Source organism: Polypterus senegalus, chromosome 11, assembly GCF_016835505.1.
Source record: "Polypterus senegalus isolate Bchr_013 chromosome 11, ASM1683550v1, whole genome shotgun sequence".
In the NCBI taxonomy this organism is placed as follows: domain Eukaryota; kingdom Metazoa; phylum Chordata; class Cladistia; order Polypteriformes; family Polypteridae; genus Polypterus; species Polypterus senegalus.
This window is the reverse complement of record NC_053164.1, coordinates 86,591,676-86,711,098: the sequence shown is the minus strand read 5'-3', so window position 1 is coordinate 86,711,098 and position 119,423 is coordinate 86,591,676. Positions and strand designations below refer to the sequence as shown.

At 38.0% G+C, this 119,423-nt stretch overlaps 1 protein-coding gene across 1 annotated transcript; it reads left to right on the top strand.

The window, feature by feature from the left end:
• The first annotated feature begins 15,408 nt into the window (after positions 1 to 15,408).
• LOC120539269 (glycogen phosphorylase, muscle form) lies at positions 15,409 to 105,177 on the top strand. Its single transcript, XM_039769186.1, has 20 exons — positions 15,409 to 15,810; positions 34,743 to 34,844; positions 37,003 to 37,081; positions 37,268 to 37,371; positions 39,517 to 39,648; positions 43,321 to 43,432; positions 43,643 to 43,725; positions 47,267 to 47,410; positions 51,937 to 52,029; positions 52,121 to 52,267; positions 53,037 to 53,200; positions 54,541 to 54,655; positions 56,474 to 56,575; positions 66,933 to 67,080; positions 70,692 to 70,750; positions 79,266 to 79,407; positions 80,722 to 80,929; positions 92,585 to 92,719; positions 102,723 to 102,789; positions 103,082 to 105,177. The coding sequence occupies exons 1-20, from the start codon at positions 15,568 to 15,570 to the stop codon at positions 103,229 to 103,231; spliced, it is 2,529 nt and encodes an 842-aa protein (XP_039625120.1). The 5' UTR covers positions 15,409 to 15,567; the 3' UTR covers positions 103,232 to 105,177.
• The last annotated feature ends 14,246 nt before the right edge of the window (positions 105,178 to 119,423 follow it).

The window sequence follows — 119,423 nt, the reverse complement described above, 5'->3', positions numbered from 1 at the left end:
TTTTTTGCCACCAGATGATTATGGTTGCCTCTGGAGGAATAAAAATCTGTGTGCATCATAAAACAAATGTGATAACTTAGTCTTGTAGTAAAGCAACTAGAAAGATCTGAAATGCTGCAATTTTCACTCTAATTTGAATGTTGCATCTCTTACATTTTCTATATTTCTTTTTTACCGTGGTTTTCTCCAATCCACTATCAGATTTTGTGGCCAGCATTTTTTCCTACAGCATGTGCACCAGATTTTTAAAACCTAGGGCCTGGTGCTTAATAGAAAGTTTGATTTTTTTTTTCAAAATTGTTTTAAAGAAATAGTTATGCCTCCAGACTGACCATTCAGTTTTATCATTGTCTCATGATACCTTGTCCACCATGAGTCACATGCACACCGTAATGCTGGAGTCCACTTGTCTACAGTGAACAGCAGCTTGTGACAGAGGGCTGCTGTTGAAACCGTGTTTATGGGAGACAGTTACTCAGAGTCGTTATGGTAGTTTTTAGGTGTAGCACTAGCGAATCATGCGGAGGTGCTGATTTTTGCTAAACTCTGAATGTGCCACTTGTAGCAAGGAGTGCTTAGAATCTTTCAAAGCTGCCATTCACCAGTCTTAAGGATGTACGACCGATGGAACAGATACAGATGCTCCCTTACCAGACTCGAAGTCTGTTCAAAAGCAAAGTCACATTAGATGTTAACAAAACTTTAGTCATCGGTATGCGCTGAAACTCAATTACTGGTTACACATGTGGTGTGAGCAGGTGTGTTTTTTGTATGTAAATCACAAGCCTTTAGTTAAAATGTACTGGTAAACAACACCATTACTTGAAACACCTTGTGTACAGTGATGCATCAATGGAGACATTCTCTACAATTTAATATGTCTGAATCGTATGCTATTATCAAAGACTCACTTGTAAGCATTCAGCAGGATTTCCAAAACACAACTCTCAAAAAGGCAGAGGCATCAAACAAAACTGGAGCTGCACTCCAGCAGGGGTCTGAGAGAAGAGTGAAGGCCTTTTCACCATGTCTATACAGCCTAGCCCTAATCTAAAGTCACAGGGGGTGTTGCAGGAATTTCAAATACAAATTTAAAAAACTTTGAAAACCAAGCAGGTGTATACACTGTTGAAGAAGCCCCTTTATTGAGCTGCTCTCTTAAATAACACTAGGGGTTCTCCCCTTTCCCCAGCTGCAAACATAGCAGAAGAAACATAATTTATTGAACTAGGCACAACAAAGCTAACATTGTACATGAACAAAAAACAAATTAATAATCAAAATATTCATCAGAAAAAAAAATCATAAAAAGATTAAATAAAAACAAAACATGCTTAAACCAAAAAAGAATGTTTCATATACTCATGGCCCTTTAGGGCAAGGCTATTCAATTACAGTTTCGTTTGGGCCAGACATCTTCAGCAGCAGGTAATGACTAATTTTAAATCAAATAATGTTTGTTTATTGTTTCCCTTTTACATTTGGTCACATCTGTCACAGGCGCATCAAAAATGTATTAAAAAACATAAAGCTATAACTGAACAGAATTGGAGTCAGTTGCAATACTTTTTTTTTCTTTTTCTTTTTCCACTTTTGAAATTAAAAAAATAAACATGTTGCTCACATGTAGCCCAGGCATATCTCAAGTGCATAACATCAAAAAAGTGCACAGTATTAGCAATGCCTTTTGTTTCCCTATTGAAATATGAGTTCCTCTCCCAATTTAAAGGGGCGGTCATGACAGGCAAGGAATTTTTTTTTTCCCCCCAGAACTCGGACTATTTCATTCACAATGTTTTAATCACTAATGTGGCAGAGTTTAAATTTGAGTCCCACAATAAAGCCATTCCTGATATTGTTTCCCTGTCCCCCAGAGTAAATCTTTTAAGAACAAGGCACCACGTTTGGCATGAAAATAGATTGGCAGATTTATTTTAATGATTTGTCTATAGAATATCTCTGTAGAGAGTTCTTGGGTGTCAAGTAATAAATTAATTATGATTACTATTTTTTTTTTACTAAATCTTATGTTCCACGTTTCTTTGTTGATGAGCTAATATTGAAGAATTTATTGGTAACAACATACTGTGCACACACCAAAACGACTGAAGTAACAACTAACAAAGTGGTATTTTTGATGCCATTTTAGCAATGTTTACTGTCTGTCGTCAATCACAGAGCACTCCAGTAACATGACTAAATTACACCTTCAATCTTAAAATGCAGATTTCATCACATTGATGTGTGTCAAGAAACAGCAGGCAGACAACCACTCGTACATATCTACTGACGGACAGGCCGGCATTGAGCATGGAGTATGAGTTAAAAGAGAAACGGCATGCAAAGATGCACAAACACAAGGAGATCAGTGACAATCACACCTTGGAGTGCTGCGCCAAATCAGAAGGAACAACTGAATTCCACAGGGTACAGATATCTATAGACCTGTATGATGTGCAGATGAATTTCTAATGTTTTGCATGCCAACCGATTGTTTTGATGACTGGTTGCGTCATGTTCAGCCGTTTCTTCATTGTTCTGGCACAAGCGTGACCTGCCTGTCATTGAAATTCACCATTTGGAATATACGGCTATCCCATTAGCAGCGGCGTGTGCTTAGAAATATTTTCCCGCTTGCGTCTCCTAGTCAGACATCAGTTTTGCCGCAACTCCCTTGCACCCAGCGCAGCCTTATTGGGGCTCAGGGATCTGCAAGAGGGAGCCCGTACTGACACATATGTTAACGGCACATCCGCTTAACAAAAAAAAAGGCCTTTTGCATCTTCTACAATTTAATTAGTTTCAAATTTAAAGTTTCAATGATTTAATTCACAACTGGCAAACAATGTAAAAATGATAATTACAAAGCCTATTTTTGGTTGCACTTGAGACCATTTTAGTTGCAGTCTGGAGCCCTGGCAGGACCATGGGTTGGGCCACTCGGAAGTTGCTTCTGGGCTGCCATTTGAATAGGCCTGCTTTACGGGGTCTATAGATTTCTGGTAGACCTGTTCTGCTGCTGCAGCTGTAACCATTTTGTCATGTAGCCCATCGAAAACTTGACGTGGACTTCACAGACCTGAATTTTAAGCTGGGTTTTTCTCATAAAGGCATCGTCCACTGGAACATTTCTTGACCTCCTGAACTCCATCGTTCATGTAGTAGGAATCTGTATATCAACTCCTGGCTTGTAGAAATGACATGATATAGCCATAAATACATTGTTCTTTCTTTCCTCAGCATGCATCCTCTTTAATAAAACCCCTGTGTGTGTCCAGGTGTCCGTGTGTTTGTGTCTTCTGGTGAAGTGCGCGTGCATGGGGCCACACGGCACGTGTTCAGTCTCTTCCTGTACAGAGAGAGAGAGACAGACAGGCACACACACACAGGCGTGCGCGAGTGCATTGTTGCAATGTTACTTTTCTTGGTTGTTTATTAAATTACGGATTTTTCAAATGTTCATTTTTTTCCTTGTGCTTAAAACTCATTAAAAAAAGTGTTTTTAGCGAGTGGGTCGTAAGGCTATAGCGTGAACTATATTGTAGTGTTACTTTTCTCTGTTGTTCAAGGTTTTCTTAGTGTTATTCAGTGTTTTTACATTTAGTTTACTATTACACTGTGCATTCAATGGTATAATTAACTATATTTGTGCTTAAAAACTTAAAAAAATATATATTTACAAACAGCTCACACGGTCTGGACAGATTAATTGTATTTACATACAGTCCTATGGGGGAAATTACTTCGGTTCATGACCAAATCGGGTTACAGAGTTTTGGAACGAATTATGTTCGTGAACCGAGGTTCCACTGTATTACTGTCAGACAAAATTACAGGCATTTTACGGAAATACAAACCAGTATTACTGAGAGAGAAAATTAAAGGCACACAATACAATGACGCATATTACAGCCACATACAAGGTCCCTTGCCATTTAATATAGACTGTTCCTACTAATGTTTATGCACTACTGTTCTAGCACCCGTTATTGTAATGGGCTTAATGTCTAGTAAGGAATAATATTTCTTGAGGTTGGAATATTTTCTTGGCTGAAGACTCTCATGCACATACTGACTTTCAAATTGAGCATGAGAAACTTTCTTGTGAGCACAAGAAATAAGGTTTTTATTTTGCTCATTTCGCTTTAGGGTCTTCATATCAAACCCTAGCTGAACCATCACAGAATTGATATAATACAAATCTCATACAATTACTGAACTGGCAGACTGTCCACTAAAAAGGAAAAGACTGTTGGTAACTTGACTAAAATTCCCCAGAATTTACAAAATATTGAACTACTAAGCCTGTTGACATGTTGGTATTTTTATTTTAAAGTTTTAGTTTATTTGTTTTCTTATTTTGACATTCACAGCTGAAAATTCCTGTTGTAAAAATAATTTGGTGCCAGAATAATGTTTTTAAATATTTTTCTCCTCTCATTAAAATATTTACTTGATGCCTTTATCTATGATGATTTACAAAGTTTGAGATACAATTGGTTACATTTGTTTTCCCACTGAGGGCACTCGTGCAGGCGGCTGAGGAAACTTGTTCAGGGTCACAAAGTGTCACTACCAGGATTTGAATCGACAACCTCAGAGTCTGAAGTTTAAAACCTTAACCACGATGCCTGCCAGATAACTTGGTGAAAGAGCCTACTCTCCATGTTTTTAACATTCAAACATGAAATACTGCCTCTACTTAAGAGATCACTTGCTGTTCTTGTGCTGTGCTGTGTATAATGAGGATAATGCTTTATTCTCAGACAAGTCTCGAAATAATTCAAAACAAAATACAGTATATACATTTAACATGACACCATCACAAAACACAATATTTGTGTTATAGATACGTATACTGCTCAAAAAACTAAGGGGATACTTAATTATCACGGTCTAACACTAAGTTAAGCTTCAGCGATATCCATCATATCTTTCACTTAAGCCAAAAGAGAAACCAAAATTTGCTTCTAAAGCTCAAAGTCCAAGATCATTCACTAAAGCCAAATGAAGAAACACTCTTAACTCTCGGGTCTAGCTCAGGACAAAAACTTTTATTCAGCTGGAATCCAGGCACTTTCAGGCAGGTGGCACAAGTGCATCAAGAAGGGTGGAGACAACATCGAGAAATAACATGAGCAGTTTTGTTAAGGTTCGTTCCATTTTTTTGACAAATCCCATCTTCTAACTTTAGCTTGACTAAGAGCAGCAAACAGAGGATGTAGTCACTAGTAATTTCCTCAATTATATCAGGAATTACATAAATATTCATTCACTCTTTTCAAGATAATAATGAACAACATGACTCTTCCTTCAGTTTTGCTGCTTCAGATGAGAAATAAGGGGAATTAGGACATCACCTTAGCTCTGGTACTTTATATACTTTACATTTATATAATTTGTATTGGGTATGTCAGATAGCCACTCCTGTCGGCTGTAGTCAGTCCAAACTACTGAATGGCCGCAGAGTCTCTCACACGTGTCTGCAGCTAATGCCTGAGTGAGCTGTCTGAGCAAACCCCTAGGAAATGTCATACACGCCACCATGACAAGATATTTAAAACTAACTAAAATCTCTCTTTGATGATGTAAATAAAAAATCTGAAATATTCCAACTTTTCACCAATCCGTCCATTTTGTAAACCTGCTTATCCAGACAAGGGTTTGCTGGAAAGCTGAAGCCTAAAGGAGCAAGCTTCAGGTACAAGGCAGGAACAATCCCTGGAGAGAGCGGCGGTCTGTCACACAAACGCACACACATCAAGGCCATTTAGTATCGCCAATCCACCACAACTACAAAACGGTTAACCAAGTCCCAGTACACCCAAATGTTACACCATGCATACATTCCCTACCCTGATTAACAATACATTTTTTTTTTTTGATACAAGTACAATAGGCAGACAAATACATATAAACTAACTTTTTTTCTGTCATTTCAATATCATTAACAGTACTTGTGTACTTTTTTGCAATTCCAAAATATTATTACAAGTGAGATAAAGGTTAGATTGTAACTTTATATACTGTTCAAATATATTAACGGAACACTTTTTAATCAGAGTATAGCATCAAGTCAGTGAAACTTTAGGGCTATTGATCTGGTCAGTTAAGTAGCAGTGGGGGTTGTTAATCAGTTTCAGCTGCTTTGGTGTTAATGAAATTAACAACAGGTGCACTAGAGGGGGAACAATGAGATGACCCCCAAAACAGGAATGGTTTAACAGGTGGAGGTCACTGACATTTTTCCCTCCTCATCTTTTCTGGGTTTTTTTTTTCACTAGTTTAGCATTTGGCTACGGTCAGTGTCACTATTGGTAGCACGAGGCGATACCTGGACCCTACAGAGGTTGCACAGGTAGTCCAACTTCTCCTGGATGGGACATCAGTATGTGCCATTACCAGAAGGTTTGCTGTGTCTCCCAGCACAGTCTCAAGGGCATGGAGCAGATTCCAGGAGACAGGTAGTTACTCTAGGAGAGCTCGACAGTGCCATAGAAGGTCCTTAACCCATCAGCAGGACCAGTATGTGCTCCTTTGGGCAAGGAGGAACTGGATGGGCCCTGCCAGAACCCTACAAAATAACCTCCAGCAGGCCACTGGTGTGAATTTCTCTGACCAAACAATCAGAAACAGACTTCATGAGGATTGTCTGAGGGCCCGATGTCCTCTTATGGGCCCTGTGCTCACTGCCCTGGCACCGTGGAGCTTGATTGGCATTTGCCATTGAATACCAGAATTGGCAGGTCCACCACTGGCACCCTGTGTTTTTCACAGATGAGAGCAGGTTCACCCTGAGTGCATGTGACAGACGTGAAAGGGTCTCGAGAAGCCATGGAGAACATTATGCTGCCTGAAACATCCTTCAGCATGACCGGTTTAGTAGTGGGTCAGTGATGGTTTGTGGAGGCATATCCATGGAGGGACGCACAGACCTCTGCAGGCTAGACAACGGCACCTTGATTGTCATTAGGTATCCAGATGAAATCCTTAGACCCATGGACAGACCCTATGCCAGTGCAGCAGGTCCTGGGTTTCTCCATCGGGCATGCCCGACAATGCCCGACCCCATGTGGCGAGAGTATGCAGGCAGTTCCTGGAAATTGAAGGAATTCATACCGCTGACTGGCCCCCACGCTCGCCTGACCTAAACACCTCTGTGACATTATGTTATGTTTCGGTCCATCTGATGCTGCCAGGTAGCAACTCATGAGCACAGTGATGTCCTGGTCCAGATCTGGGAGGAGATCCCCCAGGACACCATTTGTCACCTCATTAGGAGCATGTCGATGTTGCCAGGCATGCATACAAGCACGTGGAGGCCATACAAACTACTGAGTGCGATTTTGAGTTGCTGCAATGAAATTTTGGCAAAATGGACTAGCCTGCCACGTCATTTTTTCACTTTGATTTTCAGGGTGTCTTTGAATTAAGCCCTCTGTAGGTTGATCGTTTTCATTTCCATCAAACGATGTGGCATCCTTTCGTTCCTAACACATTTACCAGTCCATATAGATATCTGGCATGATTTATTTTTAACCATTGAAATCTGTGTTTTCAAAGTGTTTGTTAATTTTTTTTTAGCAATTTATTAATGGTTAAGGCTTTGGACCTAGGCCACAACAACAGTACACAAACAAAAACTGCTTTTTGATTAACATAATACTGTCGCTAGGTTACTGTAAATAAAAAAAAAATGATGCCGTGTTCATTTTAAACAAGGATTCAGACAACTCGAATGTACTCCTTTTGGCTACAAAGTTGAAACGAAGATTGTATAATGGGTCGCTACAAAAAAGAAGTGTCCTCTAGTCCCTTCTGTCCCTGTCTGTCAAGGAAAACCAGATTTAAATACCGTAACCTTTTCGCCGAGGCTGTCGCCCCTAATATTAGCTCGCACAAACAAGCAGAGATGGCAAACTCCACTGGACAGCCTGACGAGGTTTCAATCACGGCTCATTTAGCCCTGTCCTACACTTGATAGGCTAGCTTCTAAAGGAGAACGCTCCATGCTGCGATTTTATTTGGGAAAAGAACACGTCAATCACTATCACGGCAACGTCCCTTGATAACATATATGGCAAGGCCCCACCTTCTTTGTTTGCCTGGATTCCTATCAGCATTTCCGACGCACTAATAAAACAAGTTTGTGGTATGCAAATATAAACTGCACTAAAGCAAACAACCACGTCTTCTGCAAATTTTAGTTCCGAGAAAATTTGTTTATTTCTTAGATATGATTGAGCAGATTATTTTATTCTGTCCAGCTAAATGATATTCCCCAGGAGTCTTTAAAAGCCCAAAGTCGTTATCCTTCTGGGTGTTCGCTCAGTGCTCCTTTTCTGTGTTTAACTGGAAAAATTCAGGATTTTTGCTTACATAGGAAGCAATTCACGAAGACACACACATCATTCGTTAATTTTCCAGACTTGTTGATTCCACTGAAGAGTCGAGGGCCCGAACATAAATCATTTGTGACGTTTGTTTGGCCCTTTATTTTTTCAAACCGAATGTATTATTGAAGTGCGAAAATGAAAGGATTTTCCTAAGAAAAAAACTTTCAAAACAGTAATACTGATATCAAAGAAAACGATTATGCTGTCCTTCTTGCTTTTTCATAGAACCAATTTTGTGAGTTTTTGTGAGCTGACTTCAAAAAAGCTGTTACCATGCAGGGTCTTAAATAGCTTACCATTAATGAGCCATATGGGGGATAACAAAGACTCACGAGAACAGAAGAAAACAGATTGGCCTTGCCTGTGTGCTGTACTACTTTATTATTTTGAATGTTTTTGTTTTCTATACATGAATGTAGTGTAAATCAAAATGAATGCAGACAGGAGTTAAATTACAAAGCTCGAATAATGAGGGTACTGCACCAGCTAAGAAGAATAAATAAACCCTAGAAGTGTAAGACTGTCTCTTTCAAAATACTGAAATACTGTCGGTCACAGTGGGTCAGTTAGACACCTGAAGAAGATATTGCAGCACATGCAAAAGTGGATGTTCACCAAAGTCAGATGTACCAGTCGTGTGTGTCATGCCAGTCAACCTTGCTAAGGAGTTGCTGCAGCACAGAAACAATTGGCCACTTTTCAAAGGTAGCTTCATTAGTTAAAAACCAAAGAAATGTGTATTTTATTTTGATTTTGCCCTTCACTTTGATGTGTATGTGCTAGGATGTATATAGAATATCTTTTATATAAATATCTACATGTGGAAGTGTGTGTGTGTTTCTGTCCAGGCTGGAAGTGAGCAGTGGAGTCAGGGTAAGGGCTCCACCTACGAGCATATGCAAGTGAAGCCAGCACGTCGACAATACGAAACATCCGAAGAGAGAGTCACTCGCTTATCAGCTATAACAGGAGCGTGGCAAGCACATGTATCCCTTTTACTTTTCCTCCTGCTGCTAATACACAAACGATGCAAGCACGTCGGCAAAACAAATCCTCCTAGGAGAGAGATGCCCAGAGTAGTTCCTTTCAATTAACTGACATCTCTACATTTCAATTTTTTTTCGGACGATTTTAAAAGTTTCTAGGACCCTGTGCTTTTTACAGCACAGGCTTACACAGCTAGTATATATATTCACGTCTCTGCCGCTCGCGTTTGTGTATTTCACGTTCACCAAACAACAAATCTTTTAATTCTCATGGATACGCCTCTTCATTGGGAAGGAACACTACTTTTCCATGATGGCAACGTGAATTAGACAATCCACAAGTCTCTGACTTAAAGTTTAAGACTACACAATATCTACATACTTCTGTCATATCAACTATGTCCATATATTCGAACTCTTTTCGTTTTTACCTTTTCGTCAATATCACACTGAATTTTGATTCCGTGTTTGGAATTACATCGTGACAATGCAACGTATAACTGCCCGTGAGTGAATATCATTTCACTACTTCTCCCAAATGGCAACACGAATTTGACGATGTACAAGTCTCTGACTTAAAGTTTAAATCCGAATAATATATTCAAACTCTTTTCGCTGTTCCGTTATTTCACCGAGTAATAATTTCTGTTTATTTGTGCTAATGAGATCTTTACTATCATTTTTTTGAGACTTTCGAATTTTCGTACTTCCACTATCTCTAACCTGCTCTGCATGTGTATCGTACCAACGTTTTTGAATTCTTTACGATGTTCTACTTTGTCACCTACTCTTTGTCTTTTATTTCCGGCCCCGGGCATGGTTAAATCTCTTGGCACAAAGTCTCGTCTGGCGGGACGTGAAAGTATCTCTCTGAACAGGTCACGTCTCGTCCCAAGCTAAAAAGTCTTGTCTCGCCCCATGATTTTTTTATTATAATAGAGAGATATGTAAATGTAATGTGGATTTTCCCTTTGCTACTCTGTCTCACCTTCCATGTACTAAAGACTTAGGTTTATCCGTAACACAATAATGGCTCAGTGTGATTGAGACTATATCCACACTGCTACGTTTTCATTTAAAAATTTATATATCATGTAATCATCTGCCTACACTGGACATGCACGCAGCATAGACATTTAAATCCGGGCATACACTGTGTGATTTTGTCATGTTTTTTAGTCTGATTTGCAGTCGTCAAACTGGTTTTCTGTGTCATCCTGAATTTAAGTTTCATTTGACATCGTTTCATATGTATAATGGGAGAGGTTGCGATGCCCGATTGCCTCTCATGTTTGGGCTGTTGCACAATTAGAAGAATTTCTGTCATGTCGCCATCAAATTTTCCAAATTGTACATGTATAGTCCGAGCACTACGTAGTGGCATATCAATAGGCTTGAACATGCTTGTGCAGTTTGTACATATACTGTATAAGACTGGCAACGGCATTATGCCGCGTGACTAGTCGCTTGACCATGATTTCTAAAAAAATCACACAAAAAGCAATTTAGATGCATACAGGTAAACAACACAACAAGGGCCATGGAAAGCTACTCTTCTATGCCTCACTATATGGGAATATATTTTTCTTTCATGAAGGGTGACCATTCAGGGAATGAGATGTTATAATGAGCAGGACGTAATCAGGGAAGAGCCACATCATAAGCACCATGGAGTTTGTGTTTTTAGAAATATTCATTTTTCATTTGTGCCCATCCACAATAAGATGCTGCACCAGTGCATTTAAAAAGTATCTAGCTCTGGAGAGCTTTTTCGTAAGTATTCATGTTTGTGAGTTAAAAATGCTGGTTTAATGTGGATGAAGGGCAAAAAAAGAGACAACTGTCTGTGTTTTTAAATGAACACGTAGGGTGGAAAGGGCCTGAAGGTGTCCTCTGATAGATTGGGGTCGGGATATGACAACCTAACCTGAAATAAGCTGTCTCAGAAAGTGGAGGAGAGATGTGGTTGGGAGCATTCGCTGATTACAGTGAGCCACCCAGATTGAGGTCCGAGTGCAGCCGTGCAACGGGTGACACCTCAGCACCACACTGAACAGTGTGAAGTTTTTTTTTTATGGTGGCTGGGCAGAGATAAATTAATAGAATGAGAAAAGATACCTCAAGTGATTGTATGCTTTAATGTCGACTGTACTACTCCAGCAAAGATGAAGAGTGCAATTTGACTGTCATTACGAGATCTTCTTGAGGTTAGTAAAAACAACGAGGCCGATGCTACACCAAGACTTGCCATTTAACTTGTTTCACCTGGTCAGGATCATATGGCTGACAAATTTTCTGCAATGTCCAAAGGTGCAGCATAGCAAGTATGGACCACTTCACATGAAACACTGCAGTGTGGTAAATATGCACTTGCACCTGAAAAAGGGTCAGTGTACAGGAGATACTTTAAGTTGTTCAGGTGAGAGGCCTTATGCTTCTAGTCTGAAGTCTTGTCAGGCTTAACAGAGGTGCAGTGAACACTGGTGAATGTCGGATCATGAAACAGAACTTTATAAAGTTTTATTTTTATTTATGTGTTTGCTTACTTAGTTGGAAATCTCATAGAATTAACCTTGAGATTTCTGATAACTATGTCTGAAGTGTTTTCTCTGCTGTGAGAAACTGCAAAAGGAAATGTCAACATGTTCTGCTACCAGTGTGTGTTTGCTCCTGTTTGTACAAGCAGAGAGAAGTTGGTACACCCTACCCACACACACACAACTTACCGCTCCTCAGCTGCTTTAAAAACTGGCAAACATTTCTCTGTCTCACTATATCTTTTACTTGAGAGCAGAAGACAATGGAAGGTTTTCAGCATCTTATTACCTGGGCTGAATGAAGTGTTAAAACCCCCAGGTTTAGATTTTTTTTCTCCCTAAATAATAAAAACCATCATTTAAAAACTGCATTTTGTGTTTACTTGTGTTATATTTGACTAATGGTTAAATGTGTTTGATGATCAGAAACATTTTGTGTGACAAACATGCAAAAGAATAAGAAATCAGGAAGGGGGCAAATAGTTTTTCACACCTCGTAGATGGTTTGGACATTTCTTCCCATCTACCATTAAGGAAGAACCTGAGAGGTTAGTTGGTACTTTCAGTTTTAGGTTTTCTGATAATTTGGCTAAAGAACCCAAAATCCTGGAAAACTATAGATTTCTGTTATTAACTCTCTCTGTAATTTGCAATCAGTAAACAAGTCTGAAAGAAAGAAAAAGCAAGTTCGAGCCCTAGGTCAAGAAATGATTTCTCTGTTTTTTACTGAGCTTATGTTGTTTTCCTCATAGATTTATGTTTTTTGAGTATGTAGTTTACAATTTATTTTTTGCTAGCACAATAGTTTGAACATCCATAAATCCTTTTATCAATATTCTGAACATTATATCCATTCAAGTATTGATAGGAGCCAAAACCTATCCTGACAGCATTAAGTGCAAGGCGGGAACCATCCCTAGACATGATGCCATCACTGAGCACACTCAGCCGTACAGCCAACATTGAGTACATGTATAAAAATGAGCAGAGGTGTGGTAGGATGAGACAGTTTACTGTTGGTTGTGAAAGCCCCTAGCCCCCTAATCAATCTGAGCAGTTTCTCCACCAAGTGAATCTGGAACATGCAAGCATAGATAGATGAAGAAGGAAACAATGAAGACCAACCATTATTTATAACACCTAAAAAATTGTTGTGGCTGGGCCTCTGCCTCTGTTTGTTCACTTACATCTGTTTTCTTCACTTTCCCTGTTATATTGTGTCTTCAGGTGAGTCTCAGTAAGGGATTTCTCAAACCAAGATGATCGTTTATCAACCCTATGAAGGTTCCTTTATGTGGCAATTTCCTAGGTGTACACCCACCCTATATTACCTTTAGGACTCAGTACATGCTGATTCACACCCAGCAACCACTCAGTCAAGGAGAAGTTGACTTGTTCAGAAAAAGAAAATACAAAGCCACATGGGAACTGTTGAAATATTATTGTCATATTTAAATTATAGTTTCTTAATTTGTTGGAAACAATTTAGAAAATATGCTGATTATGCTAGTTTTGCACAATGATGTATGCTTGTCTCTGCCTCCTGCTTCTGTATATGGAATGGGTGTTTTATTGTTTACAAAGACAAATGGATACAAGGCAGCTGACATCACCGAAAATAAGATCCTCCTAACAGATGTGAAGAACTACACCGATCAGACACAACATTAGAACCACCTCCCTAATATTGTGAAGGACCCCCTCGTGTTGCAGAAACAGCTCTGACCCGTTGTGGTATGGACTCCGCAAGACCTCTGGAGGTGTCCTGTGGTATCTAACACCAAAACGTTAGCAGCAGATCACGTAAGTCCTGTAAGTTGAGAGGTTGGGCCTCTGTGGATCTGACTTGTTTTTCCAGCACATCCCGCAGATGCTGAACCGGATTGAGATCTGGGGAATTTTTAGGCCAAGTCAACGATTTGAACTCTTTGTCGTGTTCCTCAACCAATATCTGAACAATGTTTGCAGTGTGGCAGGATGCATTTTTTTTGCTGAAAGTCGACACAGCTATCAGCGGATACCGTTGCCTTGAAGGGGTGTATGTAGTCTGCAACAATTTTTAAATAGGTGAGGTGGCACTTGTCAAAAAAGTAACATCCACGTGAATGCCAGGACCCAAGGTTTCCCAGAAGAACATTGCTGACAACATCACACTGCCTCCACTGGTTTGCCTTCCTCTCATAGTGCATCCTGCTGCCATTTCTTCCCTGGGTAAACGATGCACACTTACCCAGCTGTCCACAAGATCTAAAAGAAAACACAATTCATCAGACCAGGCTACCTTGGTCCTTTGCTTCATAAATTTCACCCCTTGACATGTGACATTGTAACAGGATTATCAGTGTTATTCACTTATTGTGATATACTCACTCGTTGTGACAACTGGCAGCAACCTCTGAAAATAGAAACTGGCTCTTGTGGTATCCCTTAAGCACCCATTTCACATTAACACTGTCTTTCCTTTGACTCACTTGATTCAATGGACATTTTTATTCTTGCTGATGGAGCCTAACTTTACTTTAAGTACAATGGGTGCTTCCCAGATATGAGAAATAATATCATGTCAATATTCGAAGACAGACAGATAGATAGATAGATAGATAGATAGATAGATAGATAGATAGATAGATAGATAGATAGATAGATAGATAGATAGAAAAGCACTCTATACAGTATGACAAACAAAAAGGTAACCAGTCTTAGGCTTGTTGTGGTCCAACATCTATTGCACTGTGCCATTCAGGTCTACAAGTTATATTTTCCCTGTCGTTCTTCATATTTGCCTAGTGATACATTCTGCTGATCGCGAGCACTGCCAGATACTGTAGTCCATTACCTCAGATCACATTGTTTATCTTAAAAGCCCTGTGCTATTCGTAATATTCTTCTCTATCTTTTTTCCAATCCTCACACCCCAGTAACAGCTACTTATTTGATTTGACTCAATAGTATTTTATATTTTTTGGCTGTGAAACACGATACATTACGTAATGATCGTTTGGCGTCGCATCCAGAGACAATTCGTGCTCTGAGGTGTCCTGTTATGGAATAAGAATCTGTTTCTGCGCGACACCGTATCAGAAATTAGAAATCAGACGGGCCGATGATTAGATAAATTCCAACTTTTCTTGGGGATTCCTTTAATTTTACCGCTGGCAGATCACAGAGCGTTTGGCGACGAAATGAAGACTTCAAGCCGGTCATGGAAAGTTTTGCAGATTTTACAACAACAATAAGACAGTGTCTCGAGGGCCAACGCCACAAACAAGAACATAATTAATACAAACGTTATGTATGCTTTTTATTGGGTTACGTTCAACATGAAAATAGTCTTGCACAGCTCCTAAAATCGAATACAGTTTAAACAGTGGCGTGATTCCGAGTGCCTAAAAAGGGCGAAGGTTGCTCATTGGTCACTAAAGACTAACTGTTCTGCCCACTTTAATGAAATATTCATCTTAGTTGCTTAAATTACCACAGGTGGGCGGAGTCAAGTGGCAGTCTGTCAGTGCCGCTGCAGCCGAGTAACGAAGGGTGTGCGGAAGGAAAGGGGCTGTCATTGTGCCTTTTGCAGTTAACTGTTATTGTTATTATTCTTTAATTTTAACTCTCCATTAACTAAGTTATTTCACTTACTGTACCGCAGTGATGTCACGTCCACTGACAGACCAAGAAAAGAGGAAGCAGATCTCCGTGAGGGGTCTAGCCGGAGTGGAAAACGTGACGGATCTAAAAAAGAATTTTAACCGTCACCTGCACTTCACTTTGGTTAAAGACCGCAACGTCTCAACGCCACGGGATTACTATTTTGCCCTCGCTCACACCGTCCGGGATCACCTAATCGGAAGGTGGATCAGGACGCAGCAGCACTACTATGAAAAAGATCCGAAAGTAAGATTGAAAGGGGAGGGTTTTGTGGTGGGGAGAGGGGTTAGGAGGAATGGGGAAAAAGTAGAGGTTTGGCATTTTGGGGATGCTAATGCAGTAATGTTACAGATAACGCAAAAGAAATGACACAAGTGAGTTGGGTTGTACTATTTTTAATCTATACAGAATGATGTCTGCCAGATTACAGAAAGGTCGCTTTAGTTGCAGGTCTGTACCACGCTTGCCGCGTGTTCTCGCGGGATTGAGAGAGATTGTGTGTGTGAGAGAGAGAGAGAGAGAGAGAGAGAGAGAGCGAGCGTGCGCGCGCACCCCCGCCCCCGCCCCCGCTTTTCTTTTAGGTTACGTTCGCATAGCAAGCGTTTGAGAAGGAAACGCATTCAGTGTGTGAGGATGCTGTTACTGTCACTTGACAACTGCTGGTGTCTTCTAATAATAAGCCTTGAGTGTCACTTATTTAGACTTCCTGATGAATACTGGTAATAGTAATGCAGTCAGTATCTTTTGTCAGCTATCTAGTAAACTGTAGAATTGTTAAATAACAATATCGGCGTTAGTGGATCACATATACTGTGCCGAGGCTGAGATTTTAGCGATACATCTAGTTTTTGTCACGGACGGAACAGGCAAATGTTGTACTTCTGTATGAAAAATATATATTACTGTATAATGTTATTGCCTTATGAATAACATCAAATACTCGTATGTGTGGAATTCTGTAGCAAGTATTTGCTGAATGATAAACCTTTGTGTGTATCTATATCTGAATTCGATTATAGTCGCTGAGTAATACTTGTTTATAATCACTTATTTTTCCTTCAACTCGAAAATGTTTAAAGAAACGTTGAGGCCATCTTGTTTGTCAGTGCTGGAACCTTTTAACGACACCCGAATCAGAATGTATCTGGAAACTGCCGACTAGTTGTAATTTAAAAATTACATTTCGGCAAGTTGGCAAAAATCGAATAAAAATGATGGAAGTGGAAGATATGAATCCATTTGCATATCTACTCAATTTTAAGTGTAACTCTAACTGCAAAATCCACGTAACTCAGATGTACAAATTTGAGTTGATATATTCATAGCATGTTTATATTAAACAGCCTTAATGTAAAATTTTGCAAACACCTGGTTTCTAATATGCTTACTCTTGGAAGATGGAATTAAGTTAATGTTTTGCATCATTTGACAAGTATTTCTGAATGAAAATGTAATTTGTAGCATATACGGCCCATTCAGCTACTTGTTGCTTGAAGAAATTAAAGATTTAAATTGTTGCTGGTAGTCACAGTACGTTCAAACACCACACATATGTGAATGTTTTTATAGTCTTCAATATAATTAATATTATAGTATGAATGTGCAGATACTGTACATGTACTGTGTATGTGTAGTTTGATAGGTTTATATTGTATATACGGCAAACTAATAAGTAACATTAAGATAACAAGTCTGCTTAATTCAGGCTCATAAAACAAATCTATTTTCTCTACGTGTTTTCTTCATCTCAGTGTTGTGTGGGTGTCAGAGTCAGCCGTGGCATCTTTGGGCACAAGGCACCATACTTGGGCATAGTGCAGTTTTTTCACACTCGTAATCCTTTGCACCAGACCAATTTAGAGACCTTAAGTATTAGAACATCAACATCTTTGGGCTGTTGAGTGAAAGCTGTAGAAAAAACAAAACCGTGCAGCCTCTCGGAGAACATGCAAGCCTCACACCATCAGTGATGTGACCTGGGTTTGAACCAGTTTATTTATTGGTACTTCCACACCGAGTATTGTATGACATCAATAAAACCATATGCTAGATTTGCTTACAGGGTAATGAATGTTATCCAGCGTCTGATATTTTCAGTATCAAGTTTAGTTATTTTGACTTTAAAATATTTGGATGTAGCAATAATCTGAAGATCATTTGTGGTTAACTAAGCAAAGTGTAATATTTGTTAGTAGAACATGGAGATGTGCGATCTTTTGTGATCCCTTAGCTCAAGTTGTGATCCACTTTTCTTGTGGGAAATTTTACTCTAAACACTTTTGCCATGTCTTTATTTTTACCAGTGGCATTGTCTTTTCACTCTTTCTGCAAGGCTATATATATATAAAACTTAAAATTGATTTTTCTTTTTTAAACATTCTAATCGGGAGTACTGCGATATTGGCTTGTGACCCTCTTTCTCTTTTCAGTGTCCTGGTAGCAGCTACAGTATTAGCCAGTTATTAAAGTTTATTACATACTTAATGACTTATCCCAAACAATGTATCAGAATCTGTTTGTTTTTAATACCCAAACTTAAGATGAAAGTCCAAAGTGATTTAAACATAAACAAGATTGCATTAGGACAGCAAGGTGATTCGTGATAGTTCCTAATAAATGTGGTTTCCTCTCACATCTGAAATATGTTCAGATATGGTTGATTTGAGATGCTTGAGAAATTTCGAGTGATTGTGCTCCGTGTTTGACTGCCACGTCGTTCATTGCTGGTTCATACCTTTGTGCCCAAGACTTCAGAGATAGGCCGTGGAGTCCTGCTGCTTTCTCCAGGTCAAGAAACTCATCTACTTCTTTTTATTTTTTCTATTCTGTTCATCATTTTTGTCTTAGAGGCAAAATTTAAAGTCTTTAATAGATGAACATCTGTGAAATCTAAGTCTAGTGCGCAGGGGTCCTCAATCCCAGTCCTGGAGAGCCGCAGTGGCTGCAGGTTTTTGTTCTGACCTGGTTGCTTAATCAGAAAGCAATTCTTGCCAATAAAGCACTAACAAGCTATGAAATTAAATTAACTCTGCTATGTCAGGTCATTCTCATATCCTAGATTTTCTTTCCCTTTCTATCATGCAAATGATTTGAAGGCTAAAATGGACGAGTAATTCTCAGTCCTTCACTTTTTTCTCTTCATTTTTCTTCCAAGTATTTAATTAAACCCAATAGTGCAGATAAATACACACAGGTATAAATGTAAATAAGCTAAATGGAGAAATGCTGCTCTCTCTTGTCATTTGCATGTTATTGATAATAAGGAGCAATTAAAATAGCTGTTTAAGACAAAATTAAGCAATAAGGGCTCAAAATCACTAAAGTGAAGCAGAAGTGTTACTTTAGCAATAAGTGCTTTTTATTAAGCAACTGGGTTGGAGCAAAAACCTGCAGCCACTGCGGCTCTCCAGGACCGTGATTGAGGACCCCTGGTCTAGTGTTATTTGTATCAATACAGAATTTGAATATTACTTTTGAAAGTTACTACACTACACCCATTTCATGTTTTTCATTTGTTAATAAAATTTTCTGTTTATGAATGTGACGGCTTTAAGGATTTTTTTGACAAATAAAATCATCCTTTCAGATTTTTTACATTTATTTTACAGTATGCACACACACACACACACATATATATATTATACAATATAATACGCATTCGTGCAGAAGCAGTGTTTTTGCCTGCACCAAATAGTTGCCATATTGAAATTCAGTTTATTGAAGCATAAAAGAAAACTTTCTTTAACACTACTTTGCAAGAGTAGCCTAAAATTATAGAGTGCTAGCCATTTTAATAGGGAATGTTAGCAGTGCAGCTGAATCCATAGCGCTTTTTCATTTTTTTTGGCTTGGCATGGTGTAGAGGGTGCTGGGCAGACATCCATTGCACCTGTTGATGGTCTGTTATATGGAGTCTCCTACAGTTGGCAAGATGTCTCATAAGGGGTACATGAGGAAAAAAAACACTAAGCAGCAATTATTACTTGTTTCTTTTTTGTTTAAACTTAATGAGACTGTTTTTTTAGGGGAAGAAATAAAACATGCATTGTGGCAGTAAAGGTATGCTGTTTTTAATTTGCAGTCCTGGGAATAAATAGTGTCAGAAAACATCGACTGTCAACCAGAGGCTTAGGCTGCCAGTTGTCAATGAGCCAACTTTGACAGAGGAAGGTTGTGAAAGGTCAGGTTAAATTCAACAAAAATACGGCATGTCAGGGGTGATCTTAAAAAAGTGATCCTGTTAGCTCTTCTAGCCAAATATTATTTCAGCTTTCTAAAAGAATGGAATTTATATTTTTTAAATTTTCAGTTGAAAATTGTCTTTTACATGAGGTTGTTTCTGTTTTTCTCAGTGCTTGGTTTCATTGTCAGTTAATCAGATTTACATACTAATATGTATACGCACACAGACTGTAAAGTATAAAGGATTGACGTAAAGTTCTAGATCTTGTAACATACCATTTTTCATTAGTATTTTAGATTCAGGTTAGAGTTGCAGCGTCGAAACCTCACACAATAATTTTCTTTATGCCAGACCAACCGAAGAAAAATAACTAAGAAGTGTAAGATCAAAATTAATTTAAGATGTGATTTAACCACCTTTACAACTGGTTAGCTTGGAGTGTTGCCCTGTGGTCAAGTTGGAAAACAATGCCGAAATTAAAAATTGCAAAGACAGAGAAGGCTTCCAGCTATACATGTGAATTTTATGAAGGACAAGAACTGCAATATCATCTGGCACCTCATCCTGATTTGTTTTTACATAAAAACAGTGAATATTACATTTTAAAGAATACAAACAAAATTTGATTTTACTTTGTCAATCAAAAAGTTCATTGACATTTCAGGAAAGTGTGTTATGTTTTTTTATTAGTGACGTGTTTTTTGACGTTTGAAGACAACATTTATAGTACAAGTACATTTTTCTATAAGCAGATGCTTGCCATTAAATCTCAGAAAATTGTTTGCTTTGCACTTATAAACTTATTTTACCTTTTAGACCTTTACTACATTTTAAAATAGAAATAGGAGGATGCAGCAAATTTACAACAGTCAGTCAGTCAGTATCCAACCCACCAAATCCTAACACAGGGTCACGGGGGGTCTGCTGGAGCCAATCCCAGCCAGCACAGGGCGCAAGGCAGGAACAAATCCCCAGCCAGGGTGCCAGCCCACCGCAGGACAAACACACACACACACACCAAGGACAATTTAGGATCAGCAATGCATCTAACCTGCATGTCTTTAGACTGAGGGAGGAAACCGGAGCACCCAGAGCAAACCGACGCAGACACGGGGAGAACATGCAAACTCCATGCAGGGAGGACCCGAGAAGCAAACCCAGGTCTCCTAACTGCGAGGCAGCAGCGCTACCAATACGCCACCATGCCGCCCAAGTTTACAAAATAGCTTAGTAAATACTATGCCAAATTCAGTGTTGTTGCTTGATGTACAAAAAAGATGCACTGTTTTTATTTATTCTGTGCCTTGCTGCATTTTCTGCCCATCTTTTCTGTGCATGTGCTCACCATGACCTAGTACAGCACTAGTTTTTGGCACACAGCACTGCATGCTAGATTTCTTCATGTGGGAAATTATGTCTGCTGAAGTAAAAGTGGCACTTGCAACAAAGTTAAACCAGATATGGAGAAAAAATATAATTTTCGTGCAAATTGCCAACATTTTTGTTAAGTATTTGCTGAGCTGTAACTTTTAAATGATTCAATTCTTCATGCCCCCCTTTATTGTAGGTAAATTTATTGTAAGGAAGGTGGTTAACCCCTTATTAAGAGGCGCATTAGCTTATGTCTGTCGTTATGTGGGATGCTGCTGTAATATTTGCTGTGTACTATAATTACAGTACTAATAGGCAGTAATGTATATGGTGTGCATCTGAGAAAAGGTCAAAGGTAAAAGGTACAGTCATAGTACAAAGTAAGACATATTAGAGAGAACATCACAGCTGTTGAACTTTACAAGTGGATTTATCTATGTGGGAGGTCACATTAGTTGCTGGGTCATGTAATCTTAGCCATCATTTGGCTAGGATGTAAGTGCACATATATTCATATTTTCTATATTCAAGATGTTGGGGTAAAGGTGCTGTCAAAGCATATCTTGTGAAATGTCAAGGGTTTGCGCCTGTACAGATTAGGTCACAGTTGGCATAAGACTTGCAAATTAACCATGGAATTGCAGGGCGCACTGTATCGGCTCTGTTCTGCCATCATACTGTCTTTGATGTCATTTTGAACTAATGATTACCGTCTTTAAATGAGCGTATTTCAGCGTCTCACTTCTTTCTGATTTGACCTGACATGTTTGCAAGGTGTCTTCAGTTTAGTGAAAATGCTTGTTAAAGCAAAATGATGTGATACATTACCTTAAAATTATTTTCAATGTCATTTTGAGTTTCCAATTTCTTCTTTTATGCAAAAGAAGTTTTCTCTTGAAGTTCAAAGACGTTAATGTGGCGAGACAGCAGTGTTAATGTTGCTACTGGAAGCTTGTGTGTAGAGTGTATTTGAAAAGCTTTCCAGTCATATTTCATGTCCTACATCAATTGTGTTTTTTACATTTTAGAGTCGGACCTCCTATGAATAACTGGGGAAAATTGAAATTGAAGGAACTTTTTTTTTTCTGATTTATATATATATATATATATATATGTTAGTTTATACTGCAAAGTTTCTGGTTTCTTTCTTGAAGAAGAACAATGTGGAACATTTATTTAAAAAGTAAAAAGTAGACTATAGCATTTTTACATTTTATTTATAAAGCACTATACATTAGACATAGACGAATAAGCATTTAGCACAAGTTGTACTTACAGTGGCATTATGACTTTGTATAAGCTGTTAAAACCAGAGATTATACCAGTTTTATCCACTAATTGTAAGTCACATTCAGCAGCTTGTCAGCAAGTATATCTGGAAATTGACTCTTAGCATTCTGAAACTAAATAATTGAGCCTTTAAATATGACAAGAAGTTCAAATATCTTGTTCCAAACAACTTTTCTGTACTCCCCTATATTTTAGCAGTAATGGACAAAATAAAAAGCAAAACAAATCAAGCAGCATTTTGACACTTCCAAGCTGATTCCTGGACATCTATTATGTGAACCTTCTTTGTTCATTACATGATAATGAGGAGCTGCTACATGCCACTTCTTTATCAACAGCAGCATCATAAAAAAATACAAGCACCAATATCTTTAAAGTATACATGCTTTTGAACGTTCAATATCAGACTGCTTAATGTTCTGATTCAGTGGATTTCTACCTCACTGCTTTTTAAAATTTATTTGTAGTTTTTCAATACTTAATTAACCCACTTTTAAGAATTTCAAGAATTACCAAAGCCTATTCAAAGCAGTAAACAGCTCTGTTTGAGGTGCCATTCCATCACAAGACACATGTAAACACATGCTTACCCACCAGTTACTCATACTAGATTAACACGGAGCTACCAGTTATCCTAAAACACATACAGTTATATGAAAAAGTTTGGGAACCCCTCTTAATTCTTTGGATTTGTGTTTATCATTGGCTGAGCTTTCAAAGTAGCAACTTAGTTTTAATATATGACATGCCTTATGGAAAGTAGTATTTCAGCAGTGACATTAAGTTTATTGGATTAACAGAAAATATGTAATATGCATCATAACAAAATTAGACAGGTGTATACATTTGGGCACCCTGACAGAGATATTGCATTGATACTTAGTTGAGCCTCCTTTTCCAAATATAACAGCCTCTAGACGCCTATTTTGATGAGTGTCTGGATTCTGGGTGGAGGTATTTTTGACCATTCTCCCATACAAAATCTCTCCAGTTCAGTTAAATTTGATGGCTGCCGAGCATAGACAGCCTGCTTCAAATCATCCCATAGATTTCAATGATATTCAAGTCAGGGGACTGTGACGGCCATTCCAGAACATTGTACTTCTCCCTCTGCATGAATGCCTTAGTAGATTTTGAGCTGTGTTTTGGGTCATTGTCTTGTTGGAATATCCAACCCCTTTGTAACTTTAACTTTGTAACTGATGCTTGAACATTATCCTGAAGAATTTGTTAATACTGGCTTGAATTCACCTGACCCTCAAGTTTAACAAGGGCCCCAGTCCCTGAACTATCCACACTGCCCCACAGCATGATGGAACCTTCACCAAATTTGACAGTAGGTAGGACGTGTTTTTCTTGGAATGCGGTGTTCTTCTTCCGCCATGCAAAGCACTTTTGGTTATGACCAAATAACTTAATTTTTGTCTCATCAGTCCAAAGCACTTAGTTCCAAAATGAATCTGGCTTATCTAAATGAGCATTTGCATAAAGAAGCGACTCTGTTTGTGGCATGAGTGCAGAAAGGGCTTCTTTCTCATCACCCTGCCATACAGGTGTTCTTTGTGCAAATTGTGCTGATTTGTAGAACGATGTACAGATACACCATCTGCAGCAAGATGTTCTTGCAGGTCTTTGGAGGTGATCTGTGGGTTGTCTGTAACCATTCTCACAATCCTGCGCATATGCAGCTCCTGTATTTTTCTTGGCCTGCCAGACCTGCTGGATTTAACAGCAACTGTACCTGTGGCCTTCTATTTCCTGATTCCATTCCTTACAGTTGAAACTGACAATTTAAACCTCTAAGACAGCTTTTTGTAGCCTTCCCCTAAACCATGATACAGAACAATATTTGTTTTCGGATCTTTTGAGAGTTGCTTTGAGGATCCTATGCTGTCACTCTTCAGAGGAGAGTCAAAGGGAAGCACAACTTGCAACTGACCACCTTAAATACCTTTTCTCATGATTGGACAAACCTGTCTATGAAGTTCAAAGCTTAACGAGCTAATCCAACCAATTTGGTGTTGCAAGTAATCAGTACTGAGCAGTTACATGCATTCAAATCAGCAAAATTACAAGGGGACCCAAATGTTTGCACAGCCAGTTATTCATATTTGATTTAATTTCATACATCTAAATACTGCTTCACTAAAAATCTTTGTTCGGAAAACACCCCAGTACTTAGATGTTCCTAGGAAATGAAAGACATACCACTGTTATCTTTTTTGTTGAAAGTACAGTAAAATATTATGCAGGCTGAGAGGGGTTCCCAAACGTTTTCATATGACTGTATCTTTCAGATGTAGGAGAATACTGGATTAAGTCCACTAGATAGTGGAGAATGTGTGCACTCAAAACAGAGACAGTTGCTGGGATGCCTGCAATCATCTCACCACCGTATCCCCTTTATGTATAGCTGCTGGGTTAATAATATACTCTGTATATTCAGGAAAGGTTTCTTTTGAGATGTGTGCCTGTTACATACTAGATAGAGAAAAGGATTTTTGTAAACCTTGAACCTATCTTCTGATCTTCGTATCCATTTTAGATAAACAGGAACAAGGTAGCATCTTACAACATGTGACAAGTTGAGTCAGCCAGGATATGGAGATTTCCATACAGCACTTTGTAGTATCTCCTGATTTGTCCCACCACTTTATTTTTCAAATATCCCTTGTATAGTAGAATTTTGAATGGCTGTTTAAAAGACTCAAGGATAATGCTAAGCTTTCTTAATACATCAAATACATTTTATTTTGAAAGTGTAAAAATTTGTATAAAGCTCAATTTAAAGCTGAATTTTACTGTTTTTCTCATGTGCTCATTATAACTCTTGTAACAACCTTTGAGACCCCAGACTGTTTTTAATTTCTTGTTTGACTTTTTAATGGTTTGTGTTTCATATTGACCAAAAAGGTTAAAAATGTAATAACTTTTCCCTCCTATTAATTAAAATTAAGTGTTTCCATTAAATAGTTTGATAAATGTGAACAGTAAACAAAAATATAGTAAAGCTATTTCTTGACAACACAAGTTTTGTTTATCTGTCCTCTGCTGTTTATGCAGGAGGCAGGAGAAGGCAGCACTTTATACGGTCTGGACATTAATATGTTGTTATGTCTTATATTTCAAAATGTAAACAACTGAAAACATGGATTATATTTTGATTCTGAGGGGAAAAAAATCACGTTCATACTCTGTTTATAAAAACTAATACAATTAGGGGAAGCGGCGTTTATAAGGTATGCCAGATTGGTTTTAATGTTGAATGGTAGGTTGCTTAAGCTTTTTACATTAAATAACTCATCATAGAATCACTTTGGGGTAATGACATATTGGTAATGAGTCAGTATGTCAAAAAAGGCCATGCAGAGAAGAATGTTTTTCCAAAAAAAAATGAATGCTTGGTAACAATGTGTACATATAGAGTACAGGAATTGTCTGACTTCACAAACTGTAGGACACAGAGTGAAGTCACATCACTGATGAACATCCAGGAGAATCTAGGCCTGGCCAAAGTTCTGTGTAGTACAGAATGACAGACAATTTCTGTTATATATTGTGTGGGATCTGTAAAAAGCTTAATTAGCACATTCCAAGTGTGAAATTTGAGATTTTACACAAATGTTACTGCTTTACACCCCTCTGTTTAAATAGACACATCATTCCATCCATGATTGGTTGTCACCCTTATTAGTTTGTAAATTTGTTTCTGCTAAAAAATACTGGACTCTTTAAGAGTTGGAATTATGTTCATGTATGATTCTCATTCTTGGTAGTGACTATTTTGGTTGAAGTCTACCTGTGTGTTTGGTTTCCGTTTGCTTAAGTGCCAGAAGAGAGAGACTAGTAGCATTTCTAGTATATCTGCTTTATCAAGGCTCACAATGAACAACAGCCTATATTTACAGTGACAACATATTAGGAAAGAGGCTGGCCGTGATCAGATCCATTCTCCATCACAGGAAGCATACACAGTTTAAGATGTTCATTTGTCCATGAAGCTCGCCAAAGTGTTGGAGGAGCCCCAGATGAACATGCACATAGAACTCCACATAAAGTTGGCCCAATTCAACAGTTGAACAAGTCTCTGAACACTTGGTGCTAATCACAGTTGCCACCCAGCTGCCTTTATCGATCAAATTGAGCATGTGATTATAATCTAAGTGCAGCAACATATATACTGTAGATGTTGCTGATGTGATTAAGGGGCTTACTATATTTTTCTTTAATAATATATTCATAATTTATAATTCTCCTTTATTTATATCTCATTTATAAAGGTGTTTTTACTAAGACAGTTTGCTTTATTTTTTTTTTTTTTACCTTTCTTCTCTGCACTGATGGAATTAGCATTATCAACTCAGTTTAGTCTTGGCTTGTTAGCAAAGCAATTTTTACCCAGAAAGGTGGTGTGGGTGAAATTATAATCTGTGTCTCCATTATGAACTTTGACATTTCAGAAGGTCTGTCCTCCTTGCTCTGGCCTTCAGGGCTGTTACCCTGGGGAGAGGATACTTGATAGCAAGCAGCTTTATAAAAACATGTGGGCAGGATAAAAATAGTGCCTGTGAGGACCAAAAGCGTGAAATGTTCAAAGGTTGTGATATCTCTAGGAACATCTATCATTCTGACTTTTCCCAGTTTCTCTAATCCTTAAACATATGCCATTTGTGAAGTCATTTTAGAGACAGTACAAGTTAAGTGTGAATTAAGATGTCTGCTTTTTTATTAATGATTACAAGTCAGTCGTTTTCCAAATATAACTGGAATTGTGAGTGCCTAACGAAACATTTGTCAGATATTTGAACTGGGTGACCTTTTTTCTAAGTATAAAATAATAGAGTCTCCTCAGTGTGTCTCCATCACCCAGATCAACAAGCCCAAAATGTATATAAAATACTATTTCCCATTTTTTAGTGAAAGATTTAAGACAAAATTAGCTGCAAACAGCCAAATAAGTTCTTGTTTTTTATAACATTTTCCCAGCTAATAAAGTGAGGAGGCTCGTTCCTTTGCCCACATCACAAAGCCTTCAAACAGCATTGCCCCTCTCAACCTGTTTGCTCCTAGAAGATTTAGTAACTTCTGTTTCCTCTTCAGCCCTTTGCCTTTCTCTGTCCTTTAAGGGTCTGCTACTATAATTAAGCACCCTGCTCTCCAGGATATTGTCCTCCATGTCACACCACATGCATGACCATATATATGTCAAGCAGATTCTAAGTATCTCCTTTGTATGGACTCTTTGCTACAATTCAGAGCAACATTACTATAGATGCTTGGTGGGAACCAATTGTGGATGGGACTCCAGTCCCTTAAGGGGCACAGTCATGCATGCATCCACACTCACATTTTGAGGAACAAAATGCTATTTCACCTAACCTGTGTACCTTATGTGAAAAAGCCAGAAGAACCCATGCGGTCGCTGGAATAATACAAGAACAACATTGATTTATATCGCACATTTTTATACAAATGATGTAGCTCAAAGTGCCTTTACATGATGAAGAAATAGAAAAAAGACAAAATATATTAAAAAATAAAATTAGGCAATATTAATTAATATAGAATAAAAGTAAAGTCTGATGGCCAGGGAGGACAGATAAAACAAAAGAAACTCCAGACGCTGGAGAAAAAAAAATCTGCAGGGGTTCTGAGGCCACAAGACCACCCAGCCCCTTCTAGGCATTCTACCTAACATAAATGACCTCAGTTAGTTCTCATGGTATTTAGGGTTCACATGGAAGAACTTGATGATGATGGTCATGTGGATTTCTGGCCTTTAATCCATCAATGTAGGGACATCACGGTGCTTTGATCGGGTGGTGGTGGTGCAGATCTCCACCACAGAAATAACAGAAAAAGAACAGCAGAGAAAGTAGGGGCTAGTACGGATTTCAGAGCCACCATGACTAATAAATGATAATTAGATGCATATACAGAGTAGTATCAGGATTAAACTAAAATGAAGTGATGAGAAAGCCATGTTAAACTAATGTGTTTTCAGCAGTTTTTTTAAAGTGCTCCATTGCATTAGTCTGGCGAATTCCTATTGGTAAGCTATTTCAGATTTTAGGTGCATAACAGCAGAAGGCTGCCTCACCATTTTTTTTAAGTTTAGCTCTTGGAATTCTAAGTAGACACTCATTTGAAGATCTAAGGTTACGATTAGGAGTGTAAGGTGAGAGGCATTTTGAAATATAGGATGGAGCGAGATTATTTAAAGCTTTGTAAACCATAAGCAGTATTTTAAAGTCAATTCTAAATGACACAGGTAACCAATGTAAAACTGGAGAGATGTGTTCATATTTTCTTTTCCTAGTTAAGATTCTAGCAGCTGCATTCTGCACTTGGATGTATTTTTGGGTAGTCCTGAGAGGAGTGCATTACAGTAATCTAGTTGACTAAAAACAAAAGTGTTAACTAATTTTTCAGCATCTTGCAATGTTATAAGAGGTCTAACTTTTGCTATATTTCTTAAGTGAAAAAATGCTGTCCTAGTAATCTGATTAATATGCGATTTAAAATTCAAGTCAGAGTCAATAGTTACCCCTAAATTTTTTACCCCTGTCTTGACTTTTAATCCTAATGGATCAAGTTTGTGGAAATGTGTAATGTGGAAATTCTTTTTCTTTGTAAGCCAGGCTAATTGTTGTCTCTAAACTGTCCTTGTGTGTTTATGGTTTAATACATAAGTTTGCTCTTTGGTGGGCTGGTACCACACACAAGACTGGCTCTTTCCTAAGGCTGATGCTACAAAGATAGGGTCAAGCACCTAACGACTCTGTAATGCATATGCTAGGTTCAGAAAATGAATGATCACACCTTCTTTTATGTATTTTTAAAGTGCATTTTTCTTTTGAACCTGTTTTTATTTTGTTAATGATAAATGTAATTAATTATTCAGCAAATTAGAAAAAAAATATATAATTACATTTTCTCTGGTTCTACTTGAGCATGGGAAAGGCCCTATATAAATAAAATGTATTATTATTATTATTATTATTATTATTATTATTAACATTTAACTTACATTCTTGCCAGTTTAGAAGGAGCTATTTTGAAACATTGCCATCTAAAGTGGTTTACCTTCATTTTATGAGTACCAACTGTTAGGAAGAGCTTGCAGTAGGTGTAGGGACGTTACTATGCTGTACTTGAAAGCTTGTATGATTTACATTTTAAACGACGGTATGCACGTTTTAAGTACTAGTGTGTTCTACACATGGGTATATTTGCTGAATTTCTCTAAATCTGTGGTATGTCTAGAGCAGACTTTCTTAACATGGTTTGTTAATGGATGTTATTTGGCAGGCATTATCGGTGATCGTACACATGGTGGTAATGAGAACTACAAGAAGACATTCACTTCAAGTGGAAAATTTCCATGAAGGAGCCACCATTTTACTGCATGTCTAGTGGCAATGTATGATCATGCATGTCCGCAATGAGAAGGAGACACTCTGGCTTGCTCTCAGAAATTATCCTGGGTGGCTGTGGAACCACAGATTCCCACAGAGCCCTATAACAGACTTTCTACCACACCTGGGAGAGATTCAAGGTAATCTTGATGACCCACCTGGAACACTCCCAGCACCTATAAAAGGAGCCAGTCACCACCACTTAATGGCCTGAGTTGGGAGGAAGAAGGACAAAGCCTGTGTGGAGGGCTGGAGGTGGAAGGACTGTGCAAGGATTGTTGCCCTTGACTGTATATTGGCAAAGAGGCACAAATCTTGTGTCCTGCCTATCTGTGTCGGGTTAGGGTGGCCATACACCCCGGGCTCCACAATATGTATAAAGGCACAGAATGCACACACACACAGAGGCAGATGAAAAAGTGTTGAGTCTGAAGTACTAAGTGAAACACCAGTAAAGCCAGACCAGTTTTGTTTTTCAGCTGAATCTTGTGTGTAATATTCATAAAGCTCTATATACAACTGAAACTTATTGTTTGTACATGAAGTCTTCTGTAACTGACTTCATTTCTTCATCGTCCCACAGGGGTAGCCTTTCTCAATACTGTCACACAGTACAGGTAGTAATGCTGTCTCTTCAGATCCATTGTTTTGCAGATCAACCGGTGCATTGTAAGCTGGGATATCATAGTCAAGCTGAGGGAAGATTGTCAACATGTTTCCCTGACACTTTATCCTAATTAACTGCCATAGACACCATAGAAAAGCATGTCATCAATATGGTCTATGCCCTTAAAATCATAAAAAAAAAAAACTGCTCATGATCTTGTAGACACTGACGTGTGCCTTGAACTTGCTGTTCTGTTGAACATTCACATGTGTCCATTGTTTTTATTGTTGTTCCTGGTGACATATCCAAATTTCATATCCAGTTATGATACCCTTATTAAATTTCACCCAGTCTGAATGAGTAAAATGCATATCTCTTAGGGATATTGGATTCAGTGATTCTTCATTTCAAGAGTCAACATTTTAGGTACCTATAACCTGCACAGACATTGCTCATATCAAATTGCACAAAGAATGGATTCTGCTGACCTATAACCAATTCCAGTAGTGTCCCACACACAGTCTCTCTTTGATTCTTCAATACAAAACGCTTCATGGTGGCAACATTTTATTATGCTGCTGCTGCTGATGTTGAAGTTTGGGCAGACCTGAGCCATTTTTAGGAGCTCAAATGCTAGAATCTTATAATTTACATATTTGAAAACATTGGAACTAAGTACTTGCCGCTTACAAAATCACGTTCAAAATGTTCTGATGATTCCTTGTGTACATATTTAATAGTTTAATCCGAAGAAGACAAGCAGTGGGACTTGTGAAAAGCTTTTGATAAGGCAGCTGATAGTTCTGATAAAGTAATATTCCATATCTTGGGCACATAGTGTTAAATAAATATTTATATGAATTCAAATATTTAATTAAGATAACATGAATAATGAACACACATACACATTTTTTACTGTGGCACAGTGATTAGTGCTGTAGTCTGATGAGCTTGGACCCTGTCTTCTAAGTGTTTAAAGGTTTTCTTTGGGTTCTCTGATTTCCTCTGATATTTCAAAGAATTGCCCTTTAAGGTGAGAGGCATCTTTAACTTGGTAGTGTCCAGTTCTTCAGTGTGTGGTGTATGTCTTCCTTACCTCCTTTTGCTTTTTTTGCTGAAAAAAGCTGAACTGTGTTGGGTCACCTGTTGCCATACCTGCCCCATGGTGGCCAAGTGGGGAGTTTCTATCGCTGATTAGTTCTTTTTCGATGTCAGAAATGGCAAGCAAGCAAAATGCAATAAATACAGCTAGACTCTCAAAACAGATAAACGTTCTGTGTTAATAAACTGTAAACCACCCTCTCTAAGAAAGAATAAACACCTTGTGATGTGCCACTCATTTTTTTTATTGTTTTTCGATGGCTGTTTGATATCATTCTGGCTTTCTGCCACTCTCCCTGTCAACTAGAGAAACAAAATTAAGATTGATTAACAGTTAATGAGAGGGCAAGCACTGACTACTCCACACATAACAAAGTAATGAAATGTTCATGAAACAAAGAAGTGTGCACTTTGTGCAGTGGTCCTGTGCAGTGTTGTTAGCATGGAGCTGCTGGATGTCAATTTAGCATAAACGAAACTAGTATTGTTTCATGTTTAATTTTTGTGCCATGGTTAGAAATTAGGCAGTCAGATGACTTTGCTTACTGTATGCTATATCAGTTAATCTCTGTGCTGCCACTCAGGGTTAATCTTTGTGTAGTTCACAAATAGAGTGAATATATTAATTTATTACTGTGTAAAGATTAGTGGTTTGCAAACACTATTTGAATAGTTTAATTGCATGTTTACTAACTGCCAGTACCACATTTATGAGAAAGTACATGAATGGAAATTGTGTGGAGTGATGGCTCGGAGGCTAGGGATCTGCGCTGGTAATCAGAAGGTTGCTGGTTCGAATCCCGTAAATGCCAGAGGTGACTCTACTCCATTGGGCCATTGAGCAAAGCCCTTAACCGGTGTATGATGTTAATCTGCATCCAGTCCTACAAGCTGGTAAAACTTGGGAGTTGGTGGCAGGATTGGCACTCCAGCCACAGTAAAAAAAAAAAACTCTGAGGTGCTGAGGTGTCACCCACTGCCCTCGGGTCCCAATCCAGGTGGTTCACTGAGTGATGGGCGTATCAGCGCATGCTCCCAACCTTTCTTTCTATGAATGGAAAGTCACTCTCATCTTTGATATTTGTAATCCTCTGTGCTTTCATTTAATCCTATTGAATTAGTATTTAATTGTTTTTAAGGATCTTTAAAAGGGCTTCCTTTCTAATTGTTGCTTCATCAATGTGAGTGTATGGCTGCTTTGAAGATATCTACTGTATTTCTTTAAACGTGATAATTCTTTGGCACAGCAGAGCCACATAGCCTTTTTCATTTTTTCTTTTCTGTGTCTTTAGAAATTCCAGCATATGATGTAACACACTGTTTCCTGACAATAACTTTAAAAATGCACACTTTACCTGCAGTTTGTGCATAAACAATGCATTTAGTGATGGGGTCAAAATGTGTTATGTAGAAAAAACTCAAGGTATATTGTCATACTGAACAAATCCCTATGTAGGATGACAGTGTTTGTGTTGTGGTGGGTGGACCAGTAAAGACAGGAATTGAGAGAGGGGATTATCAGGGTGTCATTTCTTTCATGCTTCTTTAGTGACCCATATTGATGTCAGACAGAAACAGAAATAATGAAAAGAGCTAGTGCACAATAAAGGAGAATTTGATACAGAGGCATCAGTGTAGTTTTTGACCCTCAGATTCTTAACAAGTTGCTGACCAGTTAGACACCCATAATCCTTAGAGCTCATAAGTAACCTAGGCATGGAGGAAAACCCAGGGTCCACTCGAGGGTGCTCTAGCCCGCTTCAGTTATAGAGTGGCTGTGAATCTGCGGAGTGATTGGAAGTCAACCAAGTGAGGGTTCTGGAAGCTGACCAGTAGACAGAATGAGTATTTAAGTTTGGAGTTCTGGGGGGGTACCGTTGGTGGCCAAAGCATTAAGACAGTTTTGCACTTGTGCCAGTCACACAGGTAAGGACCTAATTTGAATTAAAAGAGTGTGGATTTGTAAGAAATCAGGGGATGAAAACCAAGGGCATCCATTGAACAGCTTACCTTGGCGATGGTACAGTGCTTAATGCTATGTGGAGACCCTGCTATCATATGAAGTCACGTCTCTGTGCCATATTTGTATTTTTTTGGCTTTACTTTGAGTCTGGAACAAAATGAAAACACTCCATGTAATTGGTATGAGTAAACGTAATTAGTACTTTACAATGCTAACTGAATAAACATTATGAGCGCTTTACCATGTATTAAATTAAAAATATGTTAATTTTTCACTCTGTTTAGACAGACATTACATGCATTGTTGAATATATTATTTGCCTCTTCACGCAGCCTTGAACTGGACTAATTGGATTTGAGAATGGATAGATTTCTTAGCAATTTTTATTATCAAAACAAATCACAGTATTTTTAAATTAGGAGTTGCTCCATTTTATATTCACATTCACTAGCAACACATTTTTCCGATATTTCTGTTCATGTACAGTACGTATATTCTCAAACACACATGGCAGGAGTAATTACTCACAAGGCAGTTGTGTGCCACGTACATCCCAGTAGTCAGATGAATTTACAGAAAACAAAAATGGTTCAAGATGATCTTCTAAATATGTGACTAGAAGTTTATCAAATAACTCATTAGTTCCTAGGTGCAGCAGAGCCACTTTAAATAGCATACTGCAAGTGAAGTACTGGAGTGCAGGGGAGCAACCGTTTTGATGGTGAAGATAATCTCATTTTAAATCTGGGTGTGGTAATGTGCAATCCTTTTCATGCGATTTTAAAGAAAGGGTGCAGAACGGAGTGATTAATGGAGCAAAATACTGAGAGAAGATAAACCGTGTTGAGGTGCAGACCCAGGCAAGGAGCTTACGGAGGAGTGAAAACAATCCTTTTTGAAAAATAATTCACTTCAATATTATTATTTGGAAGGTTAATTTAATATTAATTTCTATTGTGGTTTTATAAAACTTCAAATGCGTTCATTAGATGGTATTAGATATACTATAGCTTCTGTTTTACATAAGTTGTAAGTTTGGACATTAGATAAAAAAAAAATTCAAGTTTTAGTGGTTTCAGTTGATCTGTATTACATCCATTTTATAAACCAGTCTTATCCAAGTTTAACATTATGGGTGGCCAAACCTGATCCTTGTAGCAATGGGCACAAGCCGTAGTGGTAATTTACAGGAAATGGCTATTAAATATATGAATGTTCCTTACGAATGTTTCTTCTGTGTTACAGCGTATCTACTATCTGTCCCTGGAGTTCTACATTGGCCGTACTCTACAGAACACCATGGTTAATTTGGCCCTGGAGAATGCCTGTGATGAAGCCATGTACCAGGTAGGGTGGCAATGCCATACCGCCACTTAATTCTGCAGTGTATACATTACAAATTAACTCTCAATTTCTTTGAAAAATAAGCTGTAATCTAAATATATAAAATAAAATGTCTGTCTGTCTTTCCCCTGTATAGTCCCATACTGAGCTATTGAGACATAATTTTGCAAAGTAACATTCCTATGGGCCTTGAGTAAAATAGCATATGTGGGAACCCTGATAATCACCACACAGCAAGAAAAAGATTAATAATTGTACCAGGGGTCCTATGGTTCAATAAAGTGACAGATGCCTCATTGGTAAGATGCTTTAGAAGACAAATATGCCTCATTAAGAAATAAACAGTTTTCGTATATCAAGTGATTTTTATATAAATGTAGAGTGAATGATAGATCAATGGTGTGTGTTAAATGATCTCAAAGGTCAAATTTCCTATAGATCCTACAACTATTCTCATTTAATTTCCATCACATTTTTACACAATGGTCCTGTTAGTTCAAAAGTTACAAAGGTACATTTTTCTCAACATTAACAACAAACGATAAACAGCTTTGCGAACAAGCAAGCAACGAGAAAGGTGAGCTTTAATAATATCAACCTTGGGGTACAGAATACAGAGCAGCCTGGAATTCCCATAGCTCATTGAAACTCTTGTTAATAGCCAGCAGACTGTATTTAGTCCACTGAACAACTTAATTTTAAAAACTTGAGCACTGATAATGTTCCTGCCTAATCTTGACCTGCCTAAGTTTTGTAATGGAATTAGACTATGCATGAAGAACCTCATGTCAAACAATACGGAAGCAACAATATTAACTGACTGTGATAGAGAAAAGGATGCATTCATTCGACGTAATCCACACAACTCCAAAATAACAATTCATACTACCAATAAACAGACATGAATACTTGCCCTTTCTCTCTTTTCTCTGTCCTTCTCTCCTCCACTGCCTCCTGATTTTTACTCATTGAGGTATGGTAGCGGGCTCCTTTTCAGCCTGACTTGCAGTACTTACAGTGACATGTTGTGGCTCGTTTGAAGCACTTCAGGGTCAAACTGGGCAGCACCCTCTACTGTCACACAAGGACCCCTTCAGGGCTGTGCTTCTGTACTCCAATTCCCCTGAAGCTCTGCTGGTGTCCAGACTGGGACTACTTACAAGGAACACTGCCACCTATTAATTTGGGGGAATAACTGCTCCCAGATTCCAGCTCTCACCAGTCCATTCTTCCTTCTAGCATCAAGCCGGGAAGTATCTGCAATCTGGCCATCGTTTCATTCATCGTTTCATCTGGCCATGGCAGAAATCCTCCTCCATCCAGGCTGGGATTCCCATCCGTCCTCCTGGGCACTTACAGTGTATATATTGTGGCATTAAAGGGATAGTTTTTAGTGGATTTTACTTACTCCAATATCCAAGGTTTATTCCTTCCTTCCATTACAATCTACCTTATCAAGCTTCTTAACTAAGCAGTAATACATACATTTATGGTTGTGGGATTCTGCAAATACAGTGAGCACACATTTTCTTTTAGCTTAAAGAAGTGTTGTTTTTAATGTGTACTTTTTAAAAATCTGTTATATTAAGGTGTAATTAATTACATTTACACAAAGTGTACATGGTTTATATGTATAGGGTCCTCATATAGTTCTTGAGCCCACATATGATTTTCCTGATCACTGTTTGTCTCTGTCCAGCAAGTAAACGGCCAAGGATTGTATTCACAATGCTCTGCAGCAAACTGCAATTGATTGGGTACCAGGAATTTAACTTCCATGCTTTTTAAGACCTTATACTTTATACACATTCCCAGCAGATTTTGCTTGGGACAAAAATGACCCTTTCTCTCAGTCATAAAATTGTTTAAATAGTTAAAAGAAATCATTTTATCCTGCACAACTAAAATGTTTGGAGCACATGCTTATCTAGAGTGAATGAAGACGATACTTATTACTTCTGGTCGTTCTCTCTCAGCCTACCACCATTCTGCAGTGAGCATATAGTAACTGAATCTTTTGCTTTTTTATTGGAAGATCCATTTTGAAACTACTGTAGTTCCATGTTTTTCTTAAATTCACTGTTAGGTTTCTTTATATGGTGTTACCTTCAGTTGTTGCTATTCTGTTCACAACAGTTAATTGATTGTACCTTTCATGTAGCTTGGTTTAGATATGGAAGACCTGGAGGAAATTGAGGAAGATGCAGGTCTTGGAAATGGTGGACTTGGACGTCTAGCAGGTGAGTCTTTCCTACAGTATTCTGACAAAAATAGCAGGAAACACTGCAGAGAACCTTCAGAACCTCTTTAAAACCATTATATTTATGGTAAGTTTCATGTTTTGGAAAAATATTAACAACTGAAATAGTAAGAATATAACTCTGATGTGTTTTGTCCCCGTCCTAAACTCTTAAATGGCCCTACAGCTTGTTTCCTTGACTCCATGGCTACTCTTGGGTTGGCTGCATATGGCTATGGAATCCGTTATGAATTTGGTATCTTCAACCAGAAAATCCATGGAGGGTGGCAGGTATGAAGCATTTTCCTGTTGCTAATAATATCAACATGTTTGTGTAGTATTTTAGTCTGTGGCTCTGTATTCACCGGGTTCATTTTGAAAGAATCTGAACGTTATATCAGGGTTTATAGGAAATTTCCATCTACATTGAATGTGCCCTAATTTCTTTATTATTTTGACTTTAAATAAAGCACCTTTAATCAAGAACTAATTTCATTATGTATGATAGTTGTAGTTTCCTGTATGTTGCATTTCGCATGGTTATGTAGTTCACTAGGCTGGCCCTCATTCTTTGCTTTGTAAATGAAAAATACAGCACTGTCTTTATTCACGCTCACAAACATAGCCATCCTGAAAATGATGAATTACTCGTAAATGAGAAACCAATGAAGGACATGAGTCTAGTACTTGCCACTTTTGTCTTGAAGGGATTCGTTAATCTGACATTTAATGACACAGTTTAATGTGTTTATTCATTTACTCCTCCCCTCCATCAGCATGGGAAACATTGCCACTAGTCAAAAACTGAACAATCAGTGCACTAACTTATTATTATTATTATTTTTCACTATTACATCTGAAAAGTGCATATACAGTAAATGGAGAAAGAAAGGCATGCCCTACATTTTAATGCCAATTTCAATAAAAAAAAAAAGTTTTATATTAAACTAGTAACGGCGGACTGCATGATAACATGCAGTGAATACACTTGACTTTCTTTTTCTGTACGTTTAGCATTTGTTTGCTCAGAGATTGATACGCTTGCTGCTCCCTGAGCAGCTCTTATTTTCTTTATCCTAGCGGCCCTCTTCTTTCGTCAGCATCTTTTCACGTTAAAACTGATTAAGTCCGTGTTTGTGTTGGAATTAATTAGTATGTTTTCCTTCATTTTTCACTTAAGCTGGCACTTAAGTGTTCAATCTGCCTCAAGAATGATTTAAGATATGAGGCTGCCTGCTGCCAAGAGTTGATTCTACAATAAAATAAAAAGAGGAATAATTCTAAAACTCTTCACTTTTAATATAAAGCTGTAATGCAGAGTTTCAGCATAGTATATGTGTACCAAATTTCAGGTAATTAGATTTTTGACCTTGATTTTCCTGGGTTGACCTTTGACCTTGGAGGGCAATCATCATCACCTTGAAAGCGGATAGTAGATGTCACATAGTATATGCGTACCAAATTTCAGGTCAATAGGTCATAACGGTTTGCGAGCTACAGATGATATAAAATCCTGGACAGACAAATGGACAGCCATGATAGTGTATTATATAAGAAGAAGATTCTTTATGCTACAAACAAAAAACAATAGCACAATATGGTGTGCCTACATCTGTCATTTACTTGCGCACAGACAGAAAGACCAATGAACCCAGTACTACACTTATAATTTCACACTCACATAGACTTTTTTGAAAATTATTGCACACAGATCAAGTGAAAACATTTTGCTAAGGTTTATTCTTGTATCCAAACCTAGATAATGAAGTTTTTGTTGCATCTCTTTCAGTATCTCGATTACAAGGTTTTCTTTTTTACCTCATCATGATCTGCTTCACTGTGGTGTAGGTAAATGCCAGCTTGTACTGCAGTGATTTGCAGCATAGCATACACAAACATAATAGCACAGCAATACTCTGGTGAAGTTTGATGTTCCTCCAGTGATTTGTGTAGACACTGAAAGCACAGCTTCTAAATTTCTAGAGTGTATTTCACAACACAGCATGCCCCGTGTTGTGTGTTGTTAGACCTCCCATCAGACATCGCTTGGGTGTTAAGCATTTGAGTTAGCAAGTATACATGTAGACGATACCCGCTGCCATTCCCATATTAACCCAGCAGCAATCATACCCGGACTGAGTTATGGGATGATGTGACATACATGATAATATGTAGCACTTACAATATCAACTTAATTGCCCCTTGATTTGACTCAAACTTTGGTTGTGGGGATGAAAGGAAAATGGCCCAGTAAGAGTAAATGAGACAGGCTACAAACTTCACAGCTAGCGTGTATTTTGAAGGTTCAAGTGTGAGGCCTACAGCTGGACTATCTTAACAATTGTTAACAGTCTTAAAATGAACTTAAAGTACTTAGTGCTATGTCGTTTTGGGAAACTTACCCTTATTTTGTTGTTGTTCATATTTCCCTAAAAGGTGGAGGAGGCTGATGATTGGTTGCGCTATGGCAACCCCTGGGAGAAAGCCCGTCCAGAATACATGCTTCCTGTCAACTTCTATGGCAGAGTAGAGCACACAGCAGAAGGAGCAAAGTGGTTGGATACTCAGGTAAGTTGAAGGGATGAAGGCAGTTTGAGATGAAGCTCAGGATTGCCAGTATTTTGTAATTAAATAGTTCAGTAGTAATAGTTTGTGAATCGCATCAATTCATCAAAAACAAGTAATAACCTCCTAGTCAGACCTCTGAGTCAATTTACAATGGGGAATATCCGTTGTTTTAATAGAAAGATAAATACTTTATACTTTAGCACTACATCAGAAATATTTTTTTGCAGTTAAAATTCAGTTTTCCCTACTGATGGGTTCAAATTCTGAACATCTTCTGTCTGTAGATTGTTTGCATATTCTCACCTGCCGTAGTTTGCATAGGATATTTTCCTCCGGGTGTTAAACTTTTTTGACCCCACATCTGAAATATCTGTGTTTTAGGTCAAATGGCTCTCCCGAATTGGCCTTGTGTCAGGGTAGGTGTGAGTACTTATGTAATTAGGCCACTCTAGACATGTACTAGTGCACTATCCAGTGGCTTGCTCCCAATTCTGCTGTCACTTGTGACCCTTAGATTTGCAGCAGATATTTCTCAAGGAAGGAGATATCAGTCTGGTGCACACAGGATTAATCTGATTTGTTACAGTAACTTATAATAATGTACATCCCAGTCAAAAATGAAATTCACATGAGATGCTGCTGTTCTATGTCTCTCATTATATGTATTACAATTATAGTAATTTTTTAATATTTGATCTCAAATTAAGCATGGTGCAGTGGGTAGTGCTGGTTAGGTTAATTGGCAACTTCAGAAGGTGATTGTGAGTAAGGCTGGTTTTGTGATTGGCTCCTGTGCACTGGTGCCCCATCCAGGCCCATTTCCTGCCCTCTGCCATGTATTGCTAAGACAGGCTCTGGCTCCCTGAGTTAGTGGGTGTGAGAACGCTATGCTATATTATATTCTCCAAATGTACTGGTAATAAATATGAACATGATTCTGGATTTTGAAGAAAAAAAAATATTGTTAAAATTAAATTCAAACTTTATTAACAGCAAGTGGGTTCAAGGGGCATATAATATGGTGTCCATAAAGGAAAGAAAGGTAGACTTAGAAAAGTTCTGAGGCAGCACTGGCTGTTTTTGTCTTTAATTAGGAGTCTGATTAACAGATTGAAGTTATAATTCTTTTACCAAAGGTACTACATATATCATATTTTCATTAACTGATTTATGTAGTTGACATAATTTCCATGTAGTCCTTTGACAAACAGATGAAAGTTTATCTTGTCACTATTAAATTATTTAATAGCCAACAAAGTAAAGGATAGTCCCCCACATCCCATGAGCATTCATAGATGAAATCCCCAATATGGCACTCACACCTCAGCATTTGTAATTTTGTTCCTATTGTGCTATAATGTGAATAATCAGTTTTTAGTCATCTTTCTGTGCACAACATATAAATAAATACACTATTGGAAAAAAAGACGAGTATCCTACTATGAATATCAGGCATGATTTGTAAAGAAACCTTTGGAGAGTTAATGGCCATTATTAAAGATATAGGTCAGCAGTCTTGGTCCAGGAAATTACATTACCAACTTTCTTTCATTCCTGCTTTGATCTCAATGAAGGAAAGTTGAAGTTATTTAAAAACCATTATGACCATTATTATTATTTCTTCTAAACATTCAATACAACGATCAAAGCAGTTTGCTAAGTATGTATTTTACACATTGAGGAACTAAGGGGGTAAACATGTATTTGAGGAAGCAGAGACAGCACTTCAAGGATAAGTTCAGTATTTTTTTTTACATTAAAGTTATTTTCTTCACAGTTTTGGTATATATGAATTTTCCACATAAAATTACCTTCTAAAGTGAAGCATATTTTATAAATCATAAAAGATAACTAACCCGCTATTACATTTTATAATGAAGCTTATGGGTAAATCTTTTGCTACCATTGCAAAAAAAAAGCATTTCCATTTTCCAAGCCAGAAGTGACATCGAGCAAAGATCAGTGTCTTGAGAGTACACATATATTACAAAAGAGTGCATCCATGTTTTTTTAAGAAGGAAAAAAGCAAACCATTGTTGTGAGACTCAGTCATTTTAAAAGGAGACTCGCACTTCACTTTTCCACTCTTCTTCCTCCATGGCAGCCTTTAGCTTCAGGGGGTGGATTCATCTCAGAAAGTCATCACCAAGCATCATTATTAGTATTGAATGCTAAATCCTAGAAATGAATTGCTGTCTCTGTTCTGTAGATATCTAGACAGTAAAAACTGAAAAAAACACACAATAGCTTATATATTTTTTTTTACTATATGGAACCTTATTTTCTTAGGACGTTGCCTGTTCCCAACAATAGTAGTGTACTTTGCTGAGAGAGAATATTGAGCATGCACATAACATTAAATCAAGTGACAAGAACTGAACAAACATTATGGCCATCCATCTATCCATCTTCCTAACCTGTGTATCCTGAGCAGGATCATGAGACAGCTAGAGCCTATCCCAGCAAACATCAGACAGGTAAGGCAAGGCAAGGCAGGAATAATTATTGGACAGGGTGCACACACACACTCATACATACACACTGGAGGTGCTTTACCAATGCCAATTCACCCAAGTTTAATCAGGTTCAAGTTTAGTACTGATGTTTTAACATAGTCGGGGTTGGTTGTGCAGAGTTGCCATTCCTGCCTCACAGCTCCAGGACCTGTGTAGCATTTGTATGTTCTCCCCGTGTATTTACGTATTGATTAGTATTAGTGTGTCGATGAGTTATTCACTCAAAAATTTTGTCCTCACTTCTTTTATTACCATATCCTCTGCAAGAGCAACTTGTCATGCATTGGTTTGTTTTGCTTCAATCTACTCTACTGCACATTCTGCCTTTTTCATTTTCTGAGTATTTTTTTGTTGCGTGTCTGCATGACCCAGAAAGTGTGATGTACTGGTGGCTTGGTTCTTTCCAAAATCTAAGGCTGTCTAAGAATACAATGGAGTGTAAAGTGTAATAAGTTCAGTTCTGATTGTTATTTGTACAAAGTATAATAACACTCATATGTGCTCTTTTCACTACTCTGCAACTCATGAGTCTCACTTTGTAGGCTATATATGTAAAATAACAACACAGAACGAACACAAAACATAATGGGTGAAAAGTAGATATGGTTTAGGAAAAAATAATCGTATGATTTGAGTGTGTATTTGTTTGTTATTGCAAGCAATGACAAAACATAACTGGAAAAGAAACAGAATTACATAAGCAAAAGTAAGGCTAGCAAAATATAGCTTGGCTGGGAGGGGGGATTGAATGGGGCCTGCAATTGCGAGCAGACAAGTGAACAAGAAATGTATCCTTACCTTGAGAAAATAGCACCAAGCAGTTTACATTCAGTTTACATTTGTTTTCACAAACATGCCTCAGAAATGCGGCAGGCACATTTTCTTAAATCAAAACATTTGCTACTTCAAAATGGAATATTCAGGAAGTCTGAAACTTTTTTTTTTTTTTTTAGACTGGGGCCCCATTACCCATAAGCGCCATTATAAAACACAAGAGTAGTTTATAAAATGTGCTTCACTTTAGAACACAATTTCATGTGGCAAATGAATATATACTATATATATATATATAGTATTTGTCTCTCACAACTAGAGTGACCCATCCGAACATGTCTCATATTTTTATCCTGCTTCTCTTTCTTGTCTGTTTTTGCAGGTTGTTCTTGCATTGCCATATGACACCCCTATCCCAGGATACCGGAACAACTATGTAAACACCATGAGACTGTGGTCTGCAAAGGCACCTAATGAGTTTAATCTGAAAGACTGTGAGTGTCAAAACCATAGAAAGAAAGATGTTAACGAGAGAGTTTGACTAAATTTCATCTAGTCTTGTTGCTGCTTGGTGCTTTGTACCATAGCTGATGATTGAGTCACTCTGTTGTTTTCCATACTGAAGGAAAAAGTAACCAGGATTTTTGATCAACAACTGTGGCCTGGAAAAACCATATGATTTAATATAACTTTTCTTTTAACAGTTAATGTTGGTGGTTACATTCAAGCTGTTTTGGACAGAAATTTGGCTGAAAATATTTCCCGTGTACTTTATCCTAATGATAACGTAAGTACCTTATAAACTTTGTTGGACGAAGTATGTTAATATTTGTTTTTATGCGGTAAACCGAAAATATTTCCTCAGGTTCAATGCAACATTAATGTGGCTAATGTTCATCACATGGGACATGTCCTTGGATGTTGTGTGATAAATTAATTTTGAATTCACCATGGATTATTGTGATGTTTTTCAATAAGAAGGTTGGGTGCCTCCATTTTATTAATAGTGTTTTTACTTTATATGCAGATACTGTATCCAAACTAAGGGGCGGCACGGTGGCGCAGTGGTAGCGCTGCTGCCTCGCAGTTCGGAGACCCGGGTTCGCTTCCCGGGTCCTCCCTGCGTGGAGTTTGCATGTTGTCTGTGTGGATTTCCTCCCACAATCCAAAGACATGCCGGTTAGGTGGATTGGCGACTCTCAATTGGCCCTAGTGTGTGCTTGGTGTGTGGGTGTGTTTGTGTGTGTCCTGCGGTGGGTTGGCACCCTGCCCAGGATTGGTTCCTGCCTTGTGCCCTGTGTTGGCTGGGATTGGCTTCAGCAGACCCCCGTGACCCTGTATTTGGATTCAGCGGGTTAGAAAATGGATGGATGTATCCAAACTATTTAAAAAAAGACACAAACACACTTTCACTTTTTCCCCAGCAATTCTTATAGTTTATTTTTTTCTTTCTCGTATATAAAGTATAGGGAAAGTATTGTAATCGTCCAAATATTCATCAAAATCTCGACATTTTAGATCTCCCTGTCTTTGTTGTATACGAAGTATAGGGAGAGTATTGTAATCCTCCAAAAATTCAATTTTGAGATTTTGATGAATCTTGATATTTTAGACCTCCCTGTGTCTGAAAATACCATTTTTGCAATTATGTCTGTCTGTCTGTTTGTGTGTGTGTGTGTGTGTGTTGTGAAGTAATCAATACACACAAAAAGGTTTGGGCAGCCTCCCATGTATTATCACTCCTTGTGTCCGAAAATACCATTTTTGGAATTATGTTTGTGTGTGTGTGTGTGTGTGTGTGTATGTAAACACGATAACTTGAGTACGCTTTCACTTTGGTCAACCAAATTTTGCATACAAGTATTAGGTACAAAACGTAGATTTCTGTCAGCCTTCGGGCTACTTTCACTAACAGGAAGTGGTGTTTTACCTTTAATTCATGCAGCTCCAGAGTCCAATTTATTCAACTTTACTTTTGTAATAATTGTTCAATATATTATTAATTTGTTTTAATTTGTTGTTGATGGTTCTTTAGTGTACATAATATAATAATATAATCATTGTGTTGCGGTTTGCTCCTCAAATATCCATCCCCATATCTGAGTACACAAGAAAGTCTAGGGGAGACCACTCCCGATTTTGTTTATTTGTGTTGGCTTAGGCAAGAAGTGCTGACTTATCTTACAGCACAGAGAAAAAATGTGCACAAAGATGGAAACTGAAAAGAAGATTTTTGACATTATGCTCTGGCTATTGGCTTGTTCAGTAAATAGTAAATGCAATGATTGGTTTTGTAATTTCTCCCCTCATTACCTCCAGGCAGAAATACATTATGAAGAATTTTTTTTAAACATTTGTGTTGTTTTTATGAGCCATACAATGGGTGTTTTTATTTAAAAATATTACATATTTCTGACCCTTGGTATTATTTTTATAACATGCTATGCTGAACTGGTGCCTGTCTATAGACGATTGCTGTCCTGGACCCAGAGTTGCTGGTTTGGCTCCAGCATCCTTGTGAGCCTGAAGTGAATAAATAGATTAGCTAAATGAATAGATAGCTAACTGTTTTTAAAAATGCCGTGCTAGTCAGGGCACATTAAAAGGCAGTTATATATGCATTTGAAGGAGTCCAAAGCTGTAAGTCTCTTTTGTAATATACTATATTCTGTAAATATATGTCAAAATGATTTTAAAAATTATATTAATCTTAATTTGTTTAATGCAGAAGTAGCCGTAAGCAACCTTTTAGTTGAAAGTATGACATTTCCATAAACCATATGCTGCATGAATTTCTTCAGTTTTCAGATAGAAATTATAAAAAAATACAATGCTTGACTTGTAAACCTTTGCAGTACATTTTTGCTTACTGTGAAACAAATATATATATATGTAGGTGTTTTGCATCTCTTTGGTTAAGAGGACAATAAAAATGTGGCAGAAGCACTGCTTCATAACTAATTTATTCTGGCTTTCTTCTTGCCTGGCACCTACTACTTCCATTAGAGGCCCTGACACACAGCGGCTCAATGATTTGATTAAGTGGTCCTTGAAAATAAATTAATATATTTACAAAATGAATGCGCATACATTATTTGCTTATTTTTACTTCTCAAAGACCTCCCTAGAAGCAACTGATACTGGATTCACTAATAGTGTGTGTAAAAAATTTGATCTTATTCACATGCTAATATTGATAAATCAGTATTTCTACTTAAGAAAATTCAGTTTACAGAAAACTCTCGTAAAATATACAGAATCTTCAAACATTAAAACACCACAGTGATAGAGAGGAGAAACAACCCCAAGTCCGGATAGTAACATGAAAAAATCGGCTCATAAAAATCCGTGCCACCCTTTCCCATTTACCTGAAGAGACAAGTCCAATGAGAGATTGGGAGAGTAAATGTTTGATAGCTGGCATTCTTTTAGTGTACAGCATCAAGTTCAAGGCAAACAGGACTCTGCCAACCTCTTAGGAGTTCCAAGCTAGCCTTCTTCAATCGGCAATTGCAGGATGTTATCATAGTTTAATGGTAGTAGCAGCTGAATTATTAATTTTGCCTGTGCAGACTTCCAGATGATTCAGCCGGCAAAGTTACAAGTGTCAGTGATGCAAAGTTAGTCTTTTACCTAGCTGCCAGTGAGAAGTTTGCAGGTGAGGATCTCGCATAAAATAGTTTCTTCTGATAAAGATATGTTTTAAGAAATTCTACAGAATCATCAAAAATGATTTTACACTGAGAAGAATGGATGGAAAATGGATGGAATGGATGAGAAGGATGGAGAGCAGAACTGCCTCCTCAGAGGTCCAGGAGTTTCACCCCTTGTTGAATGATGTTTTGTGGAGAGGTTCCACAGTTTAAACTTGCTTACCTGTATATTTGTTTTCTCCGGGTACTCTGACTTCTTGCCACATTTCAAAGATGCGTAGGTTAAATTAATTCATATTCTGACGTCTTCCAGTCGAATTGGCTGGTGTGGGTGCCAGTTTCTGCTAGTCTGTTATAGAAAAAGAGAACAGAAAACATGGATACAGGGATTTTTCTTTCTTCTGATGGGTTAACACTGGCAGTGTGAACACAATCAACACCCCCATTTGCCACCATAATATGATAAAAAAAAACAAATTTTGGTTACTGCAATTGAAAGGAGTTTGTACTGGAGTTATAGTAAGTTAATTAGCTGTTAATTATTTTCCAAGCCACAAATTATTCAGTCACTTGAAGATAAGGTATTCTGTGTCTGCTATTATTTATATACAGTTTTTATTTTTAAACTTACCATATTTCCTAACGTAATAACACTTGTTTTATTCCAATAACTAGTTCTTTGAAGGGAAGGAACTTCGCCTGAAGCAGGAATACTTTGTGGTTGCAGCCACTCTTCAGGATATCATTCGCCGCTTCAAATCTTCCAAGTTTGGCAGCCGTGACCCTGTCCGCACATCCTTCGAAGCTTTTCCTGATAAGGTGAGGCGAAGATGGCTGACCTAATTATTGCAAGATTTATGCTGAGACAAACATTCTATGATGAGCTGTTGTTTTTGGCACATGAGGTTTATTGATACTTTGCTTACATGTCTTAAGGTTAATTAATCACTGGAAGTGTGAAATGTTATGTATTTCTGTAATGAATCGAATGACTAAGTGCACTAGTTTTGTGAGTAGTGTGACTGTTTCACCACTGTAGAGGAATTGGGTTCCTTGTCTTTCTAGAACTTGCAGAATGTTCTCTTGTTTACTTAGGTTTTCTCTGGATATTCCAGTTTTTTTTATCACATCCTGCAGATGTATGGATTAGACTGACTGGTGATTTGAACTTGAGTGTTAGTGTGTGTGAGTGTTCTGCAGTGAGCCGGCATGCCATCCAGGGTTGGACCCTACCTCTCACACTTCACTGTCGGGATAGACACCAGTCTGAAAACAAATTATAAACTGCTGCTGCTGCCACTGCATCACCAACAGTAGCATCTACATCTTCTACAGCTACGTCTGGTACACAGGAAACACATGAGTTGTAAGCATTTTTAACCAGAGCAAACTTTTGAGTTTCAGGATAGCTCATTCGCTAATCACTACCAAGACATCTAAAATATTATTTATTATTTTGCTTTTGATAGAAAAACATTTGAAATGGATGACTTCTGTGTAAGATAGCATCCATCCTTGCTATAAAAATGTTGACAATTTTGAAGCAAAATGACCCCTTTTATTGGATAACTAGAAAGATTACAATATGCAAGCTTTCGAGGCAAGATGTAATCAAGAGCGGGCCTGAGTTGTCTCGAAAGCTTGAATATTGTAATCTTTTTAGTTAGCCAATAAAAGGTGTAATTTTGCTTAACTTCTCACCAAGAAATACTTGCTTAGTCTTTGATTTACTTGAAAGAAAGCTAGTGTCACCTTATCAGGATCTTGAATTTTAAACAGCACAAGTCCATTAACGAGTGTTTAATATATTATAAAATTCAGGTTGGAATGACCAGGTCTTAATTTCAGCAATTTTAGCAACATCCTCCTTGAAGAGAGAGAGAGGTTAGTTGTACGCACTGATACAGAGCATTGCCACGTCCACCACATTTCAAACCAACTCAGGATCCCAGATTAGGACCTGAGTGTAGCCATGCAATGGGTGACACCTCAGCACCACACTGGTTCAGATGGAATGGAACCAATGTGACGTTTTTTATGGTGGCTGGAGTGCCAGTTCTGCCTTTTTTCACTGCAGGTCGGAGGGCCACCTTGCAGGGCTGGATGCATATTAACGTCATAGCCAGGATGGAGCAATAGCAGGTTAAGGGCTTTGCTCAAGGGCCCAACAAAGTAGAGTCACTTTTGGCATTTACGGGACCTTCCAATTGCCATTGCAAATCCCTAGCCCCAGAGCCACCACTCCGTTCTTGAAGAGATTGAAGAAATTTATACTTAGGTGGTAAAACTGAACAACAATTTAACAGTGAAAAAAAGGGCGAAATGAGCTGTAAATATTTATCTACTTACAGTAAATATCAGAAAATAAGGAATCCAAAACACCCCTTAAATTAAATAGTTGTTTCAAACCCTACAGTTTCAGTATTCTTTCCTTAGCAGTATGCACTGAAAATAAATAAAATTTAAACATATGTTTTGGGTAACTCAGGTGCTGCAGAAAATATTCCTTGCTTCTGTGTTGGTGTACCAATATAACTTTCACCCTCACCGTACTATACTTAAAATATTAATTCAAAACACTAATGGGAGATCATTTGGCCTGGGGTTCATAAAGAGTCTCAGTTCACCCTTGCAAGATTGACCATGAGGAGCATATTTTATTTGTAAACTCTGAAATTCCCAAAGTAATGCTATGGATCCCTTGGTTATCTTGAGAAGAAAATGATCAGAAGTTACAGTAAATTAATTAGAATGGACTGATTTTCTGGCAAGGACTAAATATTGACTGCCAAGGGTCAAGCTATCAAGAAAAGAAATGTGCCCAACTCACAACAGGTTCAATAATGTGCAGTTTTGGCAAATTTCTACTGATGTTGTGTGAAGAATTTGAGGTCTGTAATATGTCTAGTAACATACCTAAAATGTTACAGAATAGATTTTTAGAAATGAAGGAAGACAAAGAAGTGTTGGACAACCTAAAAGATTTGTTTAGTACAGCTTTATTTAGTACATCACCGGTGTTACACCAACCTGATTGTTCATTACAATTTGTGAACTTGAGGTAGGTGCATATAATCTTAAGAAAGGGGGCCGTTTTATCTCAATGTGTCTCAGATACAGGTAAACTGTAACAATAAAGAAATATGAAATTAACCACATTGTCTGAGCAAACTAGAAGAATTTAAAGAACAATATCATTGGGACCCACACAACCAGGTTCTAACTGACCGAGCTGAGGCAGACCAATTCACGATGGATTTAGCTGAAGCATGATTGATTTGGCAGGTTAATGGAGAATGAAATTAAAAAATAAGGAACACCAGTTGTTAAATGTGACAATAGAGAGGCAAGGAGTAATTTTGCTGCTAAAGTGGCAAGACAGAACAATTCATGCTGATGAGAGTGAAAGTAGAGAGATTCAATAAAAGAGGGGTCTGGGGCACCAGAGTAACATTCACAGAAACAAATGATGAGAGAAGGAGACAGACTTGTATTCAAAGAAAAAACAAAAAACAGGAGGGCAGTGCCAGAACAAGAGTAAGAAGGCAAGCCATGCAAACAGAGGTGGCAAAACAAATCGGAGGAGATACCCATTAAAAATGTTTCCAAGGGGTGAGGTAAAATCTATGAAATATTTTAAGTTATGCAAGTTAAGAATTGGGATTGTTGGAGTAAAATGAACACTCCTCACTATATCATGCCAAGAACAGGGTAAATTTTGAGTAGATGCTGCAGAACTTAAAAAAGATTAACTGGGATAACTCGTTTATCGTCAAGTCAATTGTGGAGCAATGAAACAAGGTTAAAAGTATTTCGTCCATTTTTAAGCCACAAGTTAATCCTGAAATTTAGAAGAAGTAATAAATAAAAGAGAACTGTACAGTGAAATAAATAAGGCACTAAAAAAAGAATTGGCTGAGTAAGAAAACAGCTGTATAATACTTAAAATGCAAATAATTCCAGCACTAACCATTGGATTTATGAGCGCAATGGTTAAAAAAGATATTAAGGAAGCTAAAAAAGCACTAAGAGGATAAAAGGAGAGAGATGATCGAAAAAGATCCGTTTTTTCAGTACTTTACTAATAGAAGAATGGTCAAGCTGTGAAGTGTAGTGTGCTAGGAACAATTATGCTGAGCTAAAATATACAGATAAGGAAATAGTGAATGCCCTAAATTTGCATTTTTATCTAGTTTTCATTTTTGAAGAAGGTGATTACCGCCCTATATGGTAAGAGGGACTATCAAGGAGGTACTTGTTGAAATTGTAGGGGGAGGATTAACTCTTTAGATTAAAAAGGACGATAAAAGCAGATTGCTCAGATAAAATAATATTTACCCTAGAGTGCTTGAGGAAGCTAGTGAGTACATAAAAAAGTCTTGATGCAGTTTTTTTTTCTTTCAAAAATCACTGCACACTGGAGAAGTTCCTAACGATTGGAAGTTAGCAAATGTTAACCTTTTATTTTTAAAACCTATCTATTTTTAAATAGACCAATAAACTTAACATGCACAAAAGATAAATTAATGGAAGCACTTAATAAGTAAAAGACTGAGCATGACTTTGCAAGAATATGTATATTGGATTTAGATGGTGGATGATGTTTCACTAATATAGTGGAAATCTATGAGGAGGCAACAAAGGCAAACGATCAGAGAGGTGCATATGCCAATATTTACATTGATTTTCAGAAAGCTTTGATGCGGTACCACATGAGAGGCTGGGGATCAGATTAAAAGAGGTGGCAATTTAATGTGCAGTGTGTGCAGAAAATGACCGATTCCTGCCAAGTGGATTTGTGCATCAAGTATTTAGCTAGTTCATTGGCAAGGTTATGGTCTGCAAGACTGTTTTGGGTGCCAGCCATGGATATTTATGCTCCTAGACAACTACAGTAGTTTCAAGTGAGGCACCCATCTAAACCTCATGGTTGGTGAAAATATATACTTGTGCTTTGTTACGAATGTCTCAAGTGTTGTGAGCTTCCATAAAATGTGATAAATTCCTGCCATTTAATTAAAGAATTTGTTATATCCAAACTTTCATGGAAAGCTCCAGGTGTTCAAAATAACTGACCATACTGTTTAAGAAATAATCCATAAAAAACTTGTCAGTTTATGTTCTAGTAAAACTCCATTATTTTGGATAAATGAACCACGTCTATGTTACACCACCAGTGCTTATATGGAGGCAATGGAGAAACCTGTAATATGATTTTTGATTCAGCATAAAATGAACAATGTTGTGTCAACTTCTCTGTTCTAAATTATATATATATATATATATTATCTATCTATAAAAATATTTTTTTTATTTGCATTGTATTTATTTTCTGACATTTTTAGGTTGCCATCCAGCTGAATGACACTCACCCTGCCCTGGCAATCCCAGAGCTAATGCGTGTTCTTGTGGACATTGAGAAGCTAACCTGGGACCAGGTAAATATTAATGCTCTTTACTTTAGTTATTTTTTTGTTTTGTTAATCACTGTTTCCATCCTGAAGATACTTATCTATATTCTTGTTCCAGGCCTGGGATATAACAACCCGTACATGTGCCTACACCAACCACACCGTACTGCCTGAAGCTCTGGAGCGCTGGCCTGTCCATTTATTCGAGTCCCTGTTGCCACGTCATCTTGAGATTATCTATGAGATTAACCAGAGACATCTTGATGTAAGGGGTTTAGCCAATATATCAAGTATACAAATAGATACAAATACATAAATGTTTGTTATGTAAACCATTGTAAGTGACATTGTTGTTCACCAAGGACAGCAGAACTTTGTACAGTGAAATTGGGGAACACTTTAGCAAAATAAACAAAACATCTTGTTACTGTCAATATTACTATTACTGCCATATCCATTTCTCTGTAGCCTTTGAGCCAGTAGGTATATTAAATGCTGTCATGCAGTATGTTCGTTTTAGGCACAGAAGCCAAAAGTTCCAGGTGGGAAAAGGAGTGTAAGGTATAAGTAAAGAAAATGTGCAGCTAGAATAAGAAGGGGCTACAGAGATGGAAATGGAAGACTCTGTGAGAGTAAAACGTGAAGTTTAATTACTTGTCCTGCATTGACATTACATTCTTCTGTAAGTTCATTTCTGTATAGTCTACTCCCTAGAAAACACCAGCTGTATACAAATCAGGCGTTGTAGTGTAAATCATTAAACTTACTGTAAATCATAAATACTGTACATACCTATTTTTTGTAAGAAGAGTGAGAACTGGTCATTACATTGCAGGCTATCAATTGAAGCCTTATTTTACAGGTTGAATATTTAACTAATAAATTCCTATCCTCTGGGTGTCTAATTTTCAGCTAAATGTCGGTTCAAGCAGGTGAAAAAATTCTGTGGAAGCTTATTAACTTATTTCTGGGACTTTCGTTGTTATTCATTTAAATGCATTACTGCCTAAATGTGATCATCTCTTTCTTCTCAGAGAATCTCATCTCTTTATCCTGGGGATTTTGATCGTATGAGAAGAATGTCCCTGATTGAAGAGGGTGATGTAAAAAGGATCAATATGGCTCACTTGTGCATTGTTGGAGCCCATGCTGTCAATGGTGTGGCCCGAATCCACTCAGACATCTTGAAAGCCACTGTGTAAGTTGTATGTTTATCTGTTTGACAATGTATTTTTTTATTTTCTTTTACAAATTATATTTTTATCTATAACTTGCTTGAGCCACATTGTGGCACAGTGGTTAGAGCTGTTGCATCACAGCTCCAGCAACCTAGGTTTGATTCCATTAATGCTCTCAGTGTAATTGCATGGTAATTTAACAATTTTTTCATTACATTTTTTTATCACTTTTTTATTTTGGCTAAACTTAATATATGAATTACACTTGCCTTCCAAAGCTCAGAATATTTTTGCTTATTTAAAAAAATCTCCCTTGAGATATAGGCACTGTTCATCTCTATGAACAATGTTAAAATTATAATTTAGAACATTTTGTTGTGAGCTGTAACTTTTTTCTTGTCATAGCTCCATGACTTAAATATAGTTCCTTGAGATACTCAAAAAGATGTTTTAATTGCATGGTCAAATTTAACATTTGAATAAGTTTAGGTTTCTTGAGATTCAGCATGAGGGTTTGATGCTGCCAATCTGCACATGCCAAGGTCTGTTGGTTAGGAAGTCCAAAATCCAGCTGCTGAGAGTGGCACCAAGTCCTAAACTGAGCTAATACAATGGTATGAAATGCAAGGGATATACAATATATTTTGTGAATTTCCCCTTGGGATTAATAATCATCTATCTATCTATCTATCTATCTATCTATCTATCTATCTATCTATCTATCTATCTATCTATCTATCTATCTATCTATCTATCTATCTATCTATCTATCTATCTATCTATCATATGTGGAGTTGCAGTATGCAAACTGGTTTTGATCATGACTATCTGGAACATTTTATTTTTATGTGTTGCAACAGTAGACTCTTAAAGGATTTTTTTCACACGAGGAATAAGTGCTACTGGCCTGTGTGCAAATGCCGTCAAGGATAGGGAGATAAGAAGTCACAATGTTATTATTTGGTAATAAATGAGTATTCATCTCTTAAGTTTTCTCATAAATAATTACCATATGGGGAAAACTCACAGATTCATGTGAAATTAGAGACAGCATATATGACAGGAACAAGTAATCGAGAAAATTAAAAAAAAAAAAAACTTTGTCGATTGCAAAACTATTTTGATATCTCAAGACCATAAAATAAGTTAACAGGACCCTGGTCTGCAATATTCTGTCATACTCCATATGCATAATATACAGTATATGTTTGTTTTGTGCAGTTATAGCAGAACATTTTATTTTTTCACAATCATTATTCACAATTGATTTCAACTTTCAAATTTTGTTCTTTGATTTCAAAAAAAAAAAATGTAGGAAATATTTTTTAATTGTTTGCATGTATTTCTTTCTTTCATTTAGTTTCAAAGATTTCTATGAATTGGAGCCTCATAAATTCCAGAACAAGACTAACGGTATTACTCCTCGTCGCTGGTTGGTACTCTGTAATCCAGGCCTGGCTGAAGTCATTGCTGAGGTAATGTATTGATTTTGCCTATGTAGTGTTACATTGGTATGACTTGATAAGTTTCCAATTACAATATGTAACTGTATGTTGGAGTTCTTGCTATTTTATGTTTTGTAGTTTGTATTTGTTTTGCTTTTATCAATGCCTTATACTTTGCAGTTATTACTCTGAGATCTGTTCAACCTTATTTCTTGCGGATAAAACAAGGAAGACAGTTGAGATAAAGTGGAAAACTGAAACAAAGTAATTATTGCTTTGTGCCTTCCCCCACCGTAACCTATCATCTATGGGAGAGGAGTGAAAGCTTTTGATTTGTCAAAAATTTCGGTTTCCGGTTTTCAACGGATCTCAATGTTTTAGGGTCACCTGATACTGAAAACATCAATATCTCGATGATGGATGTGTGTATGTCTGTGTGTGTGCATGTTTCTGTTTGTCACTGTTTGTTGATCATGGTCTAGAACTAAAATGGCTGCAAAGAAAAATACCAAACTCAAAACTTAAGCCTGTTATGAGATGACAATGTGCTGATTAGTTTTTGAGCAAAATCGTGCAAGAGAAAGAGGCACTGTAGAGGAACCCTCAAATACTGTAATTCGGCAATTAATTACAGTATGAATTCTTCTTGTCAATTGCAATCATAATGACCTATTTTATGTTTAGAAAAATAAGTGTGGTAAATAATTACTGAAATGTTATAGTATACTGTAGTTTGGGTAACTTGGTTCATAGGGCACAAAGCCTACTGACGCTCAAATCCGAATGTTTTTCTTTCATTCTTTGTTCTTTTGAAGTCCACATGACCATCTCCATCAAGTTGTTCCATGAGATCCCTGAATACCATGAGGACTGATTGAGGTCATTTATGTTAGGTGGAATGCCTAGAGGGGGCTGGGCAGTCTCATGGCCTGGAACCCCTGCAGATTTTATTTTTTCTCCAGTCGTCTGCAGTTTTTTTTTTGTTTTTTCTGTCCTCCCTGACCATTGGACCTTACTTTTATTCTATGTTAATTAGTGTTCCATTTTTTTAATTCTTATTTATTTTGTCTTTCTTCTCTTTCTTCATCATGTAAAGCACTTTGAGCTGCATTATTTGTTTGAAAATGTGTTATATAAATAAATGTTGTTGTTGTTGTTGAAGTCTCACTACTTTCTTGGATGAGATTTGTTAGAAAATTAAAGTTCAAAGATGTACTGTTTGTTTGATTTTTCATCAATAAATTGTCCTGTGGAGATTTTGAATGTTAAGGTGACCTGGGGTTCATTGAGGTTAAGTGCTTTGCCTTGTGCCTATGCTGGGCAGACTTTGCTGGAATAGGCCTTGGGACTGTACGAATCCATGATTCAATAGCAATATATCTTTTTTTTCAATATATCTTTTTATAAATATGAAATCTTCTTTCTTCCTTCTATGAACTCAAGTTCACTTCACTTTTTCTGAGTCCCAGACTCCAAATTAGCATTTACTAATCTTCTTATCAAACAGTAAGTTATTGCCCTCTAGTGGTACCTTTGTGACAGAGACAGCATTTTGCCAGTGTAGAATCCTATAATCTTGTCACCTGAGTAAAATTTCAGCCATCTGAGTTCTCTGTAATATTATGTTGGACATCCAGTTTTAGTTTTTTCTGTTTTTGACAGTATGGTCATAGATTATTTCTTCATACATAATAATAAATAAGCCACCCTAGAAACAATTAAACCATACTTACATTTTTACTTCAGCAACTTTGAACGTTTCTAGTTATAAGTCAAGTATATTTCAAGTATTAGTAATGGTGGATTAAGCCAAGAAATCTAATAATAAATGCTTTGGTTACCTTATAGAGAATTGGTGAAGACTACATCCGGGACCTTGACCAGCTTAAGAATCTGCTGAAATTTGTGAATGATGAAGCATTTATCAGAGATGTAGCCAAAGTAAAACAAGTGAGTGCCCATCTATTACCTTACCTCTGTGATTCCAGTAGGTTTGCATGGCTGCTATGAGAGCATTCTAAAATGTGAAATCATTCTCTGTAGAGATATTTCCCACATACCTTTCATTACTACAGATTTCATAACATTTACATTTACTTATTTGCTTGTCACCTTTTTCCAAAGTGACTTACAATGTTGGAGATACAATTGGGGACATTTCTTTTTTGGTTTGTCCACTTGGATTGCTTATGGTCACACAAGGCCTGGATCTTGGTTTTTATCCAGGACACACTTGTAAGCTCAGACACTCATACTCCTCACTCAGTCTCTCAAGAGCTCTGATGAGAGTCTCCACTGACACCGTGAAGATCACAGCATCGTCGGCAAAATCGAGATCAGTGAATCTTTCTTCACCAACAGATGCCCCACAACCACTGCACCCAATTACCCTGCCCAATACTCAGTCCATGCAAGCATTGAACAGAGTAGGAGCAAGAATACACCCCTGACGAACCCCAGAATCAACCTGAAAAAATGCAGAGGTTCTACCTCCACTCTGCACAGCACTCACAGTAACAGTTTACAGGCCATCCATGATATCCAGAAACTTTGGAGGGATCCCATGAAGTCTCAAGATGTTGCACAGGGCAGATCAATCAATGCTTTATGAACGCTTTACAAAAATCGACAAAGGCTGCAAAGAAATTCTGCCGATATTCACGTTTGCACTCCATGAGAACCTTCAGTGCTAGGATGCGGTCAATGGCAGACTTCTTAGGTGTAAAACCAGACTGCTCTGGGTGCTGGTAGGTGAGCAAGTGATCACGGATCCTATTGAGGATGACTCTAGCAAGGATCTTACCCAGCACCAAGAGCAATGTTATCCCTGTGTAGTTGCCACAATTCAGGCAATCGCCTTTCCCTTTCCAGATAGGGACAACAAGTCCTGTTTTCCAGTCAGTTAGCATAACGCCCGTTTCCGAAGATCCAGCTTATGTCCTGTAGGCTACCACTTACTAGGAGAATGAGGCTGGATCTGGCCAGACTCCATGATCATGCTGTTTCTAATAAGTTATCACACTGTTTTTGCAAGGAACTTGCAGACTTGGGTGTGACTGATGATCCTAATCTGATGTGGGAGTCCTTCTGTAACAAGACCCTGAAGGTTGCTGAGGGTTGTGTTGGTGTTGCTGGTGTTCCCAGAAGGAGGTATTTCATATTGCAGGGCACCCTGAATATCATCGAGAGGAATCACAGCATGCAGCTTGATGGCAGCTCTGGTCTTTACTGGGAACTGAGAAGGACAGCTGTGAGGGCAGATAAAGTGGCGTTTTTTAGAGGAATCTGTTAGCAAGTGACATACCATCTGTGGTCTAGTGACCCACGTCCTGTTTACAGAGGAATCAAAGCATTATGCACATCCAAATCTGTTTCTGGGAGAGTCACAGTCAGGGCTGGTGATGGAATGGTCCTTACGGATGATGCTGGAATTACAACACGCTGGGCTGGCTCCTTTGAACAGCTGTTTAAAGCTGATCGTCCGGCTGGGGCATTGGACATCTCTGGGTCCACAGTTCCTGAGACTAATCCTCCAATTAGCTGTGAACCACCCAGTCTCACCAAGATTGCACAGGTGGTGAACCAACTGAGGGTAGGGAAGGATGCAGGGATCTGTGGTTTCTGAGGTGAACTTCTCCAAGCTGGTGGTAAGGTTGTCCTCCTTGCAAGTTAAAATAAAATGGTCATTGCTTTATATAACATTTCATTTCAGTGTTTTGGGGTATTTTTATTTTTAAATAATGATTCACATCATAAGAAAAGGTTTAAAAAATTGTCTAGTTACACCACTCCTTGCTTAAATTTGACAGTCAATAATGAATATTATTGGAGATTTAACAGAGCAAATAAATGAAGAATTGAGCTAAAAGCTGTTTTTACAAGGCTGGGAAACATCTATTGTCCTTTTTCCCATATTTACCCTGGGACATTTTCTCCTTTTTCTTATATTTATCGTATTTTGCTTCTGCTCTTCTCTCTGAACTTTGTTGCCAGTGGCTCTAAGCTCATCTGCCCTTGGCAAGTCGTGTCCATTTATACTGTCATGAACAACCATCCACAATAATCCTTACCTCTGGCTTAGTCATTTTACCTGTAAGCATTCGCAGCAATTAAAAATCTCTGTTGCTTGGAATCTGTACAGCTTGCCTTAACAAATCAGCAGAACACCTTTGTAAGGAACACCTTTCTCTGGGATTAAAGTTTTCAGCGTCTCCAAAATGCTTGAGTAGTACTAATGCACTTCTCTTACTTCAGGATCAATTGTATTATAGGTGTTTTTTTAACCCAATTCTGACGCCACTTTTTAGGTGCTCTGGATGTAATGTTTTTCATCCCAAACCTATTTTATATTGATTGACCATCTTAACCTGTATACTGACTACTTTATTTTAGAATACAGCCGATGCCATGTAGGTGTTGTTTTATCTACTGTAAACAAACAAGTTACCTTAAATAGAGAATAAATCCACTAAAGTATATGGTGGGTCAAAATTGGTGCGAAGGACATGGCAGTGTTCAAAATGTGTAGCAGCTATACAAAAATACAACATATAGAAACTTTTTTTGCTTTTGTAAATTTGAGGCATTTTACCAAAACTCTTCCCATTTTGGGGCTGGAAATATGACTTGGTTGGATGGTTGTATGGTTCGTAAACAAACAAGTTACCCTAAATGCAGTGGAAAATCTATTATTGTCAATGTTGGGTCAAAGTTGACTCAAAAGACATGGCAAGGTAAACATTTCTTAGAATTTGTGTAAATTATTGGATGTTTACTTTTTTCTTTCTCCTGTTCATTAATTGGGGGAAATGTTGGAAAGGTCAGAGTTTTATCATGAACAGATGAAGTTTGGAGTGCTTTTAAAAACACAGAGCTGTGCCACATTGGACTCATAGGCATTCTAAAGATTAAGTGCATAGACTGTTACTAGTACTGCAGTCAAATCCCACATTCTCAGTTCAGATAAAAAGAACTGAAAGAGTAGGCTTTGTACTTTCGAAGCTGAACTTATGTTTGATAGTTATGGCATTCATCCAATTGCTAGGAAACTTGTGTTTTTAAGCGTTGGATCATTTATAAATAAAAGTACATCATCCCTAGCAGATTTCACTAGCAGTCTATGGGGCACTAAAGGAAACAAAAACAAAAACATTGAAATTTACCAAATGCAGCGAATTTGAAGCTGATGTTCCCAAGCACTGAATCATGCCTTGAGATTGCACACATATCAGAAAAGTATTCTTCCATGTTACTGTGACTGCTCTATTTTTAAAGAGGTCCAGTGGTCCTCTTCATTTCATTTTTCTTTCTCCATATACTACAGCCTTTCAGTGAATGCACCGTGGTTTCTTGTAGGGCATATAATAAATGGTGCAGTTGTCATGTCTTAGTAGACTTAAGCACTCCAGATTTACATATTCCAATTGAATTTTTAATGTTTGTAAGGAATTAAGTAAATCTTTTATTTTGTCTGAGTATGAAGACACCAATGAATCTTATCTGTATGAGGCAGAATACAGAATCGAGAAGCTTAAACAGTCAAAACTGAGAGAAAAAAAGACAGACTGAAACAGAGAGAAACTGTACAACCTGCAGCTGCTGCATGGCTCAGCTAGCAATTCATGATGCATACTGTATATGGTACTGTATATGGAAAATGATGTAAAATGCCTACTGAGGGCAAATACCTTTGCTGCATAGAATGGGACTTCTTGCCATTGCCACTAGAAAACTTACAAGTGCCCAGTTATAAGCTAAATTTTACATAATACTACCAGACTGGAAGAATTGGCTTAAACCAGAAGGATCAAACACATAGCTTTTTATTAGAGTAAGATTGTTTATTGATTTTTTTTTTTGCTCCAGCGTTAACATTGTTTAGAATTAATGCCTCAAAGGTGTCATTGATTGTGTGGAGTTTGCACATTTTACATTTGCTAACACTCTATTTTCCTCTGATATCAACATTAGTTTGTGGTGCTTTGGATCTCAATTTGTTTAGGTCTTTTCATTTTTATATCTTATAGCTATTATATTTTATCATTTCATGTATTGTATCACTTTGGCTCCATCTTGTTGATTTTTTTTTATGAATACTACTACTCTCAGCTTGGTTTTCTTGCCTTTGACTATACAATTTATGAACTTGACCTCTGTGGCCAGTCATGTGTTTTTACAGCATCAGTGCATATGATGTCGTCATGCTGAGAGTTTTAAGAAAGCAACATTGTAATTCAAACACCCAAAATAAAATTAAAACTTTGTCTGTATAGTTATTTAGGAAAATTCAGAAATTTAGATTTTTGTAGGATCAAAGCGCAGCCATGCAAAGGGTGACACCTCAGAACCACACTAGTTTGAATGGTAGAGACTTCTTAAAGGACTTGTAAATCTGGCAGGGATATATTTTCTTCTAGCCTAAAGGAAGAATAGATCTTAAAGAAGATTCTTAGCCAGCATCACAATACTTCATTTCCTTCCCAAATCTTATATAGTCTGATTTTCCACTGTTTTGTTGCAGAAGCATAATGCAGCTATGATTAGAAGAAATTACTAGATTACTGAAGAAATTATTGGGTGTTAAAAGTATGTTGTGTGGTCCAAAAACCCCATTTGTGTACTTCAGATGATGGCTACCTAGTGCAGCATTTATGAAAGTTAAGCAATGCATGCTTTCCAATCCACTACATACACCTCATCCTACCCCACTGCACTATGGACACTGTGCAACCCAAGAGGTGTGCATTCCATACATGGGTAGGGGGGTACTGGTGAGAGAAAGTGCTTCACATGGGTTTCAACCAACACTTGTGGCGGACTGCCAGGGCTGATGCCCCTTCTGTACATGGTCCAGGGGAACAGCCAGGGGCAGCACAGTACCTCCCCGGAACACTTGGTGGCAGCCCCCCGGGTGACAGTGGTGCCTCAGATACCCGCAGAGCTCCATGGGAGACGGAGTTCTCCACAGCCCTTCTGGGATCCGGGGTGGCTTCCAGGGGACGCTGCAGGGGTTCCTGAGCCCATCTGGGCGCTCCTTCAGCCACACCCGGGAGTGCAAACCGAAAACTGGTGATCAAGCACCTGGAGTACTTCAGGGTGGACTATAAAAGGAGCCACTACTCGTGGAGCTGGAGTCGGGAGAAAGATGGACAAAGCTGCCTGGGAGGAGTGGAGGATCTCGGAGGGAGGCGAAGGAGTTTATTATGTGTGGTTTGTGCTTAGGGCTGGGACTGTATTGTGCCTGAGGGACACGGGGAAGACGTGGCCCCCAGGGGAAGAAAAATAAAGGTTTATTTAATTTTACGTGTGCCCCCGGTGTCAGTCTGTGTTTGGTCAGCGCTGATATAGTGCCTTTTACCACACACTATAGTCCTGAGGGTAAACTTTTTTGTTTATACGAATATTTAAGACTAGATGGAGACATTGTTGAAGTAACAACAGGTTACGAATACAGCATGTGTGAGAATAGGAACCAAAAAAATATATAAAGGATTTGGCTCCATAGCCAAGCCCCATTTAGCCCTACTTGATTTTTTTATTGGGGTTAAATAAAGCCAAAGTAATAAGACCGTTAAATCTTGGGACACAGTAGGATGCTGGTTCTCAAATGAACACCAACGCCCAGCCTCCATTAGTTTTAAATGGTGGCTGGAGCAGAAAGAGTGTTGGCATTGGGCTGGAAGTGAAGTCATTGTTCCTCGCAAGTTTCTTCCTCCGTTCTAAAGGTAGAACAGGAAAGGCTTTTAGCTCTAGTGTCACACCAGTCTCTTTCCCCATATTTCCTACTGTTTCGGAGTCTGTAGGACATTCCTCAGGTGCGTGTGCCTGACATTTGTCACGTAAAATTAGTCAGCTGCAATTTCAGTACATACTGTATGTAGCTTCCTATGCTTTTGCACTCCCTAGAGTTCTATCCTTTGGTTTATTGCTGCATGTTATGCTGTTAACTTTTTTTTTTTTACTTTGTATACAGTATATGACATTTCTTGTGTGTTTTGTGTATCAGTGCAGACTAGGCCTGTGGATTGCATTTGTAATTTAGTTTTCCTTCCACAACCCCAAATACTTGCATATTGAGTTAATTGGTGACTCTAAATTTGCCCCACATGGGTGTGTTTGTGTGAGTGTACCCCGCAATGGGCTGGTGCTTGATGCTGTCTCTCATAACCCACAAATGGGTCAAGCAGGTTTGACAGTGTTATGTTAGGCTGCTGAAAGGGACTCATTGGTATGAACACAAGCAGATTTTGGGGCTACATTTTCTCAGCCCAGAGACAATGCAACCCACTCGTTTTTTTGTTTTTTTTTTTGCTTTTCCTATATTAATCCCCCATAAAAATCTGTATACTGTACATGACTGCCACCTGAACATTGATCCCTGAAGTGTTCGGTATTCACGGTAGAAAGAATTTCAAATGAAATTACTCCTTTCTTTGTTTGGAACTTTATTTAACATTCATCCTGAGAGTCTCATTCATTTCACTTACTTAGTAACAATTCATTGCTCTCAAACTCCTTAAGGAATGTTTGATGGGTTGTGCATTCTATTGTTATTCATAACTTGGCGTTTAATGAGACTTGCAGCTTTTCAGGGTCCCAGTGTCTGCTGAAGTGTGTGGGGGGTCTTTTGAGACCTGATGATTATTGAAATTTTTATGGTAGGTGTATTAGAAGGTAATTGCTTGGAGCATTTGCGTGGGATAATGCCTCAGGTTGATCTCTTTGATTGAAATTCATATCAGAAGTTTTATTAATAACAGGTTTAAAACAGCTAAACAGCGGGACACAATATAGAGCTGGATTACTAGCTGTCATGAGTTTGCTTGCACACAGTATTAAAGAAAGGTTTGAGATGCAGGGGTTATGTGGTGGGTGGCTGGATTACTTCTCTGCCTCACACACACCACTTAAGTTCTAAAGGATTGTCCAGGCTGGCATGTCTTCTTGTGGACTTTGTGTGGTCTTCATATCTTTTCATGGGCTTTTGGTGTTTTTTCATTCATGAGACTTCATCTGTAATTTACTCCTAAATACTGTAGGTAAAAGGGTGTGAAATGTTTGGATTGAACAACAAATGGAAAAAAAACTAGCCCTAATGGTTAGAAATATGCATTTATTCTTTTTAAAAAATATGTACCCACTAAGTTACATTTTTATTTTTATTTTATTCCAAGATTCCCATTATACTGGAATTTATGTTTGCCACTAGGCATTTGGCCTGTGGTACATATTTTAATCATTTTTATAAGTTATTGACATTTGCACTTTTGTGAGTTCTTAATTGTAATTGGTGGTCTGTTCAGACATTTGAGCAATATAACAATATGAAGATTGTAATTTAAAACCAACATTGTGCTTCTGTATTTTCATTCATACGTATTACACCTGGCGATCTCTTTAGAATACTGCTTAATTGTCACTGCTGCTTTTTTATTCTGCCGAGAAATGATTGCTGTCTTTTTCAGAGTAGCTGTGATATGAATATAATTACACAGTTTTCCTCCCACATCCCAAAGAAGTGCTGATCAGGTGAAGTGGTGACTCTAAATGTGGGTGTGCATGTGAGTGTGTCCTGCGGTAAACTGGTGTCCCATTCAGGATTGGTTCTCACCTTCTGCTTAGTACTGTTGGGCCTGGCTGTGACCCCTGTAACACTGAATTAGATTGAATGTCTAAAACAGAAGGATGGACGGATGGACTACGTAATAACTGCACATGTATAATTTAGCAGCACCACCAAGCTAAATAGCAGGTTAAAGGAAAATTCTGCAAAGAGATACGACCCTGGTTTCAGTGGCAACCTTGGAACGACTGCAGATGTTTTAGGTTGACGTAAAAATCAATGCTCATGAGTTAACAATGCTTTGATCACTCCAGGAAGCGGTGCATTAAAGTCCATTGCTACTGCCCAAGATAATAATGTCAGTAGAGGTACACAATTTACAAAATGCTAGATAAAAACCTTATTTTAAAGCTTGTGTTACTGGGTGGTGTAATCTATATAAATACACCATTGTATAATGCATACATACTGTTTTTTTAGGAAAAATGTACAAATACAATTATCTCCTATTATCATCAGAATTGTCACAGTTATTATTGTTTTCATTTATTAAATACAGTACATGAGTTATTATAGAATTGCTTACAGCTTAATACAATACACTATAGAAAACATAAAAAAGAGCTGGTTGAGTAACCTATTCTTGTCCTTTGAAAAATAAAAAGTGATGACATGATGAAAGCAAAGCATCACAACGACATAGGAACTTTCTAGGCAGTAAGTGTTGTTCTTTTCAGTATGCTGATTTCTCACTTAATGTGTTAAAGGCAGGTTTCATCAGGAGAGACTGAAAGTCTTCCTCTATCTCCAGGAAACACATTTCGGTAAAGAGGTGTAAGACCAACTATAGAAAATGTCAATGAGTGTAGCAGTCAAAGTCCTCACTTGAAATGTATATGAATCTGAAGAAAAAGTGCAAAATTATTGTTTGTAGGTGACTGTACAACCACTTCACAGAGCATCAGCTAATGTGCTATGAAAAATGATTAAGCATCGAGGTGCACTGCAAAGTTGGCCCACGCCTACCACAAAAGACTTTAGCCATTAACCGCTTTCGAAAGTACTTTCATCAGATATTGACTTTGTGCATCTCTGCACGTATGCAATTAAGTTGTTTTTAGTGATACAATCTATAACTTCTTTTACCAATGCAAGTTTTCATTTCAGATACTTAAGTTGTGAGTAACATGTAAATGCCACATAGACGTATCTTGTCCAGCTGCCCTGGAGCTCCTCCAGACACATACCACTGAGTGGAGACCCTGCTGCAGACCCAGGACACAATGGAGGGATTATATCTCTCAGCTGGCTTGGGAGCACCTGTGAATCCCCCAGGAAGAGCTGGCATCTGTAGCTGGGGACGGGGAAGGCTGGGCTGACCTGCTTAGCCTGCTGCTGCTGCTGCAACCCTCACCAGGAAAAATACTTTTAGATGATGAGATGAGATGAAATTTTACAAAATAGGGTGTATGTGAATACTTTTGTAAGTCACCGTGTTGTATATCAAAAGATGCCGAGTTAAAAAAATGTAAAACGTTATAAAAAACATAAAAATTCCTCAATTAATTACTTGTACTATGTTTGATCTGAACATGAAAGTGTTTGTAATGTTGTCCTTTCATGCCGAGACCATCTTCTTGGCTATTATAAGGACATTTTAAACAGAATTTTTGTAGATCCTTCCAGACTCAAATACATTTGACAGAATACTAGAGAGAAATGTGCAGGCACACATTACATTTACTTTAATGCCATTTTTTCTTCATCTGTAGGTATTATTGCAATTTTTAAGCTACGTTTTTTCTTAAGGTATCTTTGTGGGCACCTCTTCTTCAGCAATCCCTCAGTCTGACTGAATGTTTTCTATTTGCAAAGTATCCATGACAAAGCAGTACTTTTTTTGATCTTTAAAAGCAGGCGCAGTGATGAAGAGATGCAGTCAAATACAAAGTATATCAGTATAAATGAAACCTTTGTAACAATGGCACTTTGCATTGTGACCTGTATGGGGCGGACCAGCATCTCAGACACCCTAACTCAACCAAACTACACAGTCATGGGTTAAAAAATTATATTTTTTATTAAACAAAATACTTAAAATAGGTTTTTATTACCTGTAAATTACAGTCACAATTCTCTTCCTTTCTCTATTCTCCTCCAAGCTTGGTCCACTTCCTGCAGACTCTGACACCAAGGGTAAAGTGGAGCGACTGCTCATCATACTGAATCTGGGAATAGAAGTATTTCTGGGTTTGGCAGAACCCCTCCATAACAGCAGTTCCCTAGTGACAGGTCTGCCCAGCAACACTACAGCTCCCCTTACAGCCCTGCAGGTGTCCAAATGGGAGCCATACCAGAGAGATACTGCCACCTAGTGTACTGGGGGAACACATAACCTTGGAATGCAGTCTGCCTCTGTCCTTCCCTTATAATGGCCTTGCGACAGGGAAAGGTAGCACTACCAACCTGGTTAAGGGATACCCATCTATCCATCTCCTTCGTTTATCATGGCTTGCCCACTGGGTAGGGAACTGTCCACCCCAGCTGGGATGCCAGCTAACCCATTTCTTACTATGACACTATAATAAGAATAATGACCTAAAAGCAAAGAAAATCTTGTAGAACTGTCCTTCTGAAATGCTTTGAGTGAAAGGGTTCAGTTAATTTCATGTTATCAGTTAGTAGTCCAGTTTTATCCATACCCTGGAATACAACATAACTGATGCTGTTCATCTGTTTTAACAGGAGAATAAACTCAAGTTTGCTACCTACCTGGAGAAAGAATACAAAGTAAAGATCAACCCCAACTCCATGTTTGATGTTCAAGTCAAGAGAATCCATGAATATAAAAGACAACTCTTAAATTGTCTGCACGTTATCACCTTGTACAACCGTAAGAAAATTGGTTTCTTTTCTTCTCCTCTATATTCTTCTCTTGCTTTGCAGGTTTTAGTAACTCAAGACAGTTAGTTTGTAACAGAATAGAGTAGAATCATGTTAATTAATAGTTATTATTATTATATTAATTATGACCACATTTCCCCTGTGGTATTATTGCTTAAAGAAATTTGACTGGTCAGGTAAAACAAACATTGGGCACTGAGTTCAACTGTGAAGAAATATCAGCTTCTGATTGCGGCATGGACTTTCTGTATTTTTTTTTTTTTTGTTCTTCAGCAAAACAGAACACTCTTTCTTATATTGATCCTTGCATCTTCTGAGCACACTTTGATGGAATGTATGTTGTCAGGGCAAATGGACAGACAGTAATTAAGCCAAGAGTCAATCCCAGGTCGCTGTGATGAAGTAGTGCTTACCACTGCATTACTTCATGGCTCACTCTTTTATTAAAAATAATAGTCACAAAAATTTTTTAACAAAACATTATTTTGAATCTGACAACTAATGATTATGATTAGATACATTTAAAAAGTGTTTTATTTCCTTGCTACCTTATATTCTTTCCCTTTTCTGTTTTACATTTTTCACATGATTCAATTTCTGGGTGCTCCCCTATCTATGTGGTTTCCACTGTTTGCTCCGGTTTCCTCCCACAGACATGTTTGTTAGGAGGATTAGCAATGCTAAATTGGCCTTGTGTGTGTGTGTGTGTGTGTGTGTGTGTGTGTGTGTGTGTGTGTGTTTACTCTGCGATGGGCAGCCATCCTTCCCAGAGACTGTTCCTGTCTTGTGTGTGGCGCTTCCTGGAATAGGCTCCAGTTTCCTTACCACCCTACTCTGGATAAGCTTTTTTAGAAAATGGATGGAAGGATGAATGGATGGATATATACAGCTCATATAAATATCTTGACATTCCAGGGTTAGGTAGCATTTTAGTTTGCACCCCACTTACAAAGTAATAATTCTGTAATTACCTGTGCAAATGCAATGTTCAATAATTATGGATTGTTATCATAAGTATCATATCATAAGTACATATTTTTCATTATTATTTCATATCCAATGCCATTTTACTCTTGTAAAGTGTACTTCCAAATTTATTGTGCTATACATGATTATTAATAAAGCATTGGTCAACATAAAACTGCAATATATGCATAGAAAAATGTATCTATAATAATACATTCATTTATAATAGCTAATATTATGTTCTCAAAGCTTACAAATAATCACAAAGAAGAAGAAAACAATAAGAAAATTATAGTTCCCATGTCAGCATTCCTAGGTCAGCTGACCACAAACTCTACTATGGGCACCCCACAATGCATCACTGCATACACAGATCATTTTGTGTCATCTGGTAAGAGACATATCACTGTGTGGTAACCTCCTTACATTTTTTCAAAAAAGATGCGCTGAACATACAGTTTATACCACCAATGGCATATTTTTTCTTGTGCTGCAAGATGTGAATTCTAACAACAGTCATCTTTGGTATCCTCTCTATTAGCTGTAAATATTGTGGCTCTTAAGGACTGGGAATGACCCAATTCACACTTTGGAGAGACTGTCCTACTGCTCCTAACAGTCTGTAGGAGGAGACTTATGACAAGATGAACAATATGTAAGCTTCTTTAGGCCATGCCGTTAAAGCTGTTAAAGACCTACCAGCCACACAATTCCAGACATATTACTCAGTACGCTTAGGTTAAACTGGGATTGTCATATACAATATAGTGAAGCTTTTATTTATCAATTATCTGCAGTCACTTATGTACTATATTTTGAAGTTGTTTACTTAACAAACATCGCCTGAGTGTGTTCTGTAATGTGTTAAATAATGACTTTTGTCTTGCCTAGTCCGCTCATCGTATTTGGTTTTACCCAGCTTCATTTTAACCTAAGATGAATTTGTGTGTTTCTTGGTGGATTAGGATGAAATCTATTTTGGATCTCTTTTTACTTTCTCGTATACAAAGTACAGGGAAAGTATTGTAATCATCTAAAGATTCGATATCAAGATTTTGATGAATCTCACCGTTTTAGACCTCCCTGACTTTCTCATATACGAAGTATAGTGAAAGTATTGGAATCCTCCAAAAATTCCATTTCAAGATTTTGATGAATCTCAATTTTTTTAGACCTCCCTGTGTCTGAAAATACCATTTTTGGAATTCTGTCTGTCTGTCTGTCTGTTTGTGTGTGTGTGTGTTGTGAAATAATCAGCCTCGATACACACAAAAAGGTTTGGGGCAACCATCCATATATAATCCCTGGCTGCAGATAGGTATACAAAGTCTTACTGAAGTACATAGATTGGAGTCCAAGAGTGAACTGAGGAAAATCCAAGTAGTCTGGTCTTTTAAAGCAGGGAACCAGAAGTGATGTCATTGAGGAATGGAACCGGAAGTGTTGTTCTTGGATCCGGGACCGGACGTGATGTCATTCTTGGGCCAGGAACCGGAAGTGACATCATTCTTGGGCCCGGATCAGGCAGAATTTCCCATATTTGGTCTGCAGAGATAACAGAGGAAGGTTCCCATGCAGCCACCTGTATATTATTCCTGGCTGCAAATGGGTATGCAAAGTTGCACACAAGTGCATAGATTGAAGTCCAAGAGTGAACTGAGGTACATGCAAGTAGTCTGGTCTTTTAAAGCAGGGAACCGGAAGTGATATCATTAAGGACCAGAACCAGAAGTGATGTTCTTGGGCCTGAAACTGGAAGTGGCGTCATTCTTGGGCAGGAAACTGAAGTGATGTCATTCTTGAGGCCAGATTAGGCAGAATTTCCCATATTTGGCCTGCAAAGATAACAGAGAAAGGTTTAGTGCACCCTGCCACCCCCTGGCCTGGCATGGAATTACCTTCATTTGGTCCATTCATCTTCTTGCTATGCACACGTGTGTTACAGTGTGTATGTAAACATGATAACTTGAGTATGCTTTCACTTAGGTCAACCAAATTTTGCATGCAAGTATTAGGTATAAAATTTAGATTTCTGTCAACTTTTGGGCTACTTCCTTTAACTGGAAGTGGTACTTTACCTTTTATTCATCAAGCTGCAGAGTCAGATTACTTACTTTTATAATAATTGTTCAATATATTATTAATTTGATTTGTCGTTGATGGTTCTTTAATGTACATGAAATAAAAATGTGTCTGTCTTGTGGTTTACTCCTCAAATATCCAACCCCATATCTGAGTATATGAGAAAATCTAGGCGAGACCACTCCCGATTTTTTATCTAAATATGCTTTATAAACTGTTTAAACAATAATAACTAATTATTCCTGCCTTGCACTCATTTCTGCTGGGATACGCTCACTTTGTAAATGACAAAAAAAGGAGAATAAAAAGGAATGATGCTTCATTTGCATAATGTAGTTTTCTCATTCACTTACATTTATTTATGTGATCTATAAATGAAGTTGTGTATATTTTAGTTTTAGCTAAATACCCATGATTTTGTAGCCTTGCTCTTGATATTAATATAAAAACATATTATGTTTAATTTGATTTAAAATCATGACATGTGCAATTTATGTTTTTGAAAAGAGCACTGTTTTTTATATAGTAAAATTTGTTCTTTTGTGTTCTCAGGTATCAAGAGGGAGCCCAACAAGCAGTTTACTCCAAGGACAGTTATGATTGGTGGAAAGGTAGGAATTTAACTTTGTATTTTAAAACATAAATCATTTGCCAAATGACAGGAGACCATTCAGTCCATCAAACTAATTTTTTCAGCCAATAGTTAACTTGTCCCAATAATTGAGAGACTTCTTAAAGGTTGTCAGGGTTTCTGTTTCAAACACATACTTAATAGCTTGCTCCAGATTCCCAGAACTCTTTCTGTAAAGAAGTACTTTCTGGCTTTAGTCCTCAAATGGGACCTATTCCGCCATAGCAGGTTATTTGAACCTGAGGAACACCAGTGTGTTGTGGAGGCGTATGAGTAATGTAGATGAGAAGTCTGGACTTGATTTTACAGTATAATTTCTGGTATTTTATAATGTCGGTTGTATAAGTCGAATACGGAAAACTCGCTTTTATGGTACAAGGGATTACGATATGCTAATGCCCACCTGAGAGAGTAACTACAGAGTACACTGCCTTTTTTTTCTATGTGGGTGTGGCAATGCGTTGTATCAGCGCGTGCTCCTAACCTCTCTCTCTGTGCCTACGTGACCACACGTTAATATCCGAACTATTCCGAAGCAACATTTGCACTGATTTGTGTTTTTTGTATCTCACACCTTTATTGTAAGAGGATCCCTTATCTACGATGGAGCGTTCGACCAGAAGAAAATATGAAGCCAGTTTTAAATTAAACGTTGTTGAAGTAGTGAAAGAAATTGGTAACTACGCTGCTGCAACAAAATTCGATGTGTCTGAGAAACTGATGCGAGATTGTAGGAGACAAAAATATTAAGTTTCACATTTTTGAATGGGTGTATAAGTTGGGGTCTGATTTTTATAATCGATTTTTCAGGTTTTAAGACCTGACTTATACGTGAGTATATACGGTATGTGAAGTAGAATTTAAATGAAGGTCTTCTTCGGTTGGATGATGAGCCACATTTTAGTGAGCATATGTGGATTCGTCTAATGCATTATATAGTCTAAGCATAATGCCCTCTTGATTTATATTCAGCAATTCTTAAAAAAATATTTTATTTGCCTTTTTAATCATTTCTGCATATTGCTTAAATGATGAAAATGTTGTGTCAACATAAACCCGTCAATGCTTTTCAGAGGTTATTTCCTGTAGGACAGTGTTTATTGGCTATTTATTGTTGACATTCCTTTTGTCCACATGTGGCACTGCACTTTTCTGTATCAAAATACATTCTCCAAGTGTTTGCTTAGTTCTGAAGCTTGTCCAAGTCTTTCTGAATTGTTTTTGCTGTGCCATTCCTTCAATTTTAGTATTATCTTTGAATTTCACAAGTCTGCTAACTAGACTGGAATCAGTGTCATTAATATAATTCAGAAAAAGTAATGGCCGTGAGGAACTCCTCTCTGATGACTTCTCTCCACATGGAGCATTCTTCTCTTATTTGTACTCTTTGTCTCCTGTCAGTTACTTGAGATCCAGTTTAGTGTATGTTAACATTTCTTTTTTACCTTACAAAAATGCACTGGTTTGGGGAACCTAGCATTCTACAAGGTGGGAGCTGAGAGTCACGTGTGCTTTGTGCTGACGTGTGCTTTGCAAACGCTAGAGTCTGTTGAGAGTGTTGGTTTGTTCTGTGGTGTGAGATTTACATTAAAAAAATACATTTTGCTCTTAAAAACTTGGGTTTTGGTTGCCTCTAAGGAACCGTGTGGGAATTTTTAAAGCTTTTTTCCCTTTAGAAGGGTTTTTGCTTTTTTCGCCCGCACAAGAGCAAAAGTAGCTGGGTGTTTGGAAGTGCGCTTGGAAAAGTTATTTGTACTTGTTCTTTTTCTTGTTATCTGTATTTGAATTAGCATCGAGGCGGCAGGGTAGAAAGCAGCAGTAACTGATATCGGCATTTGTAAATAAATAACCGCGTCGTCGTAACAGCGATTCCTTAGTTTAAAGGAAAAGAAAAAAAGGCCGCGGCTGACTTCAAAGCAGTAAAGGTGGAAACTCAGTAGTGCGCAGGTAAGCGGCCTGCGTTAAGACACCGTTCAGGCACAAGGAGCAGTAGGAGCAAATAAGGTAGTAAAGTTTTATTTATTTGTTTATTTTAGATTAAACAGTCCTTAGCGGTCCAGAGGCAGAACAGTTAAGTGGGCGACAGTGTATTGGTTCATTAATACGGGGGAATACAAACAGTGCGAGTGAAGAGCTTATAAGTAAGAAGAGCAAAGCTAGAAGAGACAGAGAAAAGTAAAGTTAACCTCATAGAAAGGCAGGCAGCTGAGAGGGAGAACAGTACAGGAGCTTAAGGGGAAAAGGTGTAAAATATCTGTAGCAGATCTTAGTGTTACCATTTAAGTTAAGGAGCAGCTGAAAGAAGAAGAAATTTAATTTTAAGAAAAAAAATATATAGTTAAGGCAGCTTAGTAATCCCAAATCAAATTTTAATAATGAGGCCAGTGCAATGCAAGTCCTGTTGGATGTTGGACTTTTTAGATGATGGTTTGGAAGAGCCAGTTGTCTATGAGGGCTACATCTGCAAGAGATGCCAGCTGATCCAACACCTCGAGCTCAGGGTCGCTGAACTGGAGGAGGAGTTGGCTGACCTGCGTTGTAATAGAGAATTGGCGGACTTGGCCCAGGTGTCCTTTAGAGATAGTGTGCACCCCTAAGGTGGCGGGAGGAGATTCCAGACCAGACAGGTAGGAATAGGTGGGTCACGGTGCAAGGCGTAAGGTAAAGGGTGCACACTGTCTGGGGGCATCAACCCCAGAATTAGAAGTGTCTAACCGTTATCATGTCCTGGCGGAGCTGGACGGTGACTCTGATAATTCTGAGGTGGTAGGCAGGGTTGAGGAGCCCCAACGGGCCACCTCAAAACCAGTTCCCAAAAAGAGAGAGGTAGTGATAGTTGGGGACTCAATCATTAGGGGGATTGAAGCGCAGGTGTGCTCCAGAGAGAGAGAGTCTCGTACGGTGTGTTGCCTTCCGGGAGCACAGGTGGGAGACCTCCCTGGAAGGGTGGATAGGCTCTTGGCCAGAGTGGGGGTGGATCCAGTTGTCATTGTCCACGTTGGAACAAATGACATACATAAGGGTAGTCTGTCAGTTCTGCGATCCAAATTCAAAGAGTTAGGTACCAAGCTGAGGAGCAGAACTGACAAGGTAGTCTTCTCCGAAGTTCTGCCTGTGCCACGCGCCAGTCCAGGTAAGATTGAGGAGATTAGAAGGCTTAACGCGTGGCTCAAATCTTGGTGCAGGGTAGAAGGGTATAGGTTTATGGGGCATTTAGTAATAGGCTTTTTAGTAATATCAAAAAGGCAAGTTTACAGGGGGATATTATAGTCATGGGGGACTTTAATTATCCAAATATTAACTGGGATAACCTTACAGATGGAGGAGCACAAGAGCAGGAGTTTTTAGAAGTAATCGGCGACTGTTTTTAACACAGCATGTTAAAGCACCAACAAGGGGTGAAGCCTATCTGGATTTAGTATTCTGTAATAATCAGGATAGAATTGAGGGTGTAGAGGTGATTGAACCACTAGGGTCAAGTGACCATAATGTAATACAATTCTCAGTATTTTGTAAGAGTACAGATGCAAAGACTAAAATTGTTAAGTTGAACTTTAGTAGGGCTAATTTTGAGCAGATGCGACAAAGTCTAAGTAGGATAGACTGGGATAAGCTTTTAAATGTGGAGACAGTCGAGGAGCAGTGGAACAGGTTTAAAAATGTTTTACATGTAATGCAGGACAGATACATACCTAAATTTGGAAGTAATAGGAAACTAAACAAATCTCCACGATGGATTAATAAAGATTTAAAAAGAAGTTGCAAAGGAAAAACTGCTGTATAAGGCATATAAGACTAATGACTGCAAAGAGAACCGTAGCGTATGAGAACATGAGGGCAACCATTAAGAAGGATATCAGAGAGGCTAAAAGACAGTTGGAGAGGAATATAGCAGATAAGGCGAAAGAAGACCCCAAGAGATTCTTTCAGTATTTTAGTAGTAAAAGAACAGTTAAGGAGGAGGTCAAGTTCATCAGGAATAGTAAAGGGAATTAAAAGATACAGACAATGAAATAGCAGATGCCCTAAACTTACATTTTTCTGAGGTGTTTACAAGTGAGCAAGTGGATAACCTGCCAGAGGTAAACACAACTACTAAGGAGGTACTGAGGGATTTGGAAATTGTAGAGGGAGAAGTGCTGCTCAGATTAAATAAGATGAAATCAAACAAATCACCAGGCCCAGATAATATTTATCCTCGTGTTCTTAAGGAGGCTAGTGAGTACATATATAAACCCTTGACACATATTTTTAGGAAGTCACTGTGCACTGGAGAGATTCCAAAGGACTGGAAAATGGCAAATATCATCCCATTATATAAAAAGGGTGACAGGGCAGATCCAAGCAACTATAGGCCAGTAAGCTTAACAAGCATCACAGGAAAATTAATGGAAGGAATTATTAAGGATAAGATTGAGCAACACATGACAAGGACAGGAGTTATTCTGAACAGTCAGCATGGGTTCAGAAGGGGGAGGTCGTGTTTTACTAACATGTTGGAATTCTATGAGGAGGCAACAAAAGGATACGATCAAAGTGGAGCTTATGATATTATTTATCTGGACTTTCAGAAAGCATTTGATAAGGTGCCACATGAGAGGTTGGGCATCAAGTTAAAAGAAGTGGGAATTCAGGGTGATGTTTTTAGATGGGTGCAGAATTGGCTCAGACACAGGAAGCAGAGGGTGATGGTGCGAGGAACCTCATCAGAACTGGCTGATGTTAAGAGTGGTGTTCCACAGGGGTCAGTGCTAGGGCGCTGCTATTTTTAATATATATAAATGATTTAGATAGGAATATAAGTAACAAGCTGGTTAAGTTTGCAGATGATACCAAGATAGGTGGATTAGCAGATAATTTGGAATCCGTTATATCATTACAGAAGGACTTGGATAGCATACAGGCTTGGGCAGATTTGTGGCAGATGAAATTTAATGTCAGTAAATGTAAAGTATTACACATAGGAAGTAAAAATATTAGGTTTGAATACACAATGGGCGGTCGAAAAATCGAGAGTACACCTTATGAGAAGGATTTAGGAGTCATAGTGGACTCCAAGCTATCAACTTCCCAACAGTGTTCAGAAGCCATTAAGAAGGCTAACAGAATGTTAGGTTATATAGCACGATCTGTGGAGTACAAGTCCAAGGAGGTTATGCTCAACCTTTATAATGCACTGGTGAGGCCTCATCTTGAGTACTGTGTGCAGTTTTGGTCTCCAGGCTACAAAAAGGACATAGCAGCACTAGAAAAGGTCCAGAGAAGAGCGACTAGGCTGATTCCAGGTCTACAGGGGTTGAATTATGAGGAAAGATTAAAAGAGCTGAGCCTTTACAGTTTAAGCAAAAGAAGATTAAGAGGTGACATGATTGAAGTGTTTAAAATTATGAAGGGAATTAGTACAGTGGATCGAGACTTGTATTTTAAAATGAGCTCATCAAGAACACGGGGACACAGTTGGAAACTTGTTAAGGGTAAATTTCGCACAAACATTAGGAAGTTTTTCTTTACACAAAGAACGATAGACACTTGGAATAAGTTACCAAGTAGTGTGGTAGACAGTAAGACGTTAGGGACTTTCAAAACTCGACTTGATGTTTTCTTGGAGGAAGCAAGTGAATAGGACTGGCGAGCTTTGTTGGGCTGAATGGCCTGTTCTCGTCTAGATTGTTCTAAATGTGAATTTAGAAATTGAATTTAGAAAGTAATCTGTTTTCACAATTCCAGAAAGGCCGAATAATTATCACTACCATATTTAGCATTTTAAATTGTGGCATGGCTAAGAGATGCTAGAAGATAACTGTTATCATCCTGACAATGTGTGCCAAGATTGCTCTTCCTTGTTATAGACTTCATACATTACTGCTGTATTATAAATGATAGGCCTTGCCAGCTACAGGATTTGCGCCCCCATGGAATTATACTGAAAGCAGTCTTCCAAACTTTGTTTTTAACTGCATATCAGTACTGAATATAGACAGTAATACTCTCCTGAAGTCCTTTGTTCTTTACTATTTTTCTTTTCATCCATTTAAAGATGAAAGATAGGCTTTCATCTGCACAAGTTAGGAAACTGTTCCATTATTAGATGAGCTGTGCCATTTTATACCGTTTTGCTCATGCTGTATTAAATTGTAGCAGAAAGGTTAACCAGCATTTAATGTAGTACTGATGCAGTAATTATTTTGCATCTTAATTAACAAGTGCAAGAGTAATGGTGTATCAGTATTAAGCATTAATGCATCACTGCTTTTTATTCTAGTGTTCATTTCTAGTCTGGAATAATTTCTGTGAAGCTTGCATTTTCTGCTTGAGTTCATACAAGTGAAAATTTGTTTCTCAACCCAAATCAACATTTAATGACAACTTCATCTTTCAAATTATTTTTAGTTCCTTTCACAAATCAAGCAAATAAGCATAAGCTAATATTTTTGCAAAATGTATCCAAGTACCAAATTTGTGAGTTTTGTGTTCTTTGATTACAGTGGTGTGAAAAACTATTTGCCCCCTTCCTGATTTCTTATTCTTTTGCATGTTTGTCACACAAAATGTTTCTGATCATCAAACACATTTAACCATTAGTCAAATATAACACAAGTAAACACAAAATGCAGTTTTTAAATGATGGTTTTATTATTTAGGGAGAAAAAATCCAAACCTACATGGCCCTGTGTGAAAAAGTAATTGCCCCCTTGTTCAAAAATAACCTAACTGTGGTGTATCACACCTGAGTTCAATTTCCGTAGCCGTCCCCAGGCCTGATTACTGCCACACCTGTTTCAATCAAGAAATCACTTAAATAGGAGCTGCCTGACACAGAGAAGTAGACCAAAAGCACCTCAAAAGCTAGACATCATGCCAAGATCCAAAGAAATTCAGGAACAAATGAGAACAGAAGTAATTGAGATCCATCAGTCTGGTAAAGGTTATAAAGCCATTTCTAAAGCTTTGGGACTCCAGCGAACCACAGTGAGAGCCATTATCCACAAATGGCAAAAACATGGAACAGTGGTGAACCTTCCCAGGAGTGGCCGGCCGACCAAAATTACCCCAAGGCGCAGAGCGACTCATCCGAGAGTTCACAAAAGACCCCAGGACAACGTCTAAAGAACTGCAGGCCTCACTTGCCTCAATTAAGGTCAGTGTTCACGACTCCACCATAAGAAAGAGACTGGGCAAAAACGGCCTGCATGGCAGATTTCCAAGACGCAAACCACTGTTAAGCAAAAGAACATTAGGGCTCGTCTCAATTTTGCTAAGAAACATCTCAATGATTGCCAAGACTTTTGGGAAAATACCTTGTGGACTGATGAGACAAAAGTTGAACTTTTTGGAAGGCAAATGACCCGTTACATCTGGCGTAAAAGGAACACAGCATTTCAGAAAAAGAACATACCAACAGTAAAATATGGTGGTGGTAGTGTGATGGTCTGGGGTTGTTTTGCTGCTTCAGGACCTGGAAGGCTTGCTGTTATAGATGGAACCATGAATTCTACTGTCTACCAAAAAATCCTGAAGGAGAATGTCCGGCCATCTGTTCGTCAACTCAGGCTGAAGCGAACTTGGGTGCTGCAACAGGACAATGACCCAAAACACACCAGCAAATCCACCTCTAAATGGCTGAAGAAAAACAAAATGAAGACTTTGGAGTGGCCTAGTCAAAGTCCTGACCTGAATCCAATTGAGATGCAATGGCATGACCTTAAAAAGGTGGTTCATGCTAGAAAACCCTCAAATAAAGCTGAATTACAGCAATTCTGCAAAGACGAGTGGGCCAAAATTCCTCCAGAGCGCTGTAAAAGACTCATTGCAAGTTATCGCAAATGCTTGATTGCAGTTATTGCTGCTAAGGGTGGCCCAACCAGTTATTAGGTTTGGGGGCAATTACTTTTTCACACAGGGCCATGTGGGTTTGGATTTTTTTTTCTCCCTAAATAATAAAAACCATCATTTAAAAACTGCATTTTGTGTTTACTTGTGTTATATTTGACTAATGGTTAAATGTGTTTGATGATCAGAAACATTTTGTGTGACAAACATGCAAAAGAATAAGAAATCAGGAAGGGGGCAAATAGTTTTTCACACCACTGTATGTATTTTTTTCATTGTATATCATGAGTTTAAAATTTAAACAACTCATCTATCACACTGCTTTCTTATCACAATCCTAAATAATGTAGATAAGCATTAAAAAGGCAAAAGTGTGAAACCGCACAAAACATCCAAAGGATATAAAACAGAAGTGTTATCAAGATGTGTGTATGATCAAATGTAATGCTGTCTTTTGAAACTATGACTCTCTCTTCAAATTATGGTTTTAAATACTAAACCATTTTATTATTTTCATTTGACTATTTAATTATTGTATGCCATAGCATGCAACCTGTACTGTAGTAACAGTAAATGATTCATGCTTACTGAAGATGGTTAACCCTGATTAATGACATTGACACTTTTTTAAAATAACTGTACTATTCTTGCTTCCTTACTGACAGGCTGCTCCAGGATACCACGTGGCAAAAATGATCATTAAACTAATTACATCGATCGGAGACGTTGTGAACAATGACCCTGTTGTGGGAGATCGTCTCAAGGTTATTTTCTTGGAGAACTATAGAGTGTCCCTGGCAGAGAAAGGTACTTTTTAAAAAAGCATACCAACAATTGAATTTAATGTGTAGGAGATCAGCTTTCATATCTGAGTTCATTTTAATGGTGGAAACAGTAAAAGGCTCAGATACCTTGTGCCGAAAGACAAAAGATTTGAAACCTGCTTATAACTTTTTTTGATATTCTTATTTTCATCCCAAATTAACTGCTTAATTAACAACTGAAAATTGTCCATGTAGCAGAAATTCCAGGTTTAACTGTCTTAAATGCTGCAGTCTGTCTTATAACTTGCTGTTTTATAAAACACAGAAGAAGAACAGGGTGAACATATTTGTACAAGAAACATTGTACAGACCTTTCTTGTAATTGTTGTGGAACGCTTAGAGGCTAATGCACCCGTGCAAGTTTATACCGTTTAAATCTCAAATGTGGGGTACAGTTTCGCTTTTCTAATTTTCACATTATTTTTTACTGTTTAATTAGCCTGCCTTTTGGTTGATTATCTGAGAGATTTCGCTTAAAATGATTACACATCACAATGGTACTATTAGATGTTGGTACAATTGGGCACAGGTAGGTTAGAAGATTTGCTCAGGGTCATAATGTGAAGGAGTGATGATGATGACTGAGACACGGACCTTGAACCATTACAACCATTACTGTTTGTTACACTGCACAGTGCTGCCTTTTTCATGTCCATGTGTAGATAAGTGCTACTGCTGCAGTCTGTACAGCATTTAAGGCCTTAAAGACAAAGAAAGCTGCAACCCCTTCTGCAACAGAGTGCCCTACAAAGAAATAAGCTACTATGTGAGCCTCTTTTTATTATTCATATAGTTTGTTACAGAGAATTAAAGGTAGAAAATGATAGTATCTTATTGAATAGCTCAAGCAAGTAAGAATTTCACTGTTCTCTGTACACATAACAATAATGTTCTGATAGTGGTATATATTCTTCAATTTAATTCATTCAAATAATGTACTGGTTTAATCAATTTTAATATGGTGTACAGAGAGATTTTATTGTAGATGTATAGAATATACCTCTTTCTTCTATTCATTATGCATTTTCATTTCTGTTGAACCAATATTATAACCAAAGATACAAAAAACATGTTTGCAGTTAAGTCTCTTTAGACATGAGTCAGTTTATATCCTAGCATAAAGTCTAAGTGAAGTACATTTATAACTGGTTTTCTCTTTTAAAATGTTACCTGCTTCAACTGAAGTACACAAGCTCTATAAAACAGAAAACACCATATCTTCAAACATAACAACAAACCTTTCAGTTATCCAGGTCAAGTCATGGAAATAACATTGTTATATTTGTTTTTGCCTTAGTGGTCCCAGCTGCAGATCTCTCTGAGCAAATATCTACTGCTGGCACTGAGGCATCGGGCACTGGCAACATGAAGTTTATGCTGAATGGTGCTCTAACCATCGGTACCATGGATGGTGCTAATGTAGAGATGGCAGAAGAGGCTGGGGAGCAAAACCTGTTCATCTTTGGCATGAGAGTGGAGGATGTGGATGAATTAGATCGCAAAGGGTGAGTGAAAAACTTGTTTAAAGTATTTATTTACTTTGCTATTCATTTTTGCATTTGATTACATTTTTAGTGATTACATAACCATTCTTGTTATTCTTGTTGACCTCTTTCCTTACGTCATAAAACTCAGCACACATCTCACTGGCATGAGTTTTCAATTTTACATTTACATTTAAATGTATTTGCTTACCAGATGCTTTTATCCAAAGCAACCTAAAATAGAGGTCAACATAATCAAGTAAACATCAGTTGGGAGTACTGTCTTTAACAAGTGTTACAGGACAGGGGAACAAAATGAATTGCCACAAGTGAAAAGCATGGAATAAAACACAGGCGATTTATAAAACCTAACAGGTAATATCAGTTAGACAGAAATTCACCAAACAAGAGAGTCTTTAAATGCTTCTTAAGAACATTGAGGGAATCTGAATTTCCAGTGAAAGTGGGCAGTTCATTCTATCAGATGGGAGCTACACAAGAAAAGGATTGGGATTTGATGCCACTCAGAGGTAGCATCGCCAGACACTAGTCATCAGTAGACCTGAGTTGTCAAGAAGGAGAATGAATATGGGATATATATAGTTGTTGACCCACTGACTCCTCTGTAGGCAGAGACATGCCGCTACAGGAAGCCAATATAGTAAACTGAAAAGTGGAGTGAAATATGCCAGCCTTGGCTGCTTGAGCACCTGATGTGTCACTGCATTTTGAATCATCTGCAGCTCTTTGGTGACACATGTCAGCACTCCTGCTAGCAGAGAGTTGTAGTAGTCCAGACATGAGAAGAACAAAGCCTGGACCAGCAGTTGTGCTCTATACTCTGTCAGATACTGTCTGATCTTGTGGATATTGCATAAAGTGAATTTGCAAGACCAAAACACCGGAACAACATGATCCCTGAAGGGGAGTTTGTCATCAATCACCACCCTATGGTTGCATATCAACTTGGCGGGTGTCAGCAATAATGAGCCAAGTTGTATAGACATTGTGTGCTAAAAAGATGGGATAACGAGAACGTCCATCTTTGCTAATATCAGTGAAACATGCCAATATTCTAGCTGATACCATGTGGTCCTGTGAACGGTACGATAGGTATAGCATTGGCATAGCACCGATAAGAAAAAACATGCACCTCCATGCTTGTCTGGTGCCCCTTTAGCATCTCTCCATGCCAGGACACAATGTAGGATCTGCCTAAGAGGTAGGACTTAAACTACCTGAGGACAGTCCAAGTGATGCTAGTGTCAGAGAGGGTGGCAAGGAGGTTTTGGTGGTTCATGGTGTTGAAAGCAGATGAAAGATGTAAGAGAATGAGGACAAATGACATATTGATAGCTCTAGCTTGCCATAACATGTTGACAATGGTAAGTAGGGCCTTCTCGGTGGAATGTCCCTTCTTGAAGCCTGACTGATTAAGATCAAGAGGTGTGGAAGAAACAAAGAGATTTGGTTAGAGACAGCATGTTGTACTGTTTTTGGTAGAAAGGAGAGATTGGTCTGTAATTACTTACTTGAAATTGGCTGAGAGTTGGTTTCTTGAGGAAAGGAGTTGTTAGGCTCTGTATGAACAATGTAGGAAAAGTGCATGTGCTGAGTGAGATGTTGACAATGTGTGTAATTGTAGAAATGAGTGAGGTGGGGAGAGTCCGGATTACATGTGAGGTAATGGGGTTAAGTGAACAGGTAGTAGGGTCACATTTTTTTTGTGTATATTTCAATAAGCCCACCAGTAAATCAAAAGCAATAATGGTATTTGTATATACTCAAGGATGTTTTCTTTGAAATAAATCACGTGTCCATGTTATCTGCTTTTTTTGACTAGTAAAATATGCGATTTACACATGCATATGCCAAGGTGAACAGTGCATCACAGCTAAGTGAACCTGCTTTTATCTGTGATTCCACCTAAATTGAGCTACATACAATAAAAGGCTTATTAGAATTGGGTAGCTGAGGTTCAGAGCATTCCAATGATGTATACTGGTCTATGATTGGTCATTTATATTGCATGTTACAGCTGTGTGTAAAAGGAAGGAGATATATTGCATGTGCAACAGCATATTCTTACACACTGTTAAACACAAGCTTCTGTCAGAGTGGATTGGGATTATTTAGTTGACTTGCAATAAGACTTGAAGTTTGTATTAGGGAAATTTCTTCTTCTTCTTCAAAAAAGAAAACATATGATTGAAGTAGTCCCAGAAAAGTCACAGAATGCTAGTGATACAGAATATGAAGACCTTGAATCAGATTCTGATCACAGGTTTGACTCTTTAAAGAATGATGCGTTTGCAGAAAGGATCAATGCTATACTTGGTTTATAAGTGTTGCTAATTGTGTAACTTTGAAGTGTTGTGGCGGGCAGTTTTACAGTTCAAGCAAGTTGTGTTCAATTAGCATGCCCAGAGGCCATCTGCTACACATTCTCCCTATGTTAGTTTTTCTGTTTCAACTTAAAATACCAGCAACTTAACTGCTTGCAGTTTCACGGGTGCTGCTCTTTGATTGAATGTACTTGCATTGTGTTGCACCGCTCACAGTTTTAAATAGGAACCAACCCCTCGATAGAATGTCACTGAATTACACTATGTGAACTTTAATGGGGTACCATTTATTCTATTAAATGTGCTTGTATTGTGCAGTGCTGCTGCTTGTATCACCTTGGTCCTACCCATATTGATCACATTTTTTTCCCTTAAATAAATAAAAGTTTAACTGCAACTGCTGTACTTGTTTTGTGGGAATGTTGAGGAGCAAGAGACCAAATGTTTCTAATATGGGACCCTAAATATTTCCAAAAAGGGGAACACCTTGTGCAAATATGGTGATGTGGAATATAAACTTGATACAATGATAGCTGACAGATTGGGGGGCAAATGAAAATTGATTCCAGGACTGAGCATCATTAAATGCCATGGTTATGTACTGTAAAATCCATCTTTTTGGAGAGACATTTTTAAAATGCATGATTTTTTTTGTGTTTTCCTTAGTTGATATTGGTGTGAAACAAAGGTTGTTCATTTTTAAAACATTAATTCTAAAATTTCGAATGTTATCCTCACAACTCTTCAGCCATTTGCAGCTCCTTTATTTCATAGTCAGAATCATAGCTGTTTATTTTTGGGTATTTAATTTAGGTACAGCAATATGGAGACAACAATACAGATTTCTGTAACGGATTGGTTGAGTCCCAGTTAACAATGGCTACCACCAGTATTGTTAGCCAACAGAGTGCTCGGGGAGAATTGGGATACTGTTGGTTGAAGGAGAAGAAGAGAGGAAGGTATGTCTGGAGGCAGGAGGATAAAAGGAAGGTTATGAGAGTGGAAGTGAGGGTAGGAACTTTAAATGTTGGCAGTATAAGTAGTAAAGGGAGTGAGTTAGCTGTTATGATGGAGAGAAGGAAGGTTGATGTATTGTGTGTGCAAGAGACCAGGAAGGGGGAGTAAAACCAAGTGTATCAGGGACGGGTTCAAATTGTTCTACCATGGGGTGAATAGGAGGAGAAATGGGGTAGGTGTTATCCTGAAGGAATAGTATGTCAAAAATATTTTGGAGGTGAAAAGAGTGTTGGTTATGAAGCTGAAAATTGAAGGTGTGATGATGAATGAAATTAGTGCATGTGCCCCGCAAGATGTGTGTGTGATGTATGAGAAAGTATATTTCTGGAGTGAACTGGCTGAAGTGGTGGAAATTGTATCCAAGGGAGAGAGATTGGTGATTGCAGTGGATTTCAATGAACATGTTGGTGAAGGGAACAGAGGGATGAGGAGGTTATGGGTGGGTATGATGTCAAGGAAAGAAATGCAGAAGGTCAGATGGTAGTGGATTTTGCAAAAAGTATGGACATGGCAATGGCGAATATGTATTTTAAAAAGAGGGAGGATCACAGGGTGACATACAAGAGTGGAGGAAGATGCACACAGGTGGATTATATCCTGTGCAGGAGGGTCAGTCTGAAGGAGATTGGAAACTGCAAAGTGGTGGCAGGAGAAAGTGTAGTTAGGCAGCATAGAGTGGTGGTCTGCAAGATGACATTGGAGAGCATGAAGATTTGGAGAATGAGGGCAGAGCCAAGGATCAAATGATGGAAGTTGAAAAAGGAAAACTGTAAGGGTTACCAGATAGCTGGGCATCTATAGCAGAAATAGTAACGGAGACAGCAAAAAGGGCACTTGGTGTGACATCTGGACAGAGGAAAGAGGACAAAGAAACCTGGTGGTGGAATGGGGAAGTACAGGAGAGTATATAGAGGATGTTGGCTAAGTAGAAGTGGGATAGTCAGAGAGATGAACAAAGTAGACGGGAGTACAAGGAGAAAATTGCATAAGGTGAAGGGAGAGGTGGTGAAGGAAAAAGATAAGACGTATGATGAGTTGTATGAGAGGTTGGACACTAAGGAGGGAGAAAAGGGCCAGTACTCATTTGCTAGACAGAGATACTGAACTTGGAAAGGTGAGCAGCAGGTTAGGTTGACAAAAGATAAAGATGGAAACATACTGTCAAATGAGGAGAGTGCATTGATCAGACGGAAAGAGCACTTGGGGAGGTTGATGAATGAAGAGAGAGAGAAGATTGGATGATGTGGAGATAGTGAACCAGGAAGTGCAATGGATTAGCAAGGATGAAGTAAGGACAGCTATGAAGAGGATGAAGAATGGAAAGGTTGTTGGTTCAGAAGCACAGAGGTGTTTAGGAGAGATGGGAATGGAGTTTTTAACCAGATTATTTAATTCAATCTTGCAAAGTGAGAAGATGCCATAGGAGTAGAGAAGAAGTGTACTGGTACATTTTTTTAAGAATAAGGATGATGTGCAGAACTGTAGTAACTACAAAGGGATACAATCGATCAGCCACACTATGAAGTTATGGGAAAGAGTAGTGGAAAATGGGTTAAGAAGGAAGTTAATGATTAGGAAGCAACCATATGATTTAATGCCAGAAAAAAGCACAATAGATGTTTGCTCGGAGGGTGTTGATAGAGAAGTATAGAGAAGGCCAAAAGGAGTTGCATTGTGTCTTTGTGGACCTGGAGAAAGCATATGACAGGGTGCCTAGGGAGGAGTTGTGAATTATATGAGGAAGTCGGGAGTGGCAGAGAAGTATGTGTTGTACAGGACATGTACAAAGGAAGTGAGACAGTGGTAAGGTATGCAGTAGGTGTGACAGATGCATTTAATGTGGAGGTGGGATTACATCAGGGATTGGCTCTGAACCCTTTCTTATTTGCAGTGGTGATGGACAGCTTGACAGAGGAGATTACACAGAAATTCCAGTGAATAAGGATGTTTACGGATAACATTGTGATCTGTAACAAGAGCAGGGAATGGGTTGAGGAGACCCTGGAGAGGTAGAGATATGCTCTAGAGAGGAGCAGAATGAAGATCTGTAGGACCAGGAAAGAATACATGTGTGAATGAGAGGAAGGTCAGAGGAATGGTGAGGAGGCAGGGAGTAGATTTGGCGAGAATGGATGAGTTTAAATACTTAGGATCAACAGTACAGAGTAATAGGGAGTGCAGAAGAGAATGCAGGCGAGATGGAGTGGGTGGAGAAGACAATCAGGAGGGATTTGTGACAGATGCGTACCAGCAAGAGTGAAAGGGATAGTCTACAAGATGATAGTGAGATCAGCTATATCATATGGGCTGGAAATGGTCGCATTGACAAAAAGACAGGAGATGAAGCTGGAGGTGGCAGAGTTAAACATGTTAAGATTTGCAGTGGGTGTGATAGGGTTGGACAGGATAAAGAATGAGTACATTAGCTCAGGTTGGATGGTTTGGAGACAAAGCTAGAGATGTGAGATTGCGGTGGTTTGGACATGTGCAGAGGAGAGATGCTGGGTATATCGGGAGAAGGATGTTAGGGATGGAGCTGCCAGACAAGAGGAAAAGAGGAAGGCCTAAGAGGAGGTCTATGGATGTGGTGAGAGAGGACATGGATGTGGTGGGTGTAACAGAGCAAAATGCAGAGGACAGAAGATATGTAAAAAGAAGTTCTGCTGTTGCAACTCCTAATGGGAACAGCTACAAAAGAATGCCAAAAACCCCTTAGGGCATAAGGGGTTGAAAAGTATTTCAGAAAACCAGACTTGAATTTTCGCAGTTATTGAGTTTGAACTTTATTGTGAGGCAATATTGTTACTAGGAATTTGTCTTGATGTTATATCCATAGATGTAACAAAGATAAATACAGTTAACAGTACAATATAAGTATAGGACACTCTTATAACATCATATAGAGCAGCAATGAATAAGTTACACAAAATAACAATATATTAAACATTTACAATGCAGTATTACACTCTATGTGGTAAATCTTAATAAAGTATACATAGTTTAGATTGGGTGTAGGTGTTTGGAGATCAGTAAGTAAATGAGGTGAATCAGAAACTATGTTTATCCAGAGTGACTGTAGTAAGAAAGAAACTATTTATGTGCTGATTGGCTCTTTTTTTTAGTGAGCAGTAACATTTCTGTGGCTATAATAACTGAAATAAATGGTTTTCCTTTGGGTGGTCTTTGATTTATTTTTCTAGCATGTTTTTTGACCCATGATATATACAGATCCTTAACAGAGTACAGTTTCAGGCCTATAATCCTTTTATCTGACATGTTTCAGTTTATTTTTTGATTAAGTTGGATGCATTGCCACACCAGATAGTTACGAAGAAAGTGAGGATGCATTCAGTGACTCCTTGTTTTATCATGGAAAAATGTTGGGAGATATCTTGCCTTAAAACATTAAATCCCTTTTCAGATGTGCAGATTCATTTTAATGAGGATGTATGGTATAATGTTTAATTCTCTGTCAGTAATTTAGTTTGCCTATTCTTACACTTACCTCTGGGAATATTCATTTCACAGTTACAATTCACTTTCAATCAAGAATACAGTCCTTTGCCTTGCTGTTAGTAATTCCTTCATCTAAGTATGACTGTCACTGTAAACTTTCTGTTGGGAGTGTTCTCTCTTCCACTCCCATGATTGACCTTGCTGATTGACCAGCTCTGAATGGTAAAATACAGTAAACGTTCAGGCAGGAAAGGAGGCTTAATAGGTCTTTTAAGCATTATTCAAACAGACAGTCCCTTAAACAAATGCAAAATAAAGTGAGGCAATGCGTACCATCCGACTTGGTACTGCTAGACATTTAGACTTTCTAAGTGGCTCATTTCTGGTGTCAACAATAAGTCTGAGCATTCTAGTTTCCTCTTTTCTTATACCTCCTTTCTTATTTTTCATTTCATTCCCCCTTCTCATTTTTTCTCTTCTTTCTTTTTCTTCACTCACTTATCCGAAGTTCATAAAACTAAAATCGTGTTTCTAAAATCACCTACTTTAGTTTAAACTTTGGACATCATATATTGGAGACAACAGAGCAACATGCTTATATAATTTAGAATCAGTTTATGAACCATATGTGTTTTGTAGTAGCAGTTCTACATTAAACATTTGGTTTGAAGGTGCCAAGGTGGATGGACTGGTATCCCTACCAGGAGGGAGGGTGGTCCCTTACCCAGACAGGATGGACTAGCGTCCCAGCAGGTTTAGTTGGTCTCTTGGGGCCATGTAGTCCCTCAGAACGCCATGTGGCAGCATCCCTTGGGTAGAGCTCCCATTTGTCCACCTGCTGGGAATTGTAGTCCCAATGAACAACCCTGTTGGGTTATGTGGGTGCTGCTAGAGGGAGCTTTGGGGAAAGGACTGACACATTTTAATGAGATTCCACCTGACATGGAAGTGCTTCCAGGTTGTGACCTTGTGGTACTAGAAGTACTCCCAGGTCTGGCATAAAAGAAGCCACTCAACCTCATCCAGGCGAGTCGGGAGGAATAGGACAAGACTTACCCTGAAGGAGTAGAGGAACATTGCTATTGAATCATGCTTGTGAATATTTATTTTGGAGAATGAACCTGCAAAAGTATTGTAATAAAATTTCACTTGATTTGAACCTATGATTACCTTCAAGTACTTGTGTCTGGGGTTATGGGATGTCCCCATTTGGTCACAGATACTGTCAGGTCTAGAGACGGAAAGTAGTTGTCTTTTCAGCATCATGATAAAATCTTCTAATGTGAAAGTTTTAAAACTTTGGTACTACTTCAGTTTCTCCAGAAATGTATACACTTGGATTAGACCATCCTGATCTCTTTCATCTTCAGTTTATAGCATACGATGTTAGTCGCCCTTTTTTAAAGACTAAGGATGCTAGAGCTTGGTTGTTTACTGTCAGACAATGTATTATAGGTGTCCTTCTGCACTCATGGGGTCACTGTCATGTTAGGTTATTTTCAGGACTTGTGAAGTAAATTGACACTGGCACTCATCAGTTAATGGAGGACCCCAGAGCAGAGGAACCATGTCAATATGCTTACTAGATGGCAAGACCTCCATTTAATATTATCTTGACTGAAGTGACTTCATTTTCTATGTCAGCTGCCAGGAAAGAAAACATGATCCTATTTCCTGAACATTTTTTCTTTTGTATTTAGAGTATGTGGCTTGGCCTTCTCTTTCCATTGTATACAGCCTATTTTTTATTTCTGCAGCTTTCCAGGACATATCTGTTTTCAAGTGTGTTTCATCTTTGTCAGCTGACATCTGTAGGTTATGTAAGATATGCACTGGGAAAAAAGAGTGCTTACTGACCCAGTGGTACACAATCTTTGAGAAGCATAAAATATACAGCTTTGTTTGTCTCCGAGCGGCCATCAGTAGCAAATATTTTTCAAAATGAAAAGTTATGCCCCCCATGCCAGGCCAGCAGCTATGTCAAGTTTAGGTGACACCTTTTTAGGAAGATGGAAGTGGTATCTCAAATAATTACAGCCAGAAGAACAACAAAAAATAAATAAAGTACTCATCTTGATGCATATCAGAATTTAGGTAAACCTGCATTAGGGTTCACAGATTTTTCAGTATTTCTACCCACCTAAATAAAAGCACAAGTGTCTGTGCGTCCACCCGATTGATATGTCTCTATCATTCCAAAAGATGGCACATCTCAAACATTTTTAGTAATAAAATGCATTGCATTTGCAGTACAAATGTTAACGCTGAGGTCTACATTGATTATTTAGAATTCAACCCATCTTAGATGGGTAGCACAGCTAGTTACTGCATATTATTAATGATGTGATTCCACATCCTATACAGATAAGTCCACAAGTGTTTGGACAGTGATACCATTTTCATAATTTTGGCTCTGTATGCCACCACAATGAATTTCAAATAAAGCAATCAAGATGTGATTGAAGTGTAGACTTTCACCTTTAATTTAAGGGGTATGAGCTATTTAAGAATGACAGCCATTTTTCTGATAGCCCAACCATTTTCAGAGGCTCAAGAGTATATGGACATTGACTGACAATCTGTTCCATAGCTTGGTGGGAGCAGTACCCACATTATTTCATTAAGTATTAAGCAGGTAAGAAGTCTGGAATTGATTCCAAGCAAGGAATTTCCATTTGGAAGCTGTCACTGTGAACTCTCAATATGAGGTCCAAAGAGCTGCTCATGCAAGTAAAAACAGGCCATCATTAGGCTGAGAACACAAAACAAATCCTTCAGAGAGATAACAGAAACACCAGGAGTAGTCAGATCAACCATTTGGTACATCCTTAAACAGAAGGAACAAACTGGTGAACTCCACCAGAAGGATTGGAAAACCAAAGAAGACAGCTATGCTGGATGATTGCAGAGTTCTGTCCTTGATGAAGAAGAACCCCTTCACAACACTTAGCCAAACCAAGAACACTCTAACGGAGGCAGACCTATCATTTCCTAAGTCTACAATCAACAGAAGACTTCATGAAAGTAAAGACAGGGTTTACCATGAGGTGCAAACCACGGTAAATCTGAAGCATGGGAAGGACAGATTAGACTTTGCCAGAAAACATTTTTAAAAGCCTGTCCAGTTCTGGAGCAGTTTTATTTGGATAAAGGAAACCAAGATCAATATATACCAGAATGTTGGAAAGAGAAGAATATGGAGAAGAAAAGGAATAGCTCATGATCCGATGAATACCAACCACATCATCTGTAAAACTTGGTGGAGGCAATGTTATGACATGGGCATGCGTGACTGCCAGTGGAAGTGGGTCACTGGTATTTATGATAATATGACTGCTGGCAGAAGTTGCAAGATGAATTCTGGAGTGTATAGGGCTATACTATATGCTCAGAATCAGACAAATGCTGCAAAACTGTTAGGACGATGCTTCACAGTACAGATGGCCGATGAGCCAAAACATACTGTGACAGCAAACCAAGTGCTTTTCAAGGCAAAGAAGTGGAATATTCTTCAATGGCCAAGTCAATCAACTGACCTCAACCCAACTGGACATGCATATCACTTGCTGAAAGACAAAACTGATGGTAGAAAGTCCAACGAAGAAGCAGCACCTGAAGACAGCTACAGTAAAGGCCTGCCAAAGCATCAGTAGGGTGGAAACCCAGCACAAGGAGATGGCCATGCATTCTAGACTTCAGGTAGTCATTGACTATAAAGGGTTTTCAACTGAATATTGAAAATGATCGTTATATTTATGATTATGTTAAGTTTGCCCAAATACTGTTGAGCCCTGAAAATGAGGGTGACCTTGTATAAAAATGTCTGTCTTTCCTATACATATAAATAAATATTTTTGCTAAACCCCTTGAATTAAAACTGAAAGTCTATACTTCAATCACATAATGATTGCTTTATTTCATATTCATTGTGGCAGCATACAGAAGCAAAATTATGAAAATTGTGTCACTGTCCAAATACTTATGAACCAGACCGTACTGTGACAGAATGTGATTATATGTCAAACACATAGCACCTGGAAAAGAGTGGAGATTTTTATTTAGAATAGAAATGCATTCTTGTCTGTTTTTTAATTTACATTTTTAAGTAGACCTGACCAATGACAGTAAGAGAAAAACCACCTTGTTAATTAGCTGCTCTGAATGTGTATGAAATGGAATCTGTCCTTTGGATAACTACATTGAAAAAAGGTGATGCATTTAAGTTATAGTGAAAATAATCCTGTAATCCTAAACAGTAATCAGGAAAAAGTAACTACATCTGAGTGTTAGTTTGGTAACATTCTGAATAGTAACTGTCAAAAATAATATAAATGTTAAGGGGGGAAGAACATGTTAATGTATTCTAAGCAAAGCATGTGTACTGTATCTAATTCAGTGGATTGTTAATCTTGTGGAGTCCGCACAGGGGATTCCTTCTATGATGAGTTCGTTACACCTCTTATGGAATTAGGTATGTGATCCACATTATTGTTTACATGGACAATCGAAAGGTTACTTTGAGGTTGTAATGCTGGGATTTTATTAGCTAGAAGTCGAGGTAAAAATGGTAAGGACAATATAGAAAGATGTATAAAATTAGCAAAATGAAATAAAAATATTACTTTTCCGTTTCACTGTATTTCATCATGCTTTGTACGCTGAGCTTCTCATACTTAATTTGTACCTTTATTCAGTCATCTTAACCTTTTACGGCATGTCTGGTTGTAGTGGATGTACCACTTCAAGCCAGCTTTTGCAATTGCATAAATGTAAAGGAGTTATTAAACAGATATATGTGTATTTAATTAGCCAATTTTTCCCCTAGTTCTGAAATGTATTGTTTTTACTCATTTTGCAGATACAATGCTAAGGATTACTATGACCGCATCCCAGAATTGAAGCAAGTCATCGACCAGATTGGTAGTGGATTCTTCAGCCCCAAACAGCCAGATATGTTCAAGGACATGTACAATATGCTCATGTATCATGACAGGTACAAAAAATAACTGTCACTTCAGATAGTCATCATTTACTGAGTTAGTATGATGCATGTGGCTGACATATGTCGGTCATGTTCCACATCATATATTTGACTTCCACATGACAGAATGTTTTTGGTCTGCTATATGCAATCATTATAACCTCATTGTCAGAACAATATTGGTGTAGGGTCAGAATACACGTCAAATAACCTTCTGAAATGTTGACTAATTTGTAGATATGATAATTCAAGACCTGAAAGATTTATAATTTGTACACTGGTTTTCTGATCTCAATATTTTCTTTGATTGAAAATATAATTTAAGATAGTCACAACTTATTGCAGTTTTTGAGTTTTTTCCATTTGCTATTTATCATTAAAGAAAAATAAATAAATAAATGAAAATGATCAATGTCTCCTACATGCAATACAAAGCCAAATGTCACAAATAATGCTATGTATAATAGAGCTTTTACAAATAAAGTGAGTACTGCTGTGCCAGTTTCTGGAAAACTATCTGACATATGACAAGCTATCTCACACCGAAATCAATTAATTTCATTGCGTTTGTAACTGTCCAGTTCATTGGTAAACAGTTTAACAGAACAGCAATTCACACAACAAAAGACGACACTCAAACAGAAAATCGGCTTAAAAAAAGAGGAAAAATATGTACCCTTTAAAATAGGAGGATTTGGTTTGAATGTCACAGAAACATTTTTGTCATGGTAACATTTTTCGGTAAACTATAAAAATGGTTTGCCACGTGGTTTACTAGAATAAACATGAAAGTACCACAGCATTGACTCATTATTTAGGCCTATCTCATAAAAAATAAATACCACATAGTAGAAAGTATGCATTCATGTGACATAACGTTCAGCTGCTCTAAGTAAAAATAAAACAAAAATCTATTGATGATCAGTAGAGGTTCACAGGCTTAGGCCTGGGATGACCTCTTATTAAAGGAATTAAGGATTATTAGATCATATTACCTTTTATATATTTGTTCGGAAGTCTCTCATTAGGTGACAAAGAATGCAATTCTAAATAGCTAAGTGCTGCCTGAAAAGAGACAATCATGTCTTTATTTTCTGTATCATCAAGCCATAGAAATGTCTAGTCACACCAGATTAGAAAATCATCCTCAACTGGACCAAAATACTGTACATTTCATTCTTATTAAGTCATGCAGTCATCTTCAATTTGTAAAATGTATATATTGTCCTATTTACTTTGCCATCTGTTCATATGCAAAATATAATACAAGTGAACAGACACACACCCATGGAGCCCTAACTGACAAGAACAGCCAGTCAGACAGGCAAGCATTTACTTTCACTTTTCTTTAACTGGGCACTGTCTGTTAAAATTGTCAGTTACACATTCCACTAAATTCAAATCTAGATAAGCTGTTCTGTAAGAGGGTAGAGTTTGTAACTCTGATATCCAAAGCAGATAAGCAGTCCAAACATAATGCCTAAAATTGGACTCTGTTCCTCATAGGCTTGGAACACTTCCAGTAAATTTTGTGTGCTCCATATCTGCTCCAGTACCCAATTTTAAAGTGATTGCAGATTTCTTTTTATCTGACATATTTTCATCAACAATTTGACCCTATTAGTTGATTAAGCAATAACCCTCTGCCAGAATTTGACAGAACAGAACACTTTTTAAAACTCCCCGTACATTAATGCAGCACAATGTCTACATCTGAATGGGTTTAATGATACAGTCTTGATGAAGCAACATTTGTAACCTGGTCAGAAATGCATGGCTTTGGCTTTTAAGGTCAAAGGACAATGAATGACTGTCAAACTTCTGTGCTTAAAGGGCAGACTGACCTTTAATTAGTAACTCCTATGTTCTTTCACACCTCTTTCTTAGCCCAGGTCATGTACAGTGCCTGTCCAAAATGTCAGAGAGGTCATCCTGAATCTTCTGTTTCAAAGATTTGTTATTCATAATTACAGCAGTAACCCTCTCTGTTAATGGAATGCCAGCTATTAAGGGTTTAATGTCTATTGTAAAGTATTTCTAATATAGTTAATGTAACAACTTTAAGTCATTTAAAAATGCTGTAGACTTTAAGCGGAGGCTTTAATGGCCAGAATGCAATTGATTGAGTGTGATTATGGACTTAAATATGAATCTCACTAGTGCTTCAGATCTACAGAAGAGTGATTTTGTGTGACCTCTTAACCATTTTGGACAGATGTCCCCAAGGACCAGGAGTTACAAAACTGGTCTTAAATTGCGAGAGATTTTTTTTAGATCAATTGCATGTTTTAGTAGTACAAAATATGTTGTACATAAAAAGGTCAAGCATACCAAAAGGAAACAAGATCAGAAACGTCAACCACATTTAATTACATGATTTTTGCCTTTATGTTGTTCACCAGCAATTTCATTAAAAGCTTTAGTGAAAACCATCACTAAGAACGAGAGTATATGACATCAAGTATCGAATTTAGACAGGAAATGGTTTTGATAAAAGTGCTGTAGCTCCTGGAGTTTGGTGGTGTATTACATGGTATTCTTTTTCACTTGCTAGTTGCTTTAATGCAGTTATGTACTGTTAATTTCAGACTTGTAAAAGTGAGTATCTAGCAGTGACAAAGGTACTGAGCTGATCCCATGCTTCACACATGTCTAGTAACTAAATATAAAACAGCTTACAGTGGGATGCAAAAGTTTAAGCAACCTTGTTAATAGTCATTATTTTCCTGTATAAATCGTTGGTTGTTACGATAACAAATGTCAGTTAAATATATCATATAGGAGACACACACCGTGATATTTGAGAAAGTGTGCAATAATTGTTCAAACAAAATCAGGTAGGTGCATAAATTTGGGCACCACAAAAAAGAAATGAAATCAATATTTAGTAGATCCGCCTTTTGCAGAAATTACAGCCTCTAAACGCTTCCTGTAGGTTCCAATGAGAGTCTGGATTGTGGTTGAAGGTATTTTGGACCATTCCCCTTTACAAAACATCTCTAGTTCATTCAGGTTTGATGGCTTCCGAGCATGGACAGCTCTCTTTAACTCACACCACAGATTTTCAATTATATTCAGGTCTGGGGACTGAGATGGCCATTCCAGAACGTTGTACTTGTTCCTCTGCATGAATGCCTTAGTGGATTTTGAGCAGTGTTTCGGGTCGTTGTCTTGTTGAAAGATCCAGCCCGGCGCAGCTTCAGCTTTGTCACTGATTCCTGGACATTGGTCTCCAGAATCTGCTGATACTGAGTGGAATCCATGCGTCCCTCAACTTTGACAAGATTCCCAGTCCCTGCACTGGCCACACAGCCCCACAGCATGATGGAACCACCACCATATTTTACTGTAGGTAGCAGGTGTTTTTCTTGGAATGCTGTGTTCTTTTTCCTCCATGCATAACGCCCCTTGTTATGCCCAAATAACTCAATTTTAGTTTCATCAGTCCACAGCACCTTATTCCAAAGTGAAGCTGGCTTGTCCAAATGTGCTTGAGCATACCTCAAGCGGCTCTGTTTGTGCTGTGGGCGCAGAAAAGGCTTCCTCTGCATCACTCTCGCATACAGCATCTCCTTGTGTAAAGTGCGCCGAATGGTTGAACGATGCACAGTGACTCCATCTGCTGCAAGATAATGTTGTAGGTCTTTGGTGCTGGTCTGTGGGTTGACTCTGACTGTTCTCACCATTCGTCGCTTCTGTCTATCCGAAATCTTTCTTGGTCTGCCACTTCGAGCCTTAACTTGAACTGAGCCTGTGGTCTTCCATTTCATCAATATGTTCCTAACTGTGGAAACAGACAGCTTAAATCTCTGGGACAGCTTTCTGTATCCTTCCCCTAAACCATGATGGTGAACAATCTTTGTCTTCAGGTCATTTGAGAGTTGTTTTGTGACTCCCATGTTGCTACTCTTCAGAGAAAATTTAAGGAGGTGGGAAACTTACAGTTGACCCCCTTAAATACTCTTTCTTATTATAGGATTCACCTGTGTATGTAGGTCAGGGGTCACTGAGCTTACCAAGCCAATTTGAGTTCCAAAAATTAGTTCTAAAAGTTTTGGAATCAATAAAATGACAACGGTGCCCAAATTTATGCACCTACCTGATTTTGTTTGAACAATTATTGCACACTTTCTCAAATATCACGGTGTGTGTCTCCTATATGATATATTTAACTGACATTTTTTATCGTAACAACCAACGATTTATACAGGAAAATAATGACTATTAACAAGGTTGCCCAAACTTTTGCATCCCACTGTAATTAGTGTTGTAAGGATGGCAGTGTGACACAAGAGGAAAACGGCTCATATCTTGTCATATCACTTGCACAAAGTGTGCTTTTTCTTGTCCTTTTTGTGTGGTTTTATCTCGGGCTTTGAATGTTCTGTGCTTTCCAAGTAGAATTGCACTCTGCAATGATATTAGGTACAGCTTGTATTTCTCTTGCTTAGTGTGGTGACATTCTTATTCAATTGTTTTCTCCAGATGTTAATACAAAAAAAAAATTATTCAATTTGTTGCGACAGGCCACAGCTGTCCTGAAACCCCAAATGCAGTGACGTGATTACAGAAAATAAATGAATATTTCTTATTAAGGCAACAATAGCCCAGTGGAATTAACGTTTAACAATTATAAGATATTTGTCAATCTATCATAACAGAAACTAAATAAGCTTCTGTACAATCATTAAAAATGGCTTCAATTTGTGTTTCAGACTTTTTTTATTTATTATGAAGTGCCAGTTTATGTTAAAAAACAGTGTTAGTTTCCAGGCTATTGGGATTTCACATCAGGTCTGAACATTTCATGATTCAATTTGCACCCACTAGATGGCAGTACTACATTTGCTATATCCTGTAAATCTGTGTAACGTGTTCTGTGCCCATAAAAAGTATTCACCCGCTTGGAAATTTCTACATTTTTTTCCTATACAACATTGAAACACAGTCCATTTTATTAGGTGTTTTTGATACTGATCAACAGAAAAATACTTTTTAATGTCAAATCGAAAATAGATCTCTGCAAAATGGTGTAAAATAATTACAAATAAAAGAAAACCGAGTAGCTGATCAGAGATGCATTCAGTCCTTGTAACGTGACACTCCTAAACCATCACCAGTACTTCCAGTTGGTTTTAGAAGTCATATAATTAGTTCAGTGGAGACCACTGTCTGTATGTAAGGGGTTTCCACTCACTGTAGTCTAAATGCACCTGATTTGGACAGTCCAACTTGTGGTGAGTCAGTATTGTCGCCTGACATACACTATCACAAGGGCATTAAAAAGTCGGCCACTGAGCATCCCCTAGGGTGAATTAAATCAGCCATAAAAAATGAAGAGTGTATGGCACATCTGTAAATCTGCCTAGAACAAGGCATCCTCAAAAACAGACTAATTGTGCAAGAAGTCTAGTGAGGAAAACCACCATAAAGAAAGTAACTAAAGAGTAAGGCAAGTTTAAAAAAAAAAAAGTAAGTAAAGAAGACGTTATAAGCCACAGTGGCTCAGAATGGAGAAGAGACAACAACAGTTGCCCAGATGTTTTGCCAGTCACAGCTTTATTGGAGAGTGTTAAAGAGAAAGCCACTATTTAAAAAAATGCACATGACATCTCATCTAGAGTTTTCCAGAAGGAGATTCTGAAGTCAGCTAGAAATCTGTGGTCTGATGGCACCAACGTTGATCTTTTTGGCTATCCGACTAAAAAGCACAGCACATTATGAGGGATGCACCTTTCCCATATTTATAGGGTTTTTTATTTTATAGGGTACCGCAATGTTGTATAATGATAAAGTATAAAAACTTTTGGGGGGATGGGGTTACTTTTTATAGGTACTTTAGCTTCCGTCATGAATCGATGCCTTTGGCTTACTTGGTAGAGAGAGTTCTCTTTTCATTTCCATACAACAATAGAACAAGCGCTTGTGCACAATTAAATGGCCTCAAGTGTTAGTTTTCTGCCAATGGTAATTAAAAAATGAGTACTTCAGATTTTATGTTTGCTTAGAGTCTAATGATTTGCAGGATTATTTACTCAGATTTAGACTGTGTGACATTTGAACTACTTTACTATTACAATGAAATAATGTTTATGTGTGTAATATTTGCCTATTTAGCCAATGTTTTATGTAGTTTATTTTCGTTTGTTTATCTTAAGAAATATTTTACTTTTTACCTGGAATTATGAGAGGCTGGTAGCAGTTCAGCCTCCAAAGATGGCAAATCTAGTTTTAATAAATGAGGCATTTAGCTGATCACCAACACACACTAAATTAAAAATGTTTGCATGGTTGCCAGGCTGGTAGCACAGTATTTTTTGATAAGAAAATAAGCAGCTTATTAGCTTGACACTTCTGACAGTGTTGTCATGTGCATAGTAACATGAAATGCAAGGTTTGAGAAGGAAAGTCTGCAACAACGAGTATTATGAACGTTGTTTCAGATGCCAGATACTCTTGATCATTGACTTGAATTTCTTTTGCGCAGTGCAGAGAATGGGGATATTATGGTTTAGTTACTGACAACACACCCAAAGTACTAGTAGCATTTTTAGTCAGGCTGCACCTTTATTTTCCCATAAGCGTGGAACAAGATTGTGAAACATTAGGATAACTGAACTACACTTGTTTTTAAGAAACAGAATATTACAACTTATTCATAAATTTCAGAATTAAACTACTATGCAGATTGTCCTGTACTTACTAAGGATGCCAAGTGTCCCGATACATACACCTAAAACAGGACACAGTCAGCGTCATCATTTGTTGCTCAAATATCCAGCTAATTTGAGTCCATGACTAAGCTGTATTTTTTTCATTGCTTCCTTTGGTATTTTGCAAATAATTAACTTTTGCTGTTGGAGGTGTGACACCAGGAAAACTGCACTAAATTATTTAAAGATTGTTAATAGCCATTTTTGTTTTATTTATGCAAAACTTTTTAAGCCTAACATTATTAACCAGGTCTGTGGAGTCGAAGCCGGAGACAATTTTGGGTACCTGGAGTCGGGGTCGGAGTCAGGAGAAATGTACCGACTCTGACTCCTAATAAATTTAAATTGTAATGGAAAAAAAAAAATACAGCAAGTTCAAATGTCCCATTTCATAAACAATAGTCATAAATAAGTACTTATCTGGTGTAAGAATAAAGCCCATTGCATAGTTGTGTTACTACTAGTGTGAAGTTCAGCTGAGCTATTATACAACCTGATATTCACATATTTTAATCTGGATTATGGTACATTACAAAAAGTGGTTTCATTTTATTTCAGATATAATGTGTTTAACAAGCTCATTTGAGTGTAAGCAAGCGTAACGATGTAGGTGTGTGCGATGGCCTGATGTGTGTTCAGGGGTTCTTGTCTTTTGTTTAAACTGGCCAATACGGTAGAGAGTCAGCTTTCCAGCCAGTAGTTCTGTGGTTAAATGACATTTATGTTGCCTTACTTCAATTAACATGGAAAATACATTAGCATATTAAATACGTCAGAGTCGAGGAGTCAAGAGTCTGAGTCAGAAGTACCAGAAACTAAGGAGTCGGAGTCGAAGGATTTCTCTACCGACTCCATAGCCCTGTTATTAACTGCCATTTTATTGACATCAGATTTCATTTGGCATTTCAAGCAAGATGAACTCATGTAGAGGAAATTAGTAACACCCTAAACTTTCTATAGTCAGTTTACAGTGTTATTGTGTTATAATCCTTTGTCAAAGTGAAGTCCTCCCTTTGAATGGACTGTGGGTATGTGTAAGAGAATTGGCGCAAGTTTCTTCTTCAGCTACAAAAGTAGGCTTTTGGCAATAGCTTAGGCAGAAGTAAATTTGCCATCACACAAATGCGTTTTCCGCCGTGTTGGAGTAAAGGCTAAGCTGCCATTCTAAAAGTGCCTTGGTCTACCTGCCATCAGTTAGTAAAAAGTCGAAACATTATCACATATCACAGAGCGTCTCTCGAGCCAGCTTGTATTCTTTTTCCTGTTCTTATAAATACTTTGAATTGTGTTGTTGAGAATTACGGCTGGTAAACAGCTACTTGATTTGTATTTCCTGTCATTTTGTTTGAGACTTTAGTACATTATATGTAAATGAACAGTTACTGCCACGTATACACTTTCACTAACTACAGTACCTAATGCTGAGATGTTAAAACCATAGTTTACAGTATTGTTAAAGTAGCCATATGATAAACTATAACTGAAGAGTATCTGATTTGAAGAAACAAAATACTTAACTGCTAAGTATAGGATATGGTTTAATTTTTCATTAAATAATTTAGATATTTTAGAGAACATATTAAAATATCAAGCTAATCATTTTAACACATAGCTCTTCATTGTTATTATAAAAAACTGTGTATCATACTCTCATCTTTATAATAAAAACAGAACTGTTCTTTTTTTGAAATTGCATTTCAACGTGAGCCTTATTTTACAGCATTACCTGGAATAGCCAGGGTCCTACTCCATCTTTTAAATGCAGCTTCCTCTGGGAGATGCACTGTGTGGTATGCAATGCAGCTGCAAAATGATGGAGTGCAGGGAGAAAAGCTATCACTCAGCCTTCTACTTTACGGAAGGGAAATCTGCACGCAAAGAACACAAAGCCAAACTATACTGGGGGGAAAAAAAACGAGAATTCATCTTCCCCTGTATAAAAAATGTAAGGAGTGACAGCCTTCATGGACCCACAAAGGGAGTTATGCATGTGGCAGTTGGGGAAAGTACAGTATGCTCTTCAAGTTTATATAATGCATATAACATGTAATGCAAAAAAGCACCAACTGCAATCAAACCTGTATGTCCATATAACACAACTCATCTCCACCCAGAGGACCGATTTTGTTGAAATTTGGCACACTTATTTTTCAAGGACATTTTCTGGGAAGGTTCAATTTTCATTGAGATATCTTAATTATGGAACACTGTACACAGTTTTGAAATTTCAAACTCTCCAATTAAAAAGATTTGGTGAAAAATTTTCATTCTTAAAACAAAGAAACATTCCATGCAACTTCATTTAAGGATTGCTTCACTTTATTTTCACTTCACTTATATACATATGCATTTTCCTCTTTTACTCGTCAGACTCCTGGTGGCAAAACAGATCCTTAATACAAGTTAGTCAGGTGCTGGGAAAAGCCTGCACATAAGAGGAAATCAATTACACAATTTGTCAAGTGAATAAATATGTATTCAATATTTATGTTATACTAAAAATCCCCTCACTGCTGCATTTTCTGCACATTACAATAATTCTGCATTTCTCTAACACTATAAAGTATTGGCAAAGCTGCGGATCAGCTCTTCATCATGGTCTGAAGCAGCTAACAATTATAACTTGGGACTTAAACATATTTTAATTTTTTGGATACGCCTTTTAAAAATGCAATATTTAAGAAAGTTGAATTAAAATTTGTCATAGGTCCTTCACAGTGAACAGCTAACAATAAGACATCAATTGATGCCATTTCTATGTGACTTGAATTAGACTCTGCAGTGTATAAAAACTACTGAGCCACCACAAGCCTATTAGGGCTACATGATATCATAAAGTATAGTTAAAAAGCATATTTTTATGTAATCAGCTAACACATTATTGTATTCTATTATCGCTATAAATTTTGAACATAACTGTTACAAAACAATTGAAACTTCTTTAATGAAGTAACTAAAATATATGAAATGCTCCAACTATCATATCAGTTAACCAAGTCCACAAACACGCCTGAATGTTACTCCATGCATGCATTGTCTAACTTGTTTTAAATTTCTGATTAACCAAGGACATTCTAAAACAAAATTGAGAGGTACCACAAATGATCTGTGGTTTGCAGGCGCCCTGCCAGGAGTTTGTTTCCTGCCTTGCGCCCTGTGTTGGCTGGGATTGGCTCCAGCAGACCCCCGTGACCCTGTGTTAGGATATAGCGGGTTGGACAATGACTGACTGACCATGAGTGATCTTGTCTTTGCTAATTGCCCAAATGTTAATGATTTCTTGACTTTCTGCTTATCTTCAGGTTTAAGGTGTTTGCAGACTATGAAGCATACATCAAGTGCCAGGAGTCAGTGAGCGCACTTTATAAGGTGAGTGGATGAAAAAGGTTGAAACATTCCCTTTGAAGTCAAATTTCTTGATTTCTTTTTTTATTGAATGCTGTGTCAATATACCATCCCTGTGTTTAGCATACGCAGAATGGGTTGATATTTGAACACATCTCTTACTACTTAAGGCCTCTTCACTGAAATATTAGCAGTGGTGAATGCTAAAACGATACAGCCAATGGTGCCAGTAGGACATCTTTAGGCTTCGGCATAAATATTTTTTAAAAAAATGTCCCAGATATTAATTGTTTCCTTTTTGTTTCTCACTTACCAGAACACCAAAGAGTGGACCAAGAAGGTAATCCACAACATTGCTGGCTCTGGCAAATTCTCCAGTGATCGCACTATTGCTCAGTATGCAAGGGAAATCTGGGGTGTGGAACCTCACATGTCTAAGTTGGCTGCTCCTGATGATCCCCGCTAATCATTTAGCTCTTATCTGCCCCCTGCTTTGCGAAGATCGACTTGGGATTCTGCATATCATGAAAAGAAGACAACAAACTTTGTTGATTTTGGTTGTTTTGTAAAATTGCAATGTTGCATCAAGAGACTGTTGTTATCCCTTTTTAAAGGAAGCATAAAATTACTGCTGCCTGCTGGCTGAATGGCATTGAACATTTATAGGATCAATGTCATGGTTTTGGAGATCTGCCACAAAGTGACCTGGCTTTGCCAGATTCAAGAATACCTTTTTGGAACTATTTTGGTTTTACGTAGGAAAATTAATAGATAAATCTACATTTAGTTGGTGCTAAAACTGGTCAGTTATAGATGACATGTACCTTTAATAATGTCCAGTATAGACAACCTTAGGACATACGACATCGAATATTTATATAAAATATACATGCATTAAATCCTTTTAATTATTAATACCAAGTATTTATTGTTTAACAGTTGTAAAAAATGATACAGCAGTTAAAAAAAGAGTGTGAGGATTGTACTTCTTGTTGTATGCAGCCAGCAGGATTGTAGTGATAAAATGCTTCTTTTTTTGAGCGACAAAAATTGACGGTGCTTTTCGCTTGTGTGAGATAGGTCATTTTTATTGTTCATTAATGGCTGAAATAAGGATTTGCACATTGTTTTAGTTTCCTACTCTTTATTTGTCCCATTGCATCTAATGCCCCCCATCCCCGCGTTATGGTTAAGCAGGTAAGCTTTGATAAAACTGTTTTCTCCTCTGGAAATGGCTTAACAGATGGCTCTGGCTGACCCCCTCTTCTCTGCCTGCACACTGGCACAGAGGATACTCAAATGCCAAGGTGATAGCTGCCAAAATCAGTAGGGCTGACAGATCTTGTCCTACACAGAACACAGCAAAACACAGCTGTGAGTTTACCTCAGTGATCATAAGCTAAAAAGGTTGCTTACTGAACACATCTGCTTCAGTTAACCTTTCGCTGGCAGACATGTCTCTGTTCCATCTGTCCTGTAAAGGCCGTTAGACCTAATGTTTCAAGTCATTTTTTGTTATTGTGTCTGTTGTAGCAGGAGAAAACACTTGCCAGTGAATGTGAGGATCTGTTACTTTGTATGCACAATGGACACACTGTTAGGCAGCTCATCCCTCCGAAGCATGCATTTCCAACTTCTCCTTATTGTATAGGTATTAAAAGAACAATACTGATTTATTAATCATGGCTTCCAAAGAATGTAATTAGCCGAGAATAAACCTTGATGTCTGAAATCCTTTAACAATGTATGCCTTAAAATTTGGCTGACACTTCCTAACTGTGGAGATTGTATGGCACACATATGTTTTATGAAGATTTAAAAATTCAAGAACCCTTTATGTATGTAATTATACATTATGTTTCCAAACAGTGTGCAAGGACAGATATGCAATCATGAAGGTAATGTATTTCTTGGTAGACCTTGGGTTATGTCCTTTGAGTTGTATTCCCCAGAGCAGTAGTAAAGCTCAACAAGAACAAAACCTTGAGAAGAGTGTAGACATCTTCATCTTTAAGAAACTCCTCCAAAGACATTTTGACAGATGACTTAAATTCTCCATAAGATTCAACAATTACAAAACTGATCATGGAGTTGTCATGGCCGTGTTAGCTGGCTGCTTTACCAAATACTTTCAAAAACCTTCTAGCTGCCATCGTCCATGCTTCAGGATACATTTAAAGTCCCACTCTTTTTTTGACACTGCTTTTATCTTATCTGCTGCTATGACCATTATGTTCAGTGTTATGAATGGTACTTTTTGGTGAACCCTTTTGGTCCGTTGGTTCTTGTGCCCATACAATACTCGGAGGAAATGCCGGCTAATGGAAGACATTAAGGTTTCTTGAACTAATTAAGACAATGTAATAATATATGAATATTACATGAAAATAAATTTTAAAATATTGGTGGTTATTATTTGTGAATGTTTTGGATTTATTTAGAGATGATGATAGGAGGGCCAGTTGAATTCAGATTATTTGAATAATAAAATGACATTAATGCAGCAACAAACAGTAAAGAGAGAGAAAGTGAGAAACCTTTGAATTTTTGCTGTCATTTCCTGCCAGCCTGTCTCTTTGGTAGCACCTGACTGTTTACTGAATTGTGCTCCAATCAAAGCTTTCTTACCCCTAAGGCACATTACAGGCATAACTCAGTAGGTTGTGGTGTAAGTCAGTTATATTAAACGCACAGTAAACATACAAGGGGAAAAAAATGGTTGTAAATTTCAACTTTCTGATTTGTCTTAAAATGCGGCATGGTTGCATTTCTACGTTTTGTTTCCTTTTAATTTGCATTAGCACTTAACCTACCAGTGCTGTTCTACGGCTTTTGCTGCAACTCATTTTATATCCTTTCAGGGACTAGCAGAACAAGCTTGCAGAGCACTATTCTATGTACTTTTTTATTATTTCTAAGAGCACCATTTTCACTGAGAAACCCAATTAGTATGTGCAGCCTTAGCTGCTGAAACTTCCATACACATTCTATAGGACATTTCTAGTTACCTGCTCTGGAGGAAGTGCCTGATTTATTAGACAATAGGCTGGCTTTATTTGGATTTGTATCTCTTAATACTGGTTACTATAAACTCACCCATTTTTTTTTAGGGTACAAAAATGTTGACTTGATTAGATGATTTTGGATTATAAAATGTTTCTCTGCTCCTAAAATAACTTGAAAAATGTTTGCAGTTCCAAGGTCAAGCAAGTACAAGGAGACGTGAAGACAACCATCCATCCATTTTCATTACCTGCTTATTTTTGTCATTGTAATAGTAAAAGCAGCCGACGGACAAAGAAAATCAATTACTGAAGAAACTTTAAAGGTAAGAATATTAAACTGACCCAGAAGTTTACGCAATCAATAATGTACCTCCAAATGTCTAATAAATAAAATTCCTTTTTTTACTATTTTGGTTTACTTTGTTGGAATACTGACTCGTTTGTCTTCTGGCTGCTTTGGTTTTCCTCTATCATGTTAGTCAGTCAGCATTTTTATTGGTTTAATGTACATGATAAGACCTCAGAACTGAAAGGGAGGCTAAATAAAACAAAGCAAGACTTGAAAATGCAGCAGTGTGAGCAGGATTCGTTTTATATTTAGAAAAGCATACAGAGGCGTAAAGGCAATCTCAGTGCTGTGTGGTTTCTTGCATGCTGCTGTTCTTTATGTTATACTGCAGGTACACAGGTGGATGAGTAAGCTATGGCAGGCCAGGGCCACATCCTGTAAAGAAGAAGGTGACCAAACTTTTTTTCTCAAAGGACCAGATGCAAAACTTTGAAAAATGTAGAGGATGTAGTAAGTAAAAACAATCTATAATGTAACTGTATGTTATTAAAATCTAACCTTAAAATATGATCATATAATGTAACTAGAAAAAAAAATTACCATGTATCTCTGAAAAGTTCTTCCTGAAAGTCAAGCCGTACTTATTGAGAGTGTTGGCAGGCAAACATTAAAAGCACAACCTGGTTGTTATCTTCATTCTGGTCTTGATTTTGTAGTGATTTTGTTTCCTTCACCATCTTTAAAATTTATTTATAGTGATGAAAGTTTATTTTTAAAATCTGTCAGACATATCCAACTGTAGTTATAGGCTGAGACATGTCCCCTCTTGTACTTTTGTTTTTTTTACTCTGCCACGTAACATTCATCTCTTTTAATTTACATGTAATTCACAATTCTGCTATGCATCAGTTGATGCTGTGATTTGAATACGTACACTTCTGAATTCCAGCAAGCAATCTGTCTGCAGTATCATCTGGGCCCTTTACTAATCTGTGTTGGGGGAACCATGGCCATGACATGTCTACTTGCTATAACGTTTTTGACTTCTAGAAGAAGTCTTGTGCAGATTTGATTTATTTTTGTCAGTTTGATGGTGATGTCATCATATCACTATTTCACAGTTTTGTATTTGTTGCCACTGTTAGGACTGTTTTTCAGTTTGGGCACTGCCATGTAATTTGTAGTGATACCCGTCACCTGTCATGTGGTCATCAGGCCATTAATTATGATCTCATTTCTCTACTTGGAGTAGCCAGGGCTTTGGACCAATGATTTGGATTCTCTTCATTCTAAAACTCATTTCATTAGTTTAGTAGAAGCTATACGCCACTTCTATAAAGACCTCTTTCTCTATTCCTTTAAATTAAAATTTTTATATTATGAGTTACTGACTTTTGGGTTCATTTTTATGACTGACTTCCTGGTATTCCAGACACACACCTACTTACTGACTAAGAATCCGACTCCCTTTCTATTCTCATCTTCTGGCCCTTCCAGCTCATTATAAATCTATCAAATCCATGATACCTCCTTTGGTGTTTATTACAAAGTCTGATTGCCTAGCTGTCTGTTCATAATTTTTTTCTGGTGTCAACTTCTACTTTACTTGAGTGCCTTAGGGAATTGCAGGGGGTATTTTAAATTACACAAATGCTTCTAGTGAAGCGAGTTTGCAGGATTCCAATTCGTAAAGTTATGTGCTTCAACAGTATGTATGACAGGGAACATTTTTTCCACTTCAGAAAAATGCAGGTGAGGTGAACAACACTACTGGGAAATAGGAGGCTAACGAATCAGAATTTATACATCTTTATGGACAGAGTAATCACCTGCCATGTGCGTTGGCTGCTATTTCCAAAACGAAGCTCTCTCACTTCATGTGCTGCATGTTCAGAGAATGAAGGTGGGCAAGTTATATGCTTGGTACCATAAAGTCTAAAAGGGAATGATGATGCTAGTGCAATATTGTATCCAGCAGGAGGCGCTGTTTCTCCCCTGGGATGTGTTTCTGAATACAGAATTGACTGGATCTAATACCATTCACTTTGTACCCATGGCGGAAACTAATTACAATAGAGAAATAGGGTACAAAAAGCGATATATGTATTTAACTTGCTTTAAAGGTAACATCTCTATCCGATTTATATATTATATATATATATATATATATATATATATATATAATATATAGTGATATTGTGACACTAGTAGGGGGCATATAAGCCACCCAACCTGACACAGACAAACGCAGGAGACACACTTGGTAAAATACAGGTTTTATTTTGTTTTTCCCCCTTGTGGGCAATGCCTTCCCCGTTCCAAAAAGTCAAACTCAGTTCAATAAGGCACAATACCACACAAATTCTTCTTCTTTTCTTCTCTGTTTTTACTCCTCCACTCCTCCTGAGCTTTGTCTCCCTGTGACGATGTGGGTTGTTGCTACATACTCCCATCTCCCTTTTGGGAACCTCTTGTCCCCGACACCTTCGGTAATGTAACCGGATGAGCTGGACAATGAGGACAACAATGAAGCATGGGGATGGTGCAAAAAGGTGCAAGTGCTTTTATTATAATAAAACAAATCCAAAAACAGTGTTCAAATAAATAGTGCAGTGCATTAAAAAGTCAGTAAATAAATAATCCACTAAAAACAGGGTGAAACAGTGGTGGTTAAAATAATTCCAATATAAACAAAGTTAAAATAGCTGGAAGCAGTCCTTTAAAAACATTCCATGTGAAATTAGAAAAGTGTGAAATTCGTAAATCATTGATGATTTCCTTTGGTACAAAATTTCACATAGATAGATAGACAGACAGATAGATAGATACTTTATTAATCCCAAGGGGAAATTCACATACTTCGGCAGCAGCATACAGATAAAGAACAATATTAAAGAGTGATAACAATGAAAGTATAACAGACAGACAATAATTTTGTATAATGTTCGCATTTACTCCCCCGGGTGGAATTGAAGAGTCACATAGTGTGGGGGAGGAACGATCTCCTCAGTCTGTCAGTGGAGCAGGACAGTGACAGCTGTCTGTCGCTGAAGCTGCTCCTCTGTCTGGAGATGATCCTGTTTAGTGGATGCAGTGGATTTTCAATTATTGACAGGAGCCTGCTCAGCGCCCGTCGCTCTGCCACATACAGGTTTACATATGAAAAAAAATAAGGTAGCAGCCGTTTTGGACTGAAGCCCTCAGAAAAGTGTCAAATGACTCTGAAGATCTGTAGCATTCTCAAATTACTGCCTTTGATTTATTAACTCCTGTGCCAATGCAATTAAAGCTTAAGGTCTTTTTTGTCAAATTTTGACAATTTTTTCTTTTAAAAATTGTAACTCCGTGGTTTTGCCTATAACTACTTTAGCTAAGAAATGGATTGTAAATTTATCTGGACTCCCAAAGCTCGACACTCTTTTGATCTTTTAAGAAAAACACTTCATTTCAGCTCATATTTTACATCAACTGAATTTGTTTTTGTAATTTGAGGTTGAGGTAGATACCTCAAATATTTACCTCAACCTCCTGTTAGTAGGGTGAACCAAAATGAAGTAGCACATTTCTCATTTCTCAAGATAATTGCGTGTGGTGGAGGCAGCCGAGTAGTTTGGGGTGGGGAGGTCCTTTCATAGGCGATCCCTTGAAGTTTTCAGTCAGTAAAATGCCTTGGTCCAATTCACGCCTTGATTTTGCTGTTGAAGCGTTCTTCAAAAACAACAGTTCCATCATCACTACGCAACATGCCTTCCGAACGCAACGTCCCAAATCGGAAAACAATTCTTCAGTGGGTGGTTAAATTTAGACAGACGGGTAAAACATTGAACGGAAAATCTCCAGGCCGTCCTTGGACTGTACAAACGCCTGAAAACATCCAAGTTGTAAGGGCATCAATTTTACAGTCTTCTAGATGTTCAGTGTGCAAACATGCTTCTGCTTTAGGCACTTCCAACATGTTTTTGAGGAGGATTTTGCATGAGGATCTTAATTTTCATCCATACAAAAATTATGGTAGTGCAGGAACTCACTGAGAGAGACTGGGAGAGCCGTAGAGAGTTGTGGTAGATGCCATTGTCATATGTAGCGACGAGGCACATTTACATTTGAATGGTTGCATAAATAAGCAAAACTTTCACTATTGGGCTGAAACCAACCCTTGTAGGGAGGAGCAACGGTCACATTTTTAAAATACAGTGAAACAAAATCTGTTTTGTATACCCTTTCTTGTGTCGTAATGAAATTTATTTTATCCTGTAGCGTTTTTGTAGAATAAACGTTTGAAATCTGGTACTTCTTTTTGGTTCACCCTGTACTATATTAGTTTTTCATTTTCACAAAGGACACCTGATACTGGCATTGCCCATTCATGTGACTTCTTTTCAAATAAATTAATCCCTACAGGGCAAAAGTAAGATATTAACAACCGAGACATTTGTAATAAATACAGATCACAAGAATTTAAATTACCTGGGTAAATGATTGAATTCCAGACAGACAAGTTTGGACCTATTTTTAATAGGGTTAACTTTGTTATAATCTGTAGACCTGCAGAATAGTATGCTGTTTCCAGGTAATTCACAGTACTTGAAAATATCTTTAGAGTTTGACTGAAGTAGGAAGTTTTGTTCTTTTTTTTAATCCTACTATTTTGTCTAGCTGTGATATACAATTTCTGTCTTTGTGTGGTGGCTCGATGTTTACTATACTAGTTGTGTCCCAAATGCCACTGACTAATACTTTGTCTTCTCTAATAAACCTGTGTAATTTTTCTAAAGGTGAGCAGCCCAAGACACTGTAAAAAGATGAGAGAATTTTAATTTTCTGTTTTTTTTTTTTCATCAGTGTAGGTAATTGGTTGAATAATTTGGTAAGGCTCCTGCTTTTTTCTCCTTGCCATTCTCTGTCATAGGAGGGGATCTCCGGCCATTAAGACTTATATCACAGTAACTGAAGCACACTTGTTTTAAGAAATAGACTAATGCAATTTATTGCTAAACACAAAGATCATAGAAACATGATAACTGCATATATACACTCACCGGCCACTTTATTAGGTACACCTGGTCAGCTTGCTTCTCATCAGCCAATCACATTACAGCAACTCAATGCATTTGGGCATGTAGTCATTGTCCAAACAACCTGCTGAAGTTCAAACTGAGCATCAGAATGGGGTAGAAAGATGATTTAAGTGACATGGTTGTTGGTGCTAGACTGGCTGGTCTGAGTAGTTTAGAAACTGCTGATCTACTGGGATTTTCACACATAGCAATCTCTATTGTTTACAGAGAATGGTCAGAAAAAGGAAAAATATCCAGAGAGTTGCAATTCTCAGGTTGAAAGTGCCTTGAGGTCTGCGTAAAATGGCCAGACTGGTTCAAGCTGATAGAAATGTAACAGTAAGTCAAAAACACGCTCATTAATAATAATAATAATACATTTTATTTATTTGTAGGCGCCTTTCTAAACAATCTTGGACACCGAACAATAGACAAAACACAGATTATAAACAAAAGTAAAATACAGAAATTAAAATCACACAGAGCAATTGTAATTAAAGAGAATAAGCAGGCTTAAAAAAATTAGTTTTAAGTTTAGATTTGAAAAGTGAAAATGACTCAATATTTCTAAGCTCAGGTGGTAGTGAGTTACAAAGCTGGGGAGCAGCTTAGTGGTAAGACAGATGAAGGGGACAGTCAAGTGGATGGAGGAAGAGGATCTAAGGGTGCAGGAGGGAATGGCAACATGGAGGAGGTCGGACAGATATGGAGGGGCAAGGTTGTGGATAGCCTTAAAGGTTAGTAGGAGAATTTTGAATAATACATCCTAGGTCTGCAGAAGAGCATAATGTTGCCCGGTCTGATGTTTCTTGATTTCTGCTGCGACATTCAGATGGTCGGGTCAGAATTTGCATGGATCCATCCTCCCTTGTATCAATGGTTCAGGTTGGTGGTGGTGGTATAATGGTATGGGGAATATTTTCTTGGCAACCTTTGGCCTCTTAGTACCAACTGAGCATTGTTTAAATGCCACAGCCTACCTGTGTATGTCCGTCTCTTCATAACCACAGTGTGCCCATCTTCTGATGGCTACTTCTAGCAGGATAATGCGCCATGTCACAAAGCTCAAATCATCTCAAACTGGTTTCTTGAACATGACAATGGCTTCACTGCACTCAATTGGCCTCCACAGTCACCAGATCTCAATCCAGTAGAGCGCTTTTGGGATGTCGTGCAACAGGAGATTCGCATCATGGATGTGTAGCCGACAAATCTGCAGCAACTGCATGAGGCTATCATGTGAATATGTACCAAAGTCCCTGAGGAATTTTTCCAGCACCTTGTTGAAGCTGTGCCATGAAGAATTACAGCAATTCTGATTGCAAAAGGGGGTCCAACCCTGTACTAGCAAGGTGTACCTAATAAAGTGGCTGGCGAGTGTATATTGGCATAGAAGACAAGATGCAAGACAGATAAGACAGACAAACATACAGTATAACACACATAAGGCTGGCTGTTTGCTGGGCTTCTAGATAAACAGTTTTACGATACAAAGTCTTTAGAGTGATGGCAGATGTTGTGTGGGGTTGTTGCTGTTGTTGTGGCTGTGGGTTCAAGTGCTTTGGAGTGGACTCTTTCTCGTTGTAATGTGGTCCTTTGTTCATGGTGAGCTTTTCTTTTCTCAGCTTTTTCAATGTGTCCTCTGGACCTTCATAGGGAAAAGTATTACTCTGTCAAGAGAAAGAGTTGCCTTCTTGAAGTAATAGCAACCGCTCATTCACTGGCACAGAGATAACCTTGGCAGAGTGGATCTCCGCTTAAGGTCCACAAACAGAAAAGATTGTCAGTTCATCAGCTTTTTGTACATCACCTTTTCCATAATATTTTGCACCCTCAAGACAATAAGGAAACTGAATGACATGATGCAAACAGATTTATCTACAGTATGAATTAAGTCGCAAGATATTTCATATTTAATCACTGCCCCTGCCAATTTAACAACCATTTGATGTGTTGACTTTGGTCGAAAAAATAGATTGGATTGTGTCTCCCAGCATAAAAGATGAATATTTCTACTTGAGCTTGAAATATTTCACTTCAATATTCTATCAGCTCTTAACATTTGTATACTGCGCATTCCACGTCTTCCATATGGAAAGGCCAGCTGCCACCACCTGCAAAGAAGTGGATGTAAATCACTAAAAACAAGATTTGATGATAATCTTTAAAGCTTTCAGCTCTTTCCACTCTCATAGTGCAATTCAGGGGAAAGTCATGAACAACAATTGAGAGTTATTACTCCTAACTTTCTGGATAAACGCTGGAAGCCAATGCCTAATGTGCTTAAGGGCTTCATTCTAACTGTAAAGCAATAAATTCAAATTTGATGCAACGTGGTAAAGAGATTACAGCTCTTAGTGTTTAGTTAAAGGGATTAAGTATCCACACCTCATCAGGGTCAGTAGAGACAGGCATGCAATGCAAAGAATCCATTAAAAAACCTTGTGCGGCATCTCCCAGACACCTTAGCATGACCGCATGACCTTACCGAACAGCTTATTTATCTGATTGTGATAGTCTTCATAGCAGAAGAATATTTGGTGTTTGAACTTGGTGATTTGGGTTCAGGATAGGCACATATTGCAGTCTTTCTGCCACTTAATCCAAACAGGAATTCCATTATCAGGAGAAACACTCATCCGTTAAAAATGTCTTTCAAAGTACCAGGCGTGGTTAAATCTCTTGGCACAAAGTCTCATCTCGCGGGACGTGAGTTCATGATACTTTTTTAGTTTATAATTTAAAAACAGAATAAGAATCTGAAAATCTAACAACATCACATTACAGTTCGATAAATTCTGTAAAGAACAGATAGATAGATAGATACTTTATTCATCCCAAGGGGAAATTCACATACTCCAGCAGCAGCATACTGATAAAAACAATCTTAAATTAAAGAGTAATAAAAATGCAGGTAAAAACACTACCAAAATGATACCAAATATATATATGTAGGTTTTAAAATAAGCCTGATTTAAAGCATGGCAAAAAAAATGTGACATCATTGCACAAAATTGTTGCACTTTTAGGTTTAGGATTTTATATATATATATATATATATATAGATATATATATATAGAGAGAGAGAGAGAGAAGATTTGCTACAGGAAATTGCATTCTAAAGTACAGTAAAGCATTTTTTATAAAAAAATAACTAGCCTTCTCTTAGATTTTATAATGGGGTAAAGAATACCGAGGTCTCATTATGAAAACAACAGCCTTAAAACGTAACAGATGTGTCAGCCTTAAAGCAGCAATGGTTCTGATTTAAGAATGTGTGCCTTCCGCGTTTCAAAGGTGTGCTTGTGATAACAAAAGTAAATTGTAAATAATACATTTTATCACAGACTCTTGGTGCTTTTTTCTTGAGATAAGGATACTGTACGTTTCCTGTTCGGGCATCATAGGTGGAATTTTGACATTTACCGTCATTCATCAAATTTCCAAAGTTTTGTCTTTGCAATTCTGTTTTGTCAATGGTTATGTTCTGCCTCTGCTTAAAACAATAGACAGATACATGCTCAAATTATAAGATACTTTTCACCTATTTCATTTTATGTTATTATTTTCCATAGCTCATGTATGGCTATTCATAATGAGTGGTAGTGTAGTGATGAAGAGCGCACTTAAGAGTTTCATTTTACTTTGTACTATTCATATGAGAGAACATCTGAATTTAGCTGATTTAACTGTATACTATTTTTTAGATTTTTTTTAAGTTTTTGAAAGGGCCAAACTAACTGCACGTCAATACTAAGTTTACATGACCAATCAACACTCACCATTACGCACTTTTCATGGCATGTTGTGCAAATGTGTGATAAAAAAATACTGAGAAAGGCATAGAGTGCCATAGAGTCAAACCACCATGAAACGGATGGAAGCTCCACAAACCAGTTATTGAATTTTATAGAACATTCTGAGTCACTGTTGCTGTGGAGATGACAATCACTGATACCAACTAATCTATAAATACATAGTGAGAATGTGCAAAAGTTTTGCAGACCCTAGCACTGTGAAGCAGGAATGACAGCTTTGCGCTGCCTATGCTAAAAGATCTGTACTAAACTTTCTAAAGTTCAGATTCCTAAATCGTCTGTTCAGTTCTTGTCACTTGATTGCGCGCTACGCATATACTCAATCACGATGATTTTGAACCACAGTAGACAGTAACCATGTGAAATAACAAAATAAGCTTCTGTATAGTGAAAGACTGTGAGCAGTCATGAGTGTGACTTTTTAAAGTGATCATTATCTAGTTGACTACAGAATGGAGACAGCAATTCACATGTGGGTATCAACACTGAATAGTGCTTTTAAAGGACTTTTTGGGGGTGAAAAGTATACTCTGAATTAACCATAGGGGGATATAGGAAGACGAACAGTGAAATGAAACACACTGCTTTTCAAAATGGCTGAATTTCAAAACAGTGGTTTGCTTTTTGTTTTTTTTTTCCTTCTTAAAACTACATGAATAAATGATTTTGCAATATGTGTGCAATCTTAAGACGCGGATTAATACTTGGTAACACTTTTGGGCATATTTTAATGCTTTTGTTTTCATGTGTCGACCCCGTTAACCCTCAATTCTGTTATTAATTTTATGAGCATGTTACATTTTTTTTTTTAAATTTCTAAAAAATTATTCACTTTGGAACACAATTTAACGTAGCAACTAAATATATGCCTTGTGAATACATAAGGCATATAAGCTGTCAGGCCCTATTATTTAAACATTTCTGTTTTTTGGGATTAACAGCAGAATTTTGGGTTTTAACCCCAGGCCCAGATGCTGTCAACGTGAAGGTTGCAGGCTCTCCATGTGTTTCTGTGGATTTTTCTGTCACATCAGAACGTTTGTTTAGGTAATAAGATGGCCAAGTGTGAGTGAGTGTGAGAGTCTTGAGGCCTGTCTAGGTCTGGTTCCTTCATTGAATCTGATGCTGCTTGACAAGTCTCAGCTCCTTGTGACCTTAAATTGAATAAGTAGATACCTATGATTAAATGGATGCTAAGTTTAATTATGCTGGATTAGCCGTCAGCTCGAAATTGCTCCTGAATGAGTGAATGCAAGTGGGTAACTGACTGTATCCTGTGATGGACTGGATGGTTTTGATCCTGCTTTGCACCCAGTGTTGCCAGTATAGACTCTCGTCGTTGTCACCTCAAATTGGATTAAGCAGATCTGAAAATGAATGGAGGTCCCTCTGAGGAGGGTGTACAGTAGAAAACACATTTACTGCCCTGTAAAGAAGCTTCTTACAATTTGAATAACTACAACCATTATGCACATGCCAGGCAAAAAGTGCATTGTACAGTACATTCATTTATTGAGGTCATTGTTTTATTCAAAGCAAATCATACTTAGTGTAAGTGTTTACCCCTCCATTGTGAACACATAGTTGTGTCACATTAACTGACTTCTTCAGGGTCACAGAGTGGGTGGTAAGGACTGCAGTTCATTAAGCTATGCTATTTAATTCGATGGAATGAGTAAGAAGTACAATAAGAGGACTTTTAAATAAGATGAGCTATATGTGGAAGAGCAATAAAGCCACAGCCAAGCAAACATTTGAGCTTTTGTTCCTCTCCTGCCAGCCTGCTCAGAGGTCTATCTGTGTAAATGCAGCGAAGTACGTAACTTAAGAATTTATTCATGCGCAGCTCCCACACTTGGCTTATCCACCATCACATTACATCATGAGGTTTGTGAGGCTGGCTGACCACAGTTACCGATGGCGTTGCTGGACCGTGTCAATTTAAATGACTGAAAATCGCTTCCCACGTAACATTTGCTCTCCGAGTGCCGATCTCTTAGTGTAGTCATGCTTGCCTTGTGTTGTGTGAGGGTTTAAAAGCTACGGTGAATGCAGCTGCAATTTTGTCTTTTATTTTTGTTCGAGATATCAGACAGACAAGCTTCTGTTCTGTTTGTGAGGTCCAAAACCCCCACAGTGTTCCTTATTTCTCATCGCTAGATTAAATTCATTGTACTTCTTGGATGAGCATTCATTGGTTGTCGGCTCTCACACAACACAGATCATGCCCCTACGAATAAAGGCAAAATGATTTTTTCAGAGAAAGTTGCAGACTAGTTGGTGTGGAGTGGATCACGTTAGGCGACTGGATTTATGGGAGACTACTCGTTCAATAAACATAAGTGCTTTCACTGAATATTGCAGGAAACATTGCGCAATGTGGGGTGCAAACTGAGGCTGCTTGATTACAGAGCAGTCTTCTCAGCTAGGTGTGCCAAAGGGGGAGCCCCTGCTACCCAAGTGAGAAAGCAGATGTGTGACTTCTGCTGCAATTGAGAGGGCATCACATAGCGGCAGGCTTTCTGTCAGGCTTGCTACTATTTCTACACTCGTCCCATCCTTGAGTGATCCTAGACAAAAAACAAGAAACACTGGACAACAAAGATTTTACTTCTTGAACACATTTGGGTGTATCTTCTGGATTTTGGCCTGCTGATCACAAAAGCCACATTTACATTTTCCTATTACATGCAGTTTTAGTGCAATTACCTATTTTTGCGATTTCCTATCATGTTATAAGTATGCATTTACAGTACAACAAGTACAACTGGAACATCTGTGGTGATCTAAACATAGTGGCACTGCTACTGAGATTGTAGCTTGGATATACCAAGTACTGTTGTTTTATTTACAAAAACGGACAGCCATGCTAAAGGGCCTCATTATGTTAAAAAGACCTGGCTGCTCCATAAGCATTTGGTTCCAGGCACATAAAGCACTTGTCAACCCAACAAACATATTTCTTCCTCCTCTTCATAGAAAACTTGGACTGATGAAAAATTCTGTGAAAGTAATGAGCAAGGACGGTGAAGGATATCGGTATCTGAGACACATATTTCCACGAATAACTGATGCCAAGGTCAAGGAAGGCTTTATCGTTGGTCTTCGAACCAGACATGTCACACATGTCAAGTGGATCGAGAGGATCTGCTAGTGGAAAGCATTTAAGGAAGTTGATGAGAATTGTCTTGGCAGCTAAAGAATACCCAGCTGCGTCCAACATGCATGCTTCAAGCATACAAAACCATGAAGTGCAAGCAGCATGTCACTAAGGATTTATTTTCTACATTCCATCCTGGACTCCTTCATTACTAATCTTGGCATAGTCACTGACGAACAGGGTGAAAGGTTTAGCAGGACGTCACAGTGATGGAAAAGCGGAGTCAGAGCAAATGGAATCCATCAGTACTGGCCGACTATTGTTGGACACTAAAACGAGAAGCAAATGAAAATCAAGAGCAAAACGTTTTTAGCTCAGTTGAAGTAATGCAATGCGTCAACATCATTAAGGGATTAAATGCTGAATTCAATAAAAGTTATTTCAATGTTTTTCCAGATTTCTCATTGTCACACACGTGCCCATGGGAGGCAGCTAAAGGGCTTGAGTGAAGGCAGTTCTAAGGCATGCTAGGATGTGGCAGAGTGCACTGACTCTTTTTCTCCCTTCCCTGTAGTCCATTCCTGGGAGACTCCACCTGGCTCTCTTGACATCACTTCTGGGACCGAACCAATGGAAACAGACCTTACCAGCTCCGGCCCCCCTGATGTCACGTCCGGGCCTGATCCAATGAATGATGAACACGTCCCCGATCCTTATGACCTCACTTCCTGTCTTCCCCTTTAAAAGCCTGCCCTTTTTCCTCAGTCTTGCCTTGGACTCGGTGTATGCACTTCAGTGCTGTATCTTTATAGAAAGAACGACTTTACAGCCGGGATATGAGATTATACGAGTGGCTGCCCCAAACCTTTTCTTGAGTATGTCTCAACTTTGCCACAGTGGCGTAGTTGGCAGGATGCTCCGTCTGGTGCAAGACGGGGACCTGCATCACAAAAACATTTTTCTGTAGACGGCCCGGCGCAGCAGCGGAAGTCGGGTGGAAGAAGGACGAAGCTGGTGAGAGGACTGGAGGCGGCCAGAAAGGCACTTGTGACTGTGAAGCCTGGACTTTGGGGGATCGGTGCTGGAGGCACTGGGTTTGTGCACTGAACTGTTTATTTTAAATAATTTGTAAATAAGCAAGTGTGTTGGGTGAAATAACGATGTCCATCTGTCTGTGTCCGGGCCATCTGCCACATCATATATTTGTTTTTAGCTTGTCATAATCACCATTTTTTCTTTCAGGAAGCAAAAGAATTGACTGCCCAGCAAATCTGGCCAGGGTCTGTCCTTTCTTGTTTCACATCCTCACATGGAGAGGTTTGGCTGTAAACCTATGTGGCTTCTGGTCCAGCTGAGCTAGAAGAGAACTCTTGTTGGCGATGTGGCCAG

What these genes read in the sequence shown, in the direction of transcription:
- LOC120539269 (XM_039769186.1), top strand. Translation starts at nt 15,568, where the DNA reads ATGTCACGTCCACTGACAGACCAAGAAAAGAGGAAGCAGATCTCCGTG. An exon ending in ACTATGAAAAAGATCCGAAA is followed by an intron (nt 15,811 to 34,742) that starts GTAAGATTGAAA and finishes TCTGTGTTACAG; the next exon opens with CGTATCTACTATCTGTCCCT. An exon ending in GTGATGAAGCCATGTACCAG is followed by an intron (nt 34,845 to 37,002) that starts GTAGGGTGGCAA and finishes CCTTTCATGTAG; the next exon opens with CTTGGTTTAGATATGGAAGA.